Genomic DNA, 144,179 nt, shown 5'->3' with positions numbered 1-144,179 from the left:
CCCATGCCACACAGTTCAGGACTGGATAACAGAACACCTTATCCTGCTTACATCAGCATGCAAGTCTTAATGGCCAAGGTAGGGCAATCCCCAGGAACTCAGTTGGCTTGCTGTGGATTACTGAGCTCTCGTCCATCCCATGCCTCCTGCCTGGGAGGTGGGAGCAGCCGGGTGCTGCCCTCCAGGATCTCAGCCAACTTTCCTTGGCAGGAGCCATGCCTATTGTTGGAGCTGCTGGGCTGCTCAGGGGCAGGAGCCAGGGAGGGAGCTCCCGAGGCTCACATTCGACGCCACTCACAAGGTCGCGGGGGCTCCTAGAGTCAACCCCCGGCTTTTCGCTTTTTATCATGTTCACTTGAACCTTCATTATGCAAATGAGGTATCTTTTAGTCAAGTCTTGTGGGCCAACAGACTGTGAAAGGAAGGGAAAGAAATATAGGCTCAAACTAGCGCAGCAGAGCAGAGGGCCAGGAATGCTGTTTCAGCTCCAGCCTGCGTCATCCAACACATGCCACTCCTGTGGCATCTCCAGGACACACAGCAGGGTAGGACAGCAGACAGCCTCTCTGAGGATGGGAGGCACAGAGTGGAAAACAGTCACCTTGGGTCAAGGGAGGGCAGATGGCAGAGCAGAGGAGCAAATGTGTTTCTTCCTTCAGAGTCTGAAACACGAAAACAAATCTGCTGGACAAAAACCTCCATGTTTTCTACACTGTTCAAGCCAACAGAGCAACATGGAAGGTGGCCCAGGGGCTGCAGCTGAAATGTCAGGGTGGCCAGTTGGCAAAGGCTTCCTTCCCCTGAGCTGGCACTGCCAGCGCAGCCCACTTAGCTGTCTTCCTCTTGCTCCTCCCCTCCCTGGTGGCCAAGACCAATGTCCCTAGCCCTGAGACCTACTCTGCATGGTCACTGGGGCGGTAACTTACAGACAAGTCTTGACTCTCCATGGAGTGGGGAGAGGTCTAGGTAAGTTCAGTGGCTTGGCAAAATGCCATGGTCAAGGAGTTCAAAGTTGGCCAGGAGACCCCAATAGATACCTTAGCCATCAGGGGGCTTTCAGAAGCAGCAAAGACTGCTCTGTCACCTTAGGCTTGGAGGGTCTAGGAAAGTTCAAACTCATTTCCTGAAATAAGAATGACATTTAGTGAGGCTGTCTGGAAATTGAAAACAAGTTGCAAGAGCCTCCTCCCCTGTTTTCCTCCCCATTTGTCCACAGGGCGTCTGCCAAAGCCTGGTGACCTACAGAGAGAAGGACAAGAACACAGCCCACAGGAAAACGGCTCTGTTCATCTCTCCTCTTAGCTGTGTTCTTCCTCTCCTCTGCTCCAAGCTCCCAGCCCTGCCAGGCTCAGAGGAGGTCACAGGGCATTTTTGACCATGATCCGGCACTGGGAGTGTTGGCCTGTCGAGGGGAGCATCTGGGAGGCCAGTTGCACACCAGCAGGGAGAGGGTGGGGTGACATGGCAGTGGCCTAGAGGCCAGCTTCTCCCAGCCGTGCTGTCTTCCAGGATTGCTGCACGTCCCTCCCACCAGGTCTGCTGGTCACCACTCCCATGCCCTCCAACCCCATCTCCTCTCCAGCCACAAGGAGCGTTTCCAGATGCAGATCCAACAGTGCTACTCAGTTGAAACCCCTGATCGTTTCCCAGAATCCTCTGACTCAGCCTGAACCCCAACATGACGTTGAAATCCTCATGCTCAATCTCCTGCCTCTCTCAGGTATTCCTTCCCAGTGTTGCCCCTTACACTCCTGGCTCCAGGCTCACCCATTTCCCAGAATCCATCATTCTTCCTCCTACCTGCCAGAAGTTGCTTTGAACTTACTGCCATTCTGCTCAGAACACCCTCTTCCTTGCCCCTACAAGCCTGCAGACCCATGCCTGTCCTCTCCCATCCCCCACCCCAGAAGCCAAGTGAGGCTGAGAGTGTCCCTCCCACAGTAGGCTGAGCCCCTACTCAGAGCCCTCAGCACAATGTAGGCCAATCACCTAATGCTCATCTCTGTTCCCAGCTACACAGAAGCTCCACAAGGCTCATTGGTGACTTCTTCACTGCTGGCCTGGCACGAAGGTCCCAGCCCAGGCCTGTCAGTCTCTTACTCCAGGCCTCCCTCCTGCGAGGAGTGGGGGCAAGGCTGATGCTCTGGGACTTGGTGCCAGGATTCTAGTGCCGCTTCACACTCGCCTCACGACGTACCTTCAGGCAGGTCACTGTCCCTCTGGTCCTCAGTTTCTTTTCCTGCTCTTCTCTTCCCACAAGCTCAGAAATAAGGCAACCAAAGCAGCTTGACTGACTGACTCCCTTTTAAAAAAAATTATTATACTAAGAACACAACATGGTATCTATCATCTTAACAAAGGTCCAAGTGCACAATACAATTTTGTTAACATAGGTACAATATTCTACGGTTGACTCCCTTGGGGCGTGGGCTGGGGTGGGGAGAGCTGGACTGCTGACCACCCTCTGCCCTCCACCTGTCTTCATGTGTCCTGGTCTGAGCAGCTGAATTACACGGGGCGGGGGCTGGTGGGTGGGTTTGCAGCAGTTCGATCAGGGGAGAAATTATGTGCTGGAAAACAGCCTGATGGGTCACCCGGCATTGTGGGCTGGGGCCTGGGTCCCAAGGACACAGAGAACAGAAACTGTGCCCCTCACAAACACCCTCAAAGAGCTGGGGGCCAAGGCAGGGGCTTACCCAGGACACATAGCAAGACACGAAGATGGCAGAAAAGAGGAGACATTTGCCTGAGGGCCTGCGATCCAACAAATTGCATCTCTTCCCATCTGGCTTCAGGACAGATGCAGCATTGGTCTGCTTTTGCTCCCCACCCATCCTAACCCACCAGCCACCATGAAACAACCAAAAGACCAGCATCTGTTTGCCTTTGAGCCTCCATGTAAAAGTATGTATGCTGCCTATTTTCAGACCAAATAGCCAATAATTGATTCACGAACCAAAATTCTACTTTAAATTCTACCACAAATGACAACCATTGGTGGTATGCCTGAGCCTGGATCCCTGACACCAGGTAAAAGTCCATCCCATTTTAATTTGCTTATTGGCACTGATAACTTAAAAGAGACTCCTCTTCTATCATAGACTATGAGAGACAATTCATGAAGTTACACATATTCTAAGTTTTTAACTTAAGCTTTAAAGTGTTTAAGATAAACACTCTCATTGTCAGAAGTTAAACAAAATGAGTTTTAGGAGTACCAGACCCCTCTTCCTCTGAGGAGGGGGTGATCAGAATGCTGGGCAGAGAGAGAACCTGTGGCCCTTCCTTCCCAGGCTGTGAGGCAAGATTAACTCACCCCTTCTTTGGGACATGCTTCTTTCTCCTCCTGCATTCCCGGGTTTCCAGGCTAGCTGGGCTTCCTAATTTGGAAGTCGCCACAGAGCAAACCCTGACAGCACTCTGGTGTCCTGCTGTGAACTCCCTGAGAGGCAATGGCCCTGGCTACATTACACGCACCTCAGTTAACCCCTCCAAAGGCCTCCTTAGGCTCCCAAGCTGAGTGGCAGATGAGGCTCCAGGACCCCATTCATTGATGCTGTGACATCTATACACTGCCTTCCTACTGCATAGACATTCCCTCTTAGTCCTGCCCTCAGCCCACCCTGTCCACCTTCCCCACCCTCTCACCCAGAGGTCATGCCTGGAATCTCACTTATGGCCAGGCCTGGAAAGCAGGGACTTTATTGCCTTTTCATGGACCCTGGTGCCCAACACACCGCGGGGCTCATCAAAAGTAGACAAGCACCCATGGGGTGAAGCAAAGGAGAGGGTAAGCAAAGGAGAGGCAGAAAGGTGGAAGAGCGCTGAAGAAAGGAACTTTGTAACTTATCTTGTGTTCATTGTGAACCTTTCTGGGGCTCTTGCAGTCCCATCCAGGCAGAAAAGTGTCCACAGAGGGCTAATGAGTAATGCTCCCAGCTCCCGCTTGGAGGTCTGACCTCACTCATCAGACATCTCCACCAGAAATGGCAGGCGAGTGGTAGGGTTGCTGGTCACAGCAGACACGATCCAAAATTTATTTTTGTATTTAATTATAAACATTGTTTGAACATTAATATGAATTTTAAATAAGAATATAACTCCTTCTCCTTCCTGACCCCCCAAAACAAAACAGAGTTTTACTCCTGCCTAGTCCTTCTGACTGGGTTTGTTTTAAGTGTTTTATTTTGAGATTGGACTGAGGGTAGCCAATTCCTATCCAAATAGAGAGATTCTTGTGGCCTGAATGTGCTCGACTGTTCCCTTCCCACTGGAGAGCTTCCCACTGGAGAGCTCCTTGGGGTTGGGGATGTGACTTTTATTTGGTATCTCGGCATTTGACCCAGCACCCTGTACTTAGGAGGTGCTTACTAAATGTTTGGTAAATGAATGGGTATGTTGCCTCAATACTAGGACCTTGCCAGAAGTGTACATTTAAATCGGGAGGAGGGCAACTTACTATTATTTTAATTATTTAATATTGAATAAACTTAATATTCTCTGAAAATAGAGAGCACGGTCAGAGTAGAAGCATCAGAATGTCACCCAGAGGCACCGAGGTCAGAGTTAGAAGGGAACATGGTGTATTGAGTCTTAGGGGAAGAAGGAGGGAAATGGGAAAATGAAGCTGACAAGCCGAACACTCAAAATCAGGGCAGGGAAAGGGGAGAAAAATGGGCTGGGGTATGTGGCTGACAACTGGGTCAGTGAACTGATGGGGTCTTCTAGGGGCTTCACAGCACTGGTGCCCTGCATCCACTGTGGGGGATAAATGTGGAGGCTTCTAGAAAGCTCACCACACTAAGTAGTACCTGCTGTTCAAACATCTTAAGCTGCTCAAGTAGAAATTCTCCTTTTGAGGATATAGTCCTAGTGACTGGTGGGGGAATTATTCTCTACATAAAAGCAGTAGCGATCCCAGCATTATTACTTATGTATTATACAGAAGAAAATCTTTCATCAAAGGCAGTAAAACTTCTATCCCTTTACACAAATTGGATCAAACTACAGTTCTTTCTGATTATTACTTATATTGTCTATTTTCCAGGACATCTTTACCTTTATACACACAGCATGGTCTGTTTAATTCACACTTGAAATCTAAATGCCTTGGCTGAAGCTTTGGAAACTTATAAGAAAGCCTCTATTGGCCACCAGATTATGTACAGAATAACCATTTCTTTAGTGACAGGATTATGGTCTTTTCTGGCAGACATGACCCTCCTGCATAATGCAAGGACCACGCATGTGGCACTGGAGTGATTCCTGGAGAAGGCACCTGGGCTTTGAGTTGTCAATCACATGGCCCGAGCTGGCCTGTGGAACAGTGCTGTTTGCCCCTCAGTTGGATAAACTGAATTCATGCTTAGCTCCCAGTCCTGAGCTCCTCTAGTCATCCTTGATCGAGTCTGGATTTGGGAGTTCTGAGATTCTGCTAAGTCTAGTTTTTAGAAAAATAAAAACAAAAAATTACATGTTATATGGTATAAAAACCTCTGTACAGGGTCAGGTAATCTCTCTATGAAGACATATAGAGTACGAGTCAATCCCATATGATGGATAAAGTGGATGTGAATTTCCAGATTGTAAATGAGTTAGGTAATGACATTCGAGGAGTCATAAATATCTGTGGATTCATGACAAAGCACACATTTTGGAAGTGCATCCAACAAATCAACCTTGCCTGAATCTCATCCATCTCCTAGAAGTCTTTTATCCCATCAGTGTAATCCTATGGAATACTTCTTCCTGATATCTCTCTCACTCTTCTCTTTCTTGGCTTCTTGCCATTATTTGAGTTCAAATCATCATCACAACACCCCTGGATTACGGCAATGGCTTCCTCATCGCTCTACCCATCCCCAACTTCTCCCTGCCTCTGATCCATTCTCCACACTGCCACTGGGCTCAGGCCTTGATTTTCCCTCACATAACCACTTTTGATATGCTGTAGCTCTGCTCAGAAATTTCTGACTGTTTCCTATTGCCTTCTGAGTGAAGGCTAGATCCATAGTCTTGTAGTCAAGGTCCAGCCAACCTGTCTCGAGTTCTCTCTCCCTATTGCTGAGAGCACCAGCCAGGAGGAGGTGCTCATTGTCTTTTCCCAGCAAACCTCTGCCTCTCTGTTCTTTGGTCCCCATGGTCACCCTCCACCCAGATAGTCCCTGAAAGGCCTTCTCCTTTCCTCTCTGCCTGTTCGAACCCAAACTTTCTATAGGGGCCCAATCGCCTAGAGTTTTTTGCAACCTCTCCAGTCCATCTTGGTCTAATTGAGGGCCTTTCTTATATTATTTATTTATTCTATTTAAATATACGAGTAACTTATATTTGGAGATGCAGAGTAACTTGAATCAAAGGGGAGAAAAAAAGGAATTTCAGGTACCAAGATCTATGGTAGTAGAGCTACTTTGGGTCAGAGGGCCATGTAGATGACCATACACTCACCCCTGGCTCTGTGTCCGCATGGCCTCTATCTCAGAAAGGTGGCAAGGAACTTTGTGCTGGCTCTCACAATCAACCCAAGGCTGGGATGGCCATACTCTGTGGAGATGGTGTCCACACTCGCACTCTCCTTTATTATTCTCCGTTAGATAATTTTAAAACTACATATTGTTCCTCACTTGTTTTGAAGCAAAGAAAAAAGAAGATGGGAGCAGATCAAAAAAGGAAGTATTTGCTTTTATTTGATTCTAGTCTGATGTATCCATGAAAGTCACTTAAGAAGACTGAAATCACTGAATATATTTCAAGCAGGGCACTAGTTTCCAGGTTCTAGAGATACTCACAACTGCAGTAACCCATGACCACTGTTAGGACTGGAGGATCAACAGGAGAGGTGGCATAGTCAGGCCAGAAACTAGGGTCATCAGGCAGGGGCTGCTCCCTGGGAACTGGGACCATGGAGGGAGGGCATTCCTTCTATGATCAAGAGCCCAAAAGGAAACACAGCCACTGCCAGGGATGCCAACAGGGAGGGAAGAAAGTGAGAAGTGGCCTCAAGTCTCCCCTTCTTTCACCCCTGGTGCCTGGGTTGGTGGAGGCTGCCTGCAAGCTGGAAGGCTAAAAAGCCTGGGGGGAGTAGGGGTGGACTTGAGATTACGCTGACAGTGGGGCAACATGGCTCTGCACAGCTTCCGGCCTCTGCACCTCCCAGATCTTACCCCTCCACAACCTCCACACCACCCTCCTTGCAACTGTCAGACCCTCCACCCTTCCCTGCTTTGGGGCCCTTGCTACCTTCCAGATGATCACCAGACATCTCTGTGATGTCCTCGTGCCTTTGACCTCGCTGCCTCAGTCCTGACCTTGCCACCCTGGTCCTATCTGCACTTCCTTTGAGCTGCCAAGCACTGATGATGGAAGACAGACACAGAGCGGAGCTCACTGGAGCCCCCAGACAGGGACCATGAAGCCTCCATGTAGGCCTCGTGGGTGGCGGAGGATCCTTTGAACCCTTGGGTTGGTTTCTGACCTCTCTGATCTTGGCTTTCCCCAAGTCCTCAACAAAACACTCTCCTTCAGTCTTGCTTCCCACTTTCCTGAAACACTTAAACCCCTGAGGTAGGACCTTTCTTTATGTCTCTCCCCTGGACTTTCGTTGGTCTTCCCCCTCCCCTACCACCCGCACCTGTCTCCCAGGAAGGAGCACTTGTTTGCCTTGGCCCCTACTCTGATCCTGTTTCCTCTTGTCTCCTCTGCACTCGGCTCCAATCATCATCCCTCCTATTTTTCTGCTTTAAAGCTTCCTTCTTCTCCCTTGGCTTCCTTCTCTCTGCCTGTAGATCAGGACAGATGCTTCCTTACAAAACAGCAACAACTACGAAAAGTCCTTTGACCCTTTTCATCCCTTCTAGTAAGTTTTTGAGCTTTATCTTCAAATTTATTGAAAGAGCAAAGTTAACCCATGATCTGTTTTCCATGATTTCTTGATTGTTCATCCCCGTGGCTTTTATCCATATTTCTCTTCTGACTGCCTAGCAGCATTGGGCTCCATTGACAAGCTCCTCTCCCCCCACCCTTTTCTAGAATCCCTTTCTCGGATTTCTCTGAAGCTACACACCCTTTGCTCTCTTCCTCTCTCACTCTCTCTGACAAGTTTCTCTCCCTGGTCTCTGCTCCCAGTTCCTATCATGCTCCCCCTATCCTCTGCCCTTGGGGCCCCCAGCCTCATTGCTGTCTGCAGATGGTCTCCAAAGCAGTTTCTTGGGTCCAAATCTCTGGACATAAGCTTGTCTCAATTATTCAACCATCTCTGGAAATCTGAATATCATCTGCTGCCACGAACTCACTATGTCCCAAACTACTCTTATTTCTTCCTATAATCCCTCAATTAGCTCCTACCATTGACTTTACACTTTTCTCAACGTTCTACCTCAATGCTCTGCTAAGGTCTTTGTCTTCGCCTTCCTCACATGCAGTCAGTCACCAAGCCAAGGAAATCCTAACCCTCTTTCACATCTCCATTGGTTTAATCTTTGAACAAATCCTTATATCTAAATATGTATACATATATATTTTGAAATATTTCATACACATGAGCATATATGATGATATATTGTAAGCTGAGGCATCCAGAAGACCACAGGGAAATCATAGGTGAACCACCGGATATTTTAAATGTTTCAGAGACACCACACAATCCGTTACTTCGAAATTATTTGGACCTAACTACTTAAAAACAAAGCTATAAAGTATTTGGTTTTGTCTCAGAACACTTAAAAATTCACTGAGATATTAAGAGCTGAGAGAATTTGTGAAACACTATACATAGTACATAAGGGTTTCAAAGAAGAATGTATTGACCACCTACATGCCTGTAAAAAAGCACAAGGCATAGAACATTTAACTACTGCTTGAAGGAGGCAAGCAGAGGAATCAAGATGGGGACATAGGAGGCTCCTGAGCTCCCTCCTCCCACAGACTCACCAAATGTACAGCTATAGTCACAGCAATTCTCTCTGAGAGAAATCAAGAAACTGGCTGAATGACTCCTACACACCATGTGACAGAAAATGCCCACATCAAAATGGGTCAGAGACGGGGATACACACTCTGTAAACCCCAAGTCTGGCCACATTGCAGTACAGTCAGGATGATCCTCATCTCCTAGCTTCTCCTTGAGGGAGTAAAGGGTTTGGGCCCCACATCTAGAATCTCAACTTTCAAGGTTCCCACCAGAGAGATGGGCCCCCAGACACCTATGAAAAGCCAATGATGCTTGTATTCATGACACCCACAGGATTCTAGAAAGCAAAGAAGCAATTCTTAACAGGCAGGCGAGCACTTGCTGAGGTTGTCAGCCCAGAGACCAGCACAGAGGGAGCAGGCAAATGACCCATCTCCCAGTCCTTCCCTGCAAGGGATTGATTGCTGACCTTACAACCGACTACCTGAGGGTCTAGCTTCTAATCTGCCTGCTTCTCAGGGCTAGCTGCGACCCTCACTGGAACCTGGGGAAGCCAGTGGGCACTTCCTCCATCTTCTCCCTCTGTTCACCCCAACTGTAGCAACCGGATCGCCAACCTCTCTCTGGGAAGAGCTTATACACATGCCTGGTGCCCCAGCTTTTGTGGCTGCCATTCAGGAATACTATATTGTATAATTCTAATTTGTAAAGAGAGTTTAACTGAAGAGTTCTCACCAAAAAAGAAAAAGAAAAAGGGAATATATGAGATGAGTGATGTGCTAACTAATCTGATAGTGGGAGCCCTTTTGCAATGTGTGTGTATAACAAATATAAGATTGTATATTTTTAAAGAGATTACAGGTCTGTTTATTAATTATGCCTCAATAAAGTTGAAAAAATAAAATAAGATAAATAAAATAAAAATAAATACAGTTTAAGACCACTGAAACCTCGACTCTAATTATTTCCCTCCCCATTTTTTCTGTTCATCCTTCCCAGAAGTAGCTACTGCCCTCAATTTTTGCATTTGCAATTACCTGGCTTTTCTTTGTAGTTTTTATTGCAGATTATTATGTTCTTAAAACACATGCGTATATGTGTGTTGTTTAGATTTGCAGGTCAACCTCTAGCACATTTTCTGCCAAATATAGACTGATCTCCTGGCTGATCTTCCCACTTCTTCATTTATCCTATTGCTATTCAGTGCACATTTTATCTTTTAAGATTTATTTATTTATCTAATAAACAGAAAGAATGTGCACATGATGGGCAAAGGGAGAAGAAAGAAGAGAATGAGGGAGAGAATTCCTCAAAGGGACTCCTTGCTGAGCACAGAGCCCAGTGGTGGTGGTGGTGGTGGTGGGACTCAATGCCAGGACCAGATCATGATCTGAACGGAAATCAATATTTGGACATTTACCCAAATGAGCCATGCAGGCACCCTGATTTCTTTTCTTTAGTCTCTGCTCAGGTCACATCACTGCTCAACAACCTTCAAGTACTCCCCTGTTCACCACTGAATCAATTCCCTTCCCAACCTTGATATTCTGAGCTTTGCCAAGTCACATAATTTCTGTGAGCCTCGTTTCTTGATCCGTAAAACAGAAATGAAAATATTCACCTTGCAGAGTTGTTCCAAAGACCAAATGAGGCAATTAAGTATGTGCAACCTTGGAGACCAACACAGAGCCTTATAGGAGTGGGATACACTGAAGTGAATCTTTTTATTTTTGTTCCATCTCCCTGAGCTATCTTTTTTTTTTTTTAATGATTATTCTTACTCAGCTCTGAACTTTTTCCCAAGCCACTGCACAGAGCCCTGCACATAGTGAACGCTCAGGAAATGCTTGTTGAATGTGAAATAAAACAGTCTCAGGCAACTCACCCTTAAGTTGATAATGCCCAGGGTGGGGACTGCTGTTTATTGGTCGAACTCCAAAGGGAGGTTGGTATTGCTACTCTGAAAGGAAGGAGAACGTTGGCAGTTGCTCTTGCTAAGCAGTGTAAATAAGATGTTAGGAATCTTTAAGACATTTTCAGTAGCAGCATGCGGGTAGGAGCTTGGGCTGGGCCGCTCCCCAAGCTGGCTTTTGTCAAGCATTAGCTGGCTGCCCTCAGAGCAGAGCTGCCGTCTTGGGAAGACCACAGGATTAGTTTCTGCCCCAGCTGAAGGGAGGGAACCCATTCCTCTGATGTGCACAGTTGCCTTGGGGCCTGGAATCCATTCTCTGCTCAGTTGCCAAAGGACTATTTTAGATCTTGTCTAGTTGGCAGGAGTCCCTGGTACGCCCATGGCTCTGTGTGTGAACTGCTGTCACTTGCCTCTTCCCCTCGGGTTTTCAAAGAGGATGGAAGAAATTAATGGCTATAAATGACTGAGGCCCTCTAGTTATGATTTTATTTATGCATAATTTTGACAGGTTGTCTCCTTGAGAAATGGTATGTTTTCTATCTTTCAAGAGAAATTGTTCTCATTAATCTGAGAAGTGGTACTATTCATGTTGCTGGAGTACATGTAATCAGTATCAGCAAAAAATATACCCCAAGAAGCCCGTGGTCCCTATGAAACCACTCATCTTTAATTTGGTTTATTCCCCCCGTAGATCCTCAACCCAGCCTCTCCATTTGCACTGCCTCATCGTCAGCCTTGCAAAGTTGAAAGTCACTATTTGTTTGTGAAGAAGGCCGTGTTTTAAAAACTGTGCACATACTGGAAACAGAAAAACTTGCATACATGTACAATTATTTGAACTTAACTGTATATGAACATATTCTTGTACATCCTAACAACCAAACAGAATAGTGTTTTGGGAGGAAGAAAAAAAATAGTGTTCTGTGATAAGAAATGTCTATTAACTCCTCAAAAAATGATAAAAGTTTATCTGTCTTCTATCTTGGGTAGCACAAAATAACTCAGCAAATGTTCATGGTTATGCTAACATTTACTTTAGCAAAGAGATAATTACAAAGGTTGAAAAGCCTATTGAACCCATCAGATTGTCCACACATCAGCTGGTTTCCATCCAGACCAGTTTATAATCTAAAACAGGGAAGTCTTTACTTTAGATGTAACCAAGGTCATAACCTTTTGTTTTTTGTTCTTGTGAAGGTTCCATGGCCTGAGCGACCCCAACCAAGTTTCACTTGTCTCTGAACTTCTGAATGTGGCTCTACTGCTAATGTCAACAGGGCGAAGGCAAGAGGGGACCACTGGTCCCAGCTGCAATTTCCACCCATAGAAAATGTTTCTGGCCTCTAGTGGGTTACAGCCCAGATGAGTTGTAAACTACATTTTTATGACCAGTTAATAGGGTCCTGAAAGAGGAGTCTCCATTTTTGTATACTTTGTTTGAAAGTCCAAGTAACTCACAAAATAAGCATTTTCTCAGAGATCTTAGTTGCAATTTGTTATTTGACATTGAAAATATAGATACATTGGATTGTTTGAAACTTCTTGCTGACTTCTGTGAAAAAGCAATAAATATCACTCAGATGCACTTCACTGTACACAAACATGTAAATAGTTGTGCATCTAGTAATGACTTTTTCTCACTGGCACTCGGCTCTGGGGTGCTTTGTCTTCATTGCAGATACAACCTCACTGGGCAGTGGTCGCTACCACTGAGGTTTTGCTCTGCCCACACTTGGAATTATTAAATAAATAATTACCTATGGCAACTGGATGACTTCCTCTTAAAGAAGACATGGTGTTGTTTTTTTAATTTAAATATTTTATTTATTTATTCATGAGAGACAAAGAGAGAGGCAAAGACATAGGCCTGATAGAAGCAGGATCCCACAAGGACTCGATCCCAGGACCCTGGGATCACACCCTGAGATGAAGGCAGACGCTCAACCACTGAGTCACCCAGGTATCCCATGAAAACATGGTTTTAAAACAATTCTTTTATGTGCCTAAAAATCCTTCATACTCACCCATTATGTAACTTTCAACTTCCTTCAAGCCTACCTAGAACACCTATATAGATTTGCTATGCAACCACATGAAGTTTCAGGTTTGAACTTTCATGCTTTCGGACAAATCTTACTTTCCAGAAAGGGCAGGAGGTGGTTCCAATCTTCTCCTTTTCATCATTGCTTCATTCATCTGTTAGCCTGACATTTATCAAGAGGCTTCTGTTTGCTGGATGCCACTTTGGGCTTTATCAACCTCAAAATGGAAAAGACTCTCCACGGAGAAAGTGACTTTGTAAGCAAGTCATTGCAACAGAATCACATCAGGTGCTCGAAGTAGGAACTGACCACCTTGCTTAAAGGATCAAAGAAGGTTCCACAAGGAGGTAATATTTGAGCTTGAGTCTACAATAGTCTTCCAGGCAAAAGAGAAGAAAGGAAGGACTTTGAAGTCAAAAAAAATGTCAGCATAAAATCCAGGGGTATTATGGAGAGTACCTGGTGGTACAAGGTAGGGAGTGACACATACACACACATATAATCCAATGCCTGCTATATGCCAAGCACTGAGCCAATTGCATTTGTATGCATTATCTCCTTTAATTACACGACAATGCTATGAGTTAGGAATTCTTAAATCACCATTTTACCAGTGAAGAAGGTTAGTTACTGTTGCTACATTACAGATGAGGCTCCACTTACCCAAGGTCCAAGAGCTCCTCAGATATCACTAGCACCAAAGGCTTTGCAGGTTCAGACAAGGTGATAAGGGTCCTTCTAAGCCATGTAAGGACTTTAGTCTTTATCCCGTTAGCAACAGGACATCATCAATGTATTTTGAATAGGTGAATGAAGTCCTGTGGTTAAGTTTCAGAATGATAATGACAAAGCAGCAATGTGGTTGAGAAAGATGGAGAGGAAAGAGGCCAGAGACAAGGAAACCAATTAGGAAGGCATGAAAATGGTCTAGGTAAAGAATAGTGGAAACTGTAACTAAGGCAGGAGTGATAGAGCAGCAAAGGTGGAGCTGAGAGATAATTCAGAGACAAAAAGAAAGGACAAATGTAGAGTGATGGGTGGCCAGAGTTACCAGATTCTTTGTTGAAAGCCATGAAACCTATGTATTTGATCTGGTTTAAGAAGAAAATGAATTTGCTAAATGATAGAAGAGTGATTATGAAATTTTTAGGGGAGCCAGAGAATCAGATTTGCAAGTTTTGCAGTAAGAGGAGCACCTGAATTGCATCGAACTGCTTTCATGTAACCCCCACTACCACCATAACTGGGCTGAAGACTTAGGGATCTAGGTGTTGGCTTCCTATTGCTGCCATAACAAATTGCCATAAATTTAGTAGTTTGACACACAAATTAATTCTCTTATAGTTCTGAAAGTCAGAAGTCAGCTTTTGTCATCACATTGCTTTCCCTGACTCTGACCCTCCTGCCTCCCCCTTAGGACGACTCTACAGAGTACATCAAGTCCACCCAAATAATCCAGGATAACTCCCATGTCATGGTCCTGAGCTTGATCACATCTGCCACATGAGTTTCATATTCATATTCAGGTTATAAAGATTTGGACATGGGCATCCAATATGGTAGCCATGTCTGTCTACCATAGTAGTTCATCGTTCAATTTCTGAGCTCTACCAAAGGACCTCATAAGCCCTGTCTGTGAAATGTTGGATGTCACTACATCCAGTCTTACCAGAATGGCTTCAGTGCAGTCCTTCTTCACATTTGTAGCTCGAGAATCACAGTCTCATGTGATTATATGTAAACAGAGGGGTCTGGATCACATGGCCAAACCTTAGCTGCAAGGGAGGCTTACAAAGCAAGTTCTGACTTCTTCCTTAGGGATAACCAGGCTCTTAAGAGAGGGATGTTCAAAACTGGCTGGATGATCAAAAATATGTCAGATAGATACTAAGCCCAGTCAGACCTCAGGCTGTGGCATGGGTTTGGTTGCCAGTATTATACTGAAGAGGAGCATTTGCAAACTGGAACCAGGCAGTAGGGCTGGTGAGGGAACCTGACACCATGACTCAGGAGTATTTGTAGATTTGGGGTCATACAGATAGTCTTGAAAGTCATGTGACTAGGGTTTCCTAATGGTGCAGGAAGGGCTTGCACAGGAAAGAGAGATTGGACTTGTGTGTCCCCAAAGAGCAATGTCAGGACCACAGGGTGATACAGTAGCAGGGTGTTTTGCCTCTCAACTGGCACGCTCCAGAGACAGGTAAGTTACCCCAACAGGCAATGGGTTTGTTGTCACTTAAAGTTTTGAGGCAGAAACAAGATGACAAGATGTTGGGGCACAAAGAGGGGATTCAAATATCAGATGAGAATTGCACTTGAGGACCTCTAAGTTTTCATCATTTTGTTCTTACCCAATAATGCATTTATTGGGGGTTCACAATGTTACATAGAAGTCGTATTTTTTAAGAAGAAAAAGCTTGATTTTTAAAATCTTGCCCTTAGGTTTAATTTTTCTGATTCCTGATTCCTTACTTTTTTTTTTTCTTTTAACAGTAAGTAACATTTTAAAACGGTATAGCTTGTTTCCACTCTGACTCCAAAGTCTGGTTTTTATCTCAGGCCTGCTGCTGTGTTGGAGGACTTGACGTGCCTTTTGTGTTCTGTAATGTCTTCATCTGAACAACAGGCCTGGAAAGGTTGACTCCCCCCGGGCTGATGCCAAATGTTGACTGGATAGAAGTTGATGAATGTACATAGGAACCGAGTGATTCCAATCTGTTTTCTTTTTCTACGTATGCAATTCCCTGTCTGCATTCCAGCCTTGGTAGAGAAGCCCTGGTCCGCTGCCCCAGTTTATCGCCTCCATGGAGAGATGGTAGTGGCAGACATTGGGTTGAGAGTGAAGGCCATGCTTCTTTCCAAACTGCTCACAGGGCTATGCATGTACACACACCCACAAATTGTGTTTTGGAAAGTTACTTCACAAAACTGAATCTAAAGGAAGGAGCTGCACACGTTTCTAAGCTACAAGTCAAGATGCTTTTGCTTGGATTTAACTTAACCTTTTGTCCTAACCCAAATCCCAAATTGTTTAGTATGTCACAGATTTCCTGAGTGGCCTAGGCACTATTAGTAGCAGGCACTTTTTTCTAAAATGGTAAAAGCTACTTCTGTCCATCTGCAAAACACCATAATGGAGAGGTTTGCAGATTACATGCTTCAGTTTCTGAATCTGTCATGGACCTAGTGTGCAAAGAGTGGGGTGTGTGTGTGTGTGTGTGTATGTGTGTGTGTGTGTGATGGTGATGAGAATAAAGAATGGGGATATAGGAAGCTGAAAAAATAAAAACAAAATTCTTAGTGCTTTGTTGATCCTCTTCTACCAGCCATCACCCAAAATAATAAAAATTACGTGGTATATTTACAAGCATTTTCCCCCTATATTCTTAGAAAGCATTCCTTCTGGGTTGCTTTGTTTCAGTCCTGAGCAGGCAGCTATGCTGCACCAGAACAGAGGGAATCTTCACGAGCAGGTGTTGCAATCAAATAAAATTTACAACAAAAGACACCCTGGCAGATATTCACGATATAGATAATACTTGCCTGCACAGTGATTAGCTAGAAATGCTAAGCAGCGAGTCTCATAAATGACTGTAATTAGGAATCTTTTAACACAACTAAGCCAGCTCTCACTGTCTCTTCTTAGCAGGTCCCTTGAATCTATAAATAGAATATAGGAAGCGTTCCTTCGACATTATGTGCAGCCAGATTCTCCCTCAGAGAGCCCCCTTCCTTTCCTCTTTCTCCCCTCCCCACTTCTTTTCTTTCTCCTTCCTCCACGCATCCCTCTCTTGCAGACAGTCCAGCCCAGACACTATATTCACTATCATTTTCTCTCCTTCTATTTAAAAAAGAAAAATTTTGCATCTCATCCTCCCCTCCCCACCATGCTGGAGTTTCATATGTCAGTGTCTTTGTCAGGGAAAAAACTATTTTCCTCCTTCTATGTAGGGAAAAACCCAGTTCTTCCCTACTAGTGTTTCTTCCCTGTGTGTCTCCTTGATTTTAACACAGAGAACACTTCATTTCTGGTCACCAAATGTGTGAAGGTTTTCTCCCCACACCAAGCAATTTGCAGCATCAGCTGGGTGTCCTACAATGTAACTCAGTTCTGATACTTTCTACCTAGAAATGTGGTTTCTAGCCACATCAGGCCAGACTGGCTTGTTTTTGTTATAGGAACTAGGGGAGGAGTTACAGGCCAGAAGAGGGGGCCAGGAGCATCCACCACCAAAAAGAGGAATGATAACAACTAGACTTTTTAATCTTTATGATTGAGAACGCTTTCAATAGAGTATCTGATATTCAGTCTATGCACATTCTTGGAAGGCCACCTCTGTGCAGTCACTGTTCTGGACTCTGGGGATATAGAGAGGAAGGAGGAAGGGACGGAGTCCCTGACCTAGTGAGCCTTCTATTCTAGCAGAGGAGATAGGCAATAGACAAATATACATATAGTAGAAAACCAGATAATGCAATAGGTATTTGTCATCCTTTTTTGGCCACTCAGGATCTGAAACTCCATCTTATTTCTAGTGATTCTGTACCTTGTGGAATATTGGGATGCAGAGCCCATGGTCCACTACATAGAAAGAGAAATCTCCAGATAGTAGTTTGATCGCTTACAGAATAAGCCAAGACCTATAGTCAAGGCTTGGTAAATCAGACACATGAGCCCATACTTTGGGTCAGGAGCCAGTGATTCAAGGGCATAGGGCCTGCAAAAAATCCTTGCTGGTGGTGGCAGCATCTGCAGGAGGATGAAGAGTGCAGTGGGTACAGCAGAGCTAGTGTCTGGAACAGTGGTACTGGTGACACACTTTTAGGCAGCAAGGCAACAGAGTTCTCACCAACTGGTGTGATTTACGCATTGCTCTTGGTCACGAACTCCTGAGCCTTCCTAACCATTCCTTGAGCTTCTGTCTATTAACAAACTCCTCTTCTACTTCAACTATCCTTCATCTAAGGACAGGTAACTCCTAACACAGAGAGTCATAAGTACAGTGACAAAAAAGAAGGCAGATGAGGGCCTGGAGGGTGATGGGAAGCTATTTCACTTACATGATCAAATAAGCCTCTTTGTGTACTTTTAAGAGCAAAGCCATGCAAAGAACTGGGGAGAGGAAACCCCAGAGAGAGAACATGAGTGCAAATGTGAGACAGTAACAAGCCTGTGAGTCTGAGGAATACCAATTAGTCCAGTGTGGCTAGAGCAGAGATATGAGCTGAAATCAGAAGGCCACACAGGGGCCAGAGCCAGCAAAGCTGGCTAGACAATTGCACAGGGTTTGAATTTTGTTCCATGTGTGAGGGAAGCCCCTGATAGTTTCAAGCAGGAGGGGACATGTTCTGTAGTTAAAAAGTTCAGTCTGCCTGCCGTATGGAGAATTGCCTATAGCGCGACGAGAGTAGAAGTAAAAGAGAGAGACTGTGGAGGTGGTCCAGGAGCGAGGTGGTGTGGCTTGGTCTCCATCAAGCCTAGGGTGTTCGAGAGTGGTGGGAAGAGGTCAGATAAGGGATGCATTTTGAAGGTGGAGCTGACAGGCCTGTGGATTAGATGCAGACTATGAAGGAAAGAGCGGAGTCAAGGATGACTGCAAGGTTTTGGGACTGAGCCACTGACTGAGGTGGGGAAGATTAAGAGAAAGGCCAGCTGGAGCGTGGGGAGGGTGGGAACAAGAGTTCAGCTTTATGTTCCATAATGTCATGTGTAAGGCTGCATAGTCTCTTTAATTTTGGATGAACTGTAGTTCATTTCACCAGTCCCTTGTTCATCAATTGGGTTGTTCCCAGAATTTCCCCCATATCAAAAATCTCTGCAGCAAAGCTTTTTATAATGAGTATGGTTATATTTCTAGAAGTGAAATCTCTAGGTCAAAGGATGCCTTAAGGCTTTTGATACATATTGTCAAATTGTCCTCAAGAAAAGCACAGCTAGTTATATCCTACCAGCAACATATAATCATGCCAGTTTCTTCACATCTTATCAATGCGGACAATATTTTAGAAAAAGGTTATAATTTGACAAGGCATAAATAACATTTTACTGTTTTAATTTGTATATCTTTGATGGCTAACAAGGCCAAACTTTTTTCATAGGTTTATTGATATTTCTTCTTTTGTGAATCCTTTGATCTTTGCAATTTTTTTTAAAGATTTTATTCATTTATTCATGAGAGACACAGAAAGAGGGAGAGGCAGAGACACAGGCAAAGGGAGAAGCAGGCCCCACGCAAGGAGCCCGACACAGGATCCGATCCCAGGAACCCAGGATCACACCCTGGGCCGAAGGCAGGTGCCAAACTGCTGACCCACCCAGGGATCCCCAACCTTTGCAATTTTTAACTGGAATTTTTCTTTTTTGTTCTTTATTTGTAAGAGTTATTTACATATTAGGGATAGGGAAATTTGATTTGTCATTTACTTGGAAGTTGTTTTCCTGATTTGTCATTTGCTTTTAAATGTAGTTTAATTTTCAAAATGTACATGTTACACCTCTTTGAGAAGTTGATTCTGAGGTATTTTATTTTTTAAAAAATTATGCCATATACGGCACCTCTTTCATTATATTTTGAATTTGTTAGAACTAGTGCAAGGTATTAATATATGCACATTTATTTTCTAATTAACTCTTACTTGATGTGTCTTTTCATATTATTTTCTTTTAGATTCTCTTTGGTTTGCAGTTTTGAAATCATATCATCTACAAAGAATAATTTTCGTCCTCCTTTCTTCTACCCTCTCCCCTCATTTTATTTAACTGGCTAGAACCTCCTCATTTTTGTTAAAATAGCATCAAGATGGCTACCTCCTTCCATTCTTTCTGACCTGTAACATGAAGGCCCCTAATTTTTCACTATGGCTCATAGTATCAATTATTGAGTCTACATTAATGCTCTGTTACTCATTATAAGTGGTCTTCTAAAAAGAGAGAGAGAGAGTTCAGCTTTAGATCCAGTTCATGTGAAACACCTAGTAGACATCCCAGTGGGATGCAGAGTCAGCAAGTAGCTATAAGACTCTGGGGTCCAGGGACAAAGCAAGAGCTGGAATAAAACATAACAGATTCCTTAAGACACAGAATTTATGGCCATGATATTCAGTGTGCTCATCCCAAGGTGAGTGTGGGTGAAGAAGAGTCCTCAGGACAGGTCTGGGGGACCTGTGTGGAAGACATTACAAAGAGGAAGTGGATCCAGCAAGGGGACTTTGAGAAAACAGGAAGAAATCCCAGCCTGCTGTATTCTGGAAGCTGAGAAAAGAAAAAGATTCAGAACGACTTTAGGGGATCCCGGGGGCAGGGAGGCTCATAACCAGCAGGTAAAGGGACCACGGCTCAGACAGCCTGGGCCACTCTGTTTTGGGGTTCGTTTCAGAGGCCCTGACTCCAGAATGTGCTTGCATCTGTACAGGGCAGGCAGCACTGTGGCCACACACCATGCCCGCCCCCTTTCCCTCTGAAAAGAGCCCTTTGTAACTTCTTTAAGAAGGAAACACCTCCATCAGGGGAGGAACATTATTTGCTTCCTGTTAGAACAGACTCTTACTTAGGATCAAGTTCCATGCCAACCCCGTGCCCACAGGGAGTAATGAAGGAAAGAGGAGGAAGGGGCCCTCTGGGGGGTGGGCGGTTTAGCAGGAAAGGTTCTGGAGAGCTCAGAGCATGGGGGGGTTGGAGGCCTGAAAACCCAGCCTCTCTCAACCAGAAGTTCTCCCCACTCTGTCGTCTTGAAAAGCCTGAGAAATGCCATAAAGGCTGTCAGTCTGGGCACTTGGTGGGTTAGTTTGACCCTCAGATGCCTGCTAGCTGTTTCCAGGGAAGCTTAAAGCTGATCAGTCTCTGACTCATTCAGCAGCTCTTCACTGAGCACCTATTTTGTGCTGGGCCCTGTGGCAGGCATGAGGACACAGCAGGACAAAAGACAGATTTGCATCATCATATCCCCCAGGAACTTCAAGTCTAGTGGGAGGAAATAAACAACCATAGAAACTGCTGTCTAATCACAAATGCTGGAATATTCCCCAGGGCCGGGAGCAAGATGGTGGCCAGGCAGGGAGTCCTGTCTGAGGGAGTGATGGAATCTGTAAAAGAGAGAAGAATTTGCCCCCTGTGCTTTTAGAAGCCAGCCAGACCCTGGCCTTGGTCAGGATGCTTTATGTCCCCAAAGCCCAGATCAGATCATAGAGGATGGAGACAGGGCACCTATTCCTGATAAGAATTGAGAAGCTGAATCTAGCTGCCTAGAGTTCCTGGTGTGGAAGATGTTTCTCTCTAGGGAGAGCAGCTTGAGGCCCAGGAACCAGTGCCATGAGATGCCCAGGGCAGCTGAAGCAGAAATGACAATACATCATCACAAATATTTGTGAACCTTTTGTTAAAAGAAGTATGGGGAGGGGGCAGGTGCCTGTTCATGTGAAGCATCTGACTCTTGAGCATCTCTGACTCTTGATTTTGGCTCAGGTCATGATCTCAGGGTCATGAGATGGAGGCCCCCATCGTATGCACTCTCTTTCTTTCTCAAATAAATAAATATTAAAAAAAGAAGAGAGGGCACTATGGTAATTTTATTTTTAATGCTTTGAGGAACCTCCATACTATTTTCCATAATGGCTACACTAATTTACATCCCTACCAGCTGTGCACGTGGGTTCCCTTTACTCCACATCCTTGACAACACTTGCTATCTTTTCTCTTTTTGATAATAGCTACCCTGACAGGTGTGAGGTGATATTTCCTTGTAGTTTTTATTTGCATTTCTCTGATGCTTAAAGACGCTGAGAACCTGTTAGCTATTTGATATTTCTTCTTTTGAGAAGTGTCTATTTTTTTATATGTCAAAGATATTTCAATAATCTATTTAAAAAAAAAAGAAGAAGAAGAAGAGCAGAGGAAATGTCTATGCCTCTTGTGAAAGTCAGGGGAGAAATCCCACAGAGGCTTCTGTAGGGCTATGATCTTCTCTTGGAGCTAAAGTACACCCCTGCTGAGCTGTACCCCACAATCGTGGATCCAACAGACACACACACCCACTGCCTTCACACATGGGCACACGCACTCCTGCAGAGGAAAAGACAGTGAAAATGGAGAGGAAAGTACAGGCTACCTCAATGAACAGATATTCTTTGGATTCAGGGTTCTTTTATTTAATTTTCTGGATAGCTGAATATTAACCTAAACATTCTGCTTGTGGTTGAAAATACCTTAGTCCCCGGTTTTCCATAAATCTGATACATTAAAGGTTACTAAGTAGTTCATGGACCAATGAGAAAATTGACCATTCAAGTCTTTTACTCTGGATTTTAGTGTCACCATGTGAAGACTGGGCCTGTAGGAGATTGGGTTGAATGCGTGGAAAAGATCAATGAAAGTTTATTTGGATATAAGACATGATCATTCTCAAGGCGTTTACACTGGCTTCCATCCAGGCAACTGTCCTGTGACTTAGGCAAGTTTTCAAGATGAGGAAACTTGTGTCCCAAGATGTTAACTTGCCTGAGGGTCATATAATTAAATTGTCTTGTTTTGTTGCTCATCGTGACCACTGTATTCCTCTGTACTCCTCTGTTCTGTCTTCAGTACTCTGCAAGTCATGTAAATACATATATTTTTTAACTACAATGGTAGTTGTCTTAATATTCATCTCTTCCTAAAATTATGATGCAGAAAATAAAATCTGACAAGTAACTCTAAGTTTATTGTTTGCCTGGATAATTAAATTTTACTATATCTTGTTTTAATACCGTTAATGAAATTTTGCAAGTAGCTGTGGAGATTTCCCCTGGAGTCCCAAATTAAACACACATGGATCATATATACATCCAGCTCAGTTGCATGGCAGTTCCAAATTCTTAATTTCAACCTTTTTTCTTTTTACATATGTCTTTCAGTTTTTTGTTTGTTGTTTGTTTTGTTTTAATGGCTAAGGAAGGGAATGGGGGTGGGGGAAGAACGGCAGCATCTTGGTCTCTTTTGACAATCATCAGCGCCATCTACTGTCAAGAAATAAAATCACACACACACCCTCACACGAAATAAAATCACAAAGCGTTGCAACAGCTTGTCCAGGAAAGACCATTTTGTATCCCTAGGGACTTAGCTAATATAAATTTGGGTACACACATTTTTATTTTAGATGGAATTCCTTAAGAAACTTACATAAATAACCAGATGAAATTAAAATATAATTATTTATGTGATGCTTAAGAGGACTAACTTTGGAAGAGGAAAATCCGGGCTCTCAGTTGAACCATTTAGGAGATATGAATAATTATAAGGGCCTTCTGTTGATTAAATGATGTATGTAAAACTTGCCCCAGAGCTAGCAGAAGAAGGTAGCTTTGTTCTTTGACATTTACTAAGCACATGCTAAGTATCAGATTGTGCTAGGAAATCTTTACAGCAATTCTGTGAAAGGGAGAGTTTCTGAGATAGCAGGCACCACACCCAGTATTATCCAACTAAGTGAGAGCCAGGTTTAAACCCAATTTTTCATCTGGTTCCCAAGCTGTTCTCATCCTGTCAACTCACAAAACATGGCTCTGAATTCCCTTCTGATATATTTCTGTGGATGTTCACTTTGGAGGCCATCATGTACTGATACGGGCCCCATCCTTTGTGGTCTGACACATGTATCTCATATTGTGTAGATGTGCCAAGTTTGCCTGACCATGCTATACACACATATATTTAAGAAAGTAATTTTGGGAAGACTCTTAGAGAGTTTGACATGTAACCTTGACCATAACCAAGGAAGAAAAGAATGATAAGTGTGCAGGTCCACATGTCCTCTCAGCATTTTACACAGACCTCTCTGTTACTGTCATCTCACTGTAATCAAAGTTTTTTTTACAAAGCTTCTTTCTTCTTGTAATAGAATTCTTCAAGGACAGAACTCATGCTTATTAAATAAATGGATGGATGGATAAAAAAATGGTTACATATTATTTCTCCCAGGACAAAGAGATGATGCCTCCATAAGGCCTTTGAGGACAAGGACGTTACATTCTATCCCCTCCAGCAACAGTGATCATTTAAAATTTATTGGCTTGAATTGAATCATCACTTACTGACAAACCACTGTAAAGTGCCATCCTTCCCCCTTTTGAGAACTAAGTCCAGAGAGAATTTCTTTTCATTCAAATGTCTTCTGTAGGGAACGTGAGAGGATTTTACCGAGATTCAAAAATACCAACAATTAGAAACTGATAAAATGCATATATGAATCATAAAATTGCATTACTAAAGTTGCTTTGAAACCTAAGGGTGTTCCACCACTCACGTGTTAGAAAAAATGAAACTTAACCACTTGGAAATGCTTTGAGTACGGAGTGAGATAACATGTACAGAGCATCTGGGACAGTGCTCCCTCACTTCATCCTTTCGTCTCCAAGTACATTTCCTGAGCTCCTACTCTGTGCTGGGGAAACAGTGTTTGGGGTACTGATGGTAGACAGTAAACAAAACAGATAAAATCCTCCCCTCCTGAAGCTGACATGGGAGTTGGGGAAAAGGGGGTGGGGACGATGGCAAGCAGGGACTCTGACAAATAAGCAAATAAATGGTGCTATGGAGCAAAGCAAAGTGCGGGGGAGGTGGGGAGAAATTAGTGTGCAGGGAAGTGCTGGTTCAGATAGGACAGTCATCGAGGGCCTCTAGGAGCTGTGACACTTGAGCAAAAAGCTGATGAAGTGAGAGAGTGTTCTATGACAATATCTGGGGAAAAGCATTTCAGAAAGGGCAGGAAAGATAAAGGCCCCCTTATGATGGAAGGATGCCTGGCTCAATGAATGCCAGGAGGTATTCCTTCACACCTTTGCTTCCACACCTGAGCCCTTTGGTTTTCCTGATGGGGCTCCCATGATCTCATTGATTTAAGGTGTGTGAGTATTGGTCATGTCTGTGTAAAGCCACCATCAGCAAAGACCTGGCCCTTGCGGTGAGCCTCAAAGGCTTAAAAGAAAAGTAGCCAAGGCGAAGTTCTCTGTGGCAAGACCATTCCTGCTTTATGACTATGTGACGTTGTAAAGGATGACTGGGTTTCCAGGCTAGACCACAGGACCCCACTTAACGTCTAAAGTAGATGGAATGTGGGGCATTTGTAATAGGATACAGTGGAAAACAACTCTGTTAGCAGCATATAACACGATGTTCTAAATTCCATTTTAGCTCTGACATTCTGTAATTCTATGATATATGTAAAAAGAGCAAAGGGAAAATTCATTACCTGTACTAGGGGTTGAATGAGTCTCTGTGGGTTGACCTGGATATCCACAAACATTTAAAACACTCTCTCTACAGAAAAATGAGTTCTGGGTTTCAAAGGCTATGGGCTTACAGACATTCCAAACACAGACCATTCATGACTTGGAGACTTCCTGGGGTGGGTGAGAGTGTCCCTGGTGACAATGGGCAGGAAGAGCTTCAAGAACAAAGCCCACTGAGGGGGGCACTTGATAGGATGAGCACTGGGTGTTATGCTATATGTTGGCAAATTGAACTCCAAAAAAAAAAGAACAAAGAACAAAGCCCAGAACCACCATAGCTATAGAGTTATGGGGAAACACTCTTTATGACAGAGAACCCAGATAGAGAGGCCTCGGAGAGCCGCCAGCTGCAGCATCACGTGGCCACTGGTGTCACAATGTAAGGCCAGCCAAACGGGCTCTGTAGGGTATACTGCAAAGCCTCTGTGGCCAGCTGACCAAGTCCTGTAAAGAAGTCTAAAAATGTCAATGTGCTTTTCTCTCTACATCTTGGGGGCATGTGTCCTTTTCCCTGGGCAGCCTGATGTATCCAGGCTTCCATCTCCAGGATTAAGATTGTTATAGCAGGAATGCAAAGTGGGGGGAAAAATTGATATTTTGAATAGCAGCTTTAGTTATTCAAAATAGGATTTTTGTAGCAACACACCTACGCTTAAAACCTAGGCTTAATTCAGAGAGAGAGAAAATTGTTCCACATGCTTTTATTTCTTTCTTTGACAGATAAAAACCATATAGCCATAAAAATCCACATAGGAAATAGAAAAGAGGTGATGGGAAAGTCTTTGTCTCTAGACCTAGGCATGAGTAGGAAAGGGAAAGTTGACAAGTTAGGTTAGACAAGCTTCTTCATACTTGCTTGGTACCAAGAAGTTTGCACCAGTGACTGTGAATCAGTCACCCCTTTATTTATCTAGAAAATCTTATTAAAAATCCCTGGTGGCTCAGTCGGTTAAACATCTGCCTTCAGCCCAGGTCAGGCTTCCTGCTCAGCGAGGTATCTGCTTTTCCCAATCTCCCTGCCCCTTCCTCCAGCTCATGCTCTCTCTCTCTCTTGAATAAATAAATAAAATCTTAGGAAAAAATAAAAATAATGAAAATTAAAATTCTTAAAAATTTGGCTGAACTACTTGATGTGTTTATTGATATAATAAAAATGGAATCACATCGAGGTCGATATGTTCAGCCCAAATCATTCTCTTTATTATGTGCTAATATGGATACTGATCCATAACAAAAACAATTGTTTCTTGGTGAGGCATGATGGTTATCGAGGGAAAAAGTTCTATCAACTCCAGAATGTTTGAACTGTGACAAGAGCTCATAGTGTTTCTGCAAAGTAAAACCACCTTCACCCCAGCTTCTATGGATATGAACTAGATGGCCAGACTCACCTACTTGTTTGATGTCTTCAATATGTCTATCAGTCATTGTACTTCCATGTAAAAATAAGGAAGGCAGCAAGTTCTTCAATGTTAGATAAGATCAAAGGGTACACACATGAGTTATAAGCTTAGAATCATAGTTTCTACATACTGTGGTGACAACAACTATAAGTGAGGTAGATAATGATTCTAATACGCCCACCGAAGAAAGGTGAATGCACTTTATGTGTTTGGTAGAATGTTTTGAATTTTTCCACTGAAAAGAGGTTCACACATAGGAAATCCATGGACACTAAATCCATTTCTCTCACCAAAGAGCATTTAAATATTCCATAGTTACGAAGAAAGAAAATACTAGATTTTTTTTCATTTTTAATTAAACTTATTCATATTTAATATTCAAAGTATCAGTAGACAGTACCCATAATTCATAAATAAACATACATATACTGGGGATATGGGCTCCAACAGTTTTTTCTAATTGAGATACACAATCCATAATATTTGGAGTCCACTGAATAACAAGATAGGAATATAAGGATATTTTAGCTGGATGCAATTAAAGATTTGATTTCTTTAGTTCCCCCTTGTACTGGTTTCTTCTGGTTATGTCCTGCCACGGATGCATGTCTATATGGAGGGAGAATGCTAAAGATCCAGACTGAATATTTCTAGACCAGTGACCATGATTTCTTATGCTGGGGTAGGTAGTAAAGTGCTTTCTGATTATGATTTAGTCTGCCACGTAGTTTAACGACAGGAAGAATATGTAAAGAGTCCAGTCCATTGAAAATCCAGTTGCTGACATCTTGCTGTTTATTCTAGTCTTCCAAAGTTAGTCTCCGATCCATGTTAATCTCTCAGGGTCGGGGGAATCTGAGGCCTTCCTTGTGGGGACGCTGGAATGAGGTGACCAGTGCACGAGCTATCCTCCTGTAAGATCTGCCAGCCACTAAGGGCCTTCTTTTAAACCAATGGTTTCCAAACTGTGCTCTGGGAGGCCTGCCCCTCCCTGGTGTTCTCCATCTGACCCCACCCTCACCTCACAGGTCTGCCTTAATCTCTTGTATATTTTCAGCTTTAGCATAAGATTTGCTCCCAAGAAAAGTTGGAGAACTACTGCCTAACCCATCTGCCACCATTTGTATCTGCTCTCAGTGCTGAGTTCCCTGTTTCGCCTCATTCCACCTATAAATCTACAGACGTGTCTTTTTTTCAATGAGTGCATCTTTACCAGACTCCATTTGCCTGTCTCCATTTCAGGCTGGGGCTCCCTGCTATGGGGCTCCTGACTGAACACTCCTCCCCCTCTCCGCTCAGCTCATTAGGAGTTCCTGGCCTCCCTCAGACAACACCTCTGTCTGCTTCTCCCTGCAGTCTCCTTAAAGCCAGAGGCTCTCTGGCCCTCTGAAGCTCCTGGACAATCTAGCCCATTCTAAACAGAGGCTACTTAATAAAGTTGTGTTGATGTGAATTCCTGACGAAGGAACAGGAGGAAGCATTAGGAAATCAAACCAAAGGCACCAGTAACAAGACTTTAATTGATTCAATAAAGGGATGTCCCAGCATAGCATCTGTTTTCTGGTTGCCACAGCAACCAGGCACTCTGCAGTCCTCATGTTTTGAAGCCCAGAAGATTGAGGACAAATGGATGGAAAGAATGTAGCAAAGAGACCATTGCTGGAAAAGTGACCTGGCCAGTTACTCACCTTGCTCATGGGTGAAGCCAAGGGGACAGACTAGATGGTGTCTCAATCTCTGGGCTGGTATTCAGTCTGTGTGTCCTTGTAAGAATATTCCAGGTCTTAATATTAAAACACTTTCCTCCTGGTGGGTAGATGGCTGCTGGCACACTTTCCTTAAGGGCTCCCCTGCAACCTCCCTACCCTCACTATCCAAACCATTCTGTACTTTCTCATTGCCCCTGCATCTCTCATGATCCAGCAACAAAGAGCTAAAGCCTGACTCAGCAGGGGACTTCCAGACCCAAACCAGTCCTGTAGACTTGGTAAGTCACTGCCATGCCCACCCTAGTCAGGTCCCTGCCATATCCGGCAATCCAGCCTCCTTGAGTCCACAATAGAATATGAGGGTGGCCCTCCCAGAGGGTTTGGCTGGGTGGGGAAATGGAGATTTGCTCAGGCCCAAAATCACCCAGCCCGGCTGTCCGGATGGTGTCTCCGTCTCTGCACTGGTACACTGCTCAGGCAAGGCCCGGGAAAGCAGAAAAAGGCATGATCCACAGAGACAGGTTTGGAATCCACAGCTGTGGAGAGGCAAACACATCCACGCTGGACAATTCATGGCTCAGTGGGACATTCCTCTGTGAGGGCTGAGTGAAGCTGCTTGCTCAGATGTACTTAGCTGACCCAGGCTGAGGCCAATCCATTGCAAACTCAAGGCTACTGTTGAAGATAAAGAAAAAATTTGTATCAAAATTCAAGCTGCAGATAAGGATTTGAAGCTCAAGTCCATAAAAATGTACCTGCAGACTCAGAGAATTAACTGCATCCACTTTTCTTTCCTTTTACATCCTTTTTGGATATATGGCTTGTATTAATGGTGAGACCCTGGCTTAAGATCTCAATATTGTACAATGCTTTGCAGTCTGCACAGGACTTTCACAGGCACACTTGTATTCACTTCTCATGACAACCCCATGCTGGGCAGTGATGATTATTACTCACTTTACAAACAAGGAAACCAAAGAAACTCCCAGAGTTGCTATAACCTGCCTGCACTCCTTTTGAAGCCAGTTTCTCAGACTTTAAATCCAATGTTTCCTTTTGCATTATGTTGTTTCCTAAAGTCCTTTGAATAAAGATAGGGCCCTCTTTTGTCTGCCTTAGTGGGAAGCAGCCCCATCAAGCTTAGTGATGTCTGTTCATTTCTCAGGCAGCCAGAGGAGGGAGGCGGAGTTTCCAAGGAAATGTAAGCCGGTATCAGGCACTTTCCGCCTTGTCGGTAAAAGGATACGTAGATGCATGAAACTCCTAATGAAAAATACAAAAACCTGTTCTTTTATTGTAAGAACTTAACTGATTTCTTTACTGATAAATACAGTTTGTCGCAACGTTCCGTTTTGACAAGTGAAAGAAACACAACACCTAGCACTAGAAAGTTCTGGATGTGTACCCATAAGCAAGAAGAAAGAATAGGATGATAGATATAGTTCGCGGTGAAGAAGATTTCCCAGGATTTGGAAAGAATGTTTAAGAAACAAAACAGAGGGTCATAGGGGAAGGGAGGGAAAAATAAAACAAGATGAAATCAGAGAGGGAGACAAACCATAGAAGACTCTTAACCATGGGAAACAAGCTGAGGGTCGCTGGAGGGAAGGTGGGTGGGGGGACAGGGTACTGGGTAATGAGCGTTAAGGGGGGCACGTGATGTAATGAGCACCAGGTATTATACTAGAGTGATGAATCACTGATCTCTACCTCTGAAACTAACAATATGTTATATGTTCATTAATTGAATTTAAATTTTAAAAGAATAAGAAAAAAAAACACAGAAGAAAGAACAGCGTATTCTGATTGAAGCTTTGGGAGAGGCAAAGATTCAGGTAACGCAAGTTTGCTAAGCCTGCTAAGGGTAGGATTCGGAGCAGCTTCAGACATTCTCACTTCTGTCCTTGCCTGTCTGGGCTTTCTGTGTGGAAGTTCTTCTGTGGAGAAAGAGACTGAATAACTTTTCATGTAGTTCCCTGGTTTTTTGATCATTTTGCTTGCCATATGTGTAAAGAGGTGAAGATATTTCTGTTCTTTCAGTGGCTGGTAGGTGAACTTCTCTTCACAGGAAGCCCATCGTTGTTGGGGAAACACTCACCAGGGCCACTCATTGCAGATTAGTCCAGGCCAGGTTGGGAGGACTGGTGCCGAAGCCACACCATCCTGGGAGGTGGAATTAGGAAAGGAGGAGGAGGAGAGGAGGAGGGAAGATGTGAGGTGTGGCATCCCATGACCCCTTTGACATCTCTCTGATGCCATTAACTTCTAGAGATGATTGAGTGGAAGTACCAGTTACAGAAACTTCCAAGGGTCTGAGTTTCCAGGTTGAGGGGGAGACAAAACAGAAAAACATTGATTCATGCAGGAGCACAGCCTAAATCTCTAAAGAGTACGTGATCCTAGCTGACATCTGGATTCCATAGTTAATCCCTTTAAGACATTTTAAAAAATATATTTGTACCAGTACAAGTTGTGTGCTTTGCTAGTTTTCAAACTTGGGGTGAGCTTGTACCAGGTATCTTTTTGGTTTTCCTCAACTCAAGGCACCATGATTCTTTTTATGCTCTAAATTGTAGTTTCTGAAACTTTGGTCTTTGAAGGCCCTCCAGGTGGTCTGTGGTAGCCCAAATGCAATGAGTAGGTTTTGTTCAAAGAGTACTTTCTGCAAGAGAGTTGAATTCTCCATAAAAAGTGTACAGAAATAGATATTTGATGATTATAACCACAATGAAGGTCACATGCTAAGCAGACACTTCAAATGGTGTGGTTGTGGTAGTGGTGGGGTGTGTATGTGTCTGTGTGTGTGTGTGTTCCGTGGTTGCAAGAAAAAGTTTTGAGGTAGGTGGTCCAGGGGATTCTTTCAATGTGGCTCATAGTCTAAAATCTCACTTGGATTGAAGTGAAACCAAATACTTATAAGACACCAAGAAATCAAACCACTTTGTTTGAGAATCTTTAAAATAGGTATTTGAAACTGATACTTCAACTGAGAAAATATCATGACCCTAAACCTTTGCAAATTCATTTCTGACCATAATGGAGGGATATCTTGGCCACATAACCCTCATATCCAATTTTATTTCTAGTAGCATAAGTAGCTACTCAGCTTTGAAGTTTAGTGCTGAGCCATATTTAGGGGATGGACTGAGAAGAGATTGGCTAAGAAATCCATCCTCAGAAAAGGTCTTTTGAAAACCTTCATTAATCTTTATTATCATACCCATCTTCTAACTTCACTTAAAAAAAATAGTAGCCTACACATGGGTTCAAAACCAATGCAATAGTGCAGACCATTCAGGCAGCAAGAACTGGTGGCAGTAGAGTTTTATTTAATCCCTCAGATCATAAAAAACAGACATAGCTACAAGGATGATGAAAGAAAAATGCGGAGGACACCTTCAACAAAACAAGGTAAAAAGGAATTCCCACATCTTCGGGATATGGCTGGGTATGTTAAAGAGTGGGATAGCAGCAAGGCTTGGAGAAGAAAGAAAGACTGGAAAGATCTATGAGCCAGAGGATCTATAAATTACCAGTCTAACTCATCCCTGAAAGAAGAGAGCCAGACTCTGTGGGAGAACCTAGGTGAGCAAATTGAAAATCATCCAATAAAAAAGGCTCCAGTTGGTAAGAAGGCAGCTGAGCTGTGCTGCTGTGATGATCTGGATCACACACCCATGTTCTATTCCCTGGAACCTGTGAATGTGTTTCCTTATGTGGCAAGAGGGACTTAGTAGACACGATTAAGTTAAGGATCTTAAGATGGGGGTGGTTATCCCAGCTATCCAGGTCGGCACAATATAATCACAAGGGTCCTACAGGAGGAAGGCAGGAGGATCACAGTCAGAAAGGAGATATGACAACAGAAACAGAGGTTGGAGTGGCACATTTTGAAGATGGAGGAAGGGACTGCAAACCAAGAATGCAGGTAGCCTCTGGAGGCTAGAAAAGATGAGGAAGTGGACTCTCCCTCAGAGTCTCCAGAGGGAGTGAGGCACTGTCACTACCTTGATTTTAACCAGGTGGAACATATTTTGGATTTCTGACCTCAGCAATTGTAAGCTACTAAGTTTGCATTTTTAGCTACCGAGTTTCTGGTGACCTGTTACAGCAGTAATAGGAAACGAATACAGTGGAAACCACATTTCCCAGAATCCCTTTGCCTATATGTCCCAGTTAGAGTTGGCCAAAAGCCAAACTTCGACAAGATATGGGAAGTGGAGGAATTAAAGCAAGAGCCATTTCTCTCAACAGTCTTCATGATAAGGTGCCCTGGAGGGTCCATCAGATGCTTGTACGCTCCTCTCCTGTGTTACGTGTCTAGCTCTTCCAGACTACAGGCCCTGCTGAGCCATGGCAGCCTGGGCCTCTCATCAGATGCTTGGCTGTGAACCCACAGAGGCCTTAGCTACACCAAGGCAAGAGCTTCCTAGAGATCCCCCCTACGAGTTCCCCTTCATAGCCCCACTTCAGCACTGGGCACCTGGCTTTTCAGATTCCACTGCATTCTCCAACCTATGCTGTAAGACCACAGTCTTGAGAGGATTAGTTCAACAAGGGTATTTCTCCAAGTGATTATACCATTTACTCTGCAATGAGTGGATTTTTCTATTGTCCCATAACCTCAACAACACTTAATACGGGTTGATTCATTTTGAACAATCCATAAGCTATGTGCTGATATCTTCTTGTGGCTTTACTTTGCAATTTTCTGATAACTAATGAGGTCGGGCATCTTCTAGTATTTTTAGTGGCCTTCTGGATTTCCTTGTTTCTGAAGCACATATGACTATTGCCCATTTTTCTACCGGGTTGTCTCCCCTCTACTTACTGATTTGTGATTCTTTGTATACTCTGGATATTAGTGCTCTATCGGTATTTTGTATTGTTAACATCTTATCTCAGGATGTGGCTTGCCTTTCCATTATCTTTAAAGATTTATCAGGTTTTTTTAATGATTAATGCTTACTATGCATACTAAAACCCAGCAATTCTGGATGTATATCCTAGAAAAACCCTTGCAAAATTCTCCAGGTACAGGAATATTCACAGAAATGTAAAGGGAGAAAACTAGATACTCCATAATGTCTGTTGAGAGAGGAGGTGGGAGCACCTGGCTGGCTCAGTCAGTAGGTCATGTGACTCTTGATTTGGGGGGTCATGAGTTTGAGCCCCACGCTAGGGGTAGAGTTTACTTGAAAATATTAGGAGAGAGAGAGAGAGAGAGAGAGAGAGAGGAGAGAAATCCAGCGGGGCATGTCCATACATGGTAATGAAATATAAACACATGTGTCTATATGGATTTGTCTCAAAAGCCTACTGTTAACTGAAAAAAATAATTCCTTTTACTAAAAATTCAGAATCAGCCCTAGTTAAATAATATGTAATTTAGGGATTAAAAAAATACCAAAAACCCAGAGGTGTTAAGCTCTAAAGAGAAGGAAGGGGGTGATTCTTCAAACCTCAGGATTATGGTTACCTCTGGAGGGAGGGAGAGGATGTGAGGTGAGCCAGGCACACAAGAGCCTCTAAGGTGCTGCCAACATTCTACTTCTCAACTTAACAGGTGTTTGCACAGCTTTTCGTTCATTATTCTTCTTTGAAATGAGCATATGCTTTAGATATTCATTGTTGTGTGATCTATTTTCTCAATAAAACATTTTAACAGGTATTATTCTCTGAACAATCGTCCTGGGTTAAGGGAGCTGAATAGAAGATTCAGAACATTTAAAAATGCCAGCTGTAGATTTGTCACATCAGAGTCGTGTGAGCCGTGTGTTAAAACTACAGACTGCCAGCCACCCCTCACCCTCCCCAGCTCCCCCCACACCCCCAATCAGGCTACTGAATCAGAATGTCGTAAGATGCAGCCTAGGAATCTGTGTCACTTTGCCCAAGGTTGAGAGCACCCAGTCCCCCACAGTACACAGCCTCAGGGATGGCTCCCTACTACCCTCTCGTGGCCAGTTTTTTCATCCAAACGGAACAGAGTAAACCAGACAACATGAGCCAGGGCGCAGACTCTGCCTTGGGATCAGTGGTCTGTACAGGCTTGGTGCCAGCTCTGAGGACTTGTACAATTGAACTAGATGCCAAAACACAGTACCTAGGGCTTGTCTAGTTTTTCTCTTTGAAGTCCTAAGTGCTCTAGCCTGGCTTACTTGCTTATAACTTAAACCGAGCTCGTCCTATCTCCTGACAGAGATAATCTCATGGACCCAAAAACCTCTCCTACCTGCTCCAGACCCTCTTGCTGCTTGGTCCTCCCTGCCCACAGAGAGGGCTTGATTCTGTATCCTGCTTACCCACCTGGATGCACCATCTGCACACCCCTGCCCAAATTACCTGGTCTCCTTTTCTGCCTGAACAAGCATCTGGTCTAACTAGACCCTCCCTGGTCCTGGGCCCTCCTGCACTATTCTATCTTGCTCTTTGGCTTCCACAAGACCAGAGCTATTAAGAGGCTGAGAATCGAAAGCCACAGAGAAATGCAGCCCTGCGGCAGATGAATGCCCTGAGGCTGTGTTGAACACACTCAGTGCCTGCTGCTTCTTCACCCCCATCCTCCATCCTCCTCCCTTTCTCTTTCTTTTCCCCAATCAGTCAGAGTTTCTGATTCCTGACAGAGCTTGGAATGGGTGGGTTCATGCAGAAAAGTCTTAGAATTGGTATAACTCAAAGGAAGAGCCTGGAACCAACCCCAGGGACAGAATCCAAGTACGTAGGGTCCTTGCTCAGTTTGCCCAATCTCTGTCCCCAGATTAGACCCCGTCAGAATCCTGAGTTTGCTGTACGTGGTCATTGACCCCTCTTGAGTGAGTAAATTCTTACTTTGCTCCCAGGAGCCAATAACTTGCCCACTGGAAGATAGTATAATGTAATGATGAAAAATAATTGTTTTTATTTTTAAGATTTTATTTATTCATGAAAGACACAGAGAGAGGAATAGAGACACAGGCAGAGAAAGAAGCAGGCTCACTGTGGGGAGCCTCATACGGGACTCAATCCCAGGACCCCTGATCATGACCTGAGCGGAAGGCAGACACTCAACCACTGAACCACCCAGGCATCCTCCAAAAGAATTTAGAATAAGAATTGGATTGGAATCTCTGCCTGCTTATATGCTTGATAGTCTTGGGACACTGTTTGAACATCTCTAAACCTCAGTCTCCTCCCCTGTATAACAAGGATAATAATATTTAACTTTTAAAGCTTGTTGTGATTATTGAATGAGGCAGAGCATGAAAAAATGCTTATCACATTTCATACACATGGAAGTACTTAGCAAATATACTTATTATTTACTATGAAATCCAGGCCTATTAGGACTCCAAGGGCTGTATCTTCGGGGCAGAGTTGTTTGGAGACCTTAGAAGTATCTGTTGCCCAAAGGCTCCTTTTGGAACAACCTGGAAAATCCTCCAGTGTGACTCCATCCTGTCCGTTTCCTCCAAACTCCATCAGGGCCCCGGGCCAGCATCTGGAACCACGCCCTCAAGCCCAGGGATCACCAGCCCTTCCAGTCCATCAGGTGGGCCACAACCCTGCTCCATCAGGAGAGGGGAGCCCCCTTTCTGTCTGCTCTCTGCTGGCTCCCTCCCTCCCCTTCCCACCGCTTTCTCCTCACTAACACTTTCAGCAGATAGTTTTCCACATATCCGCACATCCGTCTGTTGTCCCACAGAGTCTGGGGACTGAGGCTTCCATGTGCAGCTATCACTGTGCTTCTGAATCCAGTGTCACTTCGGGGACATGCTTCAGATCTAACAGTTGAATTCCTCAAAGCAACTCTTCAAAGCAGCCCAGGAAAGCAAAACAAAACAAACAAGAAAGCAAAAAAAAAAGTGATGTTCTTGATAGGCTCAGGTGTGACACCCTCAGGGCCCACAGTCAACTCTCCTCCCCCCACCCCCCCACTCCCCAGGCCTCTGCTCCTACCCTCCCCCCTGCCTTGCTTACTCAGTGCTTTCTTCCTCCTGCCCTCCCAAGCCAAATCTCCGGGGTGAGGAGCAGGGAGCACTTGGGGTGAGGAGCCCGTGAAGGTGGCAGCGCCAGGCCTGTGAGATGGCCCATCCCTAGGGATGACGGCGTTGGTGGAACGCACCACTGGAAGCAGCCTCTGCTTGGCTCACTGGGGATGCTTCCTCAAGTCATCCCTCTGATCTCTAGGACACAGAGCCTGGCAGGTTATGGAGAACACTGTGAGCACTCACGCTGTTTCTAGCCACAAAATAAACTCTTGATTCATCATTAGACACAGAGGACACCGGGATCCTCACGGCAACCATGAGACCTGAGTTAGGGGTCCCGCTCCGCACTTCTCATCTCTGTGACCCTCCTAAGTTATTTTAACCTCTCTGGGTTCCTCATCTGTTACGGGTGGGGTGGGGCTGGATGGCCATAGAGGTCTCTTGCAGCTCTGATGGGTCACCATCAGGTTCATCAAGAAGGCACAAGATAGTCACACCTGCTCTTTCTGTAGCACCGCCCGCCCTTCAGAGAAGCTCCAGGCACTCGGACTAATGAGTCTGTGGGCTTTGGTCCTCCATACAAGTTCAAGCCTAGGTCCTTGACTCATCTATGACTGTCTTTTAAGGTGACTCACTTGAAGTCACCAAGGAAATGGATTTCAGAAGCTGGAACAGCCACTCAGCTCTCCCTCCCAGCTTTGTTCCATCAAGCCAGCTCCCAAGACTATAAACAACCCCTGCCACCACCATCCCCATAAAAATTCCTCGGAGTTCGACACCCATGCAAACCTGCTTTCTAACCTAAGTTTCAACCTTCCACATGGTGTGTATTTAACATAGATGGTCATCATTCAAAACCCTTTAGCCTGTAGGAAAGAACATTTGGAAACTGAAACTATCCATCAGCTTTTTCTTTCCATGCTTTATTTTTTAAAACACAAGAACTTCAGTTTCAGTACACAGCCCCACGTCACTGAGGTCCTGGCAACGTTGATTCCATGTGGAGGTACTTAGTATTCATTTCAGAAGCTGAATGCTTTAAATGCACAGATCACTGGCACCAAAACCCACAGTGATTCAGCGGAGTAGTGAATCCCTGCAGACCAGTCAGGCTCCCAGGAGGAAAATCACTGAAAGCAAACATTTTTTCCCCCAAGGCAACATTATCTTATCTCTGACTTTGTTCCCTTATCTAAGAAGAGAGGATCAAATTCTTCCTACTTTCCCAGAGCAATGCTTGTGCTGTTGGAAACGAGGCTGATTTCTTGTTTTCCCTCAAGGATAACCACAACTGGCACACCAGTGTGTTAACGGAAGGTAGGGATTTGGAAAATCTGGTGTGGTCAGGAAGTCTCTCTTTAGATATCTGTGCTCTATTGTGTCACTATTATTTTTATGAGTAAACTAGTTTGTCTCAGAAAGTTCTGCTACCCCACCCACGTAGGAAAGTGGGCAAGAGTTTCTAGAACCCCTAGGGAGGAAGTGGGGAGGTAGGGAGCATAGTGCTGGGAAGGACAGAGAGCAGAAAAGCTTATGATTGGGACACAAAAGAAACCAAATGCTAGACCTTGAAACCAAAGGCCGGGGTCACCAGCCACTGCAGCCAGAGCCTGAACCCAAGGCCAGGGTTCAGGGGTAGAAAACAATCTCTCTGGCATGAGAAGTGAATGGGAATGGAGCATGGCTCCATTGGCCAGGTGCCAGGATGATGCATGAGCCTCCCCAAGAGCCTCCCCTTAGCTCAGCCTCAGGGACAGAGAGAGAAGGTGCATCAGAGTGGAAGATTCCCAGACTTAAAATCTAGAAGTAACTGAATTACCTTGAATAATAGGCGATTTTGATCCCTCCCATTTCATTGCCAGCCAAGATGAAAAGATCCACAGTTGAGTTCAGTGACAGATGAAGAATGCAAGTGACATTTCTGCATATTTGAATCTTATGACTATTATCTGCTGTACTAGCAGTATTTTGTTTGACTGAAGGATGTTGTAGTAGACCTGTCGAAGGATGCACTAATGCCCTAACTCCTACACTGTTGAAGGTAAAAGCCAGAATCTCTTTTTCTTTTTTTAAAGTGTCATCAGACATAGAGCACCTCCACAAATGTTTCATGTCCAATGGGGAATTTGTTTATATGTGTACAAAGGAAAAAACAGTAATAGCTCTTTTTGTATGAATACAAATGTGATTTATACAAAACAGAACTCCTTCTTGACCTCCTCTATTATTAGACCTCTGCTAATTATGTTTCTGGCAACATGATATATTGGAACACATTCTCCTTTTTCATAGCAGGCATTGCTCCTTCAAGTGCAAAAGCACATTAGCAGGAGAGCTAGCTCATGATCAGCACCCCGTTCTCTGAAGTCAGTTAATCAGAGAGAATTACTCTCAGGAGACAGGAAATATCTGGGCCTGAGCTATTATAATATAAAGTCAGGTTTAGAAATCTGACTCACTTGTATTGAAACATCTAAGGAGAGGCACCAGATCTGTTCATGAAGCAGTTTTGTTTGCTCACCCACAAGTTTCTTTGCACGGATAGCCTTCCTATTCTGGCTGTTTGACAGAGTTCATCTACAACAGACATGCAAATGACAGTTACTTGTTTTTCTAAAACAGCTCCCTTTCAATGATAACATGGCTATGAGCAGTTATGGCCTTGGGACAAAATTTTCCTTAATCATAAAAAGAAAGAGATGCAGGAGGATAGCCTCTTCCCTCCTGCTTTTTGAAGCTGTTGTGAGATGGCATGATTCCCGGAGCTGTGGCAGCCCTCTTGCAGCCATGAGCATGCCGGCCTAGGATGAAAGTCAGTGTGCCATGAGTTGCAGCCTGGAAATATGGAAAATATCTGGCTTCTAATGATACTGTTGAGATGCTGAATCAATCAGATCTCCAGATTTTTTGAGACTTGAGAAAGAAAAACCTTAGATGTTTAAGGCATGTCAAGTTGGTTTTCTATTACTTGCAGCCAAGCAATACATTAAAAGTCATAAGAAAGATATCTAATTTCCATAAACTGTGAAAATGGAATAAAAATATTTTAATTTGTGTTCTAATTTTCCTGCTGTGATTCTCTGGAATTAGTGTTAGACACCTCTTCCTTTTCCCCTCCATCCCATTCTCCAGAGGTAAATGCTTCATTCTTTCTTGGGGTCCACACGCCTGACTCCCAGCTCCCTGTTCCACATCTCTCAGCACCTTGCTTCCCATTCTGGATCTGTTCCTAATAGAGGTTTCTCTGGAACTCTGTTTGCAGTGCATTTAGATGGCTCTTGCATTGTACCACGACAGACCAAATAAATGACTTCCTTATTATCCTGGATATTTGGACGTTGCAAACTTACATGAGCACAAGGTGGTGAGCTTCTGTACTATTGTTTGTCACCCCGTTTCCACCTAGATTTTCATTCTTTATGGTTTTCTTCTTTCTTCCACAACTCTTAAGGATTGCCTGTGTATTACTTTCAATGATCTAATTGATGATCTCAAAAAGTTGAGTCTAATAAGTGCCTTAAACCATATGGACAGCATAAACAAAAAGTACCAAGAGGCATATTCTCTTTGAGTTGGAATCTTGAGAATGGTTCCTCAGTGATTCCTGTAGCAAATGTGGTCCTTTTTTATCCTTCCTTATCTTTGTGCCCTCTCTCCCTCTCACTCACTCCAGGAGAAATTGCAAGAAGAACCTCCTAATGAGGTGTTCAACTTCCCAAATCTGAATTTCATTTGATTTCTTTCAATATTGTCTTTGAACTTCATTTTGCATAAAACACCAAAAATGAACAAAGAACAGATTTAACAGTGTATCCTCCAGTATAAGGCTGCCTGACCTCATTTTTACTTTAGAAATTCAGCAGTAACTCATCATCCCTATTGCTACATGCAATGTTTCTCAAAGGGTGGTCCAGGCAACATCAAGTCAGAATAGTATTTTGAAATGCAAATTCCTGGGCTCCATCTCAGAGCTAAGAATCTGAAGTTTTGGTGGTCAGAGAATCTATAAAATAAGCAAGCAACCCAGCTGATGTACATGCACATAAATATCCCAATCTTTCAGTTTACCATTTTAATTACAAATGCTACCTAAAAGACTTCGTGGGCCTTGTAAAGCAGCAACCAGTAACACTAAATCTTGTTGAACTATACACACATTTAGAAAGAATTCCAAACACTGGATAGTATAACTCTGATGAGAAAAGTAGTTTGATAAACAGAGTTAGCTTTAGGCAAAATTTAGGTTTTTGAGGTGAAGCAAAAAAATTCCATTTAATTTTGGGAACTTGAGTTCTCCTTTCTTAGCCTTCCAACAGTTCCATAATCCATGACCAATGGGCCTTTCTCTTCTGTAACCCACTTTACCTGGGATTAACCAATTAAAAACAACAACAACAAAAAATTTAAAGCAATCAGGTAGGTCAGTTACATATGTGTAAACTTGTCAAAACTTCAGGTTGAAAAGTAAGGAATTCAGATGCAGAAGCATTTTAATTTATCCATCCATCTATTTCATTCAAGGTGTATATTACTGAATGTCAAGAATTGAAGGTAGAAAATGAATAAAACATGGCTGATGTTTTTAAGAAAAAATGACCTAAACTTAGAATTAAGAACTCACATCACATTCTTTCCATGTCAGGGCATTGCTTAACAAGACTGCCCACAGAGTATTTAATTCTTTAGGAAAATGTACCTGTGTTTGACTGGGTTACTCATTGTAGATCCACCAGCACCCGCTGGGTGAAGGCCATGAATATGCTAAACAACCTACAACACATAATTCTCAAGTGCCAAAAGTCTGTACGACTGAGGTTGAAAGTCCTGTTTCAAAGAGTTCAAAAGCCACTAATTTGGGAAATCAGGAGAACTTTGTCCCCTTTGTAAGAGCAGTTTTTGTGGTTTCTGCACTGGGCTGATAAATGGTAGGGAAATCAGGAAGACAACTCTGTGAATGGAAAGTTTTCTTTTACAGGCTTTGGTAGTGCCAGGTGTGAGATAGAGTAGAAACACCAGAGGGGAGGCAGGGTTAAGAAGATTTTTAAGGAAGGATAATTGGTGGTACTAAAGTATTTAGATCAACTATAATTTTCATTTTTCCTTTAGATGTTTGATGCTGCTGAAGCCCTAACCTAAGCTATAGTGGCAATTATATTGTCTTGCTGAAAGATCTTTACAGTGTTTACACCTTAAAAAGGGGAGAAAATAATGCTACTTATTTTTGGTCATGTCTTCATCATCGTAAATATTGGGGCATCTGGGTGGTTCAGTGGTTGAGCGTCTGCCTTTGGCTCAGGTCGTGATCCCCGGGGTCTTGGGATCAAGTCCCACATGGGGCTTCCCGCAGGGAGCCTGCTTCTCCCTCTGCTTATGTCTGCCTCTCTCTCTGTGTCTCTCATGAATAAATAAATGAAATCTTTAAGAAAAAACAATAATTGTAGATACTTAGTAAAGGAAAAGAATAAAAATGCCTTTGAAAGTTGAAAGTTGGCGTCTCGCAATTATTTTTTTTTGAAATTACTGTCACTCTATAAAGTTGTATTACATTTTTCTATGTGAATATCTAAGTGATTAAAATTAGTTTAACAGTCTTTCATTTATTAAATATAGACACCCCTTGGGGTGTCTTCCTAGACCATGAGTGACTAACCTGTCATTATGTCTAGAAGAAAAGTTTCTCCCAGTGCCCTTCTGTTTGAGAAATGGGAGGTTCCCATTACAGAGAGAGAGAGAGAGTACATGTCACTACTATTGGAATTGTCTTTTATTTATTATTTTTTTTAAAGGAGCAGGGAAGAATTGTTTTGCCTCAGGTGATAAATCAAAGAGCCCTGTGGCTGGATGGATAGTACACCCAGCGATCCCAGTTCTTGCTAGAAAACTCATCAAAGGCTGTGGTTGGAGGTAGGAAGGTTGGTTTTTTTTTTTTTTTTTTTTTTTTTTTTAAGTAGCTGCTAAGCAGATGCCATACCTGGAAGATGGGGGTCTCTTTTTTCACTGGAAAGTTATTAGCTACTGCAGCTGGCAGGGATAAGCCCCACCCCCTTTTTTTTCCTAAGTGGAAACAGCTAAGGCCATGGCTACAGATTGGTGATATCCTGTCATCAACAGTTCTAAGTGAGAATTCAGCTAAAACCGTATAGTATGTTTTCATATAGATTATGAAGGATTTTGTGGGGTTACTTAGAAAACAAACCACAATTTATAGCGTGGTTTTCATAAGATATGTTCCAAGCTCCAAACTAACTACAATTATTTTGGATCATAATAACTATGGATTAGTCACTTGCCTTTATAAGGCAAGCTTTCTTCTAAAATTGTAACGGTGGTGAATTTCAATTTTCATCTTTTTCTAGATTCACTTTTTTCACTTTTCTATGTGTCTTAATTATAATGATGGAATTACAATCTTTATAAAATGGATAAAATTTTAACAATGGTTGATGAATTAATGTCTCTATTGTAGTGGATCCCTGGGTGGCTCAGCAGTTTGGCGCCTGCCTTTGGCCCAGGGTGCAATCCTGGAGTCCTGGGATCGAGTCCTGCGTCAGGTTCCCAGCATGGAGCCTGCTTCTCCCTCCTCCTGTGTCTCTGCCTCTCTCTCTCTCTCTATGTCTATCATAAATAAATAAATCTTTTTTAAAAAATGTCTCTATTGAGCCATAAGAGTGAACTCTTGCTATAGATTTATTTGCATACCAAGAAGCTGCCTCTACTGAACAATTTTTTGAGAGAGATTTGCTTCTAAGGAGAAAATAACTTGTCTTTTTATCGTCTAAGAACAGTGGGTCTGGGAAACTGCTAACCTAAATTTTCTCCAGCAGAACCTTGAACAAAATTGACTTACCACCCAAATTCGAAATGAAATCTTTTTTCTACTTATGTATAATTAAAACTATCCAGTTATTTTAACTAATATATATATATATATATATAGTAACAATATTTTGCCTAACTGATGTACATTTGACTTTATTTTGAACCTGCCCTGAGGAAACTGACCTTGGCTTCTGAAGTTGACACACAAATCATCAAGAATGTCCCTGAACATTATCTCTCAAGATGAAGAAAAAATGCAGAAGGGAGGGGCAAGACTCCTCTTTGCTCTGAATCTGTTCAGTTCCATTTTCAAATGTATGCAAGACTGTGCTTTGAACAGGCTGACTACAGGAAATTGGTGTAAGAATGTGACTTAGAAAGCTTTCTGCAATTTCTGAAGAAATTTCATTCTTATCTTCAAGTGTCCCAGGAAAACTGCTGATCATTGAGCAAGGTTGGTATCAATCAGGCAAAGTATACGCCTTTCTGAAAATGACTATTCCTTCATTGAACAAAAACTTAATTTTTCTAGCCAAACCAACAGTTTCTAATAAGAATTCCATATTTCAATGAGGTCATCATATTTTTAATAAATGGTTTCAATACTGGATTGCTAAGTAGTGTTACATAAATATTGTTGCTAATTTTTCTTTTGTACATATTTTTCTTAAATACCATTTAAGTTTTATTCAGCACAGGAATATTGGGCCAACTATTTTATTATATTTAAATGATTAATAGTTTATCACACTCATTACTTAGTCTTGTGGAAACAGTTAATAAACTTACTTTTGTGCCTTTTTCTTATTTATTTATTTATTTTTTTTTTTTTTTAAGATTTTATTTATTCATGAGAAACACAGAGAGAGAGAGAGGCAGAGACACAGGCAGAGAGAGAAGCAGGCTCCATGCAGGGAGCCTGATGTGGGACTCGATCTGGGTCTCCAAGATCAGGCCCTGGGCCGAAGACGGTGCTAAACCACTGAACCACTTGGACTGCCCTTTTTTTTTATCTATTTATTTTTAAGATTTTATTTAACTTTTGTGCCTTTTTCAAAGACAGCACTTTTCCTTTGGAAGTTTCAAGTTGGCCATAGTAATCTCATACTACTTTTATAATTGGGGGGGGGGGGGTAATTTTCTTGTATTCCCCTAAAAGGAAAAATGCCCTCCAAAACACTCCCACTTGCATTAGACACAGTATTATTTTTCCTCTTGTCCCCAAGTCTATTCCTACACCAACCTAAACATGCTAGACCCACCATAATTCTGTATGTACCCTGTGGCTTAGAGATAATGGTTAACCCCATGGGTAAGATGCTCTGATCTGGAGATTCAGGCCCTCCTGTAAATGGAGCAGTGAAGGCTCCATTGATAACTGACATGGAAGATGCAGACAGGACAATATCATGTGCGAATTTCTGTGCTGTGCTTATGAAAGGTGTTCTGATGAACCTCCTTCGAATGTTCTTCAGGCATCGAGGCCAGCCATCCAGGCTGGACTCACAGGATGTGGTTGAGAGGAAAGGCTCTCAGACAATGCTAAGTTTGGTTATTGCCTCTAAAAATGACTGTGACTGGGGCCAAGTTTCTTCACCTCTGCAAGCCTCTATTTCCTTACCTATAATGTTATTGATCTCACTGGATTGCTGAGGAGATGGAGTAAGACAATCCATATGAAGAAGGAAGCAGGAGCTGGGTATAAGACCCAATCACTATTTATGCTGTGGTTGTTGCTGTTATTGGCTCTCCTCTGGTCTCCAGATCTGATTTGGGAAACTTGGAGTTTGAGTTGTGCCTGGCTGGCTTCTCCACTGCTGCTCTTTGTCTGCACAGCCAGCCATAGATCTCTGCATGCATGCTCTCTCTCTCTCTTCATGGTTAGTGTGTTCTTAATTTTAAAATAATTTCTTCAATTATTTAGCAACAAAATACTTCTCTGACCCAAGCCTGGAGAAGAAGGTAGATTTTGTTCTTTTGAGATAGGAGTTGAGGGTGACAGTAGTACTTAACGTTTATAGCTCAATCTGCAGTTCACAGAAATTCAGGTGGTAAATTAACTTGAAGAGCAAAAATATAATGTATTGGAATGTAAATGGTAATACCTGACCATCACCAGTTCCTGAGCCTTAAAATAAAATCTAGATCAAATTTCTAGAACAAAAGGAGAGTATATCTTCTCAAGGAAATGCAAGCAAAACCCTTGATTGCCTTCCAACTAAATAGTTCCTTTGCCCTTAATGGTCCGTTCCCTGAGTAAGCTGATAGGTGATACAAAAAAAAAAAAAAAAAAAAAAGGGAAATGATTACATAAGGAAATATAAGAATAATTAACTACAGACTAGATTAATTATTGTTATAGGGCTAAGATCAACTTGGTCACTCAATTGCTTCCAGGAATAAAAACACAGATAAAACCCAAGAAGTAATCATAAAACAAAAAACCTGATAAACCCATAACACACGCTTTACTACAGGAAGGACTACACATTTCTTAATGCTTTTCTCTTCACTATACATATTACTTTAAAAATGTTTTTTCAAAATATTTATTTAACATTGGGTATGTGCACTGTGCCAGGCACTGGGATATCAAGATAGATACATCCTTGCCTTGAAAAGATTCTCAATCTCAAGGACCCAACAGTCACTGACCAAGCAGTAATAATTCAGTGTATGAGAGAGATGTGTATGAAAGGAGGCAGAGAAGGGTTTCGGGTTTGTTGAAATCCTTATCCTTCCACGAAAGTTTTGATGGCGGCATGGATGAATACATCTTTTGGGGAGGAGGAAAATGTACAGAGTAGCCTCTCAATGGAAGCAGATTAAAATTAATCTGCTGGATGAGTTGGTTTTTGACAAGCGGTAAACAGTAGGGTATTCGAGGCCCAGAGTGCATCTGAAAAGGACACAGAGACTGGAAAATCTGTGGCTTACGGAAAGAGGATATGGCAGTTTGGCTATAGCTAAAGCATAGGATGATGCCTGGTAGGGAAGAGCTGGAAAAGCCAGTGAGGACAAATTGTGAAGAGCCAGATAATTGTAGCACTGTGCTAGTTGTGATGGAGAAAAGGGTCTTAATTAGGTCCAGCTGCTATAACAAATTACCATAGGCTGAGTGGCTTAAGTGACGTTTATTTCTCACTGTCCTGGGGGCTGGAAATCCAAGATCCTGGTGCCAGTATGGCTAGGTTCTGGTAAGACTCCTTTTTCCAGGTTGCAGACACTGTACCCTCACATGGTAGAAAAGAGGCCTCTGGCCTCTTAGTTTTCTTATAAGAGCAGTAATCCTATTCACGAGGGCTCCAACCCTGTAACCCAATCATCTGCCAAAGGCTCCGCCTCCAAATCGCATCGCTTTGGGGATTAGGGTTTAAATATATGAACTTTGGGGGAGCACAAACATGTGTCCATGATGATCAGCAACTTGGAAAGTTCTAGCGGTTGTTTCCGGCAGCCTCCCCTAGCTGTTGTAGTTCCTTTTATGCTATTCTGCGAATAAGGGTGCAGGAGTCATTTCTTCTTTTTAGTTAGCCTGGCAAGGGTAGGTTCTCTCTATGCTATTTAGTTTGAACTTTACCAAAGATCAACGGCTACCACTATCTCTGTTTCTACCTCTCATGTAATTTTTACAGAGCCAGGAACAGAATCAAAGATACTGGTGCCAGGCAAAGGAACAGGTGTCATGTACACACACAGGAGTCCACAGTTATCTTCCCCTGCTTCCTGCACCTGACTAACCAGTCAGCACCAGCTGCCACCCTCCTCTAGGAGCAGAGAGGGGTAAGGCCTTGTTCTCAGCCTATACTCCATATTTTTATTTTGGACCCCTTCTGTGCTGTGTGCTGAGGCCACAGCAGTAGACCGCTCAGAGGGCTGCTTCTGGAAAAGCTTAAATTGATAGGTACTTTAAGTACTACAGAAGAGACAGTATAGTTTTTTTCTTTTTAAGATTTTATTTATTTATTCATGATAGACATAGAGAGGCAGAGACACAGGAAGAGGGGGAAGCAGGCTCCATGCAGGGAGCCCAACGTGGGACTGGATCCCAGGACTCCAGGATGGGGCCCTGGGCCAAAGGCAGGCGCTAAACCACTGAGCCACCCAGAGATCCCCGACAGTATAGTTTCTTTTGCATTCGACTCTAATTAAAAAAAAAACAACAACCACTTATCATCATCCTGCATAACAGGATAAATACAATACATATTTCAATAATATGTATTGTATTTATGTATAATCGCATCACTGTATTTATGTATAATACATTTATTGTATTATATGTATAATACATAAATACAATATTTTATTGTATTCTGGTTAAATAAAGCAAATATTAGGATTATATTGTAATACATCCTTGCAAACCATAAATGAGATGAAAGTGGTTTTTGGAATGGAGGGCTATTCTAGTTTCAAATCTTAAAAGTATTAGCCTGCTGTATTCCAAAATACAACTTTATTTCAACAAAATGACCGTGGCTATGGCTAGGCTTACTGAATTCTTTAATGCGGCCTGCTTGAAACTCCAAACACCTTAGAGTCTCAGGAATCCTATAGAATCCCCGTCGGTAAACAGCATTGTATAGATTATAAAATGAGCCTTTTTATTTTTCAGAGAGCAGGATTTTTTTTTTTTCGATAAATAGGAATGTCCCGGTTTTAATTCCACTTAGTACACATTGGTGGGGAATTTGGAATCCAAACTAAGTTCTCCGCAAGCCTACGTTTAAAACTCAAAGTGAGGGCAATACGGAAAGGAGAGTGTTGTTTCTGTTTGTCAAGAGTTTGCCTTCATCGTACCAACCACAGACCATGCGGCTGGGTAAGGTCTGGTAAGGTCGCTAAGCTACGGATCCGAGAGGGCCGCGGTCTTGAGTTAACAGCAGCTCAGAACGGCGGGGGGAGGGGATGCCTGAGCGGCTCAGCCTTTTGGCGCCTGCCGTTGGCCCAGGGCGCGATCCTGGAGTCCCGGGATCGAGTCCCATGTCGGGCTCCCGGTGCATGGAGCCTGCTTCTCCCTCTGCCTGTGTCTCTGCCTCTCTCTCTCTCTGTCATGAATAAATAAATAAAATAAAAAGTCTTAAAAAAGATTGGCGGTTGGGGATCTCAGTCATTAAACTGGAACGTGAGCTAAAGCGAAGAAGCCGTGGTTGCGGCCCCGACCGCTAATGACAGCGATCTCGGCGCTGCCCAGAACCGCGGGTCAAACGTCAAGGTCGTGCCCGGGAGGGGCACGGAGACGGGTACCCGGGGCGGGGGCCGCGGCCGGCGGGTGTGCGGGGCTGCGGCGACCGGACGGAAAGCGCCGGGCCCGCGCGGGGCCCCGGGGGAGGCGGCGTCCCGGCCACGGTGTGCGGTGCGCGCAGACGCGCCGGCGGAGCGGTCTCTCCCGGGGAAGGTGCGCTGGGAGCCCGCCCGGGTAAGTCGAACCCCCCGCGGGAGGAGGCGGGAGCCGCAGGGCGAGTGGCCGCGGGCTCCTCCCCCGGCGCCTCCGCTATCTGGGTCAGGACGCGGCGGGCCGCGGGGCGGGCCGTGGGGACCCGCGGGCTCGGGGCTGCTGTCCGCCCGCCGCTCGGCTCCCGGCCCAGGTCCCCGGTGCCCGACGGCGGAGAGGCCCGCGCGGCGAGCTCAGGTGCGTGCGGGGGAGGGCCCTGGGAGGCTCGGCGGCCGGGCCGGGCCGCGGCCGGGCTGCGGAGGGCTGAGGCGGCACTTCCGGCGGCGCGGCGGCAGCACTTCCGGGTCCCGCGGGGCATCCTCGCTGCGGCGGCTGCGGCGGCTGCGGCGGCGACACTGCGCGGGGCACGGCGGCTGCGGGGCTTCCCGCGCCCGCGCTGCGCTGTCGGCCGGCGTCTGAGAGCGTCGGCCTTGGGACTGGCCGCTGTGTCCACGCCGGCCGCCGGCCTTCGGCCTTGGGACGCCGCCGGCCTGGGTGCGCGGGAGCGGGCGGGTGCTGCGTCGCGGCCCGGCGGGGCCCGCAAGCCCCAGGAGCCCCCGCTCGCCGCGCCGCCGCCGGCCTCCGCGCCGCGACCCTCCCTCCCAGCCGCCCGCGGACCCCCGGTTGCGGCGGCTTTGCCCTCGGTCCGTCCGATTCTCCACCTGCCTGACACTAGAGGAGGGCTGGGTAGTGCCACCAACGTTTGCAAATACGCCAAACATCAGCAAGCCCTTGAGTTTAAAAGAAATTATTAAAATAGGAAAAGTAGTGAGAACCTGATGAAATAGAGTTCACTCAGGAAGTATTAGATTATCCAGGTCGCCGTGGGGAATCTGATGGCCACGTCGAGGTCTCAGATCTAATCCTCTGGGATACAGACCTCGCACTGGACTGTAACCCGTGATGTGCCTTTATCGTTCTTACAAAGCCTTTGGTACATCTTCCAAGTACCAGAGTTAAATATTTTATGTACTTCCCGCTAAGAGTCTGCTGATGAATTAAATGAATGTATGTGCTAGATATTGCTGAAAACACAGTAACTACCTTGGTGTAAAGCACACTTTCCATTTTCTAAAATTTTATTTTTTAAAGATTTTATCTATTTGACAAAGAGAGCATAAGCAAGGCGGGCAGGAGAGGGAGGAGACTCCCCACTGAGCCCGGAGCCCAACTGGGCCCCATCCCAAGACCCTGGTGTCATGACCTCAGTCAGCTGGAGGCAGCCAAATAATCAAGTGGGCCACCAGACGCTCCCCAAAATTACTTTTAATGTAGAAATTTCTTTAGTGTTAAAATTTTGATTTATTCAGTAGGATTCTTGTTCTCATCTGCTAGTAACTTAATTATATATTACCCATTGATTTTAGATGCCAATAATTTTTGTTAAAATAATGTTTCATTTTCTATCAATATTACTAGCACCTTACAAATCAACACATGTAATGGGAATAATACTTAGCATTTGATTATCTAGTCAATACATCTTTTGATTACTGTGTTTTTATACAAAAATATAGGTGTATACTAATTTGACAATTACATATATAAAAGTTACTTAAATAATGTAATATAACCTTTGAAATTATACCGCAGCTAAGCAAGTGTTCTGATTTATTACCTTGCTAGCTACTGTTTTTCTTTTAAAAGATTTATTTTGAGAGAGAGAGTGTGTGGGGTGGAGGGGCAGAGGGAAAGGGAGAGAGAGAGAGAGAGAGAGAGAGAATATTTTAAGCAGACTCTGCTCTGAGCTGCAGGAGGGGCTTGATCTCAAGACCTGAGATCATGACCTGAGTGGAAACCAAGAGTCTGGCACTTAAAAGGCTGTACCACTGAAGTGCCCCTGCTAGTTACTATTTTTAATGAGTGGCATTTTTCAAATTGGTGGCTTAGAAGCACATTTATTTTGATAATAGCTTGTACTATTAGTCTCTAACTGTGGTTATTTAAAAGCAATACCTGCTCTATTGATTGATTGTAGTTGATTTTTATAGTTCTAAAATCCTATTTCACCTCTGAACATCTCTGCCTAGTCAGCATTCTCCTTCATGTCCTTATTGATTCTGAATCTTCATGCAGCAGTACATCTAAGAGTTATCAGGGTAACAGTTTTCCTGTCCTAGTCAGATGGCCCCTGGGTAAATGACAACTGTATGCCTCAGTTTGCTTATCTGCAAAATAGAGATAATAATAGGACCTGCCTCCAAGAGATAATTTGGAATTGGTATAATTCCTAAACAAAAGGTCAAAGAAAAATTAATGCTCCTGGCCACCTATTTAAACCTGGTATGGTCTCAGGGATAAGATCGCCTTCCTACATAGACTTTGACTTCCTATTTATTTACTTTATCAAATGAAAAGAATTTCAAACTAGGCTATATTTTTTAATGTAAAATTCAAGGAAGGCCCAGCAGGAATGAACCAAGAAAGCAATCACAATAAGAAGATTTCTTTTAATAGACCTCCAGATTAGCATATGAACATGCTGCATTAATCTTTTTATTGACAAGAAGCCAAGATCAAGCTTGATGCATGGTTATTAGATGTGATGCTAATGGGAATCCTAGGCATGTAACAGCTTTTCTTATTATCTGTTGCCTTTTTGCAATAATCTTTCAAAATTTAGTTTTATTTTTTTGTGTGTGGAAATAAAAGTGTAAAGCTAATAATAATTATTATTCAGCTGAAGTTACAAACTGATCCTAATCTACTGCTGGCACATCTCCTGCATTTGATAGGGGAGGACAAATGGTTAGACTTACAGTTCTGTTCTACCAATTAGGTAAAAATGCCTTTTTTTTTTTTTTTTTAAATTAATTCCAGGCAAACTTCCCTGAGGTCAGGCAGGCAAGATTAAGCACATGGCCTTGCTATTAGAATCTTTGGCTTTAGAAAGGTGTCTTAATTCTTTTGGATATTATATTCACCAACATCTGAGGTAATTTCTGGAAAATTATCATTTTAAAATCATTAATCCTTCTCTCTTACACTGACACCTGTAATGAAGTGGAGCATCGAAATAGGATACTCCCTGCATTCAGTGCATATCATCTACTGTAAGATTTCGAAATCTAATGAGACATTCTTTTAGGGAGACTTCTTGGAAATATTATTCCCTCTCCCATAGGGCATCATTTGAAACGTCCCATTTAGTTGGTCATTTAGAGTATAAGAAACAATGCCTTGCTTAAGTATATGAGATCATGGGATATAGACCATAGGAAGGCACATTTCACGTACACAGCTGAATTCAGAATCTGCATCTTTGCAGTGCGCCTTACCCTGTTCTCACTCTCAGCTGTATTTTGTTTCCTGGTTCACTTAGAACAATGAAGCAACTACAGAGAACTTCCATCAGCTCCCACTTTCACATCTACCCACCTTCCTGAATCTGCTCACATAATCTGCCTTTTCTTTTGTTTCTATGAATGAATGGCCTGTGTTTCCATCAAAGGTCAACGTCAGTGCTTGTACACTGCAGACCACCCATCCCTCTGCCTTCTCAAGTTTACTACCACAGTGATTCTCTGATTCTTTACTTCATCATTTTATCTTCCTTCGAAAAAAAATTGGATCTTGTCCATTCCCATAACAGAAATGCTGTTATTTCTCCATCTTTTTGGCACCATTTTCCAATATAGTCACGACATCATTTCTTCTCTCCTTACTTGCTTTCTGTATGCCTGTTTGTTCTTTTTCCTCTTTTCCTGACTAATTTTGGACTAATTGAATATCTTTAGTATTACATTATTATCTCCACTCTTGGCTTATTATTTATACCTTAATGGTTTTGTTTCTTGTTTTTTTTGCTGTTATTGTTGTTTGTTTATTTAATGTTTGCCCTTGGATTTATGACTGTACATCTTTAGTTTATTATTACGACACTGCATTATAATCTAAGACCCTTACAACAGTGTATCTATTTTGTCCCCTCCCATACTTTGGACTATTATTCTAACCTTTTACTTCTACATAAGTTATAAACCCCATAATAGGTTAAATATCATTTTTACTATAGTAAGCAAAGATTTTATAAAGAAATCTTAAAGTGAGAAAAATGACTTTTATATTTACCCTATTTGCCACTACTGTTTTAATTCATCTATTGCCATTTTCCTTCTGCCTAAAGGACCTCTTTTAGCATTTCTTGTAGTCTTTGTCTGATGGCAATGAATTCTCTCAACTTTTCTTTGTCTAGAAAAGTCTTTGTTTTACCCTCGTTTTTGGAAAATATTTCACTGCACATGGAAATGTAGGTTGACAGTTTCTTCCAGTACTTTAAAGGTGTCACTCCATTGTATTTTTACATGAATAGTTTCTAAGGTGATGTCTCTGAGACAATCACTGCTGTAATCTTATCCTTTTTTCTCTGTACATGATATGTCACTTTTTTCCCACTGACTACTTTTAGCACTTCTTCTTTATCACTGGTTGTCAGCATTTTTGTCTAATTTGGAAATTTTTTGGCCATCTTTCCTTCAAATATATTTTTTAAAGATTTTATTTATTCATGAGAAACACAGAGAGAGGCAGAGATATAGGCAGAGGGAGAAAAGCAGTCTCCCTGCAGAGAGCCTGACTTGATCCCGGGACCCGAGGATCATGACCTGAGCCAAAGGCAGATGCTCAACCAGTGAATCACCCAGGTGCCCTCCTTCAAATATTTTTTACCCTTTTTCTTCCCTGTAACTTTAACTGTATATGTTTTAGACTGCTTGATATTGCTATAAGCTGTGCTTAATATATTAATATGCATATATACATATATATTAAGATGCTCACTGGTTCATAAATGGTACTGTCTCCTTGTAACTTTACATGGTAGAAGAGTGGGGGGATATCTCTGGGTTCTCTTTTATGAGGGCCCTAATCTCACTTATGAAGGCTCTGCCTCCTGAAGGCCCCACTTCCTAATACTATTACATTGGTGATTAGGATTTCAACATACGAATTTAGAGGGGACACAAACATTTAGTCTGTAGTAGATGGTATCTGTTGTTTTGTCTTCAGATTTGCTCACTTTTTCTCCCACCATGGTTTTTCTTCTGTTAATCCCATTTAATACAATTTTATTTCAGATATTTTACTTTTCATCTCCAGAAATTCTGTTTGGTTCTGCTTAATAACTTCTGTTGCTCTCCTCATCATGATTATGTTTTTCTTTAACATATTTTTAATATTTATATTAAATAGGGATGTCTGGGTGGCTCAGCAGTTGAGTATCTGCCTTCGACTCAGGGTGTGATCCTTGGGTGCTGTAGTTGAGTCCCGCATCAAACTCCCTGCAGGAAGTCTGCTTCTCTCTGCCTATGTCTCTGCCTCTCTCCGTATCTCTTATGAATAAGTAAATAAAATCTTTAAAAAATATATTTATATTAAATAGTGAGCATATTTGTAATAGTTGTTTTAACATCCTGTCTGCTAATTCCATCATCTCTGTCATTTTCCTGCTTCTTTACATATCTAGTAATTTTTGATTGGATGATCAACATTGTGATTTTATGTTATTGCATTTTTCATTTCCTTTAAAGAGTGTTGGACTTTCTCTTGAAGGCAGTTAAATTATTTGTGAATTAGTTTGATCCTTTGGAGGCTCATTTTTAATCTGTTTTAGAACAACTCTAAATAGATCTTAACTCTGGGTTAATTAGGCCTCATTTCTAAGGCATTACCCTTTTGAGATCTCTACTGAAACCTCAGATATTTGATAAATACTCTCTACTCTGGTGGCAATTTGTGTAGTCTTTAGCAATAGTTCCATTTACAGCTTCCTGATATTTGTTCTATTCCTGGAAATTGTTCTTTTGCCTGGCCTAATGGGATTTTCCTCTGTACATGTTCAGACTGATATTCAGTTAAAGATTTAAGAAGACTCCTATGCATATTTCTAGAGCTCTTTCTCTACGTACTTTCCTCACAGTACCGTGCCACACAAATTCTAGGTTGCTTCAGTTTCTCTGAGCTCTATTCTCTGTTCAACTCGGAAGACTACTAGGCTTTGTTTGGTTTTCCCCTTCAAGTGCCATAGTCCAAAAATTGCCTCTAATTAAACATCTGGGGAGGTCATAGGATTTACCTCATGTGTTTCCTTTATCTTGGGGATCAAAGATGGCAGTGCTGCATTAGTATGCTCCTTGAAGAGGTGTCAAGAAAAACAAAACAAATATTTTGTGAATTTAAATTCCTGTAATGGATAGTATACCATTACTTGTAACATTTCTCTCAAATTGCTAACAAAACTTAATACAGATGTTTACCTGTTTACAATGTAGTGGATATTGGTGAGAAAATAATTTTTGGAACCTCAAAGTCTATAAAAAAGCCTCACTATATTTTGCTCTAACCACAGAAGTTTATTGTACTGCTAATATACTTACTGCTATCTTAAAATCTTGGAAGAAAAGGGGCTTTATGTTATTGTTTCTTGTTAATGGCCTTCTGATTTTAAGAACAGAGATAAACAATAAAACTAGTGAAGATGGGATATACCAAAGAAAGATTGTGGTGTGTTCAAAGTAGCTGAGTTTATATGGAATTAGGCAGGCTAAAGCTTGAGCCTTGAGTGCAAAACAGTGAAAGTTCAGAGAAAAGAATTAAGAAGAGGACATTTTTGTTATTTTTTAAAAAAAGATCATTTGAAAAAAAAATAACATTAAGACCTCAGACAGAAATAGAAATGTAAGGAGCAGAGGCATTCTGGGTCAAAAGGAGAAAGGAGATGAAGCCTGTATGTGTCAGCATTTTTGTTCCCCATGCTGAGTAAAACAGAGATGAAGTGAGCTCCAAACTTGACAGAGCTCTCTAATATATTTTACATTCCAAATCCTTGAGCTTTTAAAATGTTTATTACTCTAAGTATACGTGTGAATTAGGTGCTAAGAAAAAGTTCCTTGGACTTCCTTAAAGAGTAGGTAAGACTCAGAAGTCAGCATACTGATTTTATATAGATAAAGGGCTCAAATACAGTTAAGCACAATTTGAATTCTTAAATAGTTTTATTTTCCCAGAAATGTATAATGATGCTTTTACCATTATTTATCATACTCTTTAAAAATATATGATAAAGAATAAATTTCAGGCCAGTCATATAGAATACAAATTCTGAATTAAAACTGATACTTTATAATGGACTTTGGTAATATTCTTAAAGTAAATATTTCTATTGGCCACATACATTTTAAAGGTAAATGTATTTTGCTTATAATACATTTTAGTTTATGATTTATTGTGTGTGTTTAGGTGGGTGTGTCTATGGTGTAGACTTGGCTTTTGTTGATTGAGAAAGCTTTAATATTTTTGTCTTGGGCAAAGACAGAAACAACACTCATTTACATTTGTGCTTTCAATTTTAGAAACAAAACCCAAGAAATGCCTCATTCCACAAACAAAGAGCTGATACTTGGCATCATGGTGGGAACTACTGGAATCAGCTTGCTTCTTTTGTGGTACCACAAGGTTCGTAAATCCAGGAAAACATTGAATTTACCTAAATTTCTTTCCCTGGGTAGTAAGTTTGATTCAATGACTTTTCAAGATGAAATGTATAATGGCCAAGGAACAGCAGCAATCTTTCAAGGAAGGCAGCTTCAGATATTGGAGAAATTAAATGAATTACTGACAAATATGGAAGAACTCAAAGAGGAAATCAGAGTTCTTAAAGAAACCATTCCAAAGCTGGAGGAATATATACAAGGTGAACTTGGAGGGAAGATAACTGTTCATAAGATAAGTCCTCAGCACAGAGCTAGAAAAAGAAGGCTTACCGCAGTTCAAAGTTCTGCAACAAGTAATAGTTCAGAGGAAGCAGAAAGTGAAGGAGGGTAAGTTTCTTGATGATGTTTCCCATGTCGAATTATTTATTTCATTATTGCTATTATTTTAGGTTCTTTCATTATGTACTTCCAGGTATATATACTGCTACTAATAAGATAAAAAAAGAAATGATTATATGGCTTACATCATAATTAAAACTATTCAGTAGTGGTCTATATTTAAGATAGTTTACATTGACAAAAAGAATATAAGTTAATGACTAGTACCTCGTGACCTCATATGAGTAATGAAAAAGTCAGTAATTTTTGCCAGAATATGTAGCCTATTTTTATATGTGGCTACCATGTGACCCCTTATGTAAGAACTGTCCAACAAATCTATGCTGCCAATTATCATTAGCTACATTAGCCATTAAGCACCTGAAATGTAGTTAGTGCAACTGAGAAACTGAATTTTTAATCTCATTTAATTGTAATTAATTTAAATAGCCATGGAACTAGTGGCTTACTGAATTGAGCAATGCAGACCTAAAAAAGATTTGAGAATGTACAAGTGATTCAGTTTCATCCTCACCATCCTCAATGGTAATCCTTTGAATTCTAAAACCAAGAACATAAATAATATTCTTTTAGAAGAAAAACATGATTTATAAGTAAAAAAAAAAAAAAAAAACAAACACACACACACACACACACACACACAAAACCCCCAGACAAAACCCAAAAAACAAACCCATGCTCAACTAGTGTTTTTGAAGAATAAAAAAGGCAAGCATATAATCACTAGATGTTCTTTAGGGCAGGGACACTATGTTTTCTTTGTTATATTCTTAACACATTGTTCTTGTACCTAGCACAGAGTAGATACCAATAAATATTTCACGAATGAATGAATGTTCTGCTAAGTCACCATGGAATTGGGAGAAGGGATCTAAAGGGAGAAGGAAGGAGAGGGAAGAAGAGAGGAAACAAAGAGTAGGCATAAAAGTGTGATTTCATACATAAAGAAATGTAAATGGTTGATCAAGTCTTTGACATCATGCGAGGACTGAAATTACTTAGTATTTTTATGTATGAACTGGAGACATGACTGTATGAAAAATCTTTCAGATAGAGAAAAGTCACAAACGATAGATCTAGATAACAGGAAGGTCTTAAACATTTGTGTTCCTGAACAACAAGTTGTAGACTGATTTTAAAACTGGCAGTGGGATGTTTAAAAGGAATTCACAATATTTCTAAATACTCCAGGACTGTAACTTGAAAAAGGCACTATTAATTATTAAGGGTATAGAGAATAGCAACCTAGTACTCTAATGAGGAACAAAGATCCCAACACAACATAGGACATCTGGGAGAGTTCTTGAAGATCACCAATGGTTATACCTTTATGTAAATCTATGGCATTTCCTCCTAAGGAATCCTGTGTTCAACTTTGGCAATCTCATCTTCAAAAGGACATAATGGAGCTAAGGACTAGCCAGAGAAGATCGCCTAGAACGAGATAAGAAACGGCAGTCCTGGTAAAGGAGTGGAGGCCAAAAGGCTGAGTGGACCTTAGTCTAAAAAGACCCGGGTTAGGGTGAGCACAGGCTTGTTCAAGAAATTCTAAAATTCTAGGAAGAGAGGCAACCTTCGATAAGTTTAAGATATTTGGGACAAATGAAAAGAAGATAACTGTGGGACTTAATTAACTTCAAGTAATAGTATAGGCATAAATTGTTTATGTGAGTCCAGGAAGGATTTGTGAAATTTGTGAATAATAGTCACAGACAGCTAATAAGAAAAACTTTAAGATTGATGTAGGTTGTTGCCTACATCATTGCCCCTTCTTGCTCAATCCTGGGTGCCTTTGTTAGCAATAGAATACTAGAATTGAGGCAAGGGAGCCCTCATGACTTGGACTAGATTATAGTAAATGGCTCTTAATAGAGGGAAACTTTCCTATTTAGCTATACTTCAATAAAATAAACAAAACAAGCAAACCAACACCTACTGTGGATAAGACACAAAGATTTAATGAGGAATAAGGGAGAGAGGAATAAGACACAAAGATTTAATACCCTCTTTCTAAATAAAAACCTAGAGACAAACTTTTAAAATAAATAATGTACTTTTTAAAAACAAGGTCTTTATAAAGTATATTTGTGTAAATTTTACATTGCCCGTCCTGATAAACCTCCCACAGTACAAACTGACTGGTCATGGTAAGATACAGTCTTAGCCCCATTAGCATATTTAACGTAAGATGTATCCTTGATACAACAGTGTCCTTGCAGCAAAATTAAAACATCAAATGATAATTGCATGTTCCATACATTAGATTTAACTTTTGCTAAAGGTTTCTGGAGCTTTTGACTTCTCTTAGTAAAGAAGATGACAGTCACAATTTGCCAACACTGTTCTATATAAGAAAAGGGGAGAAAATGAATTATGTCCTTAGGTAGTGTCAAAAACTTGAGTGGATAGATCAGTAGAATGCATTTTCTGCAAACAGTATCTTCTGCATGCCTGTCTTAGTACACAGTATCATTAGGGACAAAGGGATTTATGCCTTTTTAGAACTAGCTAATTTTATCTTGGTTGTGGGGGTGATGGTGCCTGAGGCTTAGATTCCTATACTGTGGCCATCAGAGGGCCTTTTTTTTCTTAGCACTAGTGTGAATGTCTTGGAAAGCATCTGTGCTTCTTGATAATATTATGTTTCAACTGATTTTTTTCTCCCCTGCTCCATGACTTGGAGTCAGTCACTGCCTTGGCAGCGTTGGTTCCTTTCAGTGACAAGTAGTACTAGACAGCAGCATCTTGGTGTGTAGACATGGCAGGGTGATACGAGAGCTTGTTTGGGCCCATTTTAGGTCAGGGTAAAGAAAAATTGTTCTAAATATTTTCAAGGTTATAAGTTCACATCAGTGTTTTTAGCTTAAAAGGAAGCCCTTCCTTATTTCTGAAAACTTTTTTAGCTCATTTTCTTTCTCAAGCTGCTCACTGCTTTTTCTCTGTCAGCCTTTATCTGTATTGTTCTATCAAACCACGAGCTTAAAAAGTTATTATATGACAATGTTATGTAAAGCTTTAGAAACCTCTCTTTCAAAAGTTCCATCTTATTCCATTTTATTTTTTTTTATTTTTTATTTTTTAAATTTTTATTTATTTATGATAGTCACAGAGAGATAGAGAGAGAGGCAGAGACACAGGCAGAGGGAGAAGCAGGCTCCATGCACCGGGAGCCCGACGTGGGATTCGATCCCGGGTCTCCAGGATCGTGCCCTGGGCCAAAGGCAGGCGCCAAACCGCTGCACCACCCAGGGATCCCCATCTTATTCCATTTTAGATTAAAGTCATATCCCATGATAAACTCATAGTTCTTCATTCTAAGTGAGCTTTACAAAGAATAGATGTGTTTCAAAATGAGACATTTGTATTAGGAAAATCAGGGTTGTATAGTGACCCTACAGGCCTTCTGTTTCTTTTTTTTTGACTGTGGTATTTTCCTTATAGTGTTAAGTTCGTATGATAGCTTCAGATAGTGTCAACAGGCACAATTAGGATTATTGGAAAAGAAAAACCCCATAAATCTACCACCAAAAGAGCACCAAGCTATAATACAAACCATAATACTTAGAACCTTAGATATTACTCTACAAATAATAGAGGATGGTGATGCCAGCAAGACCACAGACAGAAATAGGCTTTTGAGATTTTATTTAAAACTACTTAAATTCTTAGAGTGCCGGTGGCTCAGTTGGTTAAGTGTCCAACTCTTGACTTCAGCTCAGTTCATGATCTTGGGGTTGTGAGACCAAGCCCCACATTGGGCTCCATGATCAACAGTGAGTCTGCTTGGGATTCTCTCTCTCCCTCTGCCCCTTCCCTTGGTCACTTACTCACATACCCACACGCTCTCTCTCTCTCTCTTTCTCTCTCAAATAAATAAATCTTAAAAAAGAAAAAACTTAAATTTTCATTTCATGAGCCAAATATAGTCTTTGCTTTTTATTCATTTACATTTTTTATTCTATTACTTCTGCCAAGTCAGTTTTACTGTTGGACTTCAATTTCTCAAGGCCTTGAGAGAAAGACAAATTCAGATATTCATGATGTGGTGCTTTTGTATTCTTTCATGTTGTAGAAGAGCACATTTGTATACAAAAAATTGTTTTTGGTTTAGAATTTTCAAAAATGAAACATTGCCACATAATTGAAATCCTTTTTTGTAGTCCTTTCTCTCAGAGGTAGCCATTATCTTAAAGTTGGTACAGAGTCTTCCTTTGAAAGCTTGGATTTTTCTCCTATATGTGTATGTTTACATCAGAAATGAATAAATCATGTTTGGTTCTTAAAATTTACATAAATGGTGATATATGGTATATAACATTCTGGAACTCATTTTTGCATCAAATGTTTCTTGGAGGTTTTTCCAGATTAATGTAAGTAAATTTATTTCATTCTTTTCAGTTGCTATGCTGCATTCCATTGTATGAATATGCCTTAATTTATTTCACTATGGATGGTTGTTTATTTAGGTCACCATTTTTTGGTTCTTCTAAACAATGCTTTATTGAATGCCTTCATTTTTCCTTAGGCATGTGTGGAATAATTTTAAAGTATATACTTAGAAGTGGAGGCAGAATTATCAGCCAAGTATAGTGTTATTTTGTATTACTAAACTACTCTTCAGGGTGTACTAGTATTTGAGAATTCTTATTTTCCATACAAATTCTTATAGTTAGACTTTTTAATTTTAGGCAACTTGATGGAGATGAAGTAGTAACTAATTATTATTTCAGTTTGCATTTCCCCAAGCACTAGTAAGATTGGGCATCTCTTCATAGTTCATTTGCATTTCGGTCTCCTCATCTATAAATTTCTTTTAAAAATGAAACAATAGAGGAAGATAACACTAACAGTTGGTGTCCTCTTTATTCATTCAATGAGTGTTCACTCTGTGCCAGGCACTGTGTAGGCTCTCCATGTACATTAGGAAACAAAAGAAAGTCTTTCCAGTCAAACAGATTAAAAAAAACAAAAACAAAAAAACTAACAAAATGTTAGAGAGATGTTGTGTTCTAGCTTTAACCAGAGCCCCAAAAGCCAAGAACAGATCAGTTAAGGGCCAAGTCCTCTTGCATTCTAAACCTTCCTGGGCAGGACTTGCCAAAAGATGGAAGCCATGGCCAGCATGAGCATGCACTCACTGGTAGCCTGTGAAAGGAAGCCGATGAAGGGCAAAAGAAGCATTTCTTCAGGGGAAGTTGTTCCTTTGCTGGGCATCCCACCAGTATGTGTATGATGCAGAGTGCTATAGAAATGGATAGCATTACTTAGGTAGAATATGTTGCATGAGAAGAGTGAAATGGTGAGTGCAGAGCCTTTTGGAACCAGTACTAAGGGAGAGGGCAGAGGTGGGTGAGCCTTTAAGGAAAGACAGAAGACTGATGATCAAGGAAGTGGGAGCAGGCCTTCAGTGTTCTATTTAAGAAGTCGTTGCCAGACCCAAATTTATCTAGGTTTTCTCCTGCGTGATCTTCTAGCAGTTTTATAGTTTTGCATTTTATATGTAAGTCTTTGTTCCATTTTGAGTTCATGTTTGTGAAGGGTGTAAGGTCTGCATGACCAACCACCCTTTGTCTAGGCCATATGACAGGATTGTGGGGAGAAACCATGAGGAATGATGTGATGGTCCCCTCCAGAACCAAAAGCACATTTAGCAAATTTTCTTACTGCTTGGGGTAAAAGTAGTGGGTTCCCTAAGTTCAGCATTCTTTTCTTTGTAACATAAGTCAGTGTAAATGCAAGAGCCTCCGGGGACCTCTGCATTGCCCTTGTGGGAACTGGGGTCTGGGAAAACCAGCTCAAATATGCCAGTGATCTTACTGCTGGATTTGTTGTGCATAATCAAGTCCTCTCCCTCTGACCTAAGAACCATGTGTGAGACATTAACCGATTAATGTATTAGCTTATATGTAGGGTGAAATCAGATTACCAAACTGACAATTATATGATGAAAAAGAGAGAGCGTTAGGACTTTGAAGAATAATTTGTTCAAAGGTTTCCCAAAGCAGACTGTTAGGAAGGGAACAAAATCACAAGGTGGTAGTGGGTATTCAGGACATTGAGAAGTAAAAAAGTTTATATTCGAGGCAGTGTTTTATGTCATCAGTGACTTGACACACATACCTATTATATGGATAGTGCTCCAAGTTGGTTTGGAAAAGGAGAGAGCAATATTTCTTTCCTGATAACTCTGTTACCTTTGTCTTTAAATGAATAGGAGTTGTTTTAAGGGGTGGGGTTAGAAACAGTAGTATAGCTGATCTCCATAATTTGTGCATGTGGCCCACGCAATCAGATGGCATGCTTTATTGCCGATGAAGATGAAGCTTACTTCATTCTGGGGGCAGTGATGTTGATCAGGTATGATTTTGTTTTGTTTTCCTTCTCCATATATTTTTGGACCAAAGTTTGTATTGGTGACTTTTCCATATCACTGAAGGGTATAAAAAACTGGGGTGAATAGTGTTCATGTGAAGGTAGAATGAATTAGTAGGCCAGGGGTGTGTAGGGCGGCTAGTGAGAGAGACAGTCCCAAGCAAAGGATCATGTGGATATTATATATGTTACTGCCTTCATCCTGTTTTCTTGTCCCTTGATTTATTGGCTGACTCCTTGAACATGGTGAGGTTAGAATATACATTCCCCCATCATGTGACTCGCAGCTTCTCAGAAAGGCAAGCCACAGAACAATTTTATCTAAACCTGATGTCATGAGATTCTAGAGTCTGCTGTCATCACATTCTGTGCTGTTGCCGTGTTAATTACACATGCAACTTAAGTGTTCAGTCTTCTGACCTGTTCCACCTACACAGGGCATTTTATGGCTTAAGGATGATGGCTTAGGAAGGAAAGGAGAGATTTAATTTGGATTAAATTCAATATGGGAGAATGCTTAAGGTAAGCCTTTAAAAAGAAAAGAAAAAAACACCCCACTCTTCCCATGTTTCATGTGCTAATAGCGAGAACATGGACATGTTCAGAAATCAAGCTTTAATGCTTTCTTTAGTTTCCCACAGTAACTGAATATCTGGACTATGGATATTTATCTGAAGTATTCTCTCCAGAGAGGTCTGCTTTATCCATGGTTAATATTTTAAAATGTATTAGTCAACAGGGCATAGATTTATTCTACTTCACTCCTTTAAATATAGTAGTTCCCTGAATCTTTAAATGATCTTCCTAAGGTTTAATTGTTTGGGCAGGTACTGTGTAGGTAGAGATAATCTTTTAGATTAGGGCGTTTTGGGGGGATACATCTGTGTGACCATCAATTCAGCTGCCATAATTTTCTCATTCCCTATTGTTTCCATATTGATAAAGTGCATATTACTCTTCAGGAGTCTTGGCAGGTCTCCACCTCTGCTCCCTATTTTTTCCTCATTTGACACTTTTTTCACTCTAGCCACTACAAAGAGGATGAGAACTACCAACTAAATTATCCTGCAGATCAAGTTCCTTCAGACTCCCTGCACCATGGAACCTCTTTTACTCATCGAACTCTATCTCTTGATCCTAAAAGAGCTCATCTATCTGCAGTATTTAATGTCAGTTCACATAGAGAAAGTAAAAATTTATGTTCTCCATCAAATACATCTTTCTTTGGAAGAAGACATTCTTTATTTGCCAAATTACAGAAAAGCAATATTTTCCCTGACCATCAACAAGGTAGAGCTAACTTTGACTTTCAAGAAAAAAGAAACTCCAGTGATTCGAAATCGTCCTCAAACCATCTTGGCCTTAGATCCCAAAGACTTTTCTCTGCCCCTAAACTAAGTATAATCTCCTGTTATGATATTGCTGGTTTTTTTGATCTTCAATCAAGTGGGCATAACATCTTTAATCCAGATGAAATAGTTTCTAAAAACTCAAGTATTAGTGGTGCTGAAAAATACCTAAGCTCTCGTTCTCCTGGATATAATATTACACATTTTATAAGTTTGGGAGCAAAAGCTAATCCTTCAACCTTTCCGAACACCATTGGTGGAAACACCTGTCAACACAGCACAGCAACCATCCTTTCTCTTCCAGCTATTATTTCCTATTCCTGTCAACAAAATGAAACTGCCACCAACATTGAAGAAAGAGGCCAATTAAGGAAAGTTTCCCTTCATCCTGGTTCTCAAAGTCACCGTACAGATCATTCTCTACCTGTGATTCAGCAGCATCCCTCTCAAAGAGTAACTTCCCCTGTTTTGTGTAATGTTGGATTTTTTTCACTTTATAAAAATGCTACTTGCTTTATTCCACCTCAGAATGATGTTGCTTCAGATTCCTTTGAAGATGAAAACATTGCTATTTCATCTCAAGATGAAGACAGATCTTCATCTATTGCAATTCCTAAAATAAGGTCACCTCAGACTTTCCCCTCTCTTAGAAGGGTAGCTCAAATCAGAAATTTTTCCACCAGACACACTGTAGAAGTCATGGCTCAGCCCTCCTAGAAGTCTCCTATCTCACTAAGTTTCACTGCCTTTTCGAAAAAAAAGACTTCCACTTTGCAGTCTAAATTTAATTTTAATTGCTGTATTTTTTTTTTGAAAGATAGCTTATTGACATCACTGGAATTTGGAAGTCACAGATTATTAATCTGTTTCAGGCTTTTAACAGATTGACTGCTGACAGGTTGACCTGTCTCAGATTTCTGGATGACTATTGTAATATTTTGGTGGTCTGAAAATAACATCAAGCACTGATATAGAAGTCTTCTACATGTGCCACATTCTCTGAGAATTTTTGCATCTTCTTTTATCCTACTCTAGTCATTACAGACAGTATTCCTATGTCATCTATAGAGCTATATTAAGTAATTCACAAATTTTCATTTATATTGGCCTTGTTGGTACATTTCTCATGCCATATAGCCCACTGACAGATATTTTTACTAATACAAGGATCAAATTATAAATAAAAAAATATTATAGTTGAAATATGTAGAATATATTGTAGAATATATGAAATTTAATATAGTTAAAATTGGTATTTTAACTAAAAATTTTTAATGCACATTTGTATGTGCATGTCTGAGACTTCAGAGAACTCTGAGATCAGAGGTAATAAATTCATATATTAGTCGTTATTTTTCAGAGTGAATATTTTTCAGTTTTTCTCCAAAATTTTTACTTTAAAAAACTTTTAAATAAAATTTTTATTTTAAAAAGTGTCTCCCAAAATTAGATTTTTGCATAAATATCTTTCAATTTTTTCCATTATATTAAAGTTTACACATATATTTCTCAGAACAAATAATGAAGGAAAAATGCATATAAACAATTAAAAGTACTTACATTAGTATATAGTTGGTCCTTGTAGAAGGAAGAAATTGGCATTATTTTCAATTATTTATCATGATAAAATGCCCCCTAAACCTGTATCATTGGGCTAAGATGTTACTTTTACTTTTGTGCTTTTTCCACCTTTTAGCATGTGTCTTAAAAATTTTTTTTCTACTTCAGTGTTTTAAATTGTAGTGAAATACAGATCACATAAAATTTACTATCTTAACCATTTTTAAGTTTAGTTGCGTTAATTACATTCATATTGTTATGCAACCATTATCATTATTTGTCTCTAGAACTTTTTTCATCTTCCAAACTGAATTCTCGACCCATTAAACAATCATTCCCCTTCCCCCATCCCCCGAGCCTCTGGCCACCCCTTTTCTACTTTCTATGTGAATTTGATTCCTCTAGGTACTTTAAAAGAAATGGAATTATGTGTATTTGTCTTTTCGTAATGGCTATTTCACTTAGCATAATGTCCTCAGCGTTCATCCATGTTGTAGTTTATGTCAGAGTTTCCTTCTTTTTCGAGGTTAAATAGTATTACTTTGTATGTGTATATCCCATTGTACTTATTTATTCATCTGTTGATGGACACTTTTGTTGCTTCTACCTTTTAGCTATTGTGAATAATGCTGCTATGAACATGGGTGTACAAATATCTCTTCAAGACCCTGCTTTCAATTCTTTTGCTTGTATATTCAGAAATGGAATTACTGGATCATATGGTAATTCTATTTTTAATTTTTTTGAGGTACTGCCATTTTTTTCAGGAGCAGCTGCACCATTTTATGTTCCCCCAAGAGTTCACAGGGATTCCAGTTTTTCCACATGAACGCCTACACTTGTTCTTTTCTGTTTTTTTTTGACAGTAACCATCCTAATTGGTGCAAGGTGGTATCCCATTGTGGTTTGCATTTCCCTAATAATTAGTGACATTGAGTATTGTGCTTATTGGCCTTTTGTATATCTTCTTTGGAAAAATGTCTACTCAAGTTCTTTACCCATTTTTTTAATTGGGTTGCTTGCTTTTTGTTGTCAAGTTACAGGATTTCTTTACATATCCTGGATGTTAGCTCTTTATCAGATAGATGATTTACAAATCTGTTCTCCCACCATGTGGGCTGTCTTTCACTCTGTGATTATGTCCTTTGATGCACAAGCTTTCATTTTAATTTTGATATCTAAATTCTCTATTTTAATTTTGGTGCCTAGTTTATCTATTTTGTTTCTGTTGCCTATGCTTTTGTTGTCACATCCAAGAAATCATTACCAGAAACAATGTCATGAAGCTTTTCCTCTATGCTTTCTTCTAAGAGTTTTATAATTTTAGATTTTACATTTAGTAAATGATCCATTTTGAGTTAATTTTTAATTTTTGTATAGAGGGGGTCCAGTGTCATTCTTTTGAATGTAAATATCCAGTTTTCCCAGCACCACTTGTTGAAGAGACTACCCTTTCTCCATTGAATGGTCTTAGCACCCCTGTAAATAATTATTTGACCATATATGTGAGAGTACTTCTGGGCTTTCTATTCTATTCCATTGATGAATATATCTGATTTTATGTCAGTCCACATTGTTTTGATGTAGCTTTGTGATAAGTTTTGAAATCAGGAAGTGTGAGACTTTTACCTTTATTCTTTTTCAATGTTGTATAGGCTCTTCAGGGTCCTTTTAGCTTCCACATGAATTTTAGAATGGATTTTTCTCTTAACACAAAACATTGTTGAGATTTTGAGAAGGATTGCACTGAATCTATCAATTGCTTTGGGTAGTACTGACATCTTCACAATATTTGTCTCCAAATCCATGGTATGGGATTTCTAATTGTGTCTTCTTTAATTTTTTCATCAATGTTTTATAGTTTTAAGTATACAAATCTTTCATCTCCTTTGTTAAGTTTACTCCTAGGCATTTTATTCCTTTTGATGCTATTATAGAGTCATTTTCTTTGTTTTTAAGATTGCTTCTTGTTAATGTATAGAAACAAAACAACTGAGTTTACAAGTTGATTTATATTCTGAAACTTTGCTGACTTTATTAATTCTTACAGTTTGTGTGTGTGTGTGTGTGTGTGTGTGTGTGAGAGAGAGAGAGAGAGAGAGAGAGAGAGAGAGAGAGAGAGAGAAATCTTTAGGATTTTCTACATAAAAGATCATGTCATTTGCTAAGAGATTTTATTTCCTCCTTTTGATTTAGATGTCTTTTTTTTCTTCTTTTTGTCTAATTTCTCTGGCTAGGACTCTTAGTACTGTACTGAATAGTAGTGGCAAAGGCAGGCACTCTTGTCTTATTACTGATGTTAGAGGAAAAGCTTTCAGTCTTTCACCATTGAGTATGATGTTAGCTATGGGCTTCTCACATATGGCCTCTATTTAATGTTGAGGTTGTTTCTTTCTATTGCTGGTTTGTTACACATTTTTGTTTTTGTTTTTAAGTAGGCTCCACACCTAGCATGGAGCCCAGTTTGTTACACATTTTCATCATGAAAGAGTGTTGAATATTGCCAAGTGTTTTTTTTTCTGTGCCAGTTAAGATGGTCATGTGTTTTTTTTGTTTTTGTTTTTGTTTTTTTCTGTGCCAGTTAAGATGGTCATGTTTTTTTTTTTTTTTGCCCTAATTCTGTTAATGTGGTGTATCACATTGATTTTCATATGTTGAGCCATCCTTGCATTTCCACTTGGTCATGGTGTATAATCATTTTAATTGTTTTCAAATTCTGTTTGCTAACATTTTTTTGAGGATTTTTGCATCAATAGCCATCAAAGATTTTGGTCTAGTTTTCTTATTCTGTATTTATACAGGTTTAGGATCAGGGTAATACTGACCTAATAGATTGAGTTAGGAAATATTCCCTTCTCTTCAATTTTTTAGGGAATTTGAGGAATACTGGTTAATTCCTTAATTGTTTGGTGGAACTTAACGGTGAAGCCATGTGGTCATGGGTTCTGTGATCTTTTGTTAGATTTTTGATTACTAACTCAGTCTCTTTACTAGTTATAGATCTGTTCAGATTTTCTGTTTCTTAATTCAGTCTTGGTAGGTTGTATGTTTCTAAGAATTTGTCCATTTTATCTAGGTTATCCAATTTGTTGGCATATTATCTTTCATTATACTCTCCTATAACTTTTTTTATTTCTGTAAAATTGATAGTGATAGTTCTCATTTCTGATTTTAGTTATTTGATTTTCTGTTCTTTTTTCATAGTCTAGCTAAAGGTTTGTCAATTTTGTTGATCTTTTTGAAGAACTGTTAGTTTCATTGATTTTCTTTTTTTTAAAAATTCTGTATTATGTTCATTTCTGCTTTAATCTTTTAATTTCCTTTCTTTTGCTAGCTTTGGGTTTAGTTTGCTCTTTTCTTAGTTTCTTAAGCTATAAATTTAGGTTGTTGATTTGATATATTTCTTTTTAATGAAAGCATTTATAACTATGAATTCCCCCCTTAATACTTCTTTCACTGAATCCTGTACATTTTGGTATGCTGTGTTTCACTTTCTTTTCACTCAAGATATTTTCTAATTTCCCTTGTGATTTCTTCTTTGACTCATTTGTTGTTTAAGTGTGTTGTTTAATTTCCACATATTTGTAGATTTTCTGGTTTTCCTTCTGCTATTGATGTCTTCTTTCATTTCATTGCAATGAGAAAAGATGCTTTATATGATTTTAATCTTTTAAAATTCATGAAGGCTTCTTTTGTGGTTTAATATATGATGTATGCTGGAGAATGTTCCATGTTTACTTGAGAAGAATGTGTATTCTTCTATTGTTGAGTAGAGTATTCCATATATGTCTATTAAGTCAAATTGATCAATAATGATATTCAAGACCTCTGTTTGCTTATTGATTTTTTTTATGGAGTTGTTCTATCCATCATTAAAAGAGAGAGATTGAGAGTCTACTGTTACTATGTTACTGTCGATTTCTTCAATTCTGTCAGTGTTTGCTTCACATATTTAGAATGGCTAGTATTTAGTGCATATGTGTTTATTATCATTACATACTCTTGGCAGATTGAGTCTTTTATATTATGTAATCTTCTCCTTTGTCTCGTGTAAGTTTCTGACTTAAAGTCATTTTGTTTGATGTTAGTATAGCCAACCCTATTTTATTTTGTTTATTATTTACATGAATCATCTTTTTCATCTTTTTATGCCCAACTCATATGTGTCTTCGGTTCTAAAGTGAGTCTCTTATAGACAACATGTAGTTGATCCTGATTTTTAAAAATCTGTTCTACCAACCTGTGTTTTTTTATTGGGGAATTTAATCCATTTATTAAATTAATTATAAATTAGTTAATTAGTAATTTAAATGAATTACCAAATAGTTATTAATTTATTTTGTTTTTTTTTAAGATTTGTTTATTTGAGAGAGAGAGACAGAGAGAGAGAGCAGTATGAGTGGAGGGAAAGAGTCTCAAGCATACTTCCCACTGAATGCAGAGTCCAATGTGGGGCTGAATCTCAGTACCTTGAGATCATGATCTGAGCTGAAATGAAGAGTCAGATGCTTAACCAACTGAGCCATCCATGTGCACCCCCAAAATTATTAATTTAAATTGATTAATAGAGAATAACTTGGGACACCTGGGTGGCTCAGTGGTTGAACATCTGCCTTCGGCTCAGGGCATGATCCTGGAGTCCCTAGATTGAGTCTCACATTGGGCTCCCTGCAGGGAGCCTGCTTCCCCCCTCTGCCTCTGTTGCTGCCTCTCTCTCTCTCTCTCTCTCTCTCTGTGTCTCTCATGAATAAGTAAAATCTTTTAAAAAAAAGAATAATTCACTTTTGCTATTTTACTATTTTCTGTATGTCTTATATGCTTTTGGCCTTCATTTCCTGTTACTGCCTTCCTTGGTATTTACTTGATTTTTTTGTAATGACACATTTTGATTCCCTTCTCATTTCCTTTTATGTGTCTTCTGTAGATATTTTCCATGTTTTTACCATGGGCATTGCATGTAGCATCCTAAAGTTATAACAATCTGTTTTAAACAGCTACCAACATAACTTCAATTGCATAGAAAAACTTCTCATTTAACAGCTCTACTCATTTAGTTATTGATGTCACAAATTATATCTCTATATATTAAATATATATAATGATAAATTTATTATTATTTTATGGTTTTCTATTTTAAATACAGTAAGAGAATAAAAAATGGAGTTCTGAACAAAAATTATAATAATACTGGTATTTATATTTATCCATGTATTTAGCTACAGCAAAAAACTTCATATTTTTTCATATGACTTCAAGTTGCTGCCAGTATCCTTTCATTTCAACACGAAGGACTCTCTTTATCATTTCTTGGAGAACAGATCTAAAGATAAAGAACTGCCACAGCTTTGTTTAACTGGCATTGTCTAAATTTTCTCTTATTCTTGAAAGACAGTTTTGCTGGATATAGAATTCTTGGTTGACTTTTTTTTTTTTTCCTTTCAGCACTTTAAATATATTATCTCACTGCCTTCATGCCAGAAGTTTTTTTTGCTAAGAAGTCCATTGATAATCTTACTGGAGATCCCTTATATGTAATGAGTAGTTTTTCTTTTGATGCTTTCAAGATTTTTAAGATTTGTCTTTAACTTTCTACAGTTTGAAGGTGTGTCTTTGTTGTAGATTTCTTTAAGTTTATCCTACGTGGAATTCACTGAGCTTCTTACATTTGTATATCCATATTTTCCTCAAATTTGGGGGAGTTTTTAGGTATTATCCCCAAAATAAGCTCTCAACCCCTTCCTCTCTTCTTCTTCTTTTGGTATTCTAATAATATGTATGTTGGTCGTTTATGTTATTCGACAGAGTTTCTTAGGCTCTGTTCACTTTTCTTCATTTCTTTCTTTTTTTTTTTTTCTTGGCTTTTCAGATTCAAGAACTTAAAATCTGTCTCCAAGTTTGCCAATTCTTTATAATGCTTGTTTGAGTATGTTAATTCCCTCTAGTGAATTTTTCAACTTATTTTATTTTTTAAGCTCCAGAGTTTCTGTTTGATTCTAAAAAATAATTTCTAGTTCTTTGTTGGTATTCTCATTTTGTTCATATATTGTTTTTCTGATTTCTTTTTGCTCCCTCTCCATGTTTTCCTTTAGCTCTTTGAGTACACTTACAAGTATTATTTTAAAATTATTGTCTTAATAAGTCTAAAGCCTGTATTTCTTTAGAGTCAGTTTCTAGAAATTTATTTTATTCATTTAAATTGTCCCTCCTATCCTATTTCTTTGTATGGTTTGTGATCTTTTGTTGAAAATTGCACATTTTGGAGTGCCTGCATGGCTCAATTGGTTAAGCGTCCAACTCTTGACGTTAGTTCAGGTTTTGATTTTGGGGTCATGAGTTCAAACTCCACAGTGGGGCTTCAGCATGGAGCCTACTTTAAGAAAGAAAAGAAAATTGCACATTTGGAAAAACAGCCATATATCCTAGCCTTTGTTGATTGGCTCCATGTAGCAGAAGACCCTTGCTAATTAGCCCAGTGTTCTCAGGTCTTTTCTAGGCACTAGTTTTCCCTGGACTTGTGTGTGTGTGTGGTTTTTTCCCTCCCTAATTATCCCATATACATGAGTGTTTTAAAATATCTTAATTTCAGTGAGTCTTACCCCTGTTCTTAGATGTCTCATTGTATTTCTCTCCATGTAATCTCTTGTATTCTTCTCCCCATAATGTCTTGCATGGAGTCACCCATGAGTTTGTAGGACCCTTTCTAGTTCTCATATGCCACAGTACCTGCTACTGCTTTCAACCACCTCCAATCTGATATTGAAATGATGCCTTCATTTCTGTCTGAGCTCTGAGGCAAGCAAAACAGAAAACAGTCTTTCAGGAAGTGGTTAGACATGCTAAAACATTGCAAAGAAGTTCCACTCTTTTCCTTCTGTCCCAGGGGAGCTGGGAATTGGAAACTTTCCATCTATGCAATATGATGCCAGAGGTGAGGCAAGGATGAACAAAAATACTATGAAGTTTCCTACCATTTTGAGTATGGCTTTTTCTTAATTTGGCATTCTCTTGGTTGCTGCAAATCCTTGACTGGCTTCTTAATCTCCCACAAAGCTGTTTCAATCTGTCTATTGTTCATCTAGTGTTTCCATGTAGAAATAAGGGCCTAGAGCTTCCTCTGTGCTATCTTGCTGACTTCAGTCTCCCTTGGCATTTATATTTTTAAAAAATTGGGAAATGAGGTATCGGGTAAAGCTGAGCAAAAGGTACTAGATCAGGGTGCCTGATATAGAGAGATGGCACAGTACTGTAGGTAGGCCTATTCTGATGCAACGCAGATTGATTTTGTAAATACAGCACCTTATTTTCATAGAAAATAATGTCATCTTCCCTTTAAATTGTGCAGTGATACCTTCAGAGATGCTGTTGTTGCCATTGAAGTAAGCAATTGATTATGCAGAAGAAATGAAAGGATAAGGGAAATGGCATAGTACTTATTCAAATTGGGAGCAAAAAATAGGGCCAGAAAAGTATACGAAATTCCAAATGCTTGTAAGTAATTTTAACATTTAAGGATGAATCTCTCGAGACCTGCTTAAAGACTGTGGGAAAATTCTGTTTGACATCAGATAGGCTATGAACTGGCTTTTTTTTTTTTTCCCTACTACAAATCTAAGCTCTAACACCAAATTAATATATATGTTTGAATTTTCCCAAGCCTATTTAGATATGCCCTATTTTTTAAATTTGCTTTTAAAACTTTCTTATAATTTTTGATAAATGCTCAATTCTTGTGCAAAGGAGGAAAACACTTGAGTGTTTCTAAATGTGGAGAAAAGACTAACTTAATGTTCTCTTTTGTTTTATTGGTCAGTTTGTCTATTGTTAATACCAATACCATGTTGAATTCTTACAGCTTTATCTTTTATATACTGTAGTCCTGATAGCTATTATTTAAAAGTGTCTTTGCTCTTCTTGCACTTGCCCTTCCATATTAATTTTAGAATCAGGTAAGTTCCATAGGAAAAACCATTTTGGTGGTTTTTTTTTTTTTAGATTTTATTTATTTATTCATGACAGACACACACAGAGAGAGAGACACGCAGAAACACAGGCAGAGGGAGAAGCAGGCTCCATGCAAGGAGCGTGATGTGGGAGTAAACCCCGGGTCTTCAGGATTACACCCTGGGCTGAAGGCGGCGCTAAACTGCTGGGTCACTGGGGCTACCCCCATTGTGGTTTTGATTAGAATTGCATTAAAGTATAGTTAAATTTGGGGCCATATGAAATTGGTTTAATGTTAACTTCTCTTATCCATGGATATGGTATCTTTGTCCATTTACTTAGATATTCTTTATTGCCCTCAGATAATATTTTTGTGATTTTATATAGAAAAGTGAAAAAAAAAAAAACAAACCTATGTGGAATTTTTTTCTTAGGTACTTTATATTTTTCCTGTAAATGTTTTATGAAATTAGATTCTCTAACTTGTTTTATAGATATAGGGACATAATTGATTTTCAAAAATTGATCATAAATGTTGATTAGTTTTATTTACTTATCTGTAAATTCTGATGGGTTTTGTATTCTATTCCATAAACCCTGAATAATAATAGTTCTGTTTCTTCTCTCTCAATTCTTATAATTTTTGTTTTCTTCTAATATTGTGCTAACAGGACCTGTAGTACATTGATGAATAGAAGCAATATTAAACATTCTTCTTTATTCTTATTTTAAGAAGAATGCTTCTAATGTTTCACCATTAAGTGTGAAATGTATTATAGTTTTGGCATATAACTTTTTGTTCAGAAGTCCCCTTCTACTCCGTTTATGGCTTTGGTATTTCTTTGTCCTAAAATAGAACAGAATTTGTTGAAAAAAAAATTGGTAACCACTGAAATGATCATGCAATTTTTCACATCCTATCTGTTGTGCTAAAGAAATGTTCTAGGGTTAAACTGTGCTTGTAATTCCTGGGAGAAATCCATTTTGGTTATGATGCATTCTTTCATGTTTGCTACAGTTTTTTGATATTTTTGATGTCTTTGATATTTTTGCATCTATATTTATATATGAAATTGGTCTATAATTTTCATTTCTGCTCTTGTCCAGGTTGGATTTTAGTGTCAGGTTTACCAGCTTCAAAAAATAAGCTAAGTGGTGTTCCTTCCCTTTTTTTGAATTCCTTAGAAGAATTTGAGTAAATCTAATTCTTTGAATATTTGGTAAAATTCCCCATGAAAGAAACTGACCCTCTCTCTTTCTCTCTCAATCTCTGTCTCTGTCTCCCTCTTTCCGTGTGTGTGTGTGTGTGTGTGTGTGTGTGTGTGTGTGTTGAAATAATATATAGAATCTGGCTTAATTTATTTAATGGCTGCAGGAATACTCACACCTTTTGGGATTTTTTTCTTATAAAAATAAAATTTTTATTGAGATATATTCATATACTGTAGAATTCACCCCTTTAAAGTATACAATTTGGTGGGGGGTTAGTTTATTCATAGAGTTGTAAGGCCATCCTGACTAATATCCAAACACTTTCATCAGTAAAAAAAAAAAAAAAAAAAAAAAAGGCTATGTACCCTGTATCCACACATTGTCTATCTCCCCTCATCCCCAGGCCCTGTCAACCATTATTCTTACTCTCTGTTTCCATGGCTTTGCTTAATCTGTACATTTCATGAAGTGGAATCTTACCATATGTGGCAGGCCTTTCACTAGGCATAATGTGTTCAAAGTCCATTCATGTTGTATCATGCACTAGTACTTCATTCCTTTATATTACCAAATAATATTCCATTGTTTACTCATTTTGTTTACCCATTTGTCCGATGATGGGCATTTGGATTGTTTTCATTTTTTGGCTATTAATAGGAATAAAGTTTCTATGTACATTCCTATACAGGTTTTTGTGTGGACATATGCTTTGAGTTCATTTGGGTGTGTACTTAGAAGTGTAATTGCTGAGTCATATGATAACTCATGTTAAACATTTTAAGGAACTACTGAATTGTTTTCCAAACTTGATGTACCATTTTACAATCCCACGAGAAATGTAGGAGGATTCCAGTTTTTCTACATCTTTGTCAACAGTCATTGACCTAGGAGGTTTGAAGTGATACTTCACTGTGCTTTTGATTTGCATTTCCCTAATGACTAATGATATTGAGCATCTCTTCATGTGTTCTTTGGCCATTTGTTATCATCTTTTGATGAAATGCCTATTAAGTCCTTTTTCCATTTTAAATTGAATTATTTGTCTCATTATTGAGTTGTAAAGGTTCTTTATATATTCTATATCAAATATATGATTTTGTATTTCTTCCATTTTGTGAATTATCCTTTCATTTTCTTGATGAAGAAAATTTCCTTTGAAGCACATTAGTTTTAAATTTTGTAAAATCTCTTTTGTCTATGTTTTCTTTTGTCACTTGTGCTAGATGATTGCCTAGTGCCTGGTCACAAATATTTGTTTCCTTCTAAGAGTTTTATAATTTTAGCTCTTACATTTAGGTTTTTGATACATTTTGAGTCAATACTTATATATGGTGTGGGGTAAAGTGTCAACTTCGTTCTTCTACATGTGGGTATCTATTTGTCCTAGTACCATTTGTTGAAAATAAAATTTTATACTCCACTATGTTGTCTTAATGCTTTTGTCAAAACAAATTGACCATAATCATAAAGATTTATGGACTCTTAATTTTTAATAGGCCCTTCCTTAATCTCTGTTCCATATGTCTATCATCCTTATGCCAGTACTGTCTTGACTACTGTGGCTTTCTAGTAAATTTTGAAACCTGGAAGTGTGAATTCTCTGAATTCTTCTTTTACAGCATTATTTTGGCTATATTGGGTCCCTTGGGTTTCCATATGGAATTTAGGATCAGCTTGTCAGCTTTGGGGGGAAAATATTGTCAGCTGAGATTTAATAGAAGTTACTTTGAATCTGTAGATGAATTTGGGGAATGCTGTCATCATAACAAAATCTTCTGGATCATGAGCATTATATTTCTTTTCATGTACTTAGATCCTATTCTTTAATTTCAACAATTGTTTGATAGTTTACAGTATACGAGTCTTGCACATAGTTTGTTAAATTCAATCCTAAGAACTTTATCCATTTTTTAAAAAAAGGTTATTTATTTATTTGGGGGCAGGCAGAGGGAGAGAATCTCAAGCAGAATCCCCATTAAGTGCAGAACCCAATGTGGGGCTCAGTCTACAACCCATGAGATCATGAACTGAGCTGAAATCACGAGTCAGACACTCAACTGACTGAGCTACCCAGGTGCCCCAGAATTTTATTCTTTTTAATAATGTTGTAAGTGAAATTGTTTTCTTCATTTCATTTTTGGATTGTTCATTGCTAGATGTATAGGAATACAATTGACTTTTATAAGTTGATCTTGTATTTTGCAACCTGTTGAACTTGTTATTAGTTCTGATAACTTTTTATGGATTCATTAGGATTCTATATGAACAAGATGATATCATCTGTGATTAGAGATTACTTCTTTTCAATGTGAGCACCTTTTATTTCTGAACAAATTGATTGTTTTTTTTTTTCTTGAACAGTTTTAGCCAATTACATTTTTCTAGATGATTGCCTTTCATTTCAAAGTTTAAATTTATTAGCATAAAATTGTTCATGGTAGTCTGCTATGTAAATCCATGCTCTATTTGTAGTAACAATGGTTCTTTGTTTCATTCCTGATGGTGTTTATAATGACTTCTGCTTTTTTTCTTTTTTTTTTTTACATTCTCTTACATGTGAGGTGTATTTTTTAAAATTCTTTTAAAACTTTATGAAATACAGAGTACATGTGGAAAAGCATGCAAACAACAAGTACACAGGTAGAATTTCAAACTGAATACAATCGTAAAGTCAGAACCCATATTTAGAGACAGAATATTATCAGTACCTCACATATTCCCAACATTCTTTCATTCAGTCACTCCCTGGCACCAACGGTATAATCCACCTTGATTTCTAAATGCATACATTAGTTAAAATTATGTTTCTACTTAATATAAATAACACACTACATACTTATTTGTGTTTAGCGTCTTTCAGTTGACATTATCTTGTGATACTCATCTGTTTTGTTGTGTGTGGTTGTAGTCCATTTATTCTCACTACAAATGCTCTTCCATTGTGTTACTTTACCACAATATATAAGCTTCCTATTCCTAACAGGCATTTGGTACTTTCCAGTTATGGACTATTATGATTGGATAAACATATGTACACATTTCTTCCCTCACCTGAAGGTAACTATTATCCTGAATGTATAATCTATATTGTTTGTTGCTTCCTTTTTTAATATACCATTTTATTGCATGTATATGTATATGCCTTAAGATGCACATTTAATTTTGATTTTTTTTGAAAGGGGATTGTGTTGTGTATAGTTTTAAGAGCTTATTTTTCCACTTAATAATAAATTTGTTAATATTCCTCCATATTTTGCACATCAGTGTATTTCTTTCATTTTGATTTTTGTGTAGTATTCATCCACTCTTTGATGGGCATATAGGTTGTTTCCTGGTGTTTGCTATTTGAAAGTACTACTGTCTCTATTATACATACCTTTTTTTTTTTTTTTCACATCTGCAAGAGACTAGGTTACTGGGTCCTAGGGTATGTGAAAGTTTAATATTAGAAGATAACTACAAAGTGCTTTCTCAACTGGCTTCACCAGTTTGCATTCAAATCAGATCCTGTGGATTGACAGTCCCCAGCATTTGCTATTGTCAGACTTTTTACATTTTGTCAATATTTCTTTGTGGTCTTTATTTGTATTTCTCTAATTGCTAGTGAACATTGAACATCTTTTCTTATGCTTATTAACTGTATGTATTTTCTCATTTGGGAAACCAATATATTTATATCTCTCAAGCATATTTCTGTTGAGTTCACTGTGTTTTTATCATCTAATTTTAGGAAAGAATTTATGTGTTCTTTGTATCAATGTTCTCTAGTTGTGTGTGTTTCAAAACATCTATTCCTGGTTTTCAATTTGTGTTCTTATATTTTTGAGAGTGTCTTTTGATTAGCAGCAGTTTTTCATTTTAATATAGCCAAACTTCTTAATCATTCATAATTAATAATCTTTTATAGTTAATGTTTTCATATATTGGTTAAGAAAATTTTTTTACTCCAAAGACTAAGGTATTCACCTATAGTTTATATATAGGGTTTAGAAAATTTTAACACTTAATTCCTTCCACAGTTATTTTTATATTATATGGTGGAGATTCAATTTCATTGTTTCCCATAGGAATTTTTTTTTCAGGCCCATTCCCTTACTTTTCCAGTAATATGACATGCCAACTCCATCATACACATTTCCATATATGTTTGGATCTGCCTCTGGCCTCTTTTATTTCATCAGTCACTCATCTGTTCTTATACTCATAGATATTGGCTTATATTTTAAAAGAATTACTCTGGTTATTATATAACTTTCAAGAGATTTGATCATTATTATTTCTGCAATTTTAGGTATATTACAGCTAATACTGACACAGAAGAACAGAGTTTTCCAGTCTCTAAGGCATTTAATACACACATAGAGGAATTAAATTTAGATGTCCTTCTTCAAAAGGCTGATAATTTACGTATGAATGAATGTGGCAAGATGGAGAGTTTTGAACTACTTTGTGATCACAAAGAAAAGGTAAGAGATATGAGACAATAATGTTTATATAGTTTTAATTTTTAATCTGCTATCCCATTCATGTTATGACTGTTAACAACTGTGTTACAGTTTACACAAGCTAAATAGTTGATGCAAAATATTTCTATAATCTGACTGAAATCTTTAAAAAGTAAATTATAGGAATTTATTAGGCCCTAAGATCATGAAAATGAGAACCAGATGTATGATTATACACATCTATCTTTATTTGATTCTTATTAATTTGCCGTATTTAATACATAGTTTATAACATAAAGAGTAAGACCTACTGCTTCTGTTGGGACAGGAAAAGCTACATATTAAATTTTCTGCCCTAAAAAAAAAAAAAACAAACAAAAAAAGTAAATTTTCTGCCTTATAGTTATAGTGTAACTAATAAGCCATCAGTATTTCAGTATATTTCTACTAATGATCATTTTTTAGCATTTAATGTTGGGCTGAATTGGGAAAGCCCATCCCTCCCACTACTACCACCAAAAAGAAAGAGAGTGAGAGAGAGAAGGAGGAAAGGAAGGAAAGAAAGAAAGAAAGAAAGAAAGAAAGAAAGAAAGAAAGAAAGAAGGAAGGAAGGAAGGAAGGAAGGAAGGAAGGAAGGAAGGAAGTTAGTTAGTTCTCAGTATCCCACTGAACAATGAATCTTTCCTTCCTATGAACAATTTAAGTCTTAAACCCTTTGCGTGAGGATTTAGCAATTCTAAATACAAAGATTATGATTATAGGTAATTTAGGTTAGAAATGTGACTGCTCTTTTGACTATATGTGATCTATAATGCTCACTGGGGCATTATATTGAAGGTAGTAATTTAGAAAGGAAAATAAGAGACTACAACCCAGGAAAAACTTAAAGATTCTGGCACCTATCAATTCTCTTCTGTGTTGTAGAGCTAGTATCTGGATAACATTCATTAGTTTTAAGATCCAAATGTAACTCTATATTAAATCATATTTTGTAGTCATGAATATTTGAATTTAAAATGTTATATGCACATGAGTAGATTCAGTCATCTATAAATTCCAGTTCACCAGCCTAAATTTTTTAGATGTTGTACTGCAAAACATTCATATAGCCTGGCCAAGTTACTGAGTTAATCTAATATACAGTTCTATCTTTTCAGTTTAGAGATGAAATAGAGTTTACTTGGCGATTAACTCGTGCTTATGGAGACATGTATGAGCTATCTACTAATGCACAAGAAAAAAAACATTTTGCCAATATTGGTAAGTATTTTGTAAAGATTGATTATCCTCAAATGACAATCATTATCTATAATAACCTATTAATGAATTTTAATTAAATTTAAATTATCTTAGCTAAAACCAATATGTTTTATCTATTTTAATATATCCTAGTACTGAAAAATATACAAAGCCTAAGGACAGAAAGGTTTTTTTAGGACTAAGATATATATATATATATTCTTTTTTTAAAAAAATATTTATTTGAGAGAAAGAGACAGAGAGAGAGAACACACAGAGACAGAGGGAGAGGGAGCTGACTCCCCACTAAGCAGGGAGCCCAAGCAGGGCTTGATCCCAGGACGCTGGGACCATGACCTGAGCCAAAGGCAGATGCTTAAACAACTGAGCCACTCAGGCACCCCAGAAGTATATATTCTTTTAAAATGAGCATATTAGAATAGGCAACTGAAAAACTCAAATTTCAGATATTAAAGTTTATAAAATCACAGAAAGGCAAAACATTTAAGAGGTAATATATGAGGAGCAATAAGAGGCAGAGGATAGCTGTCTTCAGTGGAATTAAAATAACCCTCCTTGGGATGCCTGGGTGGCTCAGCGGTTGAGGGATGCCTGGGTGGCTCAGTGGTTGAACAGCTGCCTTCGGCCCAGGGCATGATCCCGGAGTCCTGGGATCGAGTCCCACATTAGGCTCCCTGCGTGGAGCCTGTTTCTCCCTCTGCCTGTGTCTCTGCTTCTCTCTCTCTGTCGCTCATGAATAATAAAATATTTAAAAAAAAATAAAAATAACCCTCCTTGATTCCATAAGGTAGAACTTTATTTGCTGCAGAGAAATAACTACTCAGACTTCAGTGCTTTTTTTTTCTAAATTTATCTTGATAAAACAAAATTAGCCTTGAGTTGATCATCAGTTAAACTAAGGGATACAGTACATGGTATTTCATTTTACTGTCCTTTATACTTTTTTGTGTATTTTTGAAATTCTCCATAGTAACAACAAAAGAAAAACACCCAGAACGTCAAATCTCTTATGCATATATATCTCACCTTGACTCTCACCTAATATCAAAACTCTTTCTTGCAAAAATCCCCTTAGCTGCCATTTCTCTGAGTTTTAGCAGAGTAATCTGACATCAAAACTTATTTAATTCTTCTTTTATTCCAAATTTTCCCCCTTTCCAAGCTTACTTTCTCTAAGGTAGCACAAGGAAGAAACAGCAAAACATGATGATACTACAGACTTCATTCCAATCTCATTCCCTATCATTTTTATTTCCAAGAAGGAAGGTAGTATCTTCAAACTCCTTGTAATTATATTCCTTCTACTTGTAGATTTTCTTTTTTTGCACAAAGAGAAAAAACTGGCTTATGTTCGTATCTACTAAGAAAATCACAGTATCAGTATTAAGTTCTTTTTATTTCCCATAAGCACCTCTCCTACCCCAGGCATCAGGGCTCCTCCTGTGTGTGATAGGAGGTAGAAATGATAGCAAAATCACACGTTCTCAGACTCCGGATGAACTGATAGCTCTGTGAAGGGAGCAGTATTATAGAAGTAACCATACACTTAAAGAAGCGGATGGAAACCCACCATGAGTAAAAGAGAATGCAGGACGCTAAGAGTAATAACAGAAAGAATGTGATGGCAGGGGCCAGGAGTCTTTCCTGGGGAAGTAAGAGTTTCACATAGGTGATGTTACTTGGGATCTCTATTTTTAAATGGAATAGAAGTTTAATTGAGTTAATGTATGAGGTGATAAAAATGAAAAAAGAAATGAGCTGGAAGGAATCAAGGGACAAAATGGAGCATAGATTGGAATAAGATATATTTTGAAGAGAGAAACATTTAAAATATCAAGAAAAAAGAGTGAAAGCCTCAAATGCATTTGTTCAGATATTGAAATATATTAAAAATATTTTTTGTACATTTAAGAAATATTTATGTGAAATTAGTGTGTCCAGGAACAATGTTAAAATGAGGAAGTGGAGGGAAAGAGAAGGGAGAGAGGAGGGAGGTGAATGTGATTAGGAGGATGCTATGCTAAGGAATTTACTAGATAGATCTGCATGGAGACAGCCCATCATACTTAAGGTTTCAGGTCGTAAGTTCTTGGGAAAGATGATGACAGAGTGCACTGAGCTGAGACCAGTGTTAGAGGACACTGGAACTCGGCGTGAGGGAGGACGAAGGGCTAAATGTTATTCCCCATAATAGCATATTTAAAATTGTTATACTAAGGGCAGATGTGATCACTGGGGAGTGCAGAATTCTTTCAGAGTCCTCAAGCTGGGGTGTAGCTGGGGTGCAGTGCATCTTTTGAAGTACTCTGATCATGATTTGTATTCCAAATAAAATATGAATATTATATCTAAAGGAATATTATTATAATTTCCAGAATTAAATAATCAAAACAAGTGCCTCAAATAGATCACAAAGTATAATTTTGTACAGAAAACAGCTTTCCTTTCAGACTTCAGCTGCAAAAATGAGACTGCCAAACCAGTCTATATACTACCCAGCTTCCTTTTATATTCTCAGGGTAGTGGACTCTCCTCTATGTTAGGCTTGTGGTAGGGCACTAAAAGCTATTTTTGTTCCTTTGGCAAAGCAGCTAAAATGTTGGTTATGTTTTTAATATTTATTTATTTATTGTTTTTAATATTTAAATGTACATTTTAAACTATGTTTTCCAGTCATTTACTTAAAAGATACCCTTTTAATATATGTCTACAATGTAATATCAGTATTAAGACACTTCACTTTTTAATTTTTTCCAGTTTAGATAGATTTCTACACAGAATGGTTCTCTTAATGGATAGAGCTATAAAATACAGAGTGTACCACCTTAACAAATTAACAAATAATATGGTTTAGAATAAAAGATCTTTATTTATAAAGATTGTCTCAACCACTTATTTAGAAGAACATTTTTGCAGATCACTGGATGTTCTCTTCAAGGCAACAACAAAAAAATGGAACAAGGTAAAAGGAGATAGCATAAAACAAAGCAGCCCCTTTTTGAGAAGGATTTTCAGAATGTTCAGTTTTGTTGCAAGAATTTTGACTTTTCAGGAAAATAGACAAACCTCTATCCAAAGTAATTATGACATTATGAAAGTTATCCTAAAACTAAGTGAAATGATTTGGGAAGATTATTTATGTACAGAGCCTGTTCATTATTAATAGTGCATGATTAGGTAAGCATTTCTCTGGGAAGCCTTCCCTTTAGATGGAGTTAGTCACTCTCTTCTCTGCCATGCTTTCTCTTTTTTCATCTTGCTTTTAGTTTTTGCATGTGTTTTATTTGCTTATATACCTACTTTCTACTAAAACGTGAACCTTGGAAGTCAAAAACTGTGTCTTAATTTGACTTTTTATTCCCAGAGTTTATATGGCACGTACAAAGCACGCGGTAGATGTTGGTTGGGTTAATTACAAAACAATCTCTTAAATTAATACTTTTAAATAATGACTGAATGACTTTTCTTGCACTTGGTTACATCACTTAGTCCAGTGAGCTTAAAACTTGAGCATACAGCAGAATCTCTAGAGGCTAGTTAAAACAGATTGCTGAGACCAAACCTTGTTATGGAATGAGTCTCCCTTGGAACCCAAAATTTGCTTTTCTAACAAGTTCCCAGATGATGCTTCTGGTCTTGGGACCATATTTTGGGAGCCACTGACTTAATTCAATAATCCACCTCCTCCCCCACCAACTCACACGAAAGTACTAAACATAAGTACATTTGTCTTTTCAGGAAAGACATTAGGAGAAAGAGCTATTACTAGAGCACCCACGAATGGACATTGTCACTTGTGGTAAGTACAAAGAACTTATCCAGTCTTTTAAATTCTCATAGGCCTCAACCTAAGTTACAATTGATTTTTAAGATATTATTGACCCATTTAACCTGTCTGTCACGTTCACTGAAATGTATATTTAATAGATAGCACAGTAACTATTCTTATTCTTATGTGTTTTGCAGTATGCATATTCTAAATATATCCAAAGTAAACTTTCATTGAAGATTTCATAAGTGAATCTAGCAAGCGCAGTGCCTTTGAACATGTTAAATTCTAATTAAATATAATTTAACATCTTGTTTGAAAACAAATACTGAAGTGATGTCCTGTTTCTAAATGAAATATAGGAAGAATGCTTCAAAGAATAAAAGCACGTCACTCATTTCTTATACCTTAATGAGTCCATGTGTACAAATTCTATAGGTCAAAGAGAAGCCATTTTTAATATAAGAAATAGAATAGAATATAAGAAAGCTCAAACAAAGGGAATTCATTTGGTAGGTGAAGATCCTTGGGGAAACAAATTTATTCTTGAATATGTTTTGTTTTGGATCCTTTTTATGTTTAGAATTATAAAACACAAATAAAAAGAAATATATCATTTAAAATTAACATCCTGTGGTTGCGTTTTTACAACATCTTTTAATTCCTTACAGCAATACAGGTACGTTAGGCGCTAGGAAGATAATGATAAGTTAATTTATGACCCTTCTCTCAGATCTAGGTTTCTGGAAATCCACCCCTTCTCAGGATTCTTGTTATTCTTCTGGAGCACTTTTAGGCACAGTCTCTCTCAGAATGGCTCCCATTCTGCTGGTCCACATTTGCCCCACAGGAAATTCATTTTCATTCCACCAGCTGACTCTGAAATGCAAACCCAATTTTCCCAAAGCAGACCAGTTTCTTTACTGTACCACCAGCAGGGGGAGCTCCACTCACACTCTTATCTGAAAGCTTTTCTGCTTAGGAGTCAAGTAACCTATTTTCTGTCCCCTAAGGGACACAAGCCAAAATAAAAACAGATCTTTTGATCTGCCCTCGTTTTGGCTTAGTATGAGGCGCAAGCCTTCCTTCTGCCCCTCCCCTGAGAAGGTGGGAGGTGGAACCCACAGTCCCCTAACAATTTTATCTATAGGAATCCTTCTTTACCTTCTTCTTCTATAGCCTGGAGAAGGGTAAGGGGCTAAAGCCTGGCAAGACCTGTGGATCATTTCCTTAGCATATCATACAAGAGCATGCAAGAGCAACTTGCTGTAGGAATTGGAGCACCTAATAGAGTATTCTTCTATGCCCTTGGTGCTTCTACCACAACTTTAGGAAAAAGGTAGTTTTGTAGTTAACATCCTAGTACATATCTTTAAAATCATTTTCCCAGTATGTAACAGTCTTGGCTGTTATTTCTACAGCCAAATATACCTTCTCATCTACTTTGCACATTAGTATTAATAAGTTAATATATGTATGCATTCAGGTACTTCTGTTGTTCTACTTTTAGTTGTAACTGCAATGAATTTGTACTGATCAAACCACACACTCCTCATCTCCTTTGATATTGGAGGTGTTTGGGAGCTGGTTGGTCAGATTTACATGCAGAAAGAATTCCCAATCCCTACTTTTAACTCTGAGCTGCTCCTCCTCACCCTCCCGCTGCATTGCTCTTCCTCTGTTGCTCTCTTCCTTCTCCCATACATACATCTGCATCCATGAAGAATCACATTTAAAATGTACAATTGATTTTAATCCTCAATCTGGGGGCATTTATCTGTGTAAACTTCAAATTTTCATAGAGGAACAATGTTAAGTCTTCTTTGGAGGCTTCACAAGTACCTTAAAATCCATTTTTTAAGAAGAAAGTATATGTAACTCTGCCCTACTAGGTAACCCAGTTGGCCTGCACTAATCTGGCTACTTTTCTTTTGTTCATCTTCTTTCACTTTTTGTTGTGAATGGATTTGCCTTGTTTATAACTATGTTATTTAACTCCAAGTTTAAATCTTATGGACACCCCCCCACACACCCACACATACCCACACACACACAGAGTAATGATCAGTTGTGTTACACATGATTTCTTATTCAGTATCAGTTTTTAATTTAAAGAATATTAAAATTAATCAGTTGATAAAATTTAATAAATCCAAATGGCAATTTTATCTTTGTTCTTAGAATGTATTATATGTAATAAATATAAGAAATAATAAATAATTATTTATTAATACAATAATAAATACAAAAGTTCTCATTCATTTAAACAGTAGAGGTTTCGCATAATGAAAAAAAGAGAAATTAAAACTGACTTTGAGGAGCCATGGTTAAAATTTAGGTTAACTGATTCCATAGTTAATTGTAAGAAAATATCATCAAAAAGTCTTTTTCAGTATTTAAGACATTTTCTCATTCATTCAGCATAAATGACAATCTATGGCCCTGGGCCAACTGCCTATTTTCATAAATAGTTTTATTGGTGCACAGCCACTCCCATGGATTTGTGCCCAGCAATGATTTTGAATAGTTGCAACCTTGACTATCTGACCTCAAAGCTGAAAATGTTTGCTACAAATTCTGTTGTTTTTGTTATACTCAGCCTCAAATACTTCCAGAATCAAAAGAGTAAAGTCACTGTGGATTTACAGTTTGTTAGCTGAATAGGCCTGACCTTAATTACAAATAATGTCTTACACATTTGTTGAGCTCTACTGTTCACAAATTATATCCATATGCCTTGCAGCACATGATTCACAGAACAACCTGTTTCCATTTTATAGATAAGGATGAGCAAGGTAGTATGCCTAGGGTGTGTGTGGTGAGGGTAGGGGAGTCATGCTGAATAGTAAGCAAGAGTCACACAATAAATAGAAAAACAAAAACCAGGTTTTTTATTCTTAGATACTCAGTAATTCTTCTATTACATTATTTTTCTACTGCTTTCTCATAGTATAAATAATAAACTAATGGAGTTATTTTGGTAGTTGTGGAAACAGGAGTGTTGGTCATTTATTAAAGATATATTCAATATCAATGCAAAGAAAACACAGAATTTTTGTCAAAGCATGTATGATGAGAATGACCTCTAGATGGAGTTAATAGACCATATTGTGAAATAACATACTTTAGCGTTCCCATCCACTTGAGATGGTTTATGAAATAAAATTTTAAATTACGTTTTAAAAGATGAACAGCATAAAAGAACACACACACATGCACACACACACACAGAGACATAAGTGGAACTAATTGCCAGAAGAGAAGTGATGATCCTTTGAGAAAAACTGATTAGGTGAACTTTGAACTAGGGTATGTAGGAAGATAAATAATATTTTAAACTTTATTATTATTTCTTTTTATATTTTAAACTTTAAAGAAACAGACTTCAAGTGGTGCCTGGGTGGCTCAGTTAAACATCCAACTCTTGATCTTAGCTCAAAAAACATAAAAATAAAAAACAGACTTCAAAAAAATTATGAAAAGCATAAAACTGTATGACATTATTTACAAGGAAAATGTACATATTTCATATAATGGAATTCATAAGTCATAGGGTTTTTTTTCCTTTTTTTCCCTCAGAATAGCTTGAAGAGAGTGTGTGTGCTGAGAGAGCACTGTATATACCTAGTGGTGTGCACTAAGTCGTTCTGATGCTAATGTTTGGGAAATAGATGATTGATCCCACCATTCTAGATTAGCAAACATAGATTCCTTTCTTTTGATTCCAGCACAAATATTTGGGTTGCTCCATAAGTCTCTGGAGGAGGAAGTTCAAAAAGATCCAACAAATTTTTCTAAAAATGTGGCGTGATTTGTTTTTTATTTCTTTGTCAGCATATAGAATAGGGCAAGTGAGCTAGTATATCTGGATTTAAACAAGGCATTAAGGTAAGTTTATGTCTAACATTCCTGTGGACAAGATGTAGAAATGTGGGCAAGTCTCTGGGTTACCCGTATAGAGAGGAGGGTTCAAGCCTCAGCTATTCAACAGAGTAACTGTTGGCAACATCTTTGTCAATCTGGAGGTGATTCTAGGGCTCCAGGTCTTCATTATAGACACTGGTATGTTGTGTAAAATTGTCAGTTGGTAAAGATATAACACATATGTTTATGAAAGTTGCAAGTAACATAAAATTAGGAGGAACAGAGTGTATGATAAATGACAATAGTAATTCCAAAGATCTTCACATGTGTGATTTAATAGGGATAAATGTGGAAGGAGGGATAGAGAGAAAAGCATCAAAATTTAAGTTAGGGAAAAATAGATGAAAATTTGAATAAAGCATGGAGTTTAGTTAATAATATATTAATATTGGTACATTGTAAAAATTAGGTATCAGTATTGTTTGATAGTATCAGTACACTTGTGATAAATGTACTCTAGTAATGTAAGATGAAAACAGTAGAGAAAACTGAATATGCGTATGTAGGAACCATCTGTGCCATCTTTGCAACTATTCTATAAATCTCAAGCTACTTTAAAATAAAAGCTTATTAAAAAAAAAAAGATGACCTAAGACTTTAAGTCTGAATAAGTCGGAAAATGATAATGCCCATAACAGAAATGGGGGAATGTGTGGATGTAGTTGTATGGAATTTTGTTCTATTTTCTGGAACTCCCTAGGAGGAATGATAGAACAAAATGACAGCATGTCAAGAGAACATGGTGACCATAGCATTTCTACAAGGGAATTCACAAGTGTTTTCCAGTAATCCTTTCCTACATGCTCAATCTCTGATGGGTGTAGAGATGTGTGTGTAAAGTAGTCTGATCATAGAATTTGTGATATCTCCTACTCTAGTTATGTTCTCAGACCACTTTTGATAGGTTGATTTGGTCTTCACTCTTGTTTCTACTGTAGCAGTTTTGGTTAATTATATAGAAACTGAAAATTCAGAGGTCACACAAGTCAGCACTGAAAAGTGACTGTTTTATTGGTTGTCCTAAGTTGTGTGAATTATGTGATCTTTTGTGTTCAGGAATGGTCTTACTGTTTTAAATAAAATCGTTCACTTCATTTTTGTACTTGAAAGTTATGCTTATCCACAGAAATGATGAGATAAATACCCCAAATTACATCTTCCATTTCAGCTATGACAATGAAAGTAATAATTAATACTTACTCTTGAAATATTTAGGTAAATGAATATTTTTCCTCAGACAGAAACACTCTGAAATACTCTGGAGACTTGGCACAGACAGAAACATTCTGGATATAAAAATAACATATCCCCCGATTTTGGAGTGAGCAAATTGCTGAACAAATATTGCACAGAATGTATGTCAAAGAATTACTAATGTAACTTTTTGTATTCTCAGTGGAAAAAAAAAGTCAACAGTTCATGGGATGCCCTGTTCTAGTATGCAGTGCTAATAAGGCAGGATTAAAGGAATTGAAGGGAATTTTTCAGAAAAATGTGTTCTGAAGTCACCTTTGACTTTGTTTTAGTCATGATATTTATTTTCGTTTTCAAATGACGTTAAGGGAGGCTGTGAAATTTTTATTTTTTTTTATTAAGGAGGAATAGGGATATGATGATGCAGTATATTTTTCAATTTATTACTTGTGTGACTAGGCTTTTCAAGAGAGCCTCTTTGTGACTTTGATGTCAATATTGGTGTTAGCAGCAGCTCATATTTCTTGGAATTCACTCTGTGCCAGTTAGTACTCTAAGCAATTTTGTGTGTTTGAAGTGTTTTGCCCTCACAGCATACACGTGAGATGGATGGTGTCAGTATCCCCAGTTACAGATGAGGAAACTGGCCTCATGTAGTGTCAAGTATTTTTTATTTTTAGGACCCTTGCCTCTATATGAATACTTCTGTCAAGTGTTAATGAATGGTTTAGAGATATTTTTTTAAATGTTATATTTGGTGGTATTTGATTAAAAGTTCACACACTATCCACTGTCTTTATCCTTTTCAGGTATGCAGTTTTGTGTGGCTATGTATCTGAGTTTGAGGGCTTACAAAACAAAATCAACTATGGACATCGCTTCAAGGTATTTCTTAAAATTAAAAATATTTTAATATAGCTGTATGTTCCCCTTAAAGATATAAATCAAGTTATTCAACAATTTAATTTCAAGGAATTTATCTTTTTTATTTAAATGAAGTGACAGTCTTTACATAGTACTGTGCAAAAAGAATAAAACTATTTGGGAGATTGAAGATAATTATTCTGGATCTTGAAAGAAGTCACATAGTAGATGAGTATTACTTTTTCAAAGATGGGGATTAGTCTTTTGGTCATGAGCTCACCAACATCATAAACATGACTAGGACTAATTAGTTAACATTTCTTGCATATTGATTTGGTGGAAGGAATAAAATCCAATCTAGGGCTTAAACTTAACATGATAAGTGAATAAAATAAGTAATGTATGTGTACATCATTTATAATGTGCCTTTAGCTTTGATAACTCAATATAAATGGTCAGAATCTGTTTTCCAGCTCTCTAAAACCATTTAATAATGTCAGGGGAGTAGATTCCTCCACCACCTAGTTCTGCTATTCTTTCCTCCATTATATCCTAATCATTTGATATTTGCAAGCATGCTTCCTAATAGTAAGTATTAGCTAGGCAAGGCATGGGCAGACAAAAATTCAGCCAGATATTTTCTATTTTCATAGTCGCATTTGGCTTTAAATTATCCATAGCTTAATTAAATCATAGTCAAAGTCTGGTTCTACTTGTAAGCAATCATTTTTGATAATTGAATTATTGGTAAGACTTATTTGTGTTAATGATAGGGATTGAGGAAGAGGACCAAACAACACGTAAAGCCCCTTGAACTTACTAGGCACACTTCCATTCAACACTGCTTAAAATCTGAGAGATGATACTTATTTTGAATTTTCTTTCAGGAACATCTAGATAAAGCAATCCAATTTTTACCTGAAGAACCCTTTTTGTATTACCTCAAAGGAAGATACTGTTATACTGTGAGTTGAATATTTTTATCTATAAGTCTTATTTAAATACACTATGATTACATGATATATTTTCAGTGCCTTATTCTTTAAGTGTTTTACTTAGTGCCTACTATAAGGAAAATGGTAAAATCCATACATATTTTATGAGTTTATGATTGATTTCTTTCTGTACTGTTACTGTGTTTTCTGTACTGTGTTACATACAGTATATAATTTTTGCCCTTTACCATCTCTCTATTTCCCCTTGCAGCAATCACTTGTCTCCTTCGTGCTCTCAGGTGGTGACCAATCATCTACATGCATGTGTCCTATATTGGCACATTACTGTTTGTTTTGTGAGAGGACTTTTTCATTTATCAGAGTATACTGAGCATAAATTACATGCCCACTGTTCTTGTCTTCAAAGAACTGAATTTAGAAAGGCACATGAAACCTATAGAAATAAATCAAGGCAGCTGGCGAGTGTAAAATCCGGTGTCTTAAATGATGTTAGTTTATAGAAAATTAACAGAATGTGAAAATCTATCTTAAGAGATGCATGAAAAAATTATGCTGAAGAGAAATGCTATTTCTGAATGTGAAAATTAGCATAAGCAAAAGAGGAAGTTTTTAATTGAGGTTTGAGGATTAGGAATGGTGAAGGAAGCTTTTTTACTAAACACCTGCTATGTAACAAATGTGCAGTTTATACTTTTTATTTCTAATGTCCTTTAACCATTGAAACAGCTCTGTAAGCAATTTTTATTATGCCAGTTTTAAATATTTAGAATATGAATCTTCATTAAGGTAGGAGACCCCTCAGGCTTAAAAACCATTGACCCAACATCACATGAGTCTGGGGCTTGGATGTACATTATTTGTTTAGATTTCTTTCTTAAAAAAAGAAATCTGGAAAGACCACAACTACATGGAGGTTAAATAACATGCTACCCAACAATGAATGGATCAACCAAGAAATCAAAGAAGAAATAAAAAAAATACACAGAAACAAGTGAAAATGAAAACACAATGATCCAAAATCTTTGAGATGCAGCAAAAGTGATTCTAAGAGGGAAGTATATAGCAACTGAGGCCTACCTCAAGGAGCAAGAAAAAATCTCAAACAACTTAATATTACACCTAAAGAACTAGAAAAAGAAGAACAAACAAAACCCACATCCAGGAGAAGGAAAGAAATAATAGAGATTAGAGCAGAAATAAATGATATAGAAACTAAAAAAAAGGAAAAAATAGAACAGTTCAGTGAAACCAGAAATGGTTCTTTGAACAGATCAATAAATTGATAAACCTCAAACTCATCAAAAAAAAAAAAAGAGGACTCAAATAAACAAAATCAGAAACAAAAGAGGAGAAATAACAACTGATACCACAGAAATACAAAAGATTATAAGAGAATATTATGAAAAAGTATATGCCAACAAACTGGACAATTTAGAAGAGATGGATAAATGCCTAGAAACATATAAACTACCCAAACTGAAACAAGAAAAAATAGAAAATTTGGACAGACCAATTACCAGCAATGAAATTGAATCAGTAATCCAGAAACTTCTAACAAAAAAAAAGTTTAGATGTATTCACAGGTGAATTCCACCATATATTTTTTAAAAGATTTTATTTATTTATTCATGAGATACACAGAGAAAGGGAGAGAGAGGCAGAGACACAGGCAGAGGGAGAAGCAGGCTCCATGGAGGGAGCCCGACGCAGAACTCGATCAGGGGACTCCAGGACGCCCTGGGCCGAAGGCAGGCGCCAAACTGCTGAGCCACCCAGGGATCCCCTCCACCATGTATTTAAAGAAGAGTTAATACCTATTCTTCTCAAACTTTTCCAAAAAGTAAAATAGGAAGGAAAACTTCCAAATTCATTCTAATAGGTCAGCATTATCCTGATTCCAAAACCAGTTATAGACAATAAAAAAGAGCTACAGACTACTATCTCTGATGAACATAGATGCAAAAATCCTTGACAAAATATTAGCAAAACAAATCCAACAATACATTCAAAAAATCTTTGACCATGATCAATGGGATTTATTCCTGGAATGCAAGGTTGGTTCAGTATTTGCAGATCAATCAGTGTGGTACATCCTGTTATTAAGAGAAAAGATAAAAACCATATGATCAACTCAATAGATCCAGTAAAAGCATTTGACAGAGTACATATCCATTCTTTTTTTATATATAAAAGTATGAACACTTCACGAATTTGCATGTCATCCTTGCACAGGGGCCTTGCTTACCTTCTCTGTATCATTCCAGTTTTAGTATATGTGCTGCCGAAGCAGGCACCATATCCGTTCTTGATAAAACCCTCAACAAGGTTAGTTTAGAGAGAACATACATCAACATAACAAAGGCCTTATATGAAAAATCCACAGCTAATGTTATACTCAGTGGTGAAAAACTGAGAGATTTTTCCCCTAAGATCAAGAATAGGACAAGGATGTCCACTGTCATTACTTTTATTCAACTGGAAGTCCTAGCCACAGCAGTCAGACGAGAGAAGGAAATAAAAGGCTTCCAAATTGGTAAGGATGAAGCAAAACTTTCCCTATTCACAGATGAGATGATATTATATATAGAAAACTCTAAGGACTCTGCCAAAAAATTACTAGAACTGATGAACGAATTCAGTAAGGTCACAGGATACAAAATCCTGTTGCATTTCTAAAATCCATTGTATCTCTAAAAAGAAGAGAGAGGGATCCCTGGGTGGCGCAGCGGTTTGGCGCCTGCCTTTGGCCCAGGGCGCGATCCTGGAGACCCGGGATCGAATCCCACATCAGGCTCCCGGTGCATGGAGCCTGCTTCTCCCTCCGCCTGTGTCTCTGCCTCTCTCTCTCTCTCTCTGTGACTATCATAAATAAATAAAAAAATTTAAAAAAAATTTTTTTTAAAAATAAATAAATAAAAAAATAAAAAGAAGAGAAAGTAAGAAAACAATCCCATTTATAATTACAAAAATAATAAAATATTTAGGAATAAACCTAACCAAAGTGGTAAAAGACCTGTACTCTGAAAACTATAAAAAGTTGATGAAAGAAATTAAAGATGACCCAAAGAAATGAGAAGACATTCCATGCTTATGGATTGAAAGAACAAATATTGTCAAACTGTCTATACTACTTAAAGCATTCTATAGTCTTAATTCAATTTCTATCAAAATACCAATAGCATTTTTCACAGAACTAGAATAAACAATCATAAAATTTGTATAGAACCACCTGAGTAGCCAAAGCATTCTTGAAAAATAAAAACAAACTGGCAGTATCACAATTCCAGGTGTCAAGTTATATTACAAAGCTGTAGTGATCAAAACAGTATGATACTGGCACAAAAATAGACACAGATCAATAGAACAGAATAGAAATCCCAGAAGTAAACCCACAATTGCATAGTCAATTAATCTTTGACAAAGGAGAGAAGAATTTGCAATGGGAAAAAGTCTCTTCAACAGTGTTGGGAAAACTGGACAGTTACGTGCAGAAGAATGAAACTGGACCACATTCTTACATCATACACCAAAAAAAACAAAACAAAACAAAACAAAACCCTCAAAATGGACTAAAGACCTAAATGTGAGGCCTGAAACCATAAAAATTCCAGAAGGGAGTACAGACAGTAATTTCTCTGACATTGGCCATAACAACATCTTTCTAGATATATCTCCTGAGGCAAGGGAAACAGAAGCAAAAATAAACTATTGGATATACATTAAAATAAAAAGTGCACAGCAATAGAAACAACCAACAAAACTAAAAAACAATCTCCTGAATGGGGAAGATATTTGCAAATGACATATCAGTAGTATCCAAAAAACATAAAGAACTGATACAACTCAACACTCAAAAACAAATAATCCAGGTTTAAAATGGACAGAATGCATAAAGAGACACGTCTCCAAAGAAGTACACAGGACCAACAGATACATTTGAAAAGATGCTCAGCATCACCAGGGAAACACAAATCAAAACCACATTGAAATATCACTTCTGATATTCTATCAGAATGGCTAACATCAAAAACACAAAAAATAACAAGTATTGGTGAGGATGTAGAAAAATAGGTACCCTCATACACTATTGGATGGAATGCAAATTGGTGCAGACACTGTGGAAGATAATATGGAGGTTCCTCAAAAAATTAAAAAATAGAATCACCCTATGATCCAGAAATCACACTGCTGAGTACCCACGGAATACAGAAACTTTAATTCAAAGGGATACGTGTGCCCCATTGTTTATCTTAGCATTATTTTCAATAGCCAAATTATGAAAGCAACCAAAGTGTCCATCAATAAATGAATAGATAAAGAAGAAGTGGTATATTATACCATACAATGGAATATTATTCAGCCATAAAAAATGAAATCTTGCCATTTGCAGCAACATGGATGGATCTAGACTATAGTGCTAGGTGAAATAAGTCAGTCAGAGAAAGGCAGATACCATATGATTTCACTCATATGTGGAATTTAGAAAACAAAATAAATGAACAAGAAAACTAAAAAAGAGACAACCCAAAAAACAGAATCTTATCTATAGAGAACAAACAGATGGTTATCAGAGGTGAGGTGGGTAGGGGATTAAGGGGATAGATGAAGGGGATTATGAGTCCACTTATCTTGTAGAGCACTGAGTAACATATGGAATTGTTGAAGCACTATACTGTATCCCTAAACAAATATAACTTTGTATGTTAATTATACTGGAATTAAAATGGGGGAGGGGAAGGAAGCAAAAAATAAATGATAATATGAAATTTAATTTTGGTGGTTATTGGTTAAAAAAAATTTTCTTCTGGATTGTAAATATGTATACTGGGCCCTCACTCTATACTCCTTCTGGGTTGAGGATCCTTGTTCTATGTACATTTCTGAGATGCTGTGTTCTGGGTCAGGTTGATAGCACAGAGTAATCAGGAAGGAACAAAGATGGGGTCTAGTAGCTCCTACATTTTGTGCAAAGAAATACTGGGTGGTTATCCCAGAATCTTGAATCACTTGAATAAACAGGATCAGCCTTATTCCCCATCCCTTTCTCTGATTGAACACAAATCTTATCATGGATGTTTCAAATTGGTTTGGTAACCAGTGCTTTTAGAGCTCATATTTTGTTAGAACTATAAAAAAAAAAAGGTAGAATATTAATGCCATAAAGGTGATCTCTATCATATATGTTATTTAAAGATATTTATATATATACATATACGTACATACACCAAACATCTAACTGAGGAGAGATTATTTATTCAAAATGTGCACAAATTCCTAAGAATGATGTTGTCTCTGTGTTTACAGGTCTCCAAACTGAGCTGGATTGAGAAAAAAATGGCTGCTACTCTGTTTGGAAAAATACCATCCTCAACAGTGGAAGAAGCTTTGCAAAATTTCCTTAAGGTATACTTTGTCTATCCATTATTTCAGTATCAAACAGGCTGCTGCCTGTACCAGTCCCTCCTACCCCTCTCCGTGAATAGCTCTCTAATGGGAGCTGTGGTTGAACCCTAGTCTTAGCATATCCAAACTGCTTCCCAGAGCAGCTAGCTATGCCCTGGGTCCTAGCCGCATGCCCCTTACTACCAAATCCAAGAGCAGCTCTCCAGGTCATGTGAGTATACGCAAAAGCATTTGTGATTATTAGACTTGTTCCCAAATACTCCTAATTAGCCTACTAGAGAGCCAGTTTAATCTTGAAGAACTAGGGACACCTGGGTAGCTCAGCAGTTGAGCGTCTGCCTTCCGCTCACCACGGTGTGATCCTAGAGTTCCGGGATCCAGTCCCACATTGGGCTCCCTGCAGGGAGCCTGCTCTCCCTCTGCCTATGTCTCTGCCTTCTCATGAATAAATAAGTAAAATCTTTTAAAAAAAATCTTGAAGAACTAAAAGGTGCCAGAAGGAAGAGTTATTATTTTAAAAGCCATCCCATAAGTTGCAGATAGTCTTATGGAATATTCTTGGAGAATCAGACCAAACCAGTATTTTCATTCCTATCTTAAAATGTATAATTGCTATGCTAATAAAACTCTGAAGAGTAATATGTGTGTGTGCACATAATCAGCTTCCTCATGGGCTAATCCCTGTGTCTTTCTCTGGAAGCAATTATAGAATCTTAGAGACCCTAAGATGTTTTTTTCTTTCCTGATCTACCTATTTCAGATTTGTAACAACAGACAGACAAAATCAGGCTCTAGACTGTGTTATCCAACATACTCTACATGCTCATATTTTTCTGTTGTATGTTAGGGATTGATCTTATAGAACTGAAAGGGAATTTAGAGAATATGTATTCTCAGATCGCAAATAGGTTTCATTTATACTTTCCATTACTGAGTGAATGGTTCGTGCCTACCTCCAGTGCTCTGTGGAAAAAATAAGTGTTCTGAGATCAAGTACGAGCCCAATGGAAAAGAATGCAGGGTATAAAAGCACAAGGGGCAGACATGTCTTAGTTTTTATTTAACGTGATCTTTTTTGTTTTATAAAAAGAAATCAGTACCTCAGGAACTTAATTTTTTTAGTGTTACACAGTGGCAGACCAAAGATATGAATGTAGTCTAAGATTATATCATTCCAATTTCTTCACCTTTTTTCCTACCCCTGAGAATTTGTTCTTTTATTTTACATTTTGTAAGAATTTAAGATCATGGTATATTTAAGATAAATAGTTCAATAGAAGACACTAAGCTAATTAGGAAAAATATCATTTGGACTTGAAACTCATTTATTCATATTATAAAGTTATAAGCAGGGGCTCAGGTTTTTAGGACATTGCGCAGAAATTCTTAAGTTGCTAGTGTACCTGAAATACTACCCAGATAAATAAAAAATGATCAGAGGCCCAATAATGTAGAGGTAAGGATTACAACCTCTAGAACCAGACCACCTGGTTAAATCTCAGTTCTGCCCCTTTCCAGTTCATTGGACAAGTTTCTTACCCCCTCTCTCAATTTAATCAATAATATGGAGATAACAGTACCTGAGTCATATAGTGTGTTGTGAAGATTAAATAAGTAAACGACAAGGAAATTGCTTAGAGAGTACTCCACACCTAGTAAGAATTTTAACTCCATGAAATTGTCAACATCGTGGCAAACCATCTTGGGGACCTGACAATTCAGTCATGACTTAGATTCCATCTGAAAATGTGCTTCATGGTGTTTGCTAAGGAGCGAGAAGGCATCAGGAAAGCTTCTTCCTGCATCAGCTGCCACAGCTGAGGGTGCTGAGGAGTCCAGAGTGCTAAGGGTAAAGGCTGAAAGGATGTAAGAAAACTGGGAGGTGGAAGGTGAGAAAGAAACTTGGATCCCACACCCAAGGGGAGTCTGCAACCTGTGGTCCCAGCAGGAGGTCATGTTTTTGGAACCCAGACTGTAGGACTCCTGTCCCCAACTCTGTCCTTCCAAAGAGGGTTCACAGGGGCCAGGAATGTGTCCCCAGACCATCCAGCTCCGTTTTGTAGAGATCTGGAGCACTGGCTTTAGAATCAGACAGTCTGAGACCTGAACCTTTTCCTATCTGTATGACCTGGCCATGTTTCTTTATTTCTCCTAGTCTTAAATTCTTCATCGATAAAGCAGACATAATAATACCTACTTTATATGGTTTTTGTGAAGATAAATAAATTAATACATAAAATTTTCTTAGCTCAGGGTCTAGCACATTAAGTACTCTAACTAAAAATAAATGTTAGCTGCTATTATTATATTGCTCCTCCAACTGATGAAATCTGATCCTCCACAGCATCACAGCCACTAGGGAGGTGGTTTTTGGCCAGGAGTCATCTATGAATCCTCTGTGGGAATTTTCTCAAACTATAGCATGCTTTCCACCTCATCCAAAATTCTGGCATGATTCCCTCAGGCAGTGGTTCTCAAATTTGGCTATACACAAGAATCATCTGGAGAGCTTTAAAAAAGGCCAGTCCAGGCCACAACCCAGACTAATAATTTCAGAATCTTTGAATATATTAAGGTATAGTTTATATACAATAAAATTCACCCATTTGAAGTCTACAGATCATTGTAGTTTGACAAATTTATATACTTGTGTAACCACCACCATTTTAAGATATAGAACATTTCCATCACCCTTAAGCGTTATCTTTGCCCCTTTACTGTCAATTTCCCTCACTCCCTGCCCCAGGCAACCACTGATCTGCTTTCTGTCACTATAGATTAGTTTAGCCGATTCTGAAATTTTATATAAATGGAATCATAGAGCTTGTACTTTGTGTATATCAGCTTCCTTTGTTCAACATGTTTTGAGATTCATTCATTTTATCAATGTATCAGTAGTTCCTTTTTACTGCCTAGTAATACTGCATTTTGTGTACATACCATGGTCTGCTTATGCATTTATGTATTGGTAGTTAGGGTAAACATGTCAGTTGTGTCCAGTTTGGGGCTACCATGAATATAGCTCCTATGAACATTCATATACAAGCTTTTATGTAGATATGTTTTGAATTTTCTTTGGTAAGTACCTGGGAATGGACTTGTTGGGTCATAAGGGAAGTATTTTTAAAACTTGATCTGTGTTTTTAAAGCTCTTCTTGTACAGTCTATGGCATGATTGACAGCCCAGGACCAGTACCTGAGTGTGTGTAGTAGGTAACAGGTGTGGCAATGTTGGAGGATTGGTGGCCCTGGTCTCCCCCACTCTTTGCAACATATGATCCCTGGATCTCCCTTAGTGGTTTTACCACCTGCAGAACCTTCATCTGTGTCCTGATACAATGGAGGGCTGCTGCTTGAGGTTATGAGATTTCTTAAAATAATGCTAGTTTATTCAGTAATCTTTTTAAGCACATACTTAGTACCAGCGTGTCAAATGTAGGGGATACAGAAATGATCAACACAGCTCCTCCCTCCAGGAACTTGTACAGCCAAGACCAAGTAAACAACCACAATATTCTCTGCCTAGTGTTATTATAGAGTGTTCTAAGAGCCTAGCTAGAAACTGCTTCTTAACTAGAACATTCTACTGAGCAACACTACCTTCCTTGTTATTAGGGTAAGCCATTTGGTAAAAACTCAGACTCTGCTCCATTTTAGGAAGTTGGTATTGTTAGTAGCTTGTATATATTCCTTTGACTTTTAAAAAAAATCATGAGCACATAAAGAGATGTTCTAATTTATAGTCCTTACAGATAATTAAACATAAGTGCTAAGGTATGTATGCAGAATTAAAATGCCAACATTAAAAAAATAAGCTGCTTATGCTCATATGTTGGAGCACATTTTCCAGACAGGATTTGGACAGAGCTGGGCAACTATTAGACATAGAAGGTAAAACTGAACAAAGTTTAATTGAGGTATTTCTTATTAGAGTGACTCAAGAAATGTACTTATTAGACTCAAAGAGTTGAGATGAAAGTAATGGGACAGGAGTGGAGCAGCATAACCAGAATCCATCAGCACCATGGATGATTCTCCAGGCTTTTCAAAGCTCTGGCTAGGACTGGACTTGACAATGTCTTTCATCTGTTGGCAGCCTTATGATCTCACTAGCAAGTTCTTGGCCAGATCCATACACTGTTCATCTACTTGATCCTAAAGAGTTATACCCAAGGTGGTTCCCTAGTCCAAGAGACTTTGTCCTCCACCTCCTCTAGAATCCTTGCCTTTTGAATTTTATAGACAGTAAATGTTCTTTACTAAAGATGTGCATTCCTTAGCACAAGAATGCTTAGGTCTTAGCTTCCCCTCCATCTTTAAGATGTATGTATCCTTTGATTCAGTGATCAACTTCCAGAAATCTGTCCTACAGACATGATCACACATGTGCACAAGCATATAGGAACAAGTATGTTCATTGATCCTTATTAGTAACAGTAAAAAAAATTCTAATAGAGAATGCTCAATTTAATTATGGCATATGTGTAGTATGAAATGCAGCTCTTAGGAACAATGAGGTAGATTTGTGTATGCTAACAAAAAAATGTGTCTGTGATATGTTGTGGGAAAAAAGTTTTGGACCAATATGTAGAAATGTTCCCTTATTAATTTTTTTCAAAAGTGAATTTTTTAAAAATTTGTGTTTACTTGATAAAAGGTCTGGTAGGATGCATGTCAAACTGTTGATACTGGTTACCCCTGGGGAATGAGATTGAAATTGAAGATGAAATTAGTATAAAGAAACTTCCACTTTTTAATTTTAAAAATGTCCATATTATTTGTATCTTGTAAAACAACCCCATCTTTGTAAGTTTTTTAAAGAAACCTTCTTCTCTTGGGTTCTGCATCTCTCTGGATTGAGTTCCAGGGTCAGATTGGGAGCTTATTTGCATAGGCCCTTACAACAGCAGAAGCTGACTCTGACCGAAGATTGACTTGGGTTAAAAGTGCTTTCTAGTAGCAGTGCCAGATGCCTGAAAAAAAAGTTCTTATTCACCAGAGATATAGAAAGGGAACTGGTGCATAAGAGTTTAGTAGATGAGGAGTAAAGTGCCTACAGAATACCCACTTATTAAAATCTGCAAGTAGGTCTGCTACTTTGGTTGTTTCACAAGTCTGTCTCTTCTTTCAAAATACTTGATGTGATGGACTTCAGATATGATTCAACTCATGAGATGTGTCGAAATCCTAAGAAATCAAGTACTAATGCAGTGGAGTGGAGGATGCTAGCCATGGGATACCAGTTATCCTCTACTCATTTCCTAAATAGATTTGAATTGTATAGGACTTGTCCTGGGAGAGTGTATCACCAATTGTTTTTGTTTTTGAGAGGAATCAAGAGAAAGGATAGGTTATACAAAGGAATCTCAAAATCTTAATGTATTGTGTCTCATTGTTTCATGAGCCCTATGAGCTGTATAACCTCAAAAGCTGTATTTCTATCTAAAAGATACTGAACAGATAAAATGATGCTAATGTAACATAATCAACCTAAATTTTTAGGACAATTTGGTTAATATTTGATTTATTAAGATATATCATCTTTGCTGGTTGTTTCAATATTGGCTTGTTAGTCTCTTTTCTGTTTTCTCTTAAAATCAGGTTGAAGAACTACACCCTGGTTTTTCTAAGTCCAATTACTTGTACTTGGCCAAGGTAAGAAAGACTACTGTTTTGGGTGCTTGGGTTTTTTGGTTTTTTTTTTTTGTTTTTTTTTTAAAGATTTTATTTATTTAGAGAGTACGAGTAGGATGTAGGGCAGAGGGAGAGGGAGAGAGAGAATTTCAAGCAGACCCTGTACTAAGAAAGAAGCCCTATATGGGGCTCAGTCCCACAACGCCAAGATCATGACCCAAGCCAAAATCAAGAGTCCGAGGGCTTACCTACTGAGCCACCCAGGCGCCCCAGGAAGCCTGCTATTTTGAGATCACTTTGAGTCCATTGCATAAAGATGTGATTGTGTTTCATATTGACTATTTTTCATTTCTAGTGTTACATTGATCTTGAACAAGCAGATAACGCTGTGAAGTTTTGTAATTTGGCAGTGTTGCTTCCTTGTGTTACCAAAGAGGTAAGTCCCAACAGTGACAATGAGGGCTGTTATATTATTAGTACTTTTCTGGCTTCAAACATGAACAACTGGCTTAGATAAATCTGGATTTTTCTTCCACACTAAAACGTTTTGTATTTAACACATCCTATGAGGTTCTTAAAGTTGCTGTAGGTAACCCTTTACCAGAAGACTCCCTGTATCTTTAAGGGGCACTCACATCATGCACTAGCAGTTAAAACATCCTGATGTCTGTTTAATGTTAGCCAGCAGGGAATAGGCCAAGCCCCACTGAGAACGAAGGAGGAAAGCCTAATTCTGGGAAGCTGATGATTAATCTGTGATAGGCAACGGACAAGTAGGCTGCCTACCTTGGAGCAAGAGGACTGTCCACATGGCTGCCATCTTCAATCCCCAACTTCAACCCCACAGCAGAGTGTGGCTATCTTCTACCATGAAGAAGATTTAAAATAGTATATTAACATTGTATTGGTCTTTGAAAACCTACCACTAATGAAGAAGAAACTATCATATTGCTTCTTGTCCTTTTGTTCACTAATTCAGGATTCTGGATGTGCTCTGTTTTAGGAATTTCAGAGTAAACACCCCACTCAGTGTTCCTATGAGCCATATATTGGTGGTGTGGGAACAAAAGAAAAATAGATGAATGTTTTCCTGCTTCCTTCTCATACCACCAAACGTTATCATCCTCTGAATCACATCTAAAAGAAATGCCTCAAGGGGCACCTGGGTGGCTCAGTTGGTTAAGCGTCTGACTCTTAATTTCAAAAGTATGTCTTGATCTCAGGGTTATGAGTTCAAGCCCCATGGGTTCAAGCCCCATGTCCGCACTGGGTGTGGAGCCTATGTTTTTTTTTAAAAAAAAAGAAAAGGAAAAAATGCCTCAGAAATAAGCATCCTTCTTCTTCTCTGTTGGAGCAACAGTGGCTCCACTATTTGTTGTGATCTTGAATATAAACATATAAGACATACCCACAGCCCTCTAGGAACTTATAGCCTAGAATATAAATTATATATCCAAATAACTATAGCTCAGGGTGGAAAGCCTAAAGTGCTAAGAGAGGTACAAGTAATTGGTTATGTAAATAGTGAATATGGAAATTATTTTCACCTAGAAAAGATCAAGTAGCATCAGAGGTGGGCTTTGAAGATATATGTGGAGCTGTGTGTGAAGCACATCTCAGGTCATGAACAAAGGCATAGAGGTGGAAAAGCAAAGATTTGTTCGCCTGGAGGGGAGGGGGTTTTCAGGATGGTCATGGGAAATAAGGATGACGGTGGTGGTGTGGGAGTGGAACAAGACCTGCCGGGAGCCTGAGGGTTCAGGAGTGCCCACGTCTGTACACAGGACTTATTAGGCGTCCATGGACCTTTCCAGCAACCACCTGCCCAATGTCTTAGATGACTTCTATGTTTGGGATTTCCTACAAGGTCGATCATCCTTCCAACTCAGATCCCTGAGTTGGTTTTGTTGGTCAGTACTGAGCACAACAGCGCAGGATCAGTAGCCGCACTTCTCCAGAAGACGCTTTATAGATTTGGGGGGCAGAAAATAGATTTTGTTCCTCTGGTTGCTTGCTCCATATGAGTGATGGGGACCCTACCATCCTTTCCACCTCTCCTGGATTATGTCAGTTTAGGTTGCATAAAGTCATTTTAAACTGAGTGCCTATGCGTTCTTATTAGAATTTGAGATTAGGGGATGAGCAGTGGGTGTTATACTATATGTTGGAAAATTGAATTTAAATTTTAAAAATGTAAAAAAAAGAATTTGAGATTAGAACACAGTATGATAATGAGGCATAATACCTGGTTTGACATGCAAATATTTGTGCATGAAATTTAGAGTGCTCGCACAAGGGCTAAATATCAATGACCCCCAAGGTTTGGTCCTTGGTCCCTAAGTCTCTTCTCTCCTCTCACTCTTCCTCCTCCCTACCTCACAAGCCTGTTTTCTATGACTTCAAATGCTATCTACCTGCCAGGAGTCTTCAGATTTGTATCTCTAGACCTCTCTTCTGAGCTCTGGACCTATTTATCCGACTTCCTATGTAACATCTCTACTTGGAGGTTTTGCAGACATCTCAAACTTAACTCATCATCAGGCCTTTAGATCTGCTTTTCTCCATCTTCCCATCTACTAATTGGCACACTCATTCATCAGTTGGGAATGCTGGGAATCATCCTAGATACTTCCTTTTCCCTCAGCCCTCAACCCAGACATCCACCCAGTCCCCAAGTTCTCAGAATTCCTCTTCTAAAACATGCCATGAGTCATCCAACTGCCCTCTTGCTCTACTCCACCACTCCAAGCAGGATACACCCAAGTTCACCCAAACTACATTGCCTCCCACTGGTCTCACAGCTTTCTTCCTCCCTCCTGGTCATTCTTGGCTCTCAATAGCAGCCAAAGCAGCAGATGAAACAAACCTCAGTGTGTCGCTTTGCTGCTTCAGAGTCTGAAACGTTTAGCATGCCCATCATGGCTCTGATGTATGTTCCCCGCTCTCCCCACCTCTGCACCCTGCTCTTCCCTGCCTTACACCTGTTGTTGCCTCCTCCTGTAATACCCTCTGCCCCCGCCCTGAGCCCTCCACTCCCTTTACTACCTTTATTGCTACTCACCCTTCAAGTCTCACCACAAATGTCATTTCTTTAGGAAAGACTTCCTTGACACACCCAGGCAAGAAAGTACCTCGTACTTTTCTTTCATATCTTTTAGCAGGGTTGTGGTTGCATAGTTATTTGTCTGATTGTTCCATGAGAGTCACAGCTAGATGTATTTCATTCACTCCTCTGTTCCCAGCACCAGGTGCCATGCCTGGCAGATCATAAGCATTCATTCATGGTAGGAAGAATCAGAAGACTAATACCCTGCAAATAAAAATAATAGTGCCAGTAGTGCTAATAAATAAGACTGATTATAAATGTAGCTAAGAGAGCTGGGCACTGTGGAAATATTTATGTAATAAAACAGCAGTAGTGAATATTTTCCATGTTACTTTTTTTTTCCAGTGATGTTTCCGTTTGTATATTCTAGGAGATTTTGTTTTGTTTTGTTTTGTTTTGTTTTAAGTAGTAAATGTCCTATCAGGAATATCTCAATTTATTTTTCAATTAGAAACTAGGCTGAGGAGAGTTATCTGTAGTACCCCTTCTCTCTGTAAGCTTTTCCTGACTGAAATATATCCCTCTAGTGATTCTGCTGACCAGTCTATTCATACCCAAAATGTCTAGCAGAGCCACAAATTACGGTTGAATACCCCTTCTTGCCCCGGCCATCAGTGCTCTCTCCCTCAGGTGACCTTGCAGGACCTATAGGCTGCTTTCTCATGGCACTTGTAACCTCTTCCTGGCATTGGAGTCACTGGTAACATGTCCTCCGTCCCTTACAGGGAACTCTCATCACACTGCCCTTGATACTGGGAACATCAGCCCTTGGGCTCTAGGGCCCAGACTCATGCATGTGAGCAGCTCTAGATTCCCAGAACTTGAAATTGCGGTATTTTATTATTCACGTGGACTTTTCTTGACCCTAGGAAGGTAATCTCAGGTCCTGAGAAACATCCCGTTTTTAAAATAAAAGGGATCCTGTGTCTAAGGCAGTGTAAGAATGCTTGATGAGTGAAGTCATGACCACACCAGCAGCCTGGGAGTTGTTTTGCCTAGAGGAATGGTCCAAGTCATACTGACCTGGAGTATGCTGCAAAAGCTCCGCTCAAAAAGTACTATGTCATATCATGTTTTATGACAAGGGAGGTGCTAATCTGGTAAAGAAACAAACTGTTCTTAAATTTCTGTAATATTTGAAAGTGACATTAATTGCTCTTTTAAGGCAAACTCTTATAGGGCAGTAAATAAAATATGTGAGAAACAAGTCCAAGAAGAAGAGGACTCTGAGAGTGCTCACAGTAAGGAATACTTCATCCTGCCTAGCAAGTTCTTGGAAGTTAATGTGTTGTTTAAAATCCTGGGCTGGGGATCCCTGGGTGGCGCAGCGGTTTGGCGCCTGCCTTTGGCCCAGGGCGTGATCCTGGAGACCCGGGATCGAATCCCACGTCGGGCTCCCGGTGCATGGAGCCTGCTTCTCCCTCTGCCTGTGTCTCTGCCTCTCTCTCTCTCTGTGTGTGACTATCATAAATAAATTAAAAAAAAAATCCTGGGCTGTATCTCCATGCTGTTACATAGATTAAGAATCATCCCTCTGAGTAGTAACCACTCTTAGTAATACAATTCCTAATCCTGCTTTTAATTTTCTGTCTTAATTAAGACCTCATATTTGATTTTTAAATTAAGAGACTGGTTTTTCAGTTAAGTTTATAAAATATAATTCATCCACAGATGTTCATCCTGCCTTCCTGTTAAGGGAATACCACAGCTTAGTGTGATGAGCAGGTCACTTACTGAAATCCAGCAGTGTTGTCCAAGGTTTCCCATTTGTTAGAAATTCTGATTTGCCTATTTATTTCTGGTTTGAACTTATTTCTTATAGATTAACTCATCTGTGCTATCCATGCCTTGAGAATTCATTCTTCCTGGTACATTTTAAAAGAAATTAATAAGGCCACTAGAGGATGGACAGAGTTTTCCCACTCTCTGAACAGACATTTTCATGAGTTGCAGGCGGAGAGTGCTACTGTGTCTATACTCCTCTATTTCTACTCTTTGGGCTCTTATCTTTTACTGATTGACATTCTGAAATAGTCATTGAGCTTTCTCCATATTTAATGGCCTTGGTTGTATATTTTAAGTTGATCTTAAAAACACCTGAATGAAGTTTCTTAGATCTCCTTTTAATAATTTTCTTAAAATAACTGATGACACAGCATCGGTTTGGAATCAGCCATTCTTAACATGTACCCTGTCTAATCAAATTGATGTTTGATAATCATTCTCCAAATGCCAGGAGTAGAACAACGTAATATAAATCTTTCTCTCTCCTACTTATCTGAAGTTTTTGGCAGAGAGCATTGACATATTTTCCCATATGTGCTGCTTTCCTGTGGTGTTTATAAATCTCTTTCTGGCACGATAGTTATTTGTGACATGTCTTCTGTCCCTTTCAGGGAGCTCTAAGCTCATCACACTGCACTTGATATTGAAAATGTCAGCCCGTGGGCTCTAGGGCCTAGATTCATGCATGTGAACAACTTTGTATTCCCAGAATCTGAAACTGCAGTGTTTTATGGAGAGAACGTGTGCTGTCTCAACAGAATGGTTTGGGTAGTTTGAATCTGGGGAAGAAAAGATAACCTGAACTCAAAACCATAACCCAAATCCTTAGAAGATGACATTTGCACAAAAATGGCCAATATACTGAGTGCTTGAAACATAATGAAGACCTCAGAATTAATCACATAGCTGTGCAGTTGACATGTTACGAAGGAAAAAAAGTTACATGCAGGAGAGTATCGCACCATATGGGTGTAACCAATGTGGCAAAAACTTTAACTGGAGATTATCACTCAAGGATCAGCATAGAATTCATATGCAGAAAAATGAATAGATGAATGGATATAGGCAGTTCTCTAGCAGGCCCTACTTTCCCTCAGATTTCACACTGGAGAGGGGGTCTTTTAATATAATGAGGTTGGGGAAAGAGCCATAGCTCCACTGACTTAGCCTGTGTTACTGGAGAGAAGCCCTACAAATGTAATGAATGTGGCAAACCCTTCAGCTGAAGAACTAACTTTTGTTTACATGAGAGAACTCACACAGGAGAAGAACCCTTGGCCTGTCATCAGTGTGGAAATGCCTCCAGGAACAACTCATCTGTTAAACAGCATGAGTGAATTCACACTGCAGAAAAACTATCCTAATGTCATCTATGTGGTGAAGCCCTTAGCTGATGCTCTAACCTTAGCCATCATGAAAAACCCTATAAATGTAATGAGTGTAGAAGAGCCTTCAGCCTCAGCTTTAACCTTTATAGACACAAGAGTTTCCACAGGGGAGACACCCTACAGCCTTTAGCCAAACCTCAAGCTTTGGAAGCAAAACAAGATGGGGAACAGCAAGTCTTTACGAGGAGGAGGAAGCCATTTGAGAAATAATAGATAATTTATGTTAGAGCAGCAATTCAATGAAATAAACATGAGAAACTGTTTCCTCATAGAGCAACATTCCAGGACATGTAAGGATTCTTACTGAATAAAACACTCTTGGTATCACAAATGAAGGAAAGTCTTCAATGATCACACATACCTTCAAGTTCTCACACTGGGGAGTCCCTCAGGCTTCTAGTCAAAGTAGGAATGCCTTTATCTGCCATTTATGTAAGAAAACTCCTACTGGAGAACAAAACTATCAAGAACCCTTTAGAACACAATTTAACAATTCAACATATAATTTAGACTTTTGGCAAAGGGTGTGGCACTGAAGATCATGTCATGTAAAAAGGTAGAACTGTAATGCATTCTTGGAAATGTTGAATGCAGAATATGGTAAAATGTAATGGGCAGTAAGATAGTCCCTCCTCAGTAGATTAATAAAAGTTGTTGATAGAAAATCTAATACATTGGCATTTGTCTTCAATCATGAAATGTTATGCTGAGTAATCGGGCCATTTTCTCTTTGTTTCATCACTATTGAAAGCTGATTAGTTTCTATTTTTTATGCAGCTCTAAACAAATTTACAAAGACTTTGTTCAAACAGAAAACAACTTTTAATGTAATTGAAAAATGTAGAATACAAAATAATGTGTTCTAATGATTATATTAGTGTTGAAATATGTATCTACATGGCAAGGGTGAATGGAAACATGAACACATAAACACATGCTATGTGATTCAGATATTTCAGGATACTGATGTGGGTGGTGTACATGCCCTACTTATTTTTTTTTAATTTTTTTTACAGGCCCTACTTTATAAGACACTAAAAGCAAAGGCTTGGAATTGAGAAATATGCCTAAAAGCATTGAACCAAATGTACAATATGGCTGAAACGTTGAGTACTAGAGGGAGAGAAGAGATGAGAGCCTTGTGTACCTTTTTCCTAAAGGCAGGGGAAAAGACCAAGGGGTTTTTTTTTTTTTTTGAAAAAAAATTCTAAAGATTATTTATTTGAGGGGGAGGAGGGAGCGAGAGAGAGAGGGAGAGCACACAATCAAGGGAGAGGAGCAGAGGGAGAGAGAGAAGCAGACTCCCGCTGAGCAGGGAGCCTGATGTGGGGCTCAATCCCAGGCCTCCAAGATCATGACCTGAGCTCAAGGCAGATGCTTAACCTACTGACACAGGCGCCTCTCAATAAATGTCAAATACAAAAGTGTAGAGGAGTTCCCTGCCATCTGAATTTATCGCCACTGTTTCCAACCTCCACTCTTGTTTTAAAGAAATAACAATACATGTGGAGTACTATAAAATATACTTGGTTTCTCATCTTAAATATAAACTACTTGATAAAGTCAGTAATGAAATGTGTATTTGTTAGTCTGGATCTTGCAGTGGAATCTCACATTTCTTCAAACTCTTCTAGTAGGGTTAGGACTTCTTGCACATGATACAGTTGAAGAAGAAAATAGTGTTACCATTAACACACTAGTAAGATCCAGCATGTCAGCTTACAGGGAAGGCTCTCTTTTTCCTGTGTCCCACCACTCCAAACCTGGTAGAGGAAGAGCCTAGAAATAGCTCTCCACATTATATGTGTTCTCAGAGATCTGAATCATGCCTGGTTCTAAGAAATATGTAATTTCTTTGTAATGGTCCTTTAGAATGTATCACCTCACTCCTCCAGAAATTGTTTCCAAGTACCCAGAGTAGCAGGATCAAAGTGTGAAATTTCATTATGTATTTGTATTTTTTTATAGGATAAAGATGCACAGAAAGAAGTGAAAAAAATAAGCACTTCCTTGAAGAGGTAAATAAAAGAACTTACTCTTCAACAAATCAGATGTGGTCTACTAAAATTCAAACTAATCCAAGTTGTGTTTTTTATTATCCTTTTTTCTTTTTTGATGTAAGGATGATGTGCTCAGATTTGAAGGTAAAATCACATTTCTTCAGAATGCATTCCACAAGTAGACAAAACTAATCATGTTATTTGAAGAAATCAACTTCCCATAATGTCAGTACAAAATTATCTTTAAACATGTATGATTATATTTTTCCTATCAATTAACTATAGTCTTCAGAATATTTCTTTAAATAAAATATTTAAATCAATTCAATAAAATGACCCCTAGTGATTCTTTTATTTCTGCTTCAGTGGAGACTTTTTAAAACAAAATTTCATTACTATGTATGAAAAATGGGAAAAATAGGCAAAGGTCATGAACAAGTCATTGATAGAAGAGGAAAAACAAAAGAGTAAATATATTGTAACTAGTACTCAGAAATGAGAATAAAATTACAGTAGGATACTGATTTGTCATCAAATTAGCAAGAATTTTTTTTTCTTTCAAGAAATGTTCAGTGCTAATAGTGATGCCATGACTTGAAACATTCTCCACCACAGCTGGCAGAAGGGTATTTTGACACAAATATTTGGTAAAATGTATCCTGAGCCTTAAAAATGTATTAACTCTTTAATCTTATGAGGTGATTTCAGTGAAATAGCTCTAAAGAGAAAGCGTATAATTATTTATGCACAAATGTTTATAACAGCATTATTTATTATGGCAAAACACTATGTGCAACAATAGAAAAGCATTTTACCATATTAAAATATAAATAATTACAACAGGGTATTATTTTGACATTGAAAAAATTCCAAAAATTGTGAAATGCACAAAGCATGTTAAGTGCAAGTACAAGGCAAAATAGTGTATACAAAGCATCTCAACTATATGAAAATATTTGCAGAAAAACGTCTATTGGAAAGATACTAATCTGGTAGCAGTTCATATTTCTTTGGAGTTAGGTTTTATTTCTTATATTTCCCATTTTTTCCCTACCAAAATAACACTTTAATTATCCATTGTAATGGATAATTAAACTTTTTAAAATTTTATTTGAATTCAATTAATGAACATATAATGTATTATTGGTTTCAATGGTAGAGATCAGTGACTCATCAGTCTTTTATAATACCCAGTGCCCATTACATCACGTGCCCTCCTTAACAGCTATCACCCAGTTATCCCATCCCCCCACCTCTCTCTCCCCAGCAACCCTCAGTTTGTTTCCTATGATTAAGAGTCTCTTATGGTTTGTCTCACTCTCTGATTAATAAACTAAAAGGATTTTTTCATTGAACTTAACTAGCAATGATCTATAAAGGTTCCTCGCTACGCTTTAACCAACCTCATCCTGGAAATCAGATCAAAACTTGAATTTCCTGTTTTCTATCCCAAATACAGGGGCACACACATACATTGATACACTCAAAATTTCAAGCCCTGACCTAGAGATGGCATTTAATCAAACTAAGCTAATTCCTCCCTCTGGTCGTTTACAGTGACCCATCAAGGTACCCGAATCAGTTTAACTGCTTCTGACCCAAACTCTTGACAACAGGTCTAATGTTGACCCTACTGGCTAGAAGGACAGGAGTCTGGCGGGTCTTTGCACAGATACGTAGTGTACACAAGGCTATGGATGCCTCTGGTTTTCTCTAAACAGCTAAAAGAATGGGCCAGTTGAGGCAGGTGATTGTCACTATCAGCAAAAGACAAAATCAGCCATGTTGTGGGAGCAGCTCATCCCAGCAAAGAGCAATGCAAAGACTTCTGCCAGGAATTATGAGGACCATCTAATCCATCTCTGTTTAAACAAAATTCCTGTTTGGTCCCTGTAGTCAATATGTCTTCAGCAGACAGACTGATGTCCCTGGGTTGAGTGATCCAGTTTCTGGATAAGGACATGCCCCATTGGGAGTGTAACATTCCTGAAAGTTACTTGACTCTTTAAAGCATTAGGAATTCCTGACACACTTGACAATTTCTTCAGTAGGATGTTAGCAGAGGAAATCTCCCTCCTCCTCATAGTTATACTGGATCCCCCTTCAAATTAACATTAAAGCCCTGCTGGCGAGGTCACAACTGAAGACAGCCTCCACATTAAATCTGCCCCCTTTTAAAAGCAGAGTGTTTTTCTCAGATGGCAGCACTATATGTGGATTGTTACACTTACTCCAGTGAATTTCTCATGAAGTGAGTCCTGTGAACTGACTGTAGCTTTCTTTCTATGGTTACTCCACTCCCCACTCCCGCTGCTGACCTGGGAGAAGCCAATGGCTACAGAGCACTTCTGAAATGATTTGGGGGGTGGGAGCACTTCTGAAATGATTTGGGGGGTGGGAGAGGTCACTGAAGCCAACCTAGTGGTGTGCCGTCTACTGCAAAGTACATAAACTCCTAAACTTTCAAGAGACTTCATGCTCAGCTTTGAAAAGGAGAAGATCTGATCCAGAATTTCAAATATATTTGATTTTGGAAGATAATAAACTGTGTGTTAAAATTTCTCATAACACATTAAAGAAGTCAGTGTTCTGCTAAAAACTTTAGCAATTGTCCTGTCCGTTTAATTTGCAAGGTTAGTTATCTTTCTTACTAAATAATGAATGACCTTCACTGGAACATGAAAAAGACCTCATTGTGCCTTACAGTGGTCAAAAGGCTTTTCGTTTGATATTTGTGTAATTTTGAATTCTAAGGAGCAGTGTTAACAGCTGGATGGAACCACAGAGACAGTCTTCTAGACCAGCCTTCTCACTTCCCTTGTAAATAAGTCTAAGCTCTGATGCAAAATTAACAGGGAAGGGGTCAGGGACCTTGTGCCCTCCTCCGTCTTCTCTGAGCCCAGGGTTTTTTATATTTAACTGATTGGAGCCCAACGTGTCTGTTGTAGATTAGGGGCTCTGAGAATGGTAACGCTTGCATGGTGTTAACCCGTGGTTCTACCTTTTTAAGTGCTTTCCCTACATTAGCTCATTTAATCCTCACAGTGGCCCAATAAGAAGGAACCTTCAGTGTTACCCTATTGACAGATAGGGCAGCTAATTAGATTTGAACTTGGGTAGTCTGCTCCAGTCCACGCTGTAGTCTGAACTGCTGTGCAATCCTGCCTGCAAACGGGGCCGGGGTAGTGGGGGCAGAGGGAGCATGGGGGTAGAGAGAGATGGTAAGGAAAGAAGGAAAAGAAGAGAGCAAAAAAAATTTTTTTCCTTGTATTTATTTTTTGGATACTGATACTCATTTTCTAATGTCACATAAATTTCCAACAACCTGTTGTGTATCTTGCCTTATATTATTTTCGTATTCCCATCATCTCCTTTCCCAAGATAAGGAAGGAGGGAGTGAGGAGATTGTGAAACCTGCTTTCAATGACTTGTTCCATTTGATTTGTGTGGAGGGAGAACCTCCATAGAGGCTTTATGGCCTATTGTTGGGCAGTTAACAGGAATATTTTATTTTACAGTTAAAGACGTTACATGTTAGAACCAAGTATACTTAACGTTTTGAGATTCCGTGACTTGCAGCTCCCAAACCAGGATTTTGCTCTCCGTGGCTAAAGTCAATAACTTTTCAAAATAGCTTTATTGAAGTATAATCGGCATACCAAATGCACATACTTAAGGTGTATAACTTGATGTTTTGATATACATGTTTCCCTGAGACCATCACCCCCAGACATTTCCATCACCCCCAAAAGATTCTTCAGACCCTTTTGCAACCTCTCCCTCCTGCCTCTTCCTGCACCTCCCATCCCCAAACAACCACTGACCTGCTTTCTGTCACCAGAGATGGCATTTTCTAGACTTTTATATAATTGGAATTATCCATTATGTTCTCTCTTTTTTTGTCTGATTTCTTTCACTCAACAAAATTATTTTGAGATTTGTTCATCTCATAGTGTATACTGAGTTCATTCTTTTTTATTGCTGGGGATATTTTATTGCATGGATATACCACAGTTGTTTCTCTCCATTCATCTGTTGATGAACATTTGGGGAGTTCCCAGTATTTGATTATTACAAACAAATCTATGAATATTCACATAAATTCTTCAAATGAACACATACTTTCATTTCTCTTGGATAAATACATGAAGAGTAGAATGGCTGGATCATGTGATAGATCTATGGTTAAATTTTTTAAAAAGTGGTCAAACTGTTTTCCAAAGTGATTATCCCGTTTTTTATTCCCACCAGCAATGAATGAGAGTTCCACTTCCTCCACCTTCTTAACAATACTTGGTATGGTCATTCTCCATAATTTTAGCTACGGCTCTACATGTGTAGGCATATCTAATTTGCATTTTTTAAATTTGGTTTTAATTCTCATTTCCCTAATGGCAAATTACAATGAGCATTTTTTCATGTGCTTATTTGCCATTTGTATTATCTCTCGTGAAGTATCTATTCAAATTTTTTATCCATTATTTTAATTGAGATACTGGTTTTCTTTTTTATTGAATTTTGAGAGTTCTGTATATATCCTGTATGATAAAAGTCCTTTATTAGATATGCAGCTTGCCAATGTTTTCTCTTTGTGGCTTGTCTTTTAATTTCCTTAACAGTGTCTTTGACAGAACAAAAGTTTTTTATTTCAATGCATCAATTTATACTCTCATGTATGTTGTTTTGGTGTTATATCTAAACACTCTTGCCTAATCCAAGATTATAAAAATTTTCTCCTATATTTTCTTCTAAAAATTTTTTATTTGAGGTTTTACATTTAAATGTGGGATCCATTCTGGGTTAATTTTTGCATATGGTGTGAGGTATGGATCAAAGTTCATTCATTGTGAATATGGATATACAATTTTCTAGTACCATCTGTTGTAGAATATAGTTCCTCCACAGAATTGCCTTTTCACCTTTGTCAAAAATCATTTTCCATATATGTATGTACTTTCTATTTTTTCCATCAATCTATTTATCAATATTAATGCCGATATGACAGTATTGATTACTGTAGTTTTATATTATCTTGAAGTCAGATATTGTTATTCCTCCAGCTTTATTTCTTCTCAAATTTGTTTTGTCTATTCTAGATTCTTTGCATTTCCATATGAATTTTAGAATCAGTTTTTTAAATTTCAAAAAAAAAAATCTAGCAAGGATTTTGATTGGGACTTTGTTGATCAATTTGGCTCCTTAAGGAGATTGTGAGACTCCTTTCAGGCTCCGCTTTTTTCACTGTTGCCTGGAAAGTCTCTCAAGGCAGGGATCCCGAGCAATTGTAGGGCTTATCTTGTTTGTTACAATATCTCAGGGACTGATTACTGTCCTTCTTTCCTACTGTCCAATAACTTGAAAACCATTGGGTCTGGGATGCCTCGTGGCTCAGTGGTTGAGCATCTGCCTTTGACTCAGGGTGTGATCCCAGATCCCAGGATCAAGTCCTACATCAGACTCTCCGTGGGGAGTCTGCTTCTCCTTCTGCCTATGTCTCTGCCTCTCTCTCTGTGTGTCTCTCATGAATAAATAAATAAAATCTTTTTAAAAAAATAGGTCATACATGACCTGAGCTGTCATGTTTTGGATTTTGAAAAACAGAAATTGTAACTTCAGGGAGTTGTAATTCTGGAGCACTTTCCAGTCCTCTAAACCATTATTTTGTATACCACAAATGCAAACATATTAAATTGCTTTTTAAAACAAGTTTCTATGATGTTCAGATGTACCCATTCCATTCTATAATATAAAACAAGTTAAGCAATTGTACTATGAAATTATTTAATTAGATTTTGGTTACAACTCAGATAATTTGTGTTTGTTTTTAAATAGCATTATTAAGCTTTGGCAAAGTTTGCATATGAAGAATTAAATTATACCTTTCTTCCTTCTTGAATACTTTATATTTACCCAACTCAACTAATTTAAAATTGAGAAACCTGACTGGGAAAAGAATCTGCTATAAATTGCAAGTAGAAACAGCATTAGGAATTATTAATGTCGCTTAACGGTGCTGTTAGCAGAGCCCTGGTTGGCCAGCCACTTCCAGTGAGGTAGACTAGTCCCACCATAGTGTGTATGGAATTCATCTGGAACCCAACATTGGCTGTTCTCATTTTTAAAAGTGCCAGTCAGGGGAGCCAGAGTGGTTCAGTCGGTTGAGTATCCAACTCTTGATTTCAGCTCAGGTCATGTTCTCAGGGGCCTGCCATCTAGCCTCACATTGTGCACATCTCTCCTCGCCTCCCCTCCCCAGGCCTGGCTCAAGTGATGGAAGCTCTACCATAAAACCTTCCCAATGCACATAACTCAATATGCTCTCTCCTTCCTCAAAATAGCAAGGCACTTCCTGTGTCCTTCCATCAGATCTCCTGCAAGGCAAGGGCAAGGACCATGGATTACTCACTTCACTGTCTAGCAGTATATACTGAGTTAACGTGTGTTCACCTAAACCAACGCAAGAAATACAAAAGCGCTTCACAGTTCCTAGGGTTCCTAAAAGAGAAAATGTAGGGTCATTTCTGCCCTCGGAGATGATGGGACAGGGAGCAAGAAGAGGGCAGGAGGCAGAGCAGGGCAGGAAATGGAGCAGCCCTGCAGCTCAGGGACTGGCCAGAGGCCATAAGCTTGAGGCAATGCCAAGACCAGCCCTTGACTTCAAATTCCTAGTACGCTCTTACTCCCCCCAAAACAACACAGATCCTGGACATTCCATTTTATTTTTTACTAGACCTGCATTAAATGGAATATGGATCATATATTAGGCTTCATCATTATGGCGTTTCTATGACCCAATCGCTTTCTTTTTCTTTTTCAAGTTTTAGTTCATATTCCATTTCTAGGCTTCACTTTGCAGTCTATTGGCTTAGTAATAAAATAACTCCTGCAATACCCCAGTGTTGAACTTAAACTGATTTAGAGCGGCAACAGAGAGGACTGTTCCTAACAACCCAGTGAGAGTGAGCACTGCTCGTGGAGAACACTTAGCCCTTATGCTTGTTGCTAACAGATTGGAAAATTTGAAAACAAGATTTTTATTGCTTTGGGGATTGACCCTATAACACGTACATATAGTGATGGCACATATGTTTATAACATTTTAAAAGTTGTCTTTTAAATGCAAAAAATCTCTGCTTTATATTCATATCAGACTTCCACTTTTTCAGAGTATTAGCACTAGATGTAACATTTCCTTGCAAACTCTTTAATTGCTGAGATTGGTAGGACATGGTGGCATCTTGACCAAGAAGAAACCGGAACAAGGTTAGACATGCTGGAGATCATGGACCCAGCTAATGAGAGAGTGGAGACGGGCCCCAGATCCCCTGACTCTCAGCTCTGGCATGTGTAGTGAGGGAAGAAATCATATTCAGATCCACATAATCAGCTTTAAACCATTTTATATTTAATGTGTTTAGGAACTCTTTCGTTTTCCCTTGTTTTTGTTTTTGTTTTTTTTTACTGAAAAGTGCTTATGGTAGTCTATCTTACAAAGATAGACTTCTGGAAATTCATGTAATTGTTAATTTAGCAAGGACACACACATATCTCCCACAGTGGGAGAAATGGTTCATTGGAAAGGAAAATAGTAATTAAGATGGGCTTTGGGTAGGGAGCTCAGTGTCCATATAACAGAAATTCATGGGAATGTCCTGGAGAGATGCCTTATTCTACTCAGGGAACAATTTACATACATCTGGTTGTGGTAATTTTTCTGCAAGATGCTGCTCATACTTTGTTTCCCTTTTAATTCTGATGTAATTATGTGAATCTTCACTGTTCCATAACTATAATTTACATTTCAAAATGTACTTAGTGGAGATTATGATCAATCTCACAGTTGCAAATCTCCCCTCCCCACATCTAGACTGTTCCAATGTGACTCACTGAGTTGGCCGAAAAAATTCAAGGGTGAAGAAGTTTATTTGGACTTTCCCAAACTCAGCAATGTCCTGTTAACACCCAGTTTTCTTTACAGAGAGGATAACTTGCGAGGGGCACAGATGCAAAAGCTGCCTGTCTCCTTCTGATCTCTCACCTTGTTTCCGACTGGAAATGCTCTGGGCAGGAACCCTCTGCAGGATGCACAGGGCCCAGGGGGAATGCTTTTTTTAACCACAGTTAGCTAGACCCCAACTTAAGTTTCTTGTTCAAGAGAGGAGCCAATTAATTGAGTTGGGTCTCAAAAGAAATATCCAACCAAGGAGATTGTGTGCCGTGGCTGCCAGCCTACCACTCAGTCTCAATCCTTGTACAGCCCCGTAGCAGATCTGGGGGTGAGATGTTCACTGTCCCATTACCCCCCAGGCATTTCTCAGAAGTGAGTGCTATCTCTCACTGGGGTTCACCTGTCCCGCAAGCCCATTCATCAGAGGAGGGGTCCTTTTCTTCTTACATCAGCTTTATTGAGGTATACGTTACATACAACCAAATGCATTCATTTTAAGTGTACAGTGTGATGAGGTGGGGCAAATTTATACACCAGTTTAAGCCCTACCACAATCAAGATATAAAATATGCACATCACTCCAGAAAGTTCCTTTGTTGTCCCTTCCCACTCAATCTCCGGCCCCCACCCCCTCCTCAGGCAACCATAAATCTGCTGTCTAGCACTACAGGTTAATTGTTTTTTAGAATATCACATAAATGGAATCATTCTTACTCTGAGCATACTTTCGAGATTCATCCACGGTATTGCGTATATCAATAGTTCATTCTATTTTATAGCTGTGTAATATCATATAACTGGAGTGTCATAAATAGCTTATCAGGGACACCTGGGTAGCTCAGCAGTTGAGCGTCTGCCTTTGGCCCAAAGGCATTGATACTGGAGTCCCTGGTTTGAGTCCCACATTGAGCTCCCTGCATGGAGCCCTCTGCTTATGTCTCTGCCTCTCTCTGTGTCTCTCATGAATAAATAAATAAAATCTTTTAAAAAAATAGCTTATCAATTCACATATTTGGGGTTGCTGGCAGTTGGGGGTTATTATGAATGAAGCTGATGTGAACATTCATATACTAGTCTTTCAAGGACACGTTTTTATTTGGAAGGTGGAGACCAAAGCCTAGGTATGGAATTGTCAGTACATGGTAAGCATATGTTAGCTTTACAAGAAACTCATACTGCTTTTCCAATGGCAGCATCCTTTTGCATTCCCATCAGAAATGCATGAGAGTTCCATATCCTCACCAATACTTGGCACTGTCAGCCTGTTTTTAATTTTAGCCATTCTAATGGATGTAAGGCGGCATTGCATTGTGGATTTAATTTGCACTTCCCTAGTGGCTGAGGATCTTTTCATGTGCTCATTGGGCATCTTCTTCCTTGACTCAATTGTTCTGACCAGCAGATGGCACTAAATTCAATAATCAGCCAAAAAGCATCCTGACAGCCAAAAGCATCCTTGTCACTTGCTGGTAGGTTGTTACTTTTTCCCTCTTGCCTTAACACTGGCAGCACATAGGAAAGTTGACAGGAGCTCTGATTTGCCCCCTCATCCCAAGATGAGGTCATCAAAACAGATCTTCAGAAACCCCATGTATAGAAACTTTAGCAGGTAGATTGAGCCTGTGACATTGGAACAATACTGGGAGAAGGAAGATAAATCATATGTCCCTCTCCCCTGCTTGCTCTGCTATACTTTCTGCTATACTTACAGGAACCCCCACTGGTACAATCCCATCAACCAGTCATGAGTTTTCTGACCTCTTGCAACACAGTCCATGCTTCTTATGTTGCTATTCAAATCTGTATTTCTTTGAATTGTTATCAACCCTATACGCACATGTATTCCCCTCCTTAAGTAGATTAAAAGGCACTCCATCTTATCTTGCGTCTGTGTTCCCATGGTGCTCAATGAGTACTTGTAAAGTTAAATTAAATTTGCAATGTTCAACATATATGCTTGTTACATAGAGAGTGGTGGGGGAAGGGAAGGAGTGAGAGAGAAAAGAGGGGAGGGAGAAAGGGAGGGAGGAACATGAAGGGAAGGAAGGAGGCTGAGGTTGAACTTACTCTAGATTATAGAGTAATCATTCCATGTGGACCCAAACTTTTCATCTCCAGGACTTTACAAGATTCCTCCCCCAATTCCCTACTCTTGTTGACAATGTAAAACAAACCACAGTTAGCCTGGGAATTATCTTTATGGAATAAATCAGCATATTGTTTTGAGTTTTTGCACTGCATGTATTAATTTAAAAAGAACACATGTCTTGGTTCAGTAAAAATTTGCAGAAAGCCAGACATCCCATAAAAAGAATTTGTTGGTTGAGATGTTTATCCCTCTAGCCATTTTTTCCTTTTTTATGACTACAAAGAATACTTGTGTTTCTTTACTTGTCAGAATCTTCTACTCAAGAAGACTTCTGGCAGTGGCCCCAACAGGAAGTCCCACTGTGCTGAAGCAATGAGTCTTTATGAGGTCTGGTTCATTCCCATTCTTTGAGTGGTCTGCCCATAGGTGTGTCACCACCTTGCCTCTGCCAGAAAGAGCATCTTTCCACCAGGACACTCTATTTATCCAAGGCATGCTTCAGAGAGGCAGGCCCACCCTTTATCTCTCCTCTGTCATATTATGGTGCCCTACAATGGCAGTGTGGCTGGGGAAACCCAGCATATTGCTGCTTCACTGAAACCATCTTATGTAGAAGAGGACATTCAGAGGGCCGCAGAAATTAGACTTTTTCAGAGGTGAACTAAGGCCTTCTAATGACTGATGCTTGATTAGCCAATCCTCTATCAACTAATAAGACAACCAATATCCAAAATGATGAGCCTACAGCATTCAAGATCCTCAAGTGTATTTAAAAACAAAAAGCTAAATTGTATATGGTAAATGTTAATATTTTAATGTAAGTAATTTTATACAATCTTGTAAGCCCATTGATCTTCAAGCTTTTTCAATTACGTTCTTGATTCAGTTTTTAAAAGTTGGCATCCTCCAATGTATTTATATTCATTTATTTATAAATTATAAATATTGAAACTCTTAAAATATTCATGATAAAATATACACATATATAGAACTTTTCAAAGTTTAGGATTGCCTCCTTTCTTGGGTATAAAAGAAATTCCTAACAAAATAGAAATAAAAAGATACTTTCTTAAAATGATAAAAGGTATTTATCTGAGTTCATCATGCTGCTAACACAGAGTTGAGAGACATTTGTTCTGAAGTCAGGGACAAGACAAAGACGACATTATCACTACTATTATTTAATATTGTTCTAGAGGTACTAGCTTGACTTTTTTAAAGATTGATTTTATTTATTTATTTATTTATTTATTTATTTATTTATTTATTTATTTATTTCTAGAGCATGAGCAGGGGGAGAGGCAGAAGGAAGAAGGAGAGAGAATCTCAAGCAGACTCCAGGCTGAGTGCAGAGCCCGATGCAGGACTCAATCTTACAACCCCAAGATCATGACCAGAGGCAGAAATCAAGAGTTGGACACTTAACCAACTGAATATGCCCTGGTGCTAGCTCTAATTTAAAAAGACAAATTTTTAAATTACAGAGTCCATTTGGAAGTAATATATTAACAGAGTATAATAAATATCATTACTTAGGTAAGTCAGCCTGTATACACAAAAGACCCGAGAGGAGTAACTGAAAAACTACTTTCAAACAGAGAGAGTTTGCTAAGACTCATGCAATAACAAGCCAATGTGTAGAGATCAACAACCATCACAAATACAAGTAGCTGGTTCAAGGATGTAATGGCAGGTCAGGCCTTATGTACAATAACCACAAGACAGACTCAAATCTCTAGGAATAAATGTAGGAACCGTGCTTGATGGACAAGCAGAAATCGAAGGACCTCAAAGGTTTGAACAAGTAGAAAGACTTGCTGTATTTTGACTACAAGGACGGCATCCTAAAGTTACCAAAGCTTCCTCAGTTAATCTACAAATTGAGCAATTCCCATTAAAATTCCCAACAAGATTCTTTTTGTGTCTTAAGATTCAAATGGAAAAACAACAGCAAGAGGAGCTGTGGAGACTCTGAAAGGTTGAGAAAGGAAGGGCAAGCATACCTACAAGATAGGAAAAAATGTGTTATTAAGCTCCACGCATTAAAGCAGTATTTTGAATGAATACAGGAACCGATCAGTGAAACAGAGAGACTGTAAATACACCCAGATACACATGCAAATTTAATATACAATAAAGGGGGCACATAAAATGGATTTTATAGTAAATGAGCCCTTGGGAGAAAAAGGGGGTGGGAAAGATGGAGAAGAAGGATGGGTGGAAAAGACAGTAAACTTGTTTCCCAGCTGGAAGCAGCAGCATCCTGAAATCCGTCCTCCCGTGGTACAGTTGTTCACAGCCGCACTTTGGGCATCGCAGGTGTCACAGGGATCATCACATTCCAGGCTTGCACCACTGCGTCTGGAGTGACACGCAATAACTGCTCAGTGAAGTTCAGACACTTGTTCTCCCTGAATACCACAGCAGGGAAAAGTATACCAACCAGGAAGGAATTCAAGATTCAGAGGGAATGAGGACAAGTGGGAAAAGAGCCTCACTGGGCACACACCCAGAGGACCCTTGTTGATAGGCCCAACTTGAGCTTAAGGAAAGAGGTGCCGGTGATGGAGAACCATGGAGACCTCATCACAGAGTAATCTGAGGTGTCACCCAGGAACATTCATCACCTGCAGGACACTCTTACCAGGGGCCCAGAGGCATGGCTCAGGGTGATTAGCAAGCCAAGTACACATTATTGGGGATACTTCTTCCTGCTATGACCAGCTATAGGGTTCCCCTAAGAAGGGCATGGAAATGACAAATGTGAGTACACGTTGCAAATTCTGGTCAGAGGCAAGTGTTCACTTTGAGTTGAGCCTTGCTTGGAATATGCACTCTTCTCACTGTTGTCACCTTTTATTTCTAAAGGAGCCATGGGCTATGTAGACCCAGCAAGAATTCAGATACTCTCCCCCAAAGGAAGTTAAGGTTGGGAGCCATGGAATAATCAGCACCCCGTCCAAAGGCAGGTCCCAGGGAGGAGCGTTCACCCTGTGAGCGTCCTGCTTCATTTGCCTTCGTCTTGGCAGGCAGTGAGGCGTCTTGCGGAACTTGATGAAAGACGCAGAGCTCAAGCCAGAGCAGGGGAGCAGTGAGGCTTTCCTGGACGCGGAGCCAACATCAAAGCTCTCTTTTTCTGCGCTGACATGTGTAACTCTTTAGCTGGTCTGATAACACATACAGAGACAGACTCTCGGGTTCCTGTGGGGAAACATCAGAGCCAGAGATGATGTGCTGTGCGGACCTGGCAGATATGCAAAAGTCTGATGAGAAACAACTAGGCCCCAAATCCACTGTGCTGTTGGCCACGGCTACCTTGGGGGTCCTGGTGGCTTCATTATCTATTTCCAGAGAAAGAGTAGGAAGGGTTGCAGAGCAAAGACCATGCTGCTTTATCCCTAGAGTTCATTTATTTCCCCTAAACTTAGGCTTCCAGGGAAAGGTGGCATGATATAAAAAAAAAACAAGCACTGTGTTCAGAATCAGACTCAGATCCCGACCTGGCTCTTGATCCGTGCACAAAGTTGCATGAGTGACTTAAGCTCTGTGAGCTTTAGTTTCCTCATTCATAAAATGGTGCTAAAAATCCCTATAATGCAAGATTTTGTGAGAAAGATCAAATAAACACAAGTAAAATAATTGACATACTGAAATGAAGAGGATTTCTCAGCTTCCTTCCTGTGGAGACAGAGCCTCTTCCGGTTATTCACATCTCTCCTAGATGTGTCCATGTTACTTTTAATCCTTAGAATCCTGTCATGTAACTAAAGTGGCCCCCACGAACGTAAGAATGTGGTCAATGGGGCAGCCTGGGTGGCTCAGCGGTTTAGCGCTGCCTGTAGTCCAGGATGTGATCCTGGAGACCTGGGATCGAGTCCCATGTCGGGCTCCCTGCATGGAGCCTACTTCTCCTTCTGCCTGTGTCTCTGCCCTCCCACCCCCCCGACCCCCGCTCTGTGTTGCTCCTGAATAAATAAATAAATTCTTGAAAAATCAAAAAGAATGTGGTAAATGCTTGTTGACTACTCCTCTAGATTCTGGCTGTTGAGTGAATATCTGCAGAGACAGGCCGGGCAACGAGCTCACTGCCCAGCAGCCCAGGAGAAGGGCCTGGCAGCATCCAAGGAGTCTGCAAATCCTGGGGGAGGACCTTGGTGGTACTACAATACCATGCTGCACACATAGCTGGGGAATCTGTGTCGGTTTTCTTGGCTTAATTGGATCTCAAAAATAATTCAGAATCCTGGTGAGTCTTTCCTGAATTCATATATTTTGTTCGATAGCATTTTCAGTTTCCCATTGGCTACTGAGAGCTTGAAAGAAACTCAAGGCAGGAAACTCACCAACTGCTCACTGAAGATACTGGGTGAAATGCTTTACACACTTTGGCCCTTTAATTCTCCCCACGAGGTCCTTATGCCCATTTTACAGGTGAGAAAACACCAGCTCCCTGAGGCTAAGTCACTCCCGCTGTGGGACGGACCTCGCGGCCTGAGCTGGGAGTCAGGCCAGTGCATCCAGAAAGAGCTGTTAGGGAAAGAGAACTCTAACGGAAGATGAAATGCAATCCTTTGCAGTGTTTTGTGAGCCTGTAGAGCTCTGGAGCCTGGTAGTTTTGACCTCGCTTGCGAGTCTGGCATCCGGGACGCTGGCTACCTTCCCTCTCTGTCTCATCTCTGTTCTGCGTCGTTCCTCTCCTTTTTTTCCATTTCTTCCTAGAACATGGAAGGCGCTTACAGGCTCCTTTTAGCCAGCAGAAGTCTCCCAAGCCCAGAAGGAGGCCTTCTGGGACTTTCCGCTGGAGGGCCTCAGCCTGGCCTTGTTGGGGGGAGCCTTGCAGGGAGGCAGCCCTTGTCCCCAGGCGGGCAGGGAGCATCTGAGCAAGGCCACCACTAGCTGCCAGTCTCTGCACAAGCCACTTTGGCCTGCCTTCCCTTGGGGTGTTTTCGGTTTTTCCCAACAATCAAATAAACTGAGTGTTCTGTGTAACTGGTTCGGTTATCTTGGTACAGAGGGGAAGGAGCCAAGGAGAAAACTGATACTCCGTGTTGTGTAAGCTGTTTTCTGGGAAGTTCAGAACTGTCTCCTGTGTGGCTCAGGGCTACAGCCCGCTGTCTGCTCCCCGCACGCAGGGCCGTCTGGGTCTGCAGGGCAAGGGCCTCCACATTTGGGGCATGGTCGGTGGCTTCCTTCCACCTTCCTGAGCTATGGTGCAAGCACACAGAAACCACACGTCTTTAGTCTCTGTACCCACAGCATCTAGAATAAAACCTGTCACATAGTAGGCACCTGGTAAAAGTCTTTTGGGGGGCACTGGGAGCTTCTTGGACCCCTACAGCGTTGAGAGTACCAGGCTGACCTTGGACAGGTAGAGGCAGACACTTTGGTCTCACGAGACCCGATTCTGGAGTCCATATCAGAGGACCAGGCATCATTTCTTGGCATTTCCCTTGCCAGTCCTGCCCTGAGAGGTTCTACTCCCCTCAGCACTAGAAGGATTAGGCCCGTGTTTCGGGTTCGGGTATATCCCCTAGAAGCCAAACAGGGAGCGCAGTTTTTTTGCACCCAAACTTGATTTGAAATTTTTAAGTAGTGGCGAAAATACAGTAATGATTTTTTAAAGCAACAATTAAAGACCAATGCTACTATATATATAATTTTAATGCATACAATTGTCCTGGAAAAGTCAATCTTCATTTTAGGATTGTCCTTTAGGGTTTTAGTCATTTGGGAGTGTTCTCATTCTAAAGTGCTAGAACTATTGTCCAGAGAGGCTAACAAACTTTTCTAAGGCCATAGAACTAGTGAGTCACAAAAATGTGATTCTAACTCAAAACTGTCTGATTCCTAAATCCATAGATCGCCCATGGCTGGCAGGTGACACGCAGTCTGTAAAGTTTTCCCTGAGCATCCTCAGGCACTCCTGTTTTTTCACTTCTTCCTCAGAAGCCATGACTTCCTTTACTTAAAGGGCACAGACCCTCCTAAGTCACCCCCTGCTCCTCTGATACATCATTTTTGTGTTGATGGAAACATTCATCATCCCTTTCACTCCCATTGTTAACCAGAAGGCCCTTCCTCCACTCACAAAGGAATCAGGTTTGCAGACAGGCGAAGGAAGACCCCTCCTCCTGCCTTGCCACAAACTCATCCATTGGCTGAGGCTGAACCATGTTTGCTTCCCAAGGGGTTAGGACAGATGCGGGGTTGGCCCTGCCCTCCTAAGGCCCTAATGGGTCCTGTTTCACCACCTGCCCCCGGACACCAGGGATCGGGCCTTGCTGTGAGGATTAAATGAGATGAGGAATGTGAACATGCCCAGCGCAGTGTCGGACAAACACACAGCAAGCCCCACTTACCCCCTCCCCGCTTCCCCGCCTGCCCTCCTCTCCTCGGGCTGTCCTGCCACAGCCTTCTCCCAGTCAGGCTCTCTGGCCCTCTGGCGCCCAGTGGGCCATTAGCAATGAGAGGTTTCAAGTGGGGGGAAGGCCAATGTGGGATGGGAGGACAGAGAATACCAGAAGGCGAGTTGTGGAAAGATTGAGGATGTCATTTTTCATCACAGATGAGTGATTTGTGTGCATGCATGCATGACTCAGGGGTAGGAACTTGAATTTGAGATCTTACTCCCTCCATTCTACACATGAAGGGATGGCCACTTCTAGAGGTTAATTCGCACAAATTCACACATTTCTACACTGACAGAGACCATATCTGAATCCAAGATTTGATGAAAGCTCTTAGCCCCACCTTATATAAACTCCATGTCCCTGACCCAGTGTCCCCCTGTGCTGGACACCCCGTGTTCTGCTGCCTTCCCGGGGACTTCTCTCCTACAACCAGCTCCATTCTGTCCTGCCTCATTCCTCTCCTCTTCCTGTAGGACCGCTGTCGCCAGCACACACACCTGCCTAAGTATTACCTATTTTGACAAAACACATCCCTTGATCATACATCTCCTTCCGCACATCCCCACATACAGCCTCAATTTCTCTGATTCTCCTCTATGTTTCCTGAAAAAGCAAGCAATATAACCAGTCCATTACATTGTTTTCAGATCTCAGATGTTCTCGTGGAGTCTTAAAAACTCCATAGGGCCTCTGCCCTGATCAATGGGGTTGCAATCTAGTCTCTAAATTGGGCAGAAGGGCTACCCTGGGTATTGCCCCATGGTTCAATTATTTCTAATAGAGCTCCTGGTCACCTCATTACGAACTTGGAACCAAGAGAAAACATGACTCTGCAAGAATACCACATGTATTTCCTAAAGAAAGATCAGAGGACCATTCACTACCTTATCTACTGTATTGGTATAACTTATCATTCTATTGGATTACTGTGATTTGTGTTGTTATCTATAGGATCTACATAAACAAAAAAACAGTCGATCCAAAAAGACCTTAAAAAGTTAGAACCACTCTCGAAATCAATCTGCTTCTTAAAAGATCTGAGTTTAAGAAACTGAAATGAGTTCTTATTTCGGGAGATTAGGCCTAGGATCATTATTTATGGTTTCTTCCCAACATGCTTAGTAGAAGCATCATATTTTGAAATTGAATAGCAGTTCTTAATCTGAATCTAGCTTCCTGGCTGTGAGATATTCGTCCAACTTTAAACTCGAGTTAGACAACCATCCCCCCCCCCCCCACCACCATGGCTGATGTCTACATATCAGAAGGAAATGAGAGGAGAAGCAGCATCCAAACAAGGCTCATGGGTAATCCCTTCCTTTTGTGAATCTTCCACCTGGAAGAATTACCTGGAAAGTATCACAAAGGGCACATTATTCTTAAGGGCCAGAATCGGATATGCAGAGAGGGAGGGCAAGTTAGAACGTGACTTCACGAGGCTGGCTGTGCCCTGGGGAGTCAGCCTCTTCAGGAAAGACATCCCCAAGCCCAGTGACAAGGATTAAGACTTCCTTCAGGGCATGAAACCTCATTAGCTCAGGCTTCATCAACCTGGAATTTATGCAATTAGACCAAGTCTGGTTTGATGTTTATCTTTGATTTGCCAACCCTTTTCTTCAGGGTCATGCAGATTCATAGCAAAACCAAATTGCTGGGGAGTGTTGAAGATAGAGCTGACCCCTCGCGGTCAGGTGGGATGTGTCTGGAGGGGTTTGTGAATGGCAGCAGAGTTTTACATGCCCTCTGTACCATGCAGTCAAGTGGAAATGGAAATTCTGAGTGACCTTCATATTCTTAATGATTCTCCACAAGCACTGACAAACCCACCTGAGGTTCCTTCTTTGTCTCATGACTTCTCTTTTTATTGTCATCACCAGCCATTGTTGTTTATTCTGGGGACATTTCTACAAACTTTTTTTCTTAATTAGTTCCCAAGAATTACAGGACTCTAAAGTCAAGTAGAAAATGTTAATACTATTTTGACATGAGCAGGTGGGCCGTGGGCTGGGTTCACTAGCTAATGGATTCATTTCCTTTCCATCCTCCAGTCTCGCTAGCCATGGAATTCAAATTTGTGCCTCAGAAAAATCACTATATCGAATGGATCCTCTGTCACTAACTCCACGACTGCCAAATCTATAAATGTCAAGGCTCTTTGTAATACAAAGCACTGGTTCTCAATCTGTTACTACATCCTAATTCACCAAAAGACTGAAAGAACTTTGTTCATATAAAATAAAGTACCAACAAATATAAATAATAATGTCCCTTAAAAATAAATGAGTGAGGGGCACTTGTGTAGCTCATTAGGTTAAACCACTGACTCTTGATTTCAGCTCACGTCATGATCTCAGGGCCTTAAGATCAAACCCCACATTGGAGCCTGCTTGGGATTCTCTCTCTCTCCCTCTGCCCCTCCCTGGCATGCTATAAATAATTAATTGATTGATTGGTTGGTTGATTGAGAGCAGTTGATTTAAGATTATTGCTATAATAAAAACTTTCTCATTTGAATCATGATAGGTTTTTTTGAGTGAGAGAAAGAACAATGCCTTCCAAATACAATTGCCAGAGATGCACAGCCGGTCTTACCTAAGACCAAACAGCCCACAGGTAGCTGTTACTGGCCTACTGTTAACATTTGGGTATCTCAGTACTATTAGCTGAAGTGTCCTGAGCAGCTGGGGAGGTTTCACAGGAATGTCAGATGCATACACAATGTCTACCACATGTGCCAGAACAGAAGAAAGCTTCAAAAATGCTCCTGAAGAGAGAGTACAAGCTGTTTCCAGGGGCTGCAAGATGAGTGATTTGACACATGAAAGTCACATGCAAAGTCAAATTAAAAGTCAGTCTTGGGGGATCCCTGGGTGGTGCAGCGGTTTAGCGCCTGCCTTTGGCCCAGGGTGCGATCCTGGAGACCCGGGATCGAATCCCACGTCGGGCTCCCAGTGCATGGAGCCTGCTTCTCCTTCTGCCTGTGTCTCTGCCTCTTTCTCTCTCTCTCTCTCTCTCTCTCTCTGTGACTATCATAAATAAATAAAAATTAAAAAAAAAAAGTCAGTCTTGTTGCACCTGGGTAGCTCAGTGTTTAAGCGTCTGCCTTCAGCTCAGATTGTGATCCCGAGGTCCTGGGATCAAGTTCCACATCAGACTCCCCACAGTCTGCTTCTCCCTCTGCCTATGTCTCTGCCTCTGTGTGTGTCTTTCATGAATAAATTTTAAATATCTTTTAAAAAAAAAGTCAGTCTCATCAGGTCTCTGCAATGATTTCCAAATAGCATATTATGAAGCATACAAACAACCCCTCACTCCATCTGGGTTGTCACTACCCCCAAGCACATCATATTCATTCAGCCAGCGGGTATGTACTGAACACGTGCGAGGCACCAGCACCATCACAAGCACTGAAGGCCCAGCAGGAACAAGACAGACCACCGGGCCCTTCCTCACCTCAGCGCCAATCCAGGACCTTTTCATCCTCCCTCTCCCAGTATTGTGTCTCTCTGGTCAACCCTAAGCATCTTTCTAGGCCCAGCTCACATGGAGCCTCCTCTGCAGAGCCATTCCCAACCCTCATCCTCTCACATTCCTTAAGAGAATTAGGTATTTTCTAACTTTGATTCCCACTGCACTTCAGAAGAAATTGTTGCCGCATCCATCCCACGGTATTTGGGGTGCTTGAGTGTGTCTCCTCGGACAGAGAATAATGATCACCAAATCAGGAAATGTGTTTTTATAGTAGTTTTCTCTTATAACAAAAGCTAACAGTGCTTAACAATGGTTAGAAGCATACATTGGGTGTGAATAAATTATCTGAATTCAAATAATATTATACTTGATTTACTATGCTCTGCTTGGGGACGCCTGGGTGGGTCAGTGGTTGAGTGTCGGCCTTTGGCTCAGGGCGTGATCCTGGGATCTGGGATCAAGTCCCGCGTCGGGCTCCCTGCATGGAGCCTACTTTTCCCTCTGCTTGTGTTTCTGCTTCTCTCTGTGTCTCTCATGAATAAATAAATCTTTTTAAAAAATACTATGCTCTGCATGAAGACAACAGGAGAATTCCTAAAAAACGCTCTTCAGAGTGTCCCCTGTGACCATATAAGAGGAAGAATTTTGTTTGACTGCATTATCTCAGGGTATGCATTAAAACGGTGAAGGGCAACCTTTCAAATTATGTAAACTTACAGAAACCAAATAGTTTGGGGAGAGGAAAATAATTGAGAAAGATCTTCAAGTCCTGAAGCCACAATCTATTTTTTTCATTTTGTTTTAGTGATGTCACTACACTGCATAGGTCTGAACGTTGCCTGAATGTAACTGCTTGTGTTCTCTCGTCTGTGATTAAATGCCTACATTTTCAGACAATCTGGAATATTGCCTTGGTAAAAAAAAAAAAAAAAAAAAAAAAAAAAAATGCCTGTCACCTGTTTCTGCTCCCTAATGAGCTCCCCTGGGGTGTTGGCTTTGTGGGTTCATGTCTGTCTGTGAGACAGGCAGCAGCAGCCCAGGAAGCCAGAGCCCAAGACAATTGATGACAAAAATGAAAATGGTACATGGGGAAGTGTTTTGTCAACCATAGAGCATTTGAGGAACAAGAGGAAGTTACGATCAATATCTGCTGGTGCCTCGAGAGGTTGATGGTAAAGACCCCGATTGGCAACCTTTTTCTGTAAAGGGTTTGACAGTAAAGATTTTAGGCTCTGTAGGCCTCATGGTCTCTGTCACAGCTTCTCAACTCTGCCTCTGTGGAAGGAAAGCAGTCACAGACAAAAAGCAAACAAATGAAATGAGTGTTGTTGGTTCCAGCATAACTTTATTTATAGATATGGAATTCTAAGGTTCATAAGATGTTCATGTGTCTCTAAATACTATACTTCTTTTGATATTTACCAACCATTTAAAAACATAGAAGCCAGTCACAGCTCAAAAGTTGGGAAAAAATAAGCCATGGGCCGGATTTGGTCCATGGGTTGTGGTTTCTGACTTCTGGTGTAAACTACACAAGATGGTATCTGTCTAGATGACTGGTGGCCAGTGGAGTCCACTCTCTGAGCGATGTCAGAATAAGCACTCTGAGAAGTATTCAAATTGTACTAATGGCATTAGAGAGCTATACCAGCTCTTAGAAATTTATTTTCTGTAGAAATAATTGTGCTCCTCACATGCCTTTTTCCTTTGCGCTGAGTTCATTTTCCACCAGGAGTATGGGATTCTCCACCTGTGAGTGAAGGCCAGGCTAATAGGACCAGTACCTGTGGGCTCAGGGGAGGGGGTCAATGAGCCCAGGTGGAGAATCTCAGATATCTGAAAAATTACATTCAATCATTCATCACCCTACAATGTAGCTCTTTAGGTCAAGACTTCAAGCTTTGTTCAGCAAGGGGAAGCAGCCTTAGGAGAAGATTCTCCCTGCATTGCAACTCCCAGTCAGAGGGAAGAATCGGGGAAGCAACCATTCAAGTGTTAGTTTTCACCTGCTTTTCCCAGCTCTGTGGGAGCAGAGGACATCCAGACCAGAAGCCTTTGTTTCTGGGGGATTCGTTGTCCCGAGGCAAAGGTTAGAGAGAAGTAAAAGTAGAATTCGAGGCCATGGGAACTATCACTGTTAACCTCCTTGTGGGCGGCCCTGGTGGCTCAGCGATTTAGCGTCGCCTTCAGCCCAAGGCCTGATCCTGGAGACCCTGGATCGAGTCCCATGTCAGGCTCCCTGCATGGAGCCTGCTTCTCCCTCTGCTTCTCCCTCTGCCTCTCTCTCACTGTGTCTCTCATGAATAAATAAATAAAATCTTTAAAAGAAAAATAACCTCCTTGTTTGGAGTTAACATTCCCATCAGATTATTACTGTATACAGGTCCTCTCCTCCAATTGTCCCAAGGTGTTGAGTGTTCTGTGCTTTCGAATGGAAATAATGGGCAGTTTTCTGTTTCAGACTCCCCTCCTCCAAGAAGTCTTCCTTGATTTCCTACCCTGACCTGGAAAATATAAACTCTCCTTCCTTTGAATTCCTGCAGTACTTTATTTGTATCTACCTCAAGGCTTTTGATACACATCTCTTTTCATATTATATTTATCTTCAGACCCACTTGCTGAAAGAAGCAAGTTCTCTGAATTCTTCCTGAGTGACATGTATTTCTTATCATGGTACCTTACTCCAGGTAGACACTAAATAGATATCTACCACTCAAATAGAAAAAAAATCCAATGGATGACAAACTGATTCATCTCTAGCAGTGGTGTCCAATAGAACTTTCTGCTATGACGGAACCATTTTATATCTGTGCTGTCCACAACAGCAGCCACTAGCCACACATGGATAACAGAGCACCTGAAATATGGCTAGTATGACTGAGGAGCTGAATTTTAATTTTTTTCAACCTTAATTACTTTAAATTTAAATAGCCACATGTGACTAGTGGCTAACTTATTGGACAGCACAGATCTATATGACATCCATTAACTATTTTTGTGTGTGCGTGAATGGATTGTTTATTTAGGGCAGTGATCAGATCATACAGGTGTTGTATAGAAAACCTAGCGAGATGGTTGGATACTCTGCTGTCCAAGCAACATAAAGACACCCATCCTTACATTCTGTGGAGTGAGGTCTTTTAGAGACAATCAACCTAATAAAAGGAAAGTTAAATTTATGTTACATTAGCAGGAGATATGTGCTATAAAAAAAGAAAAACAGAAACACAGGAAAAGTAGAGTAAGATAAGGTGAGCTGAGAGTGTCTGGTGGGTGGTCAAAGTAGGCTTCTTCAAGCAGCTGAGGGCTGAGCTCACTGGAGAGAGGGGCAAGGGAGCAGGTTGGGCAGAGAAAGTGCCCAAGGAGCTGACACTGCAGAGCCAAGTAGCAGCTCTGGATCATGGACTGAACCCCCAGCCACACAGTCACAAAGAAAAGGAGCCTGGTAGGGCCCTGTAAAGGGAAGATAGCTTTCGTTGGGTTTTGTTAACAAAGCCTTGATATGTATTTTCCAGAACCATCTCCTGAAGTTAAAAATTAAAACTAAGTAGAAAGCAGGCTCACTCCGCTTTTTGCCGCAATGAGTTTCTGGAAACCACGTTGGAAAACACAACAGTAAAAAAATCAACCTTGTTCTTCCACCTCTTTGTCCAGCATGTTTTCCCCCGTTTTTTCCCCTCAATGTCAATGCCAAGTGCTAGGAAAACAGAGGGCCAACTGGATTTGCTCGGAGGCTGTGGAAATTGCAGAAGCAGAGTCTTAAATTAAAATGTGGATTGCTGGGGCGCCTGGGTGGCTCAGATGGTTAAACGTCTTCTGCCTTTGGCTCAGGTCATGATCCTGGGGTCCGGGATCGAACCCTGAGTCGGGCTCCCTGCTCATTAGGGAGTCTGCTCCTCCCCTCCCCCCGCCGCCTGCCTCTCCCCCTGCTTGTGCTCTCTGTCCCTCTCTCAAAAGAATAGAACAAACCTTTTAAAAAATAGAAATAAATAAAATGATGATTGCAGAGGAAGGCAGTAGGCGAACCAAGGCGCCCAGTGGCTCCCTGAAGTGGGGCAACAGTGAAATGTGGGGGAAGAGCACCCGAGGAGGCGTCAGAAAGACCAGCACAGAGCCTGCCAGCCCAACGGGACTCCAGCAACTTTGTCCAAGCGTGGGCGATGGAGCTGTGCAAACTCTCAAGCTGGGTGTGACCCGCGCTCTGGTGTCCCAGGGCCTCGACAACAGCCAGAACTGAGGGATACAACAGCAAAGCAAGGCACACAAAGAAAGCACTGCCAGATGTGCGGCACCATACCAGGGATGCAAGATCCTGGGCACAGACTCCTTGCTCTTCTCAGCAAGCCCACGGAAATTAGGGTGGAAATCCTTTTCAATCAGATACAATAAAAGTTTCCTTCAGGGGCCAGAGGTAGCGTCTGTGAAATATTCCAGAAGACCCATTAAGTGCTCCAAAGAATCCATTTGAAATCCTTCACTGCTTGTAAAGTTAAAGAATCCGCAGGCCATGTTAACTTGTGTTTTTCAAAGCATCGTTGTCAAGCATGTTAGCGCCTATATATTTACATACATAGAGAGCCTACTCGCTGGTGATGCTCCAGGACTTGTTTCAATGCTCCCAGAGGACTACGATCTGGAATGAGCTTGGGAGTCAAAGGCAGGAAACGGTCTGGACCAGAGGGATGCCATGTGGCAAAACCAAAAGCCAAAACTGACTAAGGGCTAGCCTACAACATCTGTCATTGGGTGTGCTGAAATTATTTTATTTCTGACTGTGGCCTGTGACTCATTAGTGACCATAGAATCAATTTAATGAGTTGTAACTAGCTTTTTTTTTTTTTTTTTTTTTAAGGTAACTAATTTATGTCTGAAAGCTCAGTGCCGGTTACTTCCTTCACATAGGGTGGGAGGAGGAGGATACTTGTCTTTAATTCTACTTCTTCTTGCCACCTCCTTTGGAAGGGCTTCCCTGACTACTTATTTTCGAGTCCCCCAAAAACACACATACACACACACACACACACCCTACTCTGTTTCATTGTCTTTACTGCACCAGGGCACTTACTCCTAACTTAAATCTTCTTTCTTTCTTTTCTCTCCATGCCCCCTCCACCAGAAGATCAGCTTCAAGAACTCAGAGCCAAGCATCTTCCTCGCTGTTATATCTGCAGTGCCCAGAACGGTGCCTGCCATACAGTAGGTGCTCCATTAACACTTATGGTATTGAATTTAAATTGTACCCAGTGGCAGCTTCCACCTCATGGCTTTTAGCTGCTGTTGTTCATCACAAACACTAGCGTCCTTCTTTCCGATTCTGATCTGAGAGCCTGCCATCACCCTTTCCCCTCAGTCTACAAGGACTTAACACAGGCCATGACCCTGGTTTGCACACCTGGACTTGACCTTCTTTGTTGGTGCTACTCTGTCTGCCAACACCTGCTGTACTATCCACCAACCCACACTTCACTGAAGATCACTTGCACCAACTCTCCCTCAAAAATATTTTTCAGTCTATTTTAAAGTATAGTTTTAGAAATTTTAACACACGTATAGCTCTGTGTAACTATATTGCCACAATCAGCAAATACCCCCAAACTCCACCATATTCTGTAGTCACAGCTTCCCTCTGCCCCTAATCCTTGGCAACCTGTGATCCACTCTCCATCACTTTACTTTTGTCTTTTTGAGACTGTTACAAAACTGGATTCACAGAGTATATAACCATTTGAGGATGGCTTCTTTTATTCAGTGGTATTCCCTCCAAATTCATCCAAGCTATTGTGTAAATCAGTTGAGTTCATTGCTTTTTATTGCTGAGTGTCACTCCTTTGTATGGATATACCAAGGTTGGTTGAGCCAGTCCCCTGTGGAAGCACACTTAGGTTGTTTCCGGTTTGGGGTGTTATGAATAAAGCTGCTATAAATATTAATGTAAAGCCTTTATGCGAATGAATTTTCATTTCTCTAGGATAAAATCTAGGAGTAGGATTGCTGGATCACACTGTACCAGTTTGTACTCCCCACCAGTAATGTTTGAAAGCTCTAGTAGCTTCACATTGTCTCTAGCATTTTGTCATGGTCATTTGGCCTCAATCAAAGGTTTGTGGTGGTATCTCATTACAGCATATTTTTAATGAAAAAAAATAAAGTAGATCTGAAAACAGATCACATCACAGAAAACAATGGTAAAGACTATTCTGATATAAGTATGTGAATACATAGTCACACACAATAGGTATGTACTGAGTCATAATACAAAATATAGCTCATGCTGTGGATTATGGTAAAACATGTTTGAAAGCCACTGTTCATACCACAGGAGGAAGATCCAGGGTTAGCATTTCTACTTGCTTAGAGTGAGTCAGAGAGAACCTCGAGAAGAACCTTCAGAAGAACCTTAACCAACCTCATCCCTACAGCAGGGAAGAGAACCTGGTCAGACTTAAAGGCACGGATTGAGAATGGAGGCAGGGCAAAGATGGTGTCATTAGTGTTGAGAAGCAGTTTAATAGAACTCACTCCTTCGTTCATTCATAATTTTGCTATCATTCAATAGCAAATTTTTGGCACCCGGTGGCTTTTAATAAACGTACCATGGATGAGAGGAGAGGTGATAGAACTACACATACATCTACAAGATGTATTGACATATGAGGGTAGATGTCTCTTTTAAAAAAAAATCAATTTAATGCATGATACCTTCCTAAATGGTATATTTCATGTAAAAAAAATAAGGTCATTCCACATGTTGATAGGGGCATACATATAGTAGAGGTACCGTCACACGGCTGACAGGAGTGTGGCTGGGTGGCATCCTGGAGAACATGCTTACAGTCCCTAAATCACACAGACCCAGACTTGCTGGCCTGACAGTGCTGATCATGGTTATGGTGTATATATTACAGACTTCTCACAGGTCCACAAGGGAACATGTACAAAGGTGTTCCTTGCAGCATTATTTGGGGATACATGAAGTCAGAGGCCACTTGGTTGCCCATTTCTGAGACTTGGATAGAGAAAATGTGGTGGATGAATGCCTGGAAGCACTAGGCATTGGGGAGAAGCCATGGGATTAGACAATATTGAAAGTATCGTACTAGTAGAAGACGAAGCAACAGGATGAGATAGAGTACTTGCATAAATTAAAACCACATGTATACAAAACAATAATACAAAATTTGCTGGAACACATGCAAACAAAAAGTACCCATTTAGCACCAAAAGAGGGAGAAAAACAAAAATAGGCAGGTAGGAAGAAAAAACAGAATTAAAAATTTTTTAAAGAGCCTAGAAGATTTTTCAGGCTGGTGGAGTGACCCTTAGCTCTGATCTAAGGGCATCTCCGTGGCTGTTGGGTTTGTGCTGTTATATTGTGCAATTTGTGCAATATTGTGTTGTTTATTTAGTATAATACCTATTTAGCTAGTTAGTTTATTTAGCCTATCGCTCAAAGGGATCTCAAGTAGTCCCATACCAGTTCCAGTAGCTCCAGGAAACTGTTTTCAAAGGCAGGCTTCCCGTCAACACACCTGTCTGATTCATTCCTCGGTTTTGTACTTTCTCTGGCGGTTCTGTTTACCCTACTCAAGTTCGCTGAGAGCCCGAAAGGTTCTGATTGGTCACATGAGCTAACATCCAGTGAGGTGCACCCCTATCAGAATTCTTGAATCAGGCCACTTCACAGGCAACTGTTCCTTCCTATGGATGGCCTTTGGCTCAGGCAAGGATCCCTGGCCCAAAAAGAGGTTTATAGGATAGGGGTTTTAAGATTACAAAACAAAGTGTGATCTTTTTCTTTTTCTTTCTCTTTCTTTTTCTTTCTTTCTTTCTTTCTTTCTTTCTTTCTTTCTTTCTTTCTTTTCTTTCTTTCTTTTTCTCTCTCTCCTTCTTTTTTTCTTCCTTTTCTTTCTTCCTCTGTCCCTCCTTCCTTTTCTTTCTTTTTAGTAAGGAACAGTTTGAGGACGCTTTCCTCAGGAAAGAGGAATGTTGTGAGTCTTTCTGGCACTTCACAATGTCAGTTACACCCTGATTATAGTGTGGAATGTGCCCTAGACAAAGGAAATGCATTGCTGTGAAACCCAAGGATCATGGGGATTGAAAATAGACAGACTAGACTATCCACCCAAACACAGCCAGGTCGGAAGGTGACACTACAGCATGAGGACAATGGGCTTTGGAGTCAGTTCATCTCTGGGAGCATCCAGACCCTGCCACGTCTAACTGTGACATGTTATATATTACATTACTGCCTCCTGCACAGAATTGCGGTGCGATTCTGCTTAGCGTGGTGATTCAAACCTAAGAAGTGCTCAACATATTAGTTGCATTTCTTCCCCCCATACCTGACACATGTTGGGAAGTGTCAGTGGAGACCACACAGCTTGTATTGTAAGTGGATTAGGAGCTACAGGCATAAGCTGTTGTTTGCCTATAGCTTGCCCATAGCTATTTAAACTGGATTTTCTCCAGTCTTTCCCATTAAAAATAATTGCTTCTGAATGTATTCTTTTCTCTTTCTTCCCTTCTCTAAGAATTAGAGCTAGAAGGTCAGAACTGGAAAGCAGAGAGCATGTGAGTCACTGAGGTAAAATAAGGGGGGTGTTAATAGCTGCAGAAAAATGGACTGGCTTTGAGGTTACAGAAATAACCCCTATGCGTTTGCAGCAATCATGGCTGTCTTCTTTGTAAAGCTACAGTCATTTTCTGCCCTGCACTCCCGCCTTCTATTTTAGTGGATTGATTGTGTAGAATTCAACTCTGCTTGACGTTTTTTGCAAATGCCTGACCTTAATCATAATTTTGTTAAAATTTCTCCTATGGAAAATTTATTTCACTCATCCTAAAATTTTACGGCCATTATGAAGATCTTATGTTAGCAGATTTGGAAAACAAGTGAGTATTCTCTTAAGCCAATTTATAGCCATACCTTTTAGTTGCTGAAGTGATGTTGTCAAGCCGAAGTATCAATGACACTGTGTGCAATTGTACTTCATGATTTCTTTTCCTGTTTTCACAGTAATGGGAGCTTAGGTCTGGAAGCAATAAGAACCCTTGGCACCGTACACCCTGCCATCTGTGCAGGTGGGGCAGTGAGAGCCTGGAGAATCATAGCAGAGGCTCTGTGAAGTCGCATCTTTTACCCAGTAAAAAGGTCAGCAGAAAATATTTCCACATACTACAGGACAGAATGCTCTCCTCTTTTCTTTTATTGGACATGAATTGCATTTATTAATTAAAGCACACGTACCTTAAACACGAATGAATGAATGTATAGCAACCAAACTGAAAACAAAAGCTTTCAAAAAAAGAATAACAACAAAACCACCACACACACACACACACACACACACACACATAAACAGAAGTTTTCATGACAAAAGAAAAAAAAATTAATGAATGAAATACTAACAGAAAGGACTGATGTGCTGCTGAGGGGCAAATATGTGTTCTGCATTTTTTTGGATGAAGCAGTAATAAAAGATCAGAGTCTTTAAAATCTCAATCTGGTCTATTTTTAAAAATTAAAAATTAACTCCCACTTTTCTAGATGTTTGCCACTGAAATTTAACTTCTGTGTTGGTTCTCATAAACTAAAAAATATAGAGACTAGGAATTTGGTAGAAAACTGAATGCTGAAAGCCTATTTTTTAAAAAGAGCAAGCAGCCTAAAATGTCAAATGGCCAAATAAAATGTTTATAATGCAACATTTTAATTTAAGCACTTATAAGTGGTAGTTGAAAAGAATGGATACATTAATGAATGGATGCATGTAGAAAAAGATATAGCATACTTGCTACAACATAAAGTAAAATTCCATAACAAGATTATAAGAGTGATTTTTATTATCTTGGTAAAGGTGTCCGGTTACAGGTAATTACAGATACAAAATGTTTTTAATCTGGTATATCAAACAGTAAAAGGTACATGTTAACGCTGTGCCTCTGAAATGTATTTCAGTTACAACTATGTATTATAGTTGTTCTGTACATATTAAAAGCACACATGATAAAATACAAAAATAAGAAAAGATTAAATAAAAAATTATCATTGAGCTATAAGCATCTACCAGAGTATCACACAGTGTGTCATAGCTAAAAAAATATAAAATTAATATAAATGCTATGCAACTATTTGATCTAATATAGATCTAATAAGGACATATTAAGGCCGTAATAGCATTTCACAGGTGAAGGCTAAGTTCTGAGACATGAAAGCTTTCAGAGGAAAAAAAGAAAAAAAAAAAAAGCTTTCAGATAACCCACAAAACAAACCTGAGACATCTTTTTGTTTGGAAAAAAAGCAATCTTCTTGCAAAGTCAAAGCTTCAATACATAAAGGAAGTATTTAATAAATGATATACTTGAACTATTAACAATAATCTGGAGTAGATATTCTGACTACAATAGTGACCAGCAAATACCTTCTTTCTCTGGAAGAAATAAGGTTTTCTGATTATACCAGTAGCCTGATTATTGTGGCCTCCAAGTTTGGTTATTTTAATTTGTTTTTGGTTTTGCTATCCTTCCTTTAACTAGATTATAAAACATAAAATAGTTGTATTAAATAAGCTAGGTGACCTCCAAGAGCCCACCTTACTTCCTCCTATAAAGTACAGCTTTTCCATTGCTAGAAGTGCCAAGCAAACTGAGCCCACATTCGCACAGATTAGAGCACATCTGGACTTGGTTGACTTAATGAGGCATCCAGATTGGTACATGATTACTCTTGGTACCACATATGTCTCAGAGTAAGTGGGCTAGGGCAGCCAACAATCACGATTTCAGCCCTGCTTAGGGGTGGGGGGTAGTCATGTTTTGGAATGGCTGGTGACAAAAAAATTTTAAGGTATTGGAGTAAGCCTGATTTCTACAGGTGGATTTAGTGCCTTTAAAAATACTGGCACAGTTCTCCATACTCAAGAGGCAGAGCTATGAGATTTTATTGATTAAAATTATATGAAATTTTTATTAATAAAAGAATTTCAAATTACAAAATAGATCTGTTTTTTTTAAAGTCTACTTGGGATTTAACATCGGCCTACAAATCATCTTTTTTCTAAGTGTTCATACTTCAAATTTTGTGCTTCAGATGAATTAATTTGGAATGAGTGGAGAAAGGCTTAACCATATTTCTTCCTTTTCTTTTTTTTTGCTTTTTTTTCTCACCACCCCAACACACATACGTCAGACATTCCTCTCTTTATAATGTTAATTAAAAGATTCCAAAAGCTTAATAGAATGTAAGAAGCAGTAAGCTTTCAGGATACGGTATACCTTCCTCTGCAAGTTCACATGCAATGAAAGTTAAAGCTCCAACCTTCACTTTGAACTTTTGCAATCTTCCTATATGTGGTGTTGTTTTTGTTTTTTGTTTTTAAGATTTTCAGGCTCTTTACATAAATGGAACATACGTATTTCCTTCAGGCTTTATGTTTTCACAGTTACCAAAGTGACTGCTCCCGGGCCGGCCATCCTGAGCAGCACACCTGATCTGATCAGCTCCACTGGAATGTGATGCAATCTTCAAAACAGTCTCCCAACAGGACCTTCTGATTCTGACTTTCCAAAACACAGACATGAATGCTATTTTTAAAAAACTTAAAAGAGAAACTAGGCCTTTTATGATGGGAATCCACCTCCCCCCTGGTTCTCTAATAAAGAGAACACCCGGATAATTCATTGCATTTTTCACTATTCATCAAGCAGACACAGGTTAAATTTCTCTGCTTTGCACAGGCTAATGGTCAGATTTCCAGTAACTTCAACTGGAACTCAACAATCAGAATGGTTTTAAAATTAAAATGTAAGCATGCCAAGAGGTTGGAATTATAGTAACTACATTGATTTCATAAAAAGATTCTAGATTATGAATATCATTTTAGAAAATATGTTGTAAAGTAATAAGGAATACATCTTACAGATCCAATTTTGAGAGTTTTCAGTTCTCATTCAAGTTGCAGATGAGAGAATGGATTTTGCTTCATCTTGGTTTCCATGATGTCAAAATAGGCTCATTTCACATATTTGAGCCCAAACTGGTTGAATTGTACTTTTTGATTGGTCTTTCTTTTGGAAAGACATATCTTATTCAAATTTTTCTTAACCAAAATAATTAATACTATTTAATAATACAATAACTAATATACATACTGCTTATGGATAATTATATATGTAAATACATTGAATAGTATTTGGTGACTTTTTTAATCTATAAGACTTACTGAAATCAGTGCATTATAATCATATAAGATAAAGCTTAGCTAGGCTGCTAAATCTTTTTTTTCTTTTTCTTTTTTTTTTTTTTTTGCTCATCATTGAAACTACTTTGGCAACAACAGAGATATGACTTTGGCTTGGAATTTTTTTACAATTTAACAACTTATACTTTTAAAATTCAGAATACATCACTGGAACAGCTACTATAATCAGTGAATCAACCACCATTAATTTCTTTGTGAGTAAATGACTTTAGGACTTACCCCCCAAGAAAGAAAGCGTATCAGTAGGCAAAAAGATAAATCCATCCATAGATAACTACAGCCTAACTAAGCTATTTTTTATTGAAGAGGTGAGAAAGGGGGAATTCCTGGTCTTTACCCTTTTCCCTTATTACCCTCAATCACATGTCTTACATGGAAATTATTTGTCTTTGCATATTCAGCAATATATTCTGAAACTTGGCTAACTACAGTTTGCTTTGGAGCAGATTTCAGCACGCAGAACATCAAGCCTGGATCCCGTACACGAAGGCACGGTTATCAAAACTCTTCCTCATTAGGTCATTTGTGTGTGTACATGCTCCCTCAAGACATTATTATCAGAACTCGATATTGTGTAAAAATTCTTTGGATCCTTTCATTCTTTGATTCTTCCAGGAGCTCCTTCGGAGCCCAGTGCTCATCTGAGCACACACACATGAAGCACATCACCTGCGGATCAGTTGGTTCATGCTCACTTTAGAGGCTAATTGAGAGAGTGGCCCAGAGGAGCTAGAAAATTCTACTCCCTATCCCCCCAAAACTTGAGTACTTGTAAAATTTTAGCATGCTTCTGGTTTCTCACAGGCAGTCTTCCTCAGCTTGTAACTTTTGGACGGCACTATCAAGGAGCTCCATGGACTCTCTGAGAGTGACGTTGATACTAAATGACTTGGGTTTAATGGTCAGACCGTAATTAAAATCCATTTTTGAGGGTTCGTCTGGATTGGCCTTGAAATTGCACTGGTGAGCCAGGATGGAAATGAAGAGAAACAGCTGCATCTTGGAAAGCTCTTCCCCAATGCATCGCCGTTTGCCCACTGAAAAAATCATCACGCTGCTGGCCAGGTCCTTGTCAATGAAGCCGTCTTTGTCCAAGAACCGGGCTGGATCAAAGTCCTCTGGGTTAGGCCACTTCACTGGGTCATGATTCACGGACCACTGGTTAACAAAAACCACTGTGTCCTTGGGAATGTGGTAGCCCAAGACACAGGCACTGGTGGTGGTGGCATGAGGAATGGTGACGGGCACAAAGCTGGAGAAACGCATGCCTTCGTAAAGAAAGGCCATGGTGTAGGGCAGGTTGGGCTGGTCGTCCAGGCAGGGCAGCCGGTTTCTACCCACGACTTGATCCAGTTCTTCCTGGACCCGAGCCTGCACTTGTGGATACCTGTTTGGTGGTTAACACAGGAGAAAATAAGTAAAGGTAATCGATTCTTCTTTCATCTAGAAAGCACATGGCACTTTTAGTTCTGCTTTCTTTATCTGAATGAATACCGAATTAATGAATTATTTCATTAATGAGTTAGTACTTCCAGCCCCCCAAAAAGAA

General features: G+C 39.7%; 3 protein-coding genes and 1 non-coding gene across 11 annotated transcripts in view; 2 read left to right on the top strand and 2 right to left on the bottom strand.

Moving 5' to 3' along the window:
* Positions 1 to 43,325: 43,325 nt before the first annotated feature.
* On the top strand, positions 43,326 to 124,489 carry RMDN2 (regulator of microtubule dynamics 2). 8 transcript variants are annotated; one of them, XM_072767273.1, is made up of 12 exons: positions 48,294 to 48,446; positions 55,811 to 56,278; positions 79,016 to 79,190; positions 80,327 to 80,429; positions 84,168 to 84,228; positions 90,126 to 90,201; positions 91,068 to 91,145; positions 96,441 to 96,539; positions 102,141 to 102,194; positions 102,529 to 102,609; positions 110,421 to 110,470; positions 121,772 to 122,131. In XM_072767273.1, the coding sequence occupies exons 2-12, from the start codon at positions 55,827 to 55,829 to the stop codon at positions 121,776 to 121,778; spliced, it is 1,236 nt and encodes a 411-aa protein (XP_072623374.1). In that variant the 5' UTR covers positions 48,294 to 48,446; positions 55,811 to 55,826; the 3' UTR covers positions 121,779 to 122,131. The 8 variants fall into 8 exon arrangements, with proteins under 8 accessions (XP_072623379.1, XP_072623378.1, XP_072623374.1 ...); XM_072767275.1 differs by lacking the exon at positions 48,294 to 48,446 and adding an exon at positions 48,531 to 48,659 and having other exon boundaries at positions 121,772 to 124,489; XM_072767278.1 differs by lacking the exons at positions 48,294 to 48,446; positions 121,772 to 122,131 and adding an exon at positions 43,326 to 43,478 and having other exon boundaries at positions 110,421 to 110,785.
* Positions 62,583 to 64,728, top strand: LOC140600053 (uncharacterized). Its single transcript, XM_072767876.1, has 2 exons — positions 62,583 to 62,647; positions 63,690 to 64,728. Exons 1-2 carry the CDS (start codon positions 62,583 to 62,585, stop codon positions 64,726 to 64,728), a joined length of 1,104 nt encoding a protein of 367 aa, XP_072623977.1.
* LOC112935318 (U6 spliceosomal RNA) lies at positions 93,324 to 93,430 on the bottom strand. The gene has a single exon (XR_003238154.2). It is a non-coding gene; the product is annotated as a U6 spliceosomal RNA (small nuclear RNA).
* Positions 124,490 to 140,191: 15,702 nt separating the features above from the next.
* CYP1B1 (cytochrome P450 family 1 subfamily B member 1) overlaps positions 140,192 to 144,179 on the bottom strand; it is a 9,294-nt gene continuing 5,306 nt past the window's right edge. The window contains exon 3 of the mRNA XM_026018951.2: positions 140,192 to 144,017. Within this exon, the coding sequence (XP_025874736.1) occupies positions 143,429 to 144,017 (589 nt within the window). The 3' untranslated portion in view covers positions 140,192 to 143,428. The remainder of the gene's footprint in view (positions 144,018 to 144,179) is intronic.

This window comes from Vulpes vulpes, chromosome 8 (assembly GCF_048418805.1).
Source record: "Vulpes vulpes isolate BD-2025 chromosome 8, VulVul3, whole genome shotgun sequence".
In the NCBI taxonomy this organism is placed as follows: domain Eukaryota; kingdom Metazoa; phylum Chordata; class Mammalia; order Carnivora; family Canidae; genus Vulpes; species Vulpes vulpes.
Note: the sequence above shows the minus strand (reverse complement) of the source record. Positions and strands in the feature narration are given on the sequence as shown.

What these genes read in the sequence shown, in the direction of transcription:
- RMDN2 (XM_072767277.1), top strand. Translation starts at nt 55,827, where the DNA reads ATGCCTCATTCCACAAACAAAGAGCTGATACTTGGCATCATGGTGGGA. An exon ending in AAAACATTTTGCCAATATTG is followed by an intron (nt 80,430 to 84,167) that starts GTAAGTATTTTG and finishes TTGTCTTTTCAG; the next exon opens with GAAAGACATTAGGAGAAAGA. An exon ending in ATTACTTGTACTTGGCCAAG is followed by an intron (nt 102,195 to 102,528) that starts GTAAGAAAGACT and finishes TTTCATTTCTAG; the next exon opens with TGTTACATTGATCTTGAACA.
- LOC140600053 (XM_072767876.1), top strand. Translation starts at nt 62,583, where the DNA reads ATGGCATGCTTTATTGCCGATGAAGATGAAGCTTACTTCATTCTGGGG. An exon ending in GGGGCAGTGATGTTGATCAG is followed by an intron (nt 62,648 to 63,689) that starts GTATGATTTTGT and finishes TTTTCACTCTAG; the next exon opens with CCACTACAAAGAGGATGAGA.